Source organism: Sminthopsis crassicaudata, chromosome 3 (assembly GCF_048593235.1).
Source record: "Sminthopsis crassicaudata isolate SCR6 chromosome 3, ASM4859323v1, whole genome shotgun sequence".
NCBI classification, from domain to species: domain Eukaryota; kingdom Metazoa; phylum Chordata; class Mammalia; order Dasyuromorphia; family Dasyuridae; genus Sminthopsis; species Sminthopsis crassicaudata.
In genome coordinates this window covers 58061431-58205609 of record NC_133619.1, presented here as the reverse complement: position 1 = coordinate 58205609, position 144179 = coordinate 58061431, and the positions used below count along the sequence as shown (strand labels likewise).

Genomic DNA, 144179 nt, shown 5'->3' with positions numbered 1-144179 from the left:
GATAGTTCTTTCTAACCCCTCCTTACCTTTGAACTAGGGAGGTAAGGAAGGGAATAAGTATTTCGATATCACTTACAATTTTTCAGGTGCTTTTTTTTACAAAGATCTCATTTCATCTTCACAACAACCCTATGAGATAGGTACAATTAACATTTGTATTTTACAATTGAGGAAACTGGAGCAAAAATAGGTTAAGTGATTTGCCCAAGCCACACAGCAAGTAATTGTATGAGGTTAGATTTGAACTTAACTGTTCCTGAATCTAGACCCAGCATGCTTAGCCTGTACCAACAATTGCCTTTAGAAAAAAATTAAAGATTTCTAACTGACCGAATGATTCTACCATACACTGTAGAAAACACTAAAAATTTGTCAAATCAGAAAAAAAGAGCCTGAAATTGTAGAATGGTAAATGAAGCCAAGTCAGTGCAAACAAATGGGTATTAGTGTGGCTAGATGAAATCATTTTTAGGGATCTGTGAAAGAGTTTTAAAATCTAAACCTGGGTAGAAACATGGGGCACACTCATCTGGAAAACTATAGATGGAGATAGGCAGCATGATAAAGCAATAGCCCAACTAGGACCTCGGTTTGAATCCCATTTCAACCATTTACTCCTTTTGGGGTCTTGTATATTTAACATCCTCTGGTAGTGTCAAATGGTTCAAAATCAGAAACCATTATGTTTTACCTCTCTACTGACTGGCAGTTGAATATTCAACATAATAGAGGTTTATACATAATTGCTTAGAAAATGCTTTAGTCATCCATTCATCCTATATAATAATATATCTAAGTCACACAATAGCCCTGTGAGATAGATGCTATTATTATCTGTTTGTTATGGATGAGGAAAGTGAAGTTAAATGATTCGCCAGGAGTCACAAAACTCTAGTATCATGTCTTTCTAACTACTGTCCAGCTGTCTCCCCCACACCTGGCTATAATGACATTTAGATTCTGAAATGAGATCTTTCAAAGATCCTTAAATTCTGCTTTCATAATTTCACCAAAATTCTTCTCTACCAGCTTGCACACTCTCTTTCACCACTCCCAAAATATTCTCTATCCATTTCATTCAGCCATTAACCAACCCTGAGGCTAACTGCTAGTGCTCTTAATTAACCCTGAAAAATATATGATTGTATTCTGTACATTCCCATCTCAAACACAAACACACAAACACACACACACACACACACACACACGTGACCTGGAGATACAAATGCATCTTGTTTTCTCTTTCTCAGCCCCAAAGCATACCCACCTCTGACTTGTGTCTCACCTAGGGAGATTGAAAAGAAGAGAAAGTTTTGAAAATACTAGAAGGTGGAAACATCAGGACAAAGAATGAACAAATGTATTCTTAGTGTGATTTCTCAAGAGGAACAATTGCCCTGAGATTAAAGGATCTAGAGGGGTTGAGACCCAAGCCTGAATCACAAGGATTCAATTGTTAAGAGAATATCTTCCCCCCCCAAAAAAGAAAAAAGATATCAACATCTTACCCAAATTTTCCATTTTGTTTCCAGCAAAACTTTAGTGATTGGCTGAATCACCACTTATCTCTCTAGCCATAAACATAATTAATAATGCTGCATTATAGAAATATCTGTTTCATCTCATGTTTGTTATTGAATTTAGGGCATATTTCTAGGAGTTAAAATATGAGAGGGAGAGAGTGGATGTGTTTATGAGTAGCATTTAGAAAAGCAAGGCTAATTAAATTTGTCTTGGCTTTGCCAATTTTATTATTAGAAGGGGGAAAAAGGAATTTATTTTTAGGGAAATGCCATCCTTCAAGTCAAAACAGAAAATAAGATTTCTAGGATCCTTTCCACCTCTAGCATTGTTGATGCTAATAACAAGTTTATGAAGGACAGAAGCCAAGGAAGCTGAACCTCTCTGGTTCTAATTCATTCATTCATTCAGGAAATGCCTATTAATCTGAGCTCAATTCTACAAGTATTTATATTTACCACATGCTCCAGGACTGTATAATTGTCAGCTACCAGCCTCCTTCTGCTTCCTCCTTCAGATTCCTATAGAGAACGTTATTTCCCAAATGGACTGTATATTTGTTAGAAAAAAGTTTTTCATCTTGAGACTGAAGTAACTATTGGCCCAATGGGAAAAGTCTTGCTGACGTTGGTCATTCATAAGGCAATCCAGTGTAACTACAATTGGCTCTACCTTGAGAGCTGAATACTGAGGATATTACTTACCAGTCAAATTTTAAAAAGTGTTTATGAAGCACATACTGTATGCCAAGCAATGTGTTAAGTACTGAGAATATAAAGAAAGTTTGAAAAGAAAGGACCTACTCTCAATGAGTTCACAGTCTAATGTGGGAGACAGAATAAAAACAACTATGTACAAAAAAGATATATACAGGATAAATTGGGAATAATCTCAGAGGGAAATTAAGATTAAGGATTGAAAAAAGCTTTTTGCAAAAGATGGGACTTTATCTGAGATTTGAAGGAAACCAGAAAAGTCAGAAAATTAGAAAAAAGTATGGACAAAGTCACAAGATGGAGTATCTTGCAAGGAACAGGAAGGACAATGTCACTGAATAGTAAAGTAAAGGGAGAGAAAAGGAGAAGGTTGAAAAGTGTCAGAAGACTGAAAAAGTAGTAAAGGACTCACTTGTGGAGGGCTCAAACCAAACAGAGAATTTTCTATTTGATCCTAGAAGCAATAGAGAGCCACTAGAGTTGGTTGATGTTTATTTAAGGTCAGCTGCCATGCAGAACTCTACTACTTAGGTGGAGAATGAAGAGGAGATAGAGAGATCTACGCTCCTTACCTTATTAGATGTGTATGAAATCAATTAAAGAAAGTTTATGCAACTATTCTTCCTGTACTCTATTCCTTCTAATGCCTACTTCACTGGGAAAATAGGTCCCCAATGGTTATATATATTTGGTCATCAAAGTGAAGCTTGAATGTAAAATAATGAAGAGGGTTAACTTGCAGCAGCTGTAATTAAATCAGTTCCTTACCTTTCAGCAGAATTACTGCAAGTCTCTCCTGAGCCTGGTGACAAGAAGGCATTTCATTAACTATCTCCTTATTTCAGGGCTTGTTGTGTTGAGACAAAGAGAAGTGGAAATCAGTCCCTCTTTGTTTTATCTTAATTATATTATATCTGAAATATTGAGTTCAATTTTTCACACTAAATTTTAGGAAGGGCACTGATAAACATGCCATATCCAAAAATGAGTGACAGAACAATAAAAAAATTGCAAACTATGTCATGATGATTGGTCAAAGAAACTGGAAAATATAAGATTAAGGATATACATGTAGGCCTACAATAATCTTTATTTCAAAAACTATCATATGAATAATAGATTACTTCTGTTTTGCTTGGATCCAGAAGGCAAAACTGGGATCAGAACATAGAAGTTGCAGAAAAACTTCTTTTGAGTTCAATATATGGGGAAAGTATCTTAATATTTATTACTTTCTAGAATGTCTAGAATAGAGTCCTTTATTAGTGAAGTCCTCAAGCAGAAACTGGATGGCCATTCCTCAAGGATTTTATAGGTGAGATTCCTATTCAAAAAATGATTAAACTAGATGACTTTTGAATTCCCTTTCAATTTTGAATTTTTTAAAATCAACAATATATTTCTATTCAGTTTGGTTTAGTCAACATAGGTATATTAAGTACCTGTATTCAAGTCATTTTACTAGATATTGGGTATCTAAAGAAAATATTTAATAAATGAGACTACACTGATACCCAAGGACAACTTTATACTGACTATTGTACATGCTCAAGACTTTTGGTTCTTACCTGTATAGCCTGGATCTCTCTATCAAAATCCTAAAGGGTGGAAATTTTATTAAGGAAGTTATAGCTTAGCAAGAAATAGTAGAGTGGAATGTTTTGATGGTCATGCCTTTATCATCTCAATATGGAGGCAAAAGAACCAAATAAAGAAAAATGACTATGAGAAAATGAAGATTGGAAAGAAATGAAATATTCATTTAAAAACATAAGGAACACCTAACAATGAACAACAAAATGAATAAATTAAAAGGAAACCCTAATTCAATGAATAAATGATATAGGGTTAAAGAGAGAGAAGAGAAATTACCAAAAGAAAGAAAATTGTATTGCAATAATAGAAATTAGTTGTTTATACATAGGAATTGAACTGTAATTGGAATCTCCAGAGTGGAGATATAACCTAACAGACAAATGAAAAGAAAACATAATGAGGGAAATTAGCACTCAAAAAGGAAAATAATAAAAGGAAATGATGTTTTAGAAAAGACAATGGGAAACCTTAATAAAGCACTAAAAACTTTGAAAAGAGAAATTATAGAGACATAAATCCCAGAAATAAATAGTTGGAAAACAGATATAAGCATAATAAGAAGTCAATAGAATTGCAAAAATATCTGAGTTTTCTACAACTAAAATGTCCTACGGCAGATTTTGGACAAGATGATCTAAGAATCATTGCTCTCCTAGAAAAAGACAAAGAAAAGATGAACTTAAATACATTGTAGGAAATCATCAAGAAAAAAATGCCACTGAATATTGTAAAAAGAGGACAACATTGGTAGAATTCATGGGATGTTAATAGGGAAGAACATTAAATTAAAAATCAGCCAAAATTATAATCACTTGTTCAGAAGTTTGGTGTTAAAGAAAAAATTTTGCACACTGTCTCACATAAACATAGTTTATAATATAGTTTATGAATGAAGGAATATTAAGTGAGACCTCACATTACCATTCGTTACAATAACTTAAAGAGTGGAATATTATATAATTTTTAAAAATGAAAATGACTTGAACCTCAGTATAACACATCCTACAAAGCTGAGTATATTTTTCCAACATGAAAAAAGATAGACTTTCAATGGTGCAATAAATTTTCAAGTATTGATTAATAGAAAACTGAAATTAAGTGATCAAAAATGCAGCTGTAGTAAAAGAAACTAAATGAAGGTAAACAAATCTATGTAAACTAGAAAGACTAAGTGATAACTCAAAATTTACAAGCTTTAAGGAAGAGATGACAATTGTGAGAAATACCACTTTATCTGAGGCTTTTATGATTTACTGTTTACTATTACAAAATATTCTAGATGAAGAGTAGAAAGCAAAGAGATAAAATAGATAGCATTTTTAATAATCTGGTCGTTAAGATCATTCAAATAAAAATATGGGGAGATGAGGAAAAATATTTGTTTCTGAACCATATTTTAACAAGGGCAAAGGAAGCATAAAAATAGATGGCATTAATAAAAGAGAATGAAGAGTTGTGAATCTTGTAAAGGTGGGAAAAGGGAAGAATAGAGTCTGAAATTTTGTGTGTGTGTGTGTGTGTGTGTGTGTGTGTGTGTGTTGTTTTAAGCAAAACAAGCTACAAATACCTTGAACTGATTTCAAAATCTGTAGTAAGGCCAGAAAAGAATGAGTAGGAGGAAAGAGTTTGTGTTTTGTTTCTTAAGGAAATCATTTGAAATAAGATTTTTTTTTCAAGCAAAGCATACTGCTGTTGACTAGTATAACTGTGAAAAGGAGAAGGAAGTCATTAACAGAATTAATGAAGAGAAAAACATTAAAATTATAACATTAAATATTAATGAAATCTGTTTACCCCTAAGTTGGCAAGACTTACAGACCAGATTAGAAACAAGACCTAATAATTTACTACATATATGAAATATAATTAAATCATACAGATACACTTAGAATTAAAATAAGGGACCAGTATAAAATTTATTTTACATTAAGCTGAATCCAAAAAAAAGCAGAACATTTAATTACAATTTCAATGAAGGTATATTTTTTAAAGTCACTATCAAATGGGAAAAAGGCAAAACTCTTAAAGACACCATAGATTACAAAACAATATTAAATAACAATAATAAATAAAAATCTTAAAAATTCTTAAATGTAAAGATACCTAGAAATTGTGGTTAACTATCACTTGGAAAATCTAATGGAAAGAAAACAATAAAGAAATTATGAATCTGAGCAAGTTGATGAAAAATAGATCAAATAGTTCTACAATAATAATTTCAAGAGTATACAATAAATATATTCTTCTCAGTATATTAAGTATAAATTTTGGCATATTGTCTCATTGGTATCATTCTTCTTGGTATACTTATTTATTATTTTTATGACTTGTTTTTGACACACTATTTAGTACAATATTATAATGGCACTTTTACAAAATTTAGTATGTTCTAGAACATTACCTGCTGATGGCTCTAATTGCTAGGGATAAATGGCACAGTAGATAGTGTCAGGCCTGGATTCAAAAAGCTTCATACTATAACTTCTTGGCTTTTTGGTTAAGATCAAGATTCATAATACTGAGTTTAAATCTGGCCTCATACATTAGCAGGATATCCCAGGACAAGTCTCTTAACTTTGTCTGCCTCATTTTCCTTATCTGTAAAATAAATTGAAGAAGGAAGTGTCAAACCATTTTAGATGGGGTCATGAAGAGTCAGACACAACTGAAAATGACTGAATAAAATACTCCTAATTCCAATTAAATAATTTTCAAGGTTAACATTGGCTATATTTGATTTTTAAACTTATACACTGACTTAAGAATCTAAGATTTAAACTACAAATATTTTTAAAACATACGAAAAATAAGAATACAGATTAAACAACTTAAAATTATTCTAATTTATAAATGCTTGCTTCCTTAAGTAAAGTTTCACTTAGGGAGAAAAAGGAGAGAAGAGAAAGATCTCCATATGTCCCAAGTAGAAATGGTCCCCTAAAATGTGAAAAGATTGCCACAGAGGGCATAAATACATTGAAGTATGGAAGTCAAACTTCCTCTGCTCCACAATTTTCTCAGTGATTAACCATAAAATGATGGACATTGATCACTGAATATTTTAGTCTTCTTTCCTGGAAACTTCTTCAAGGTCCCATGGTATTCCATCCAATGAAGTTTTGTTTGTTTTGTTTTGTTTAATCCTTCTTACCACACTTGGTCTCATGACTGGCCCACAGCCCTATTCCTATGCCCAAGGAAAGTAACTCTGTCCTAGTGCCAAAACACATACAGCATTTTTAGCCTTTCTGGATTAAAATCCAAATGAATTGTATCTTTGGAATGTTCAGTCCAAAAGAAAGAAAGAAAGTCTCTATGGATAAGGCTTCTGTAACCTCTCAGTCAAATCCTATTTGTTTTGGTGACTTAGCAAAATGTTATCTTTTCATCTGCTTGTGCCTTAGCTTTGCTGAGCTCCCTGAAAAGCAGGCTTTACTCTAGATTCTGTTGACTGACACTTCCCTACCGCTAAACAAGACAGGCTTAGTGCTCACTTCTCTCTCAATGATTCAGATCTCCTGGGGAAAATGTTAAGAACCACAGAAGGTCTGCCAAGGTAGTCTTGGCTATGTTTGCTTAACTCAGGGGAAAAAAACAAAAAAGATTTGGCTACCTGGAAATTTCAAGGACTATCTAATGAAGTCCCCAAAAGATATAACAATGCCTTTAATTCTCTTTGAGGCTAGTTTCAATGCTGAATTTAGAAAATATTAAGAGGCAATATGGTAAATGTTGATTTGTGTAGTTGTTAGGGAGCTGGATCCAAGAATCTAGAAGACCTGGCTTCAAGGGCAGCCTCTAATAATACAAGTTATAAGATTCTATCTGTCATTTGAATTCTCCCTATATTGAACTCCCTAAAATTCTAGTGCATAGAGCAATAACTGTTCTCTATTAATAGGGGTATAGTTTCCTCACTAGAGTTAGGGGAGAAGGGTTCATATATAGATGAAATTGCAAATTGAGTTTTTAAAAAAATTTGTTTGCTTAATATCCTTGGAAACCAAGACTAGGAAAGACTTGGAAATTCCAAAACAATAGAAAAAAGCTAGAAACATGATAGTATCTCAGGAGTCCAAGACAGCATCTTTATCCCAAATCCTATCCTGTGTCATCTAGGTGGTCACTGCTGCAGAATTTTTTTTATTATTCAAATCATTTCATTTTATTCTGACCCTATTCTGAAGGTTTCAAATTAAAATGTTCCTAGACACAGTAATCATTTCCTTAAGCAAACTTTCTGAACTTGGAAAGATCCCTGATTACATAAATGTGAACATTCTCTCTTTCTAAACCATGTCTGCTCTTATTCATTGCCATCTTTGCCAATGATTTTTCATGAATACTCTTTAGAGAATCCATCCAATATCTCCAAATCACAGAATTTGAAAGTTAGAAAAAATATCACAGGCCATTTGATTCAACCCATAATTTCAAGGAATCCTTACTATAAAATGCAGGTTTTCCTTTTGTTTTCCCAACATTTCAGGGTTATCCATGTATATGATCCTAGAGTTGTACCTGGGCTAGCTTTCATTTCCCAGACATACACATTAAACTCATATCTAGTTGTAAGTGACTGATAGTAGAGTATTTACTTAGAAGGCTTTTCTAGGCAAAGCAAACAGCAAAGAGGGGCTGGGTCCAAGAAAGAAAACTGAAAAGACAGAAAATAGTTTTCCTTCTGCCAGACAGCTCCTCTTGTAAACATTGAATATCACCATTTCTAAACCTCTATTCCCATTTTTTTCTTAATGACAACTGAGAGATTAAATAAAGAAAAGAAGACTTGTCATAAGACTAAAGACCACTGAAAATGAATGAGTTGGCATTTCAGGAGACACATATTAGCTCTGGGTCACACATCTACTATGGGTCAGAATTAAAAAGTGAAATCAGGTTTTCCTGGTCCCAAGACCAGTTCTCAATTCATTATATCACACTGCCTCTTAAAAAACATCCATAGATTGATCATTTGAAATTGTGACCTCCTCAGACCAAAGATTATGTTGTAATTTCATATTTGAATCTTTAGGGCCTGGCATATTAGTAAGAGATTTTTAAAATAGTGCTATAATTAAATACACAATAATAACAACAAATAGCATTTGTGACTTATAGAGTGCATTCTTCTGAATAACCCTGAGATAGGTAACATAAGTATTCTTATCCCAATTTCAAGATGAGGTTCAGAGAATCTGCACAACCTGAGGCTGTACAGGTAATAAATAGTCAAGCCAGGACTCCAACTCAAGCCCAAAGTTTTCCTTATTACATCATGGTATATCTCTCATGAGCAACACTTTAACATGCAATCAATAGATTATATTAAAATCCTCAGGCAAAATTTTGTCATAAAAACATTTCCATTTCACTAAATCTATTTTCATTCTTATATGACAGCTATTGTAATCTCTTTTGGTTCAAAATATAGAGAAAATGCACTCGCTAAAAAGAAACAAATGTTTCTCCATGCTATCCCAACAAATCTTTTTTTTAAGTCCTTTTAAGAAATTTTATTAAATCATAAATACATGATGCCATTTCATGGGTTCATTGAGTTATTCTGTCATTATCTATAACTGGCACTAGAGAAAGAGAAGGAGTTTGATCTAGAATGCAATGAGAGAAAAGAAAAATACCAGTTTGGTTTGTGTTAGGAAAGTGTGGTAGTACTTTCAATGATCTGACCAAGATGACTACCTGAAAGAAAACCTAGAATTCAAGCCATTTTATTGTATGTGTTGTTTTAACCACACTCCAGATCTTCATTCTAATGCTCTCTGCAGAGTCCATTGTATAAGACTGAATTATCAATCAATCTACCAAAAAGTTTTAATTTCCATTGTGTGCAAGGTCCTGTACTTTGTCTACTTAATCAGGAATTCAAAGAAACATAAAGTGCCCATCTCAAGAATCTTGAATTCTAGCTGAGGAGAAAAAAAAACATTTCTATGAAATATGTTGAGTGCCTAGGACAAGAATTTTTTTTTAATTGTATTACAAACCACTTTGGTTGTCTGATAAAGTCTATAGATCCCTTGTCAGGATAATCTTTTTTTCAAATTCATAAAATGAAATACATAGCATTAACGAGGGAATGAATTATGTTAAAATATATTTATCAATTAAAAAAAACAGGTTTATGGATCCTAGGTTAAAAACCCCTGACTTGGAGATTAGTGCAATGAAGAAATATAAGGTTTCAGAGGAAAAAGAGATGCTTCAGGCTGGACAAAATGGAATGGAGGTTCAGGTGAATCTATCTGATTCTTGAAGTATCAATGGTAGGATGTTTGTAGTAGATAAGGAGTTATAAGAATTCCTGATTGGTAAAGTTGTCGCCAGACAATTGCATGATAGGAAGAGAGGATAGTCTGGTCAAGTGTCAAAGGGAAGAAATGACAGACAGTAAAAATTCTTTCTTGGTACCTTCCAGTTGTCATGAGAAAGTGAAAACTATCTCCAGCATATTGGGTGGATTCCCTGAAATGAACTTAAAGGAAGACAGCAGTAAGAATTGTGTAAGAATGGGTAGGGTTGGGATTGTGTCAGCTAAGGGAACTTCCAAATTGATGAGAATATACATCTATTTCAGTTTTTGAGTTTAGAGTTGGGAGGAATAGCATGCATCAAATTTTCTCCAAATGACAGGATATATTATTTCTTGTCTTGAAAAATGGGGGTGTGCTACTTCCTGGATACTTGTTGATGCTGCTGACTCTCTTGGGGTGATTCATCTCTATTCACCTAGAAATAGAAAGAAAATAAAGACATCCTCTTTCTTTGCCTTATTTATTGAGATTTTCAAACTGCCTTTAATCCTCAAAGAACAAGAATATGGTGGGAACAGCTAGTTAACAACAAAACAGGAACTACAACCTCTTCTATACCACTTTAGGGTTTATGAAGTTCTTTTATGTGTATTTTCTAATTTGTTCTCATTTGAGCCTCACCACAGCCCTCCATGAGTTAGCAGTGCTTGCAATAGCTTTATCTTGATACAGTTTTTGGGTGAATGAGTCATCATGTCATTTTATACTCAATAATGTAAAAATACCCTAATAAATAGGATTCTATATCAATTTATTTTGTGTTGAATGAGTTAGAGTAATTATTCTTTATTATTCCTTATTGTCTAAGAAAGTATTGTTTATGGGTGGGTTAATAGGATGGTTGAGTCAGCTAAGTGGCACAATGGTTAGAATTCTAGACCAGAAATCAGAAACACATGAATTCAAATCTAGCATCAGAAACTTATTAGCTGAATGACCTTAAGCAAATCATTTAGCTTTTGTTAGCCTCAGTTTCCTCAAATGTAAAATGGTAATCATTATAGTACCTATTTCTCAGAGTTATTTAGGGATCAAATGATCAGTGTTTGTAAAGATTTTAATGCAATACTTGACATACAGTTATTTGTCCTTCATTTTCATAAAAGACCAATGACAATATGGATGATGTCTTAACTTACTCATGAATTGAATTTGAGTGATTCAGAGTTGCACAGAGTCATTAGCATCAGTATCTCCTCCTAATTCCAGTGACTGGACAAAAGTCAAGACAACTGGGGATGGTCCAGAATGCAGTGGATTATCTTAACATCTTTGATCTCTGACAAGGGCTAAGCAATCCACAGTGCCTGTTCCAGCTGTCAGCAATTGGAACACATTGTTTTTTCAAGCCATTCTGCCAAGGAAAGTGTTCATACACTCCAGGTAGACATTTCCCCTAACTCAACAATCAGTTTAAGGCCTGTCAGTTACCCTGGTTTAGCCAATCTGCTAAGACAATTCACCTGGTGTGGTTACTGTGTATGCTACAATTTCTTGGAACCACAGATGACAATTGAGTAAATCAGGTGGTCACCAAAAATGAATAATAACATATTGTTGTCTTATATTGAATTTTTATTCCAATAAAATAATTTTTAAAATTGCTTAGTAGCCATAATTCCTTTATTTTATACTCATGCAGTTGATATTTTACTCAAATATAAGACTTTACATTTATTCCTATCATATTTATAGGATATCCCAAGTTCCAACTCATCAAGATCTTTTTTTTTTTCAATCTTGACACTGCTTTCCAGTGTGTTAGTTGTCCCTAATACAGAGCATGATTTTGATGGTTGGACAGAATGTAGACTAACAAAGGGGATGGAAAGGGTTACAAGAAGAAAAAGTAGAAAATATGTGAGAAATAGGCTAGAATTGTGTGAGTGGTTTTACAGGCAGTTTTTTTATAATGCAGTTCTTCAAATAATAATAAACCCTCCTGACTAAAGCCTGAAATGGATAAGGTCTGAGATTGGAGCTTACTGCTCTTACAGGTCTTATAACATAAATTATATGTGCCATATAACATGTTTAACATGTATAAATCTTATCACATTTATGCCATATATCATATAGTATAACATTTATGTATGTTTATATCAGTGGTCCTCAAACTTTTTAAATAGGAGGCCAGTTCACTGTCCCTCAGACTGTTGAAGGGCCGGACTATAGTAAAAACAAAAGCTCACACTCTGTCTCCGCCCCTCAGCCCATTTGCCATAACCAGCAGGCCGTATAAACATCCTCAGCGGGCCACATCTGGCCTATGGGCCGTAGTTTGAGAACCCCTGATTTATATTAAACAGTATAACATGCACATGTGTTTTACATCATACACTAATAGCATGCATCATATGATATAGTAATATTGCTAAACCATGTAACATGTGTGTACATATACATATATATATATATATCGTATAGTATAACATGTACCATTTGTGCCAATGATAAACAACATGGTTAGCACATTATACAGAACTCCACAATATAGTATTATAAGGAAGCACTACTGCAACTCTTTTGTACTTTAATTAAAACCATAGATTACCTGTGACTCAATACATAAAATAGGTTCAACAACTTGAGTTTACCTAGTCAATGCTCCTCACCTTTCATATGAGAATACCCAGATAGTAAATAGTAGTATTAACTTGAATACAAGTTCTTGGATTCCAAATACCAAATACAGTTTCCTTTCTCTTCTATCATAACTGTTTATTCCAAAAAGCAAAAACCCTACTTTTCTTTGCCTTTTTTTCCCTTGTCTTATTATTTCTTCTAGTTTTTCTTTTTTACTGTAGGTAAGTTTCCTTTAATAACACAAGTCTTAATTGCAGTAATAATTTTAAGCAATGAAGAAAAAGAACATAAACTATGTCAGTATACCAATACTATAAAAGACTGCTAAACTAATGTTGAAAATACTGAGGTTGGCAGTTTCTTAAACATTTTCACCTTCTTATTATGAATAAAAAAACAGGTTGAAGTACACACACACACACACCACACACACATTCTCCCAATTTCATGTAATACTACATTGCAGAAAGGTTCGCTATCATAACCTTCACTCTGGCTGCCATAGCAACCTGTTGGTGCACAATTGAATTGTGAGATGCTAGCTAAAGAAAAATGCTTTTCTTTCCCGCTAATGTAAATCTATTTTGATACACTATTAGGACAACAAAAGAGTACACTTTTTTTTCATTTTATAGTGGATATCTCTCAATTTCTAGAATTATATATAGTGATTTTTAATAAAAATGCCACAAGAGTTCCCCATTCATTTTAAGGGATCTGATGATTAGTTTGTTGTTGTATAATCCTTAGGGAGGAGGAAGGCAAAGAGTCAAATCAAATGAGAATTGTCATTATCTCATTATGCCTTTTGTGGCAAATATTCAAGCATCTTAGGTTCCCAGGAAAGGCTAGTGTGTTTTGGCTGTGTCTACAAAGGATGAGCAGACTCTGAGCCAACTTCAATTTCATGGCATCAGCTTTTCCTTTCTATGTAGGATGATTCCACATAGTGAGACATTTAGAGTAATATAAGCCTGAGCTATTGGAACATACCACCTATAAAGCTCTGAAATTTCTGATCTTCAGGGAAATGGCCTTGGTCAGGCAGGACAGAACAAATGGCATCACAAACTATTCCCCCAGTACAGAACAGCAATCTCATGTCTCTCCAATGTGAGGCATCCAATTAAATGAACAAAGCCTTTTATCTGGTGCCATGGCAATCTATCCATATGGATGGTAGTTAGTACCAAGAGATTTAATCAAATTAGCTAGTTACTACAGCCCCCCAACTGACCTGCCTGTTTTGTGTTTCCTTTACTTTTCTATATAGTCTTTTATATTGGAAAGCCTTGGACATCTATGAACAACAGTACTATCATATACCAGAGAAGTTACATTAAGAGCATATGGAAGAAAGTGTCTGCATCAAAGAGGGAGGACAATGGGACAAAAGTCAAGATTGGCTGATCAAAAAAAAAAAAAAATCCATGTGCCGAGTGAAATGTGAAATGGCTAACATCGAGAATGAGGACCAAAATGACATCACTGTTAGAATCAAGTATGTTCCACAGTAGTTGATCAGACCGATCAGAATGCTCTGCCACAGGTCAGACACAAATAGTCTCTATGAACATTTGGGGTAGCTTCCCTAACTTTGTGCATCTTGTGTGTGTTCTAGGCTAATTCAGTTCTGCTTTGCTCATAGAGTACAGCACTTTCTCTGATGAGGGCACACCATACTGGATTGTCCTGTGCCAGTACCGTAAGGGTTAAAAAGCCTCTAGAAGCAAGGAATGCAGTTCAAGGCATGTGGGAGGACCTGAGGGATGAGAGGTTCTGAGGCACAGGTGAGTCCTACGTGGAGGCGGGTCATAGCCCCATGAGGAGGTGACTGACTCAAGGTACCACGCCTCCCTCCTTAGTGCTCTCAAAGCCTAGCACACCTCCCTCCTTCTTCTCGGGCCAATCCCATTATGCCAGGTTCCTAGAGGACTTCCCCCTTCCCCCATGTCATCAGTGGGGTATAAATATGTGCTATCTCAGAATAAAGTTCTCTTTCACTTCACCCCTACCTAATGGTGGTCTGTCTCTATGGGATCCAGGTTGGTGCCAGAAGACGGGTAAGTGTGGCCTCTAGGAACCTCCTTTCCCTCATATCATCAGTGGGGTATAAATATGTGCTATTTCAGAATAAAGTTCTCTTTCACTTCACCCCTACCTAATGGTGGTCTGTCTCTATGGGATCCAGGTTGGTGCCAGAAGACGGGTAAGTGTGACCTAGCTGTGCTATCGATGGACGGGCATTAAGAGTAGCTCTAAGGGAAGCTACCAGGTTAGAGTAGTCCATAGGGTGTAACAAGTACAAAGATGAACAGTTCTCTGTTCTTGATGAGCTTGTGGTCCAATAGGAAAAAGACAAGTACTATATAAATACAATCTGAGATACTGTGAGACAGGATGGGGTGACAGTCAAAAAGGGAGAAGTCATTTTATAAGAAACCAGACTATCAACTTGCTTCTACAGGAACAAAGGGTCAATTGTTGACATGAAAGTACATGAAATATGGCTTTGTACATTGAAGACACTAACATTTTAAGAAACTATTTGGGCAGTTCTAAAAGTGTTAGTAGCATATTCCATATACATCCTTAAATCAAAAGTATCTGTTTACATTATTGTAGGTTCATATAGAACCAAAGCATCATAGATTTAGAGTATCTCAGAGGTTATCCCACCTAGCTTCTTGTTTCACATATGAGTTTACAAAATGGGGCCCAGATAGATTAAGTGATTCTTCTGAAGATCACAGAGGTAGGATATAGAAGAACTGGTATTTGAACCTGTTTCTCTTGACTCCAAGTCTAATGTTCTCTCTTCTATACCATGCTGCTTCCCATAAACTTCAATACTTAAAATATTATACATCTAGAATCCATCATGTCTTCATTGTTGTGGAATCACCTTTTGTCAGTGTAAATCATAACCCTTCTAAACCTGAGTTTAAGAGCCCTGTGCTAAGGACCATGCCTAGGTGAAGGGGCAGGTCAATTCTCCAAGAGCCTCCACAGCTGTGAATCATAACACTTGAAGGAGTTCCAAAGCAGCCTTTACTAATGCAGATGTTCCATGCGGATTGGGAATGAAATAAATTGGAGGCAAAAGGGAAGAGAATAGAGGTCAGAGAACGCAACTGCCTCTCAGTCTCCTTGTATCATCATCATCCTCTCGCATGAAGAGAGCCATTCTACAAGTTTGAGTTCGACCTCTAGCAGCCACTGGCAGGTGACTCCCATATCACAACACCCTGAACCAATTTAATGAAGAGAATCTCTGAATTTGTAATTTACATAAATATATATATAAATATAATTTATAATTAGGTCAGTGACTTAGACCATACTTAAAGTCTTTCCAATTTGTTAAACGCTAACTATTTGATTCAAGAACTCAGGGTTGCTTCCACCCCCTGAAAAGGCACCAGAGTTCTAAGACTTCAGTGAAGGAATAATAATAGTAAATTAGATTTATATAACACTCCAAGGCTCACAAAGTGTTTTTAGATCAGCATATTTCCTTAAACTTGATAATGTATGTCAAACTCTTTGCAACCCATAAAGCACTGTATAAATATAACTTATTCCTATTATTATTGTTACTGCTACAGGCATTAGTACAACAACAAAATGCAAAAGACAAAGTAGCTATCAATCCAAACTCATTGGGGAAGTCAGTTCCAAATATGGAACAATTCCAAGAATAAAAAAGACTGAATGTCTCTAAATAATTTTATTTAGCACAGTGCTAATTCCAAAAGAAAGATATGGTGAGGAGTGTAGGATTGCTCTCCCACTCTCAAAATAAGCCATTTCTAACACCAAGCATGGGGTTTGAAGTTTAAAAATGTGGCATTAATTTGAAGCTTCAAGATATCCTTTTGAAAACACATAAATATATGATCTCCTGTTATTAATATATTTGTTGAACTGAATAATTTCAGAGAAATCTGCCACTGATGGGATTATTACAGAACAATAAACAGAAGCAGATTTCAAAACATGAAAAATAAAAGTGACAAGTAAGTGACTGTATCAAGTCAACATGACCTACACTTTATTATGCCCTGATCAAGATCTGATTTCCCTTAGATTTGTTGTGGTTTTGTATTTTTCTTTCACATCTTCATCACAGAATCCTTATATATGTATTAATGTTCCTTCACATACCCTTATGAATACTGCAATGTACTTTTATGACCCAGAGAAACTGAATTAGGAATAAAAAGGAGTGATGAGGCATAAAAGAGAGTACCAAGAAATAGCAACTCCAGGAATAGGAACAATTTATTTTTACTCAGAACATGCCTGAAAATAGAAAGTCTACACAAAGTCAGTATATGCAAATAACACACAAATACATGTGTCTTTAGCCCACCAAAAAAATTCTTGTAGAAATTAGTTATCTGAACTCTCCAGAAGGTAGATCATATCTGAACACTGGCAGACAAATTGTCATCTCTGTTTCCCATCAGAAGGTTGAAAACTTAATAGAAAAACTCCAATGGCTTTTCTGTCCCTAGGTCTTTTCACCATTTAGAATCTCTCTGATCAAAGCCCATAGGACTTGCTGGCCTTCCAACTGTCACAAATAATAGTCCCAGCATAAATAGTGTTACCCATAGTAACTGTATTTCTAGGCGAACACAACTCATGTCAGCATGTGACTAATCTCCATAACATTTATAATAATAGTAATCTTTCCTTGCTATGGGGTAAAATGACTATAATTTTCCCCTATATTGATGAAAATACGAAAATAACTATAATTTTGTAATGCTAAAAAAGTACAGAATCTAAGAGGATTGCTTAATCAAAGAATTGGAACTTCTGACAATTCTTGTACTAAATTTAAAACCTCACTGTGCCCAATCATCTTTGGCTGACAGCTCCACTTTGTCCCTTGTCCCACTGGTGAGGAGAGGGCAATGAAGCTATCTCAGCACCAGGTGCAGCTGTGATGTTTGCCACAGAACATGGGTGACTCTACACCCACATCAAGAACACAATGATGTAAGATTCCTTCTATCTTAAATTTCAGCTTAAAAATGGTAAATAAGACAATTCTGATATTCATTCAAGTAGCTTTATCCATTTCATGAGAATATATTGAGTGTCTGCTGCATACATAAAACTGTGTTAGCGATTGAAAAGCCATTTAGTAGCTTCCTCCCTTCCACAGAAATACTGGGTGCTTTAACATTCTTGGCATCTCTTGCTGATCTTTTAAAGCATTCTTTTAAATTCTTTTTATCGGGGCAGCTAGGTGGCACAGTGGATAGAGCACCAGCCCTGAATTCAGGAGGACCCGAGTTCAAATGTGGTCTCAGACACTTAACACTTCCTAGCTGTGTGACCCTGGGCAAGTCACTTAACCCCAGCCTCAGGGGGGAAAAAAAATTCTTTTTATCCCTTTAAAATAGCACAATCTCTGGCTAAGATGACAGGAAAAAAAATGATGAATGTTGGAGGGGATGCAGGAAAATTGGGATGCTGATGCATTGTTGGTGGAGTTGTGAACAAATCCAACCATTCTAAAGAGCAATCTGGATTTATGCCCAAAAAGTTATCAAACTGTGCATACCCTTTGATTCAGCAGTGCTACTACTGGGCTTATATTCCAAGGAAATACTAAAGAAGGGAAAGGGACCTGTATGTGCCAAAATGTTTGTGGCAGCCCTTTTTGTAGTGGCTAGAAATTGGAAAATGAATGGATGCCTGTTATTTGGAGAATGGTTGGGTAAATTATGGTATATGAATGTTGTGGAATATTATTGTTCTGTAAGAAATGACCAGCAGGATGTATACAGAGAGTCTTGGAGAGACTTACATCAATTGATGCTGAGTGAAACGAGCAGAACTAGGAGATCATTATACACTTCAACAACAATACTGTATGAGGATGTATTCTGATGGAAGTGGAAATCTTCGATAAAGAGAAGATCTAATCCAATTCCAATTGATCAATGATGGACAGAATCAGCTACACCCAGAGAAGGAACGGAGGGAAATGAATGTGGACTGCTTGCATTTTTATTTTTCTTCCCAGGTTATTTTTACCTTCTGAATCCAATTCTTCTTGTACAACAAGAGAAATGTACAGAGTATTGTATCTAGGATATACTATAACATATTTAACATGTATAAGACTGCCCGCCATCTAGGGGAGGGGGTGGAGGGAGGGAAGGAAAAGTCGAAGTGAGTGCAAGGGATAATGCTATAAAAAATTACCCATGCATATGTTTTGTCAATAAAAAGTTATAATAAAAAAAAGAAAAAAAGATTAATTAAAAATTAAAAAACATTTTTTAAAAAGAAAGAAAAATGGAGTCATACAAAAATCTTTAGAAATGTGACAGTCTGATTTGTTGACTATGGTTTAAATCTGTTCTAGTTTGAATGTGGGCAGAAATTAGATTAACTATCAGCTCCAACTACTTTTTCAGGATATTGGCATAATCCAAAATATTTTGATCTGCAGATCCCTTGTTTGTTTGTTTTTTACAACTTAACTGCTCTAGTGACACTTTCATGAGGATTTCTTCACATTGCTAACTTCTAGTTCCCTCCTCCCAAATAAATGTACCTTGCATGTAATTTGTACTGGCTTGTTTTTGTACATGTATCTCTTTTAATAGAATGTAAGCTCTTTGAGGTCAGGGACACTTTTATTTTTGTTTTAATAGTGATTAGCTCAGTACTGACACAAAGTAGATACTTCATAAATGCTTGTCAACTGGTTGATTTTTGCTCTGTTTTCACTTCCCTTTGCCAATTTTTAACCAGGATGGTGGGGGTGTCAGTAGGAATATTGGTTATTGTAAATGTGTCATAGGTATATATGTATGATAAAGTTGGGATTTGGGGCTATTTGGGGATGGCCATATAATATGCCCATGCAGGGAGAGATGGTAGTCTTAATGGATGAATTTCCATTATGAGTATTATTTCAAGTTTACAAATATTCTACAAGCTTAAAGAAAAGGAAATATTGGACTAGCTTATTTTTTTATCTCCTACTAGCAGGGGAGTCCAACTTTAATAAATGTTGAATGAATTAAAGAAAGAAAGCACAATCTCTTACTTTTTAATGGATAGATCATCACTTGTTTTCTAAGGAGAAATAATCTCTAGTTTTCTCAATATTTCTACATTTCTGAATGAATGTCTCCACAGATTTCAATGCAGGGAATCTGGAGTATTATAAGCATAATGTGGACTGTTGCTGAGGTCTTTTACCTCTTTTTGTATCCCCAGTGATTAATACAGTGTCTGAAACATAATAGATGCTTAATAAATGTTTATTGATCGATTGATTGAATCATTCAGATAGCAAATTGGCTAGGAGACATTAGTGTAATAGTTTAGAAAGACCATATGAGGAAAGTTAAAGAATAGTGGTCTGAGAATCAAACTATCTGGGTTCAACCATATTAGAGACTTTGAACTTCTTGGGGGTCCATGCACAAAAAAAGCAGAGATACAAGATCTAGGAGATAGCAGCTGAGAATGGTGCAGCAATATCTCAAAAGGACTTCTGAAGCTCTACAACAGAGGTGTCTAACAAGTCACCTATGGGCCATATCGTCCTGGAAATATTAGCACAGTAACAAAGTAAATATACCCACAATAGAACATAGATAATGTTAATAGGTAGTTTTCTAAGTCAAAATGTCACTCGTAGAGATTTTTATGCAGTTTTCCTTAATAATGTAAATGCAAAAAGTTGAAACTGACAACTGAATTGAAATTTGGCTGAAAAAGAGTTAATATGTACCCAGGCACATGAGTATACCACACAACAGTATAAGAGAGCTGATGTTATATGTAATTTCATAGAAATCCACAAATACTACAAACCAGCACTTGATTTATTTTCTGAATTGGTTGTCTAGACTTAATGAAATGATGGAGAAAATGTCAATAATTAAGACTAAAATTTATTTTTAAACAGTATTTTATTTTCCAAATACATGCAAAGATAGATTTCAACATTCACATTTGCAAAACTTCAAATTTTTCTCCCTCTCTCCCCCCATCTCCTCTAAACACCAAACAATCCAATAGAGGTTAAAATTGTACAATTCTTCTAAATATATGTCAATATTTGTCCTTCTATGCAAAAAAAATCAAATCAAAAGGGGAAAAAACACAAAAACAAAAAACAAGCAAATGACAACAAAGGTGAAAATATCCACATTCAGTTTCCATAGTTCTCTCTCCGAATGCAGATGGCACTTTCCATAATAAGTTTATTAGAATTGCCTTGAATCACCTCATTGTTGAAAGAGTCAAGTCTTTCACAGCTGATAATCACATAATCAGATTAAATTTTAAAATGTACCTCGTGTTCTCAGAAAGTCATATGATTTTCCCATATACTCATATAATATGAATGGGAGGCAATCATGGAAGGAGCCACAAAAAGTTGGGAGGAAGAAACCAGAAAAATTCCTTTATAGAAGGTTGAATTTGAAGAAGGCCAGGAGGTAAAAGTGAAGAGGGGAGCATTCCATGATTGACATATAGCCAGTGAAGGGGCATAGAATTAGGAGACATATGTATATATGGATGTGTTTATACACATATACACACATTTGCCTCAGGAGAGTTGATTGTTAAATATTGCCCTATGGAAATCAAATGTGTGAGTGAATATTATTACTCCCCAAAAAATATGAACTCCTAAAAAGAGGGACAATGGTTTTTTTTACCTTTCATTGGATCTCCAGTTCTTATCATAATGTCTGCTGATGTATTAATGCTTAATAAAAGCACTGATTAGATAAGATAGATTAGTGAGCTAAAATGGAAGATAGTTTTAAGAGATGAAGATGAGGAGAACATAAGGGGCAATCTGTGAAAATGCATTACATAAGTTGACGATAAGAAACAAAGAGTAGACTAGCATGGCTGTAGCAAAAAATATATGAGGTGGAATAAAAAAAAAAACTGTAGTAAATTTGGAATGAGAGTTTGCATAGAAACTTAATTGCAAGTTTGTATTTCATCCTGGAGACAAAGTGGGTATGGCTTGGGGCTAGCGTTTTTTGAAAAGGGAGGTGATATTGTCACATTTACACTATAGGATTATCAAGATGGCAGCTAAATGGATGATGGAATGGAAAGGCAAGAATGTTGAGGCAGGGCTATTATAATATCTAGGCAAGAAATAAGAAAATCTTGGCGGTGAAGAAAGTGAAAATGAAAGAAAGATTGTGGAGATAGTCAAGAAGATATGATTGGATTTGAAGAATGAGAAAAAAAAACCGGGTGAGAATAATTGAGGTTATGAACATGGTTGACTGGAAGATTGAACATCCTTTAATTAGAAATAGAAAAAAATATTGGGGGAGTGTGGAAAAGATAATGATCTCTGTTTTGACTCTGTTTGTTATGAGATCCCTAGGTGGTAACCTAGTAAAAATACCCAATGGGTACTTGCTAATGTGAGAATCATATGCATAAAGATACTAGTTAAACCAAAGAAAATTAAAGAAATCATTGCCAGAAAAGGCATAAAGAAAAGTGAGTCTAGTTCATTACCTTGGGGGCATATCTACATTTAGGGTTTAGTTCATTATAAAGGGCTAGAAGTGAGCAAATGCACTTGGATAATGGAGCATGTGAGACTAATTGCCAATTGGACAATTCTCTAATAGCATGTTTGAAGGATGATCCTCCCCAACTATTCTGTGCTGGCTGGATTGGTGGGACAAAGAAGGGGAAGTGACTTGTGTGGGTGGAGTAGGAGGAAGAGATTGAGGCATTCTCCTGGCAGTGGAGAGAGAGGAAGGTGGTGTGGAGATTGCTAGATCTAATGTCCTGAGGGCAAGCTCAAGAAACCAAGAATAAAGATTTTTGGTGATCCTGACTCCGGCTGATTTCTGGGAAGACAGAGTTCCAGAAGTTCATGGATAGTGATCCTGCAAGAGAGACTCAGAAGAATTGAATCTCTGTTTTTGGAGGATACATTAGAACCATTGTTTCCTTCCTGTAGAACAGATAGGTATCCTCACATTTGAATTTCTCTCCCCTATGAGCTGGAGGGCACCTTAGAAACCATTGGCTAACAGCCTTCCCCCTATTCTATAAATGAGTTTACTAAAACATAAGTGAGTTAAATTAATTGCCCAGGGTCATACATCTAGTAAGCATCGAAGGTGAGATTTGAATCCATGTCTTTTGGATTTCAAACACACACACACACACACACACACACACACACACACAAACACACTCCATACTCATTTGTGTAGACATACATACATATGTATGTGTATATATGAATATATACATATGCATATATATAAATTATTCTATGCATTCTTTTATTTATAAGTTCTTTCTCTGGATCTAGATATATACATATATACATATACATATATATATATATATGTTTATATTCATGTGACAACTCTGGATATCCCCTTCCTTGGATATATAATTTCATAAGATTCACATCAACTTTATCCTGGCAAAGACTATGCCTATGACAGTGACTCACAATCAAAATCCAAAATTTAGAGTCCTAGATCAAATTCAAGCATCTCTTTTCCACTTGCCAAATCTCATCACCTATTTTCTTCTATAAAGGGGGAAAACATCATTTATTTTTCCCACCAAAAATGTTGCATCAATAGGATCCCAGCTGATTTTGAACATCATTGAAGTTGAAGAATTGAAAAAAAAAAAAAAAAAAAAGGTTTCCAAGTCTTGAATGGGCATACCCCTAGCTATCAGTTTGTTGCAAACATGGAAATTATAAGAATACTAGAGTTATACAATTTCATCGAAGTCTAAAACAATAGTAGACTTCAATTAGGTATAATTAACAAAATTTACTAAGGACTAAACACTGTGATAGCAAGAAACAGGGGATAGAAAGACAAAAATGAAGGTATTTGCCTTTGAGGTCTCCTATTCTTTTGGAAAGAAACAGCAAATGCACAGATAAATAAACACAAAATATATGCAAATAAACACAAAGTTATTGGGAGGAGAGAGGAAAATGGAGAAAAGCAAGAAATTCTAATATTGTGTTCTCTGAAGCTCTGATTATATTTTTGAAGAAAAAGAAAATTATTGTGGATGATGAAATTGAAACTATTTCCATTCATATGAAAGAGTGTTCCAAATCACTACTAATCAGAGAAATGCAAATTGAGACAACTCTGAGATGCCACTACACTCCTGTCAGATTGGCTAAGATGACAGGAACAAATAATGATGAATGTTGGAGGGGATGTGGGAAAACTGGGACACTGATACATTGTTGGTGGAGTTGTGAAAGAATTCAGCCATTCTGGAGAGCAAAATGGAACTATGTCCAAAAAGTTATCAAATTGTGCATACCCTTTGACCCAGCAGTGTTACTACTGGGCTTATATCTCAAAGAAATACTAAAGAGGAGAAAGGGACCTGTATGTGCCAAAATGTTTGTGGCAGCTCTTTTTGCAGTGGCTAGAAATTGGAAAATGAATGGATGTCCATCAATTGGAGAATGGTTGGGTAAATTATGGTATATGAATATTATGGAATATTATTGCTCTGTAAGAAATGACCAACAGGATGAATACAGAGAGGCTTGGAGAGACTTACATGAACTGATGGTGAGTGAAATGAGAAGAACCAAGATATCACTATACACTTCAACAACGATACTATATGAAGATGTATTCTGATTGAAGTGGATATCTTCAACATAAAGAAGATCTAATTCACTTCCAGTTGATCAATGATGGACAGAAATAGCTACACCCAGAGAAGGAACACTGGGAAGTGAATGTAAACTGTTAGCACTACTGTCTTTCTACCCAGGTTACTTATACCTTCAGAATCCAATTCTTACCGTGCAACAAGAAATTTGGTTTTACACACATATATTGTATCTAGGTTATATTGTAACACATTTAATATGTATGGGATTGCCTGTCATCTAGGAGAGGGAGTAGAGGGAGGGAAGGGAAAATTTGGAAAAATGAATACAAGGGATAATGTTGTAAAAATACATACTGTCAAAAAAATTATAATTATAAAATTAATTTTCAAAAAGAGAAAAAAAAAAAAAAGAAAATTCTTGTGGTGCTGAATGAATGACGCCTTTGCAAGAGGGACTTTTCCCAGTCACCCAGAATCCTTCATTGACATTCATCAGAGTAAGCACATGTATTCTCTGCTGTTGATTGTCACATAGAAATTTGAAGGTCCTACTTCTATCCATGCCTGATTCAATTGCAGAGATTCCTTTGATTTTCTACTGAGGAAGAAGAGTTGAAGCTATCAGATCTTTTAAAAGGAGAGAAAGTTTCTAGCTGGATTTCTTAGCCGTGGTTCTCCAAGCTACAAGATGTGTTTCTAATATATGTTGGAGAAAAGACAGAATCCTTTTCCCATCCTGATATCATGGCAAATTTTTCCTATGTGAGAGTAAGATCAGAGGCCTTACCTAGACTTGGTTTGCTAAGACCCCTAGATTCCCCACCTCTTTTGTGTTTCCTTTCCTTTAGTGAGATACTTCATGGTAGTGAAAGGCCTAAAGATCTAAGAGTAGTAACAGAATAATCTACTACAGAATTTGTGGTTGTCAGAAATAGATTAGTACTGAATAGATTGGTACTGAAGCAAGTATTTACATCAGACAGAAAGGACATTGGGACAAAGTTGAAGCCTAGCTGTTTTTTTCTTTTTTTCAAACAATGCCTAATGCATGGGGCTACATCTAAAATGTCTAATGCCTAATAAGCAATTTTGCAAAAATTATTTTATGATCTGTTGGACTCGGTCCTTTAGAAAACTGTACTTATAGCTACCAGCTACTAGATCCTGTATATATTATTCTATTAATGGAGGCTTTTATTTTTATAGGTTAGCCTTGTTTTTCTGTATAATAATAAATTACTTATTTCAAGTTTAGTAAAATATATGCTCCTTAAAAGCAGTGACTCTGTGTGTGTGTGTGTGTGTGTGTGTGTGTGTGTGTGTGTGTGTGTGTGTGTGAGAGAGAGAGAGAGAGAGAGAGAGAGAGAGAGAGAGAGAGATCCTCAGAACCTAAGATAGTTTATCAGATATTTTTTGAACATATCTGGTTCATTTATTAATGATGCTAAAAACCCAGTGAAACAAATTGAAAATAAAATATTTTCTTTTACTTTAATTTACAATGGAGACAGTAAACAAATAAATGTCTTTCTGCCTCCAAGAGTATATTAACTATCATGTTTTAAAAGAGTCTAAGGGTTTCTCTTATGTGATTATACAGAAAGGGACTTTAGTGATAGGAGAAGAATAAAGTCTGGTGGGTTTATTTAAATTACCACATCTGTTCTGGTAATCCAGTATAGAGCATCTCATTTGAAATTTGTTATTAACAAAAACAAGGAAATGGAAGTGGTGTGGGGTTGGGGAGAGACATAGTATAGTTTATCTTGTGAAATCACTTTTGTGCTTCACCCCTCAAATTCCAAACATTATTTTCTTAGAGGCATTGAAACAAGGGGGCTACCCCTTTAACTCAGTCCCTCAGGAAAAAGCAGTCTCAATGGAGCTAGACAATGTGCCAAGTTGAAGTGTTATTTGTCACTTTGGTTTATGACCTTTAACTTGAGATAGCTCTAAATTGTGGGTTCATAAGGCTGTCCTTGGGAGCAGATCAGCTCAGTCTTAGGAAAACGTTTCTAAGAAATAAAGTTTCTACTCAATAATAGGGATCTGCTTCATCAGAGAATGAGTTCCCCATCTTTGGAAATGATCAAACAGAAGCCAGATAACCACTGGTAAATCATATTGTGGAAAAAGTTTATGAATGGGATAAGACATTGATTCAAATGAAATCCCTAACTCTAAAATTCTATGGTTCTGGAAAGTTGAATAATAGTTAGATAGTCCTGAACATAGACAAAAATTATTAAAGTTTTTTAAGTCCTTACTTTTTAAAAAAATATTATTACCTTTTGGTACTTGCTGTCCTTGCCCTATCCCCACCAAGACCCATCCTACCCTCCAATTATCCACAAATCATACTCCCAAACCCATGAAGGACTTTCATTGCTAACACCATCTTCCTAGGACCTCCTATTCTACTGACTTCTTTGGATAATACCATTGTCCTCCCTTTTCCCTTTAAAATACTCTCTTCTATGTCATAGGGAGTGACAGAAAATCCATACTATTGTGTACTTGGGTACTTATATTTTAACCTTCATAGATAATTTGCATTTTAACAGGGTCCTTATGGAGGTACTACCTTACTTCAAAGAAATTACTCTGATAATAAGGATTTCTAGCTCTGCGGCAGACCAGCAAAAGAGACTTTTCCAAATAAATAAACAAGGGGGCTTGTTATCCAATAAAAAGTACAATATGCCCCTTAAGCATAGATATAACCTTGAGATTGCCTGTAGTTATTTCTGATTATTGAATAGATAGGAATTAAAGAGCATGAAATCTTGGAATGCTGTCCTAAGACCAGACAGCATACTTAGGGCTGGACAATCTTCCCCAGAGCCATAAGCCTTTAATTAACTATAATGAAGAGAACGACATTGTCCAGAAATAATATTTATTGATCAACAGTAAAACACACAATAGAAAAAGCCTTGTAAATAAAACTATATATATATTCATATATTTATTTAATGCTTTATTTTTTCTTCAGTACTCCACAAAACATTACAGACAATAACAAAATAATTCAACTAATTTTTTTTAATTTTCAAGATATCAGACATCCTTCATCTTCTGTAGCCATCAACAATACCTCAGTTATTGGTTTCTGAGATGTAATATTAACTAATATCATACATTTCTTTCTTAAAACAATTGACATAATTATTTCTATCCAAGAGTCATTACATATACAGAGATCCATAAACAAGAGAACAGCTCAGGATATGTTAGACAAACCCTCCAGTGGTCTGGAGCCATTTGCCAATACATCATTAGAGAAAATACAAATAAACAGGAGAAAAGGGCAACACACAGAAGAGAAATAACCTTGGGACAATTTGGGGGAGGAAGGGCAATTGACAAAAGCAGCCTACATATTTTCCATTGCTCTTTTAGTAATGTGCTCTCTTCCCTTTTCTGCTTTTGCCTGATTGAGGTATTCCAGTACCTTTAGCAACAGATCTTCATCTAGGTACTGTCTGTTTTGGGTTTCATCATTTTCCTGGGTAACCAGAGGAAGCCTTTTAGTGACAGAGCCCAATTTATCAGACTCTTGAGATCCCATCTGATTTAAATGCTCTTTGATGGCCTGTTCGATTTGATCCTCTTCTTGTTGGTCATCTTCTGAGGAGCCTGGGATAGAAACTCGTTTCATCTGGTTTGAATTCATAACCTCAGGGTATTTAGCTAACACTTTTGCTAAATAATCTCCTAATTCTTCATCCTTCTCTTTCAAGGTTTCATATGCCATTTGTCTCCTTTCCAAATCTGGAATCCAAGCTGCTTTAGGAATTTGTTGACCTCTAATTCTTCCAGAATAGGAGAGCCTTGGCAGAATATTCTCTCGATTAAACTGATTGGCAAAATAGGGTGCTTTCTGATTTGCTGCATTCTCAGACCCTAAAAGGCTTAAAATGTCCTCAAAATTGAGACCTTCAGGTAGGGAATCTGTCACAGCATGTCCAGATTGCTTTCCATAGCTACTCTTGGAGACTATCTTATTTTGGAACAAATCAGGATGTTCTCCATCAGTCTCTGCAATTTCCTCCAGGTCATCTGGCAGTTCAGGTTCCTGCTCAGGTTCCACTCTTTCATTTGGCTTATCCCCAGTTTTCAGCATGTCAATTAAATCCTCAGGTGGGATTTGCAAATTCCTTGAGATTTCAATTAGCTGGTAAATTGACTGAGGATCAAATTGTTTCTCCAAAAATTTGGCTGCTCTCTTTTCTTCATTTTTTCCACCCCTGAACTTCCCATTTCCTGCATCATCCACTAACCTTTTCAAATAATAGTTCATTAGCTTAGACACTTCATCTGAGAGTTGATCCTTATTTTCTTTCCTAAGATCTTCATCTGGGATGTCAAGTTGCCCTGAACGCTTCATCTCATCATCAATTTCTTCTTCATTTTTGTCAATTTCCTCTTTGCTGTCTCTTACCTCTTCCTGGGTTTGGCTCTCTATTTTTTCCTCTATCGGGTTCCAATCTTCTCCACCAACAACATCTTCATAGGCAATGTTGTTAACTTTATAGATGTCATCTTCATCATCTGCATAAAGTTTTTGCTCCTCATCCACCCTCTCACGCTTATGATTGTTTGGCCCAGTCAGCTTTCCCAGTTCTTGGAAGACAGACTCCAGAGTGGCAAGGCTTTGGGGAGTGTATTGCTCTTCAACAATCTCATTAGTACGTTTAAAAGGGTTGTCTCGGGAGCTCTCTTCATACATACGTGGCAACTTGGCTTGATTGTGTCTTCTTTCAGGCCACTGTTGAGCCTCATAATCTTCACTCAAATCAATAGGAAAGTTCTTTTCAGAATTTAAGGGATAGGGTTGATTTTCTTTGGGTGCAGACTGAGATTCTTTTTCAGCTTCTCTCAAGGCTTCCAGGATTATTTGCATCAAATGGGATTCATCTTCATTCAATAAATCTCTTAAATTTTCGGGCAAGTGGCTTTGATCAATACTTTCTTTTGGCTGAAGGGAAATTGGAACTCCCTGATAGGAATTATACTCTGCATTGATTTCTCCCTTGTTAGCTTGTTGTCTGAGATTTTCTATGTACTCCAAAGCTTTGATCATATCAGGGCTGGGAAATCTTGGAAAGTTTTTTAATCTGTAGTCTGGGTCTTTCTGAAGTAGTTGGTAATGTTGAAATGAAGCTGCATCAACACAACAGGTTAGGAAAACTAAGGAGGTGAGAGATAAGGCTGCTCCAAGCCAGCAGGTTTTAGGATCTGCCATGTTTGAAAGGTTTCCTTAAAGGAAAGAAAAGAACAGTTAATAAAAATAAATCAAAGTAGGGAAATTCAAGGAGTTCCTTTCTTATTAATAGCTCCTTTTCCATTAGATTTTGACAGCAAAAAAAAATAATAATATTCTAAGTGGGTCCTACAAGTTAATCAATGGGGTCTTAATGAAATTTCAAGATAAATTCATCAAGTTTTAGAGATATTTTACTGGTGACTGTCACTATAAGAAAGACCACTGGAAATCAGCATAGCTTAGTGGATTGAGGACTCTGTCAAGTCCTGTTTCTGACACATCCACTTGACCTGTCCAAGGGCAATTTAATTAAACTTTCAAAATCTCAAATAACTCTCTTAAAAATTTAAGTAATAAATAAATTGATGATCTGCATAGATAGAGGGAATTTTTAATGAGACATTCGCTACAAGAATGAAATCACAGGTGGTTCAGTCCTTGATTACAAACAAGCAAGTAATAAATAAATAAATAAATATACTGTAATAAGCATTTTTAGTGTGGACACAACAGTGTACATTTTACTTTGGAAATGAGCGACCTCAATCTTCATGGGTGTTCTAGTTTAAGGGTCTTTAAAAACAAAAATATAAATATAACATTGTTCCAAAGAAACTGACATTTCCCTTGTACTGAAACAATTATAGAGCTCATTGAGAATGATGATAATAATCATAAAGAAGAATTTATGGATTGTTTCACTATTTTGTGTCCAACCTGTGCAAAACAATCACTCAATTCATTGAAAATGAATTTTAATCAGCTTTTTTATCAGCTATTTTTTAAATATATTTTAATCAATAATTGCAGTTTGTGTTGACCAGATGATTAATTAATTAGATTTTTCATTTTTAAAATCAGTTTTGCTGATATAGTATAAGCAATACCACAGTAATATTCCTGGATATGATAATCCATTATGGAATAGTACCAAAAATTCACACTGAATTCAGTTATATAATAAGACCCTTCTAAAAACAGTTTTCATCCCAACAATAACTTCTTACCCAATATAAAGTCTTATATATGATTTTTGGAAGACTAAACCTTTGTTAGCCTTCAAAATTTGTATTCTTTCATATCACAACTAAACCAGTTTAATTTTTTTATTTTTAGAAGGATAAAAATGTGAAATATATATATATATATATATATATATATATATAATCTCTGTAGTTCACACTGATTCAAATGGGTTACCATTGCTCTTATTATATTATTAATCATAATCATTATTTATTCATTTTATTACATTTATTTCTTCAGTTTTTAATAGAACATAGTAAATAATCACAAGCTGCAGCATGAATTTTCTTAACTATCCTATTTCTGTCCCTATAAGCGTCCAGAACCAACTTGTCCAATGTCTCTATTTTAGTGTGGACCTGTGAAAAACATCCTCTTGAATGACTCATATTGTTAAAAATTCTTAAAATAACCACTACGTCTCTCCTAATTTAGGTAGAATAAAGAGGATATATTGAATTTATCATCTTTGATATTTCCATTCATCTCTAAATTTTTCTTATACATATATGAAAATTAGAAAGTTAGTTTTTATCACTGCCACTACAACAGAACTCTTTCCTTCTTATACTTTGCAATCCTTGGTTTAATTGCATATGAAATAATTATAAAGAAAAACTGCCTTGTTTGTTCCTGGCATCCTATGAAAATGTAACATTCTTCTGATAGGAAATTTTTTTTTGATTTAGCAACAGGTGAACCAATTAAACAATATCCATGTGTATAATTTTATGCTGGCCATGCCTAACACTGTGAAATATAGCATTGTTTCCTGGACAAGTTTCACCCTGACTACCCTATAGTCAATTTTCATCTTGACTAGCCTAGATTGTTCAATTTGTTGTTTGTTAGGCTAAATATATGACCTTCTTTGGTTATAATAGTCTAAACTATATCTTTACAGATTTTTGTTTCATTACAGTAAAAATGATCACTTAACAAAGTGTTTCTAAATAGAAATATTTATTGTCTTTCTTATCTTTGAGTACATTAGCCTACCTAGAAAACTACAGGTTTAAACTAAATTAGATTATAATTTCTTTTTCAGGGTATTCTAAGCTTAATTTCAATCAGGTATCAGTTTCAATTTTTTTCCATTCACAATATTATGGAAACTGATTCAGCTCTATTTCCTTTAAAATTATATGCCTGTAATACACTTAAAATTAAAGCTGAGTGTTTGTGCCTTCAAAATGCTCATTTCAGGGCATTATGTTTCAATTGATTTGGTTTTTATGTTTTTACCCTCAGGTAAGTACTGCAGTATCTTTAACATCATAACTTAACAACTTAGCCATTAGTCATTTTTTGCAGGTTCCATTTGGTCAAATAGTAAGGATAATATTCAAAACACTACTTTCCCTCTCAGTGTCCCTTTTAAATAATGAAAACTGTACCAAGAAGTTCATTGTGGTAGTTTAAAAGAAATATGTCTGCTTTCAAATTGAATCATCTCAAATCCAGCTGATCAAAAGACACTTCTTCCTTTGTTTCTTTACACCACAGAGCATTTGAATTAGAATGTTCTTTCTACGGATATTAGCCTGGTACCTAGATTTCTGCTCCCTGGCATTTCTATTCATCTGAACTGAACAATCTATCAGCTTAAATCTGAGGAAAAGAAACACGGTCTTGGCCAAGACCTTGAGCAACAAATAGAATGATCCTTAAGTCATCCATTAAACCATAACAATAGCCACAACAATTTGATATAGCTTTTTTACCCAGTTTAAGAAATATTTTTCTAGAATTTCTAGTATCATGTAAGTTTCATCTCAAGGAAATAGTACATTAAAAAACTAAATATTACTTAGGCATATATTGTCACTTTTATCTTAGTCTCTATGGATTAAAATCAGAAAAACAATAAGAGAGTTCTTTTCAGGATATATCACCCCCAATGTGGAGACTACATAGTTGTTTTATTATGAGGTCTTGTAAGGTAAATGCAAAAAACCAAACTATTCAGATAATGCTGACAAACTGTATTTGTAACTTAGGAAACCTGCCAACTAACATATTAAATACATAAATAACATTTCTAAGATTTTATCTGATTGTCTAAAAACAAAGATTACAGAATGTTGGGATCTAAAAGCTTAACAGAAATATGAGCGTTAGCATCAAGATCTTTAACTTTTTCACATTCCTTCTTATTCCTTCCCAGTATCCAATTTATTTCGACTCTTGACGACTAAATACCCAAAATCATATACAACACAAATGTCATCAGAATAATAGTATGCTTGCAATGGTCAAATATGCAGCAGGTTGCTATTCAGTTATTGCTTTTCGAAATGCATATGCCAGATCAACATTTTCATATTAACCTAGGAAAACAGAGAACTTTTCATTAAATAAAATAGAAACTCAGTCTTACCTGTTATTTAGATGGCCGAGTGCATCCACACCATGGTCTTCCCGTCCGTCAGCTGGGAGTTTACGGACTGTTTTCAGCACCCGGACAGCTCCCTCTGCTTATACTGAATACCACCTGACTCTGCACTGCCACACTGACGTCACTGTATTCAGTCACACAACCAAAGCACAAGTGAGCTTTTCAAAGAGCACTAGAGAAAATAATCATTTTATGAGGTGTGTGTGTGCGTGTGTGTGTGCGTGTGTGTATGCGTGTGTGTGTGTTTAAACAAATCTAATTCCGTTGCATGCTTACGCCACCTGTCTTTTTGGGGTGAAAATTGCAGTTTTCTCTACAACATGATATAAAGCAGAAAAGGCTCCAGTAACCCTTTAAAGTCAATGTTGTGCGCAGCAGCCTTTGGCAAAAATGAAGAAAGAAATCTATCAGACAGCCACAGTTAATTGCATGACAGTCTTATCACTTCTCAAATAGCTAATTATGGATTAATTTTTGTCAGAATTAGAAAGTTTTAAAAACAAACATTTGTTTGTTGAACACAAAGAAAATGTATTGTCATCCTCATACTATCACTGCAAAATAAAAGCAAAAGGTTTATTCATACACTCCGTCATATCTTGAACTGAACATCCAAGGAAAAAAATCTTTTTTAGTCAAATAAACTTGAAGTTCTTTGTATTTTATGATTTTTAATCTTTCCCTGTTAGTGTTTCTATTTAAATCCTCTACATGCATGTTCACATGATTTATATTAAAAAAAAAAAAAAACATGGATCTGTTTGTATTTTACCTCATCTATTTTTCAGAAAGAAATGTTGTAGTGACTTTGATTTTCCTTAAAAAGATTTTTAAAAATAAAGATAGTCCCTTCAGATCAGGAATAAGTGAACAAGAAAACTGTCTTATGGATTATTCTGATATTGAGAGAAAGAGGGAATAGACAACACTTCTTATTACCCCCATTCGAATCTACTATACACTAATAAGAGTTCAGTAAAGACAAACTTCCAAATGACTCCCTCTACTTCCACATTAATGAATGCAACCAAACAAAAGCATAAGTATTTACTACTTATGATGTTGATTCTCTACTGACACATTAAAAGTGTTATGTACTCTATGTGAATCATGTAAAACTACAGGTTTATCTGATTTTATTCAGTAGATGTAGTACGTAAATGTTTTATGGAAATTGAATGCCATTTTAAATATAAGAGAAAAAAATCACTACATAAATTATCCCTCCAATGAATCTTTTTGTAAAGAATGCAAGGCTAACCAAATCACTCTCCTACAATCTCTATACATATAACTGTCACTTTTCATATTATGGGTCTTTTTAACAAGGACCCTGGGCATATAAATCAATTTTAAAATGAACAGGAGTAATGAGCTATACAGGGGCTACATAATTCCCAGATGTTCTAAGAAAGTACATTCAGGACACATAGGAGAACAGTTTCCTAGAAATTAGTTGACCTACAGTAGGGTCTAGCCCTTTTTCAAGGCATTATGCATAGTCTTTTTTTTAATATAATGATACCCACTTTGTCAATCTCACTATGGTAACCTTGGAAAAATATTCAGCCTCTTCTCAGTATGATTTCTCAGAATAGTGCCCAAAGACAGGTTTGCCACATGAGAAATCATCATCTTCTCATTTCTTTTAGATAGGTCATCATGACTTTCACATATTTTGATCTTTCGTTCATCTCTGGGCAAAACATAAGTGGTCAGATCTTGTTTCTACATGCCTATGTTACAATGCAAAGTGTAACAAAGTGCCTTGTCCATAGTAGACACTTGGATGGTTAAATAACTTGTAATTAAATAACTGACCTGTACTAATAGCTGTTTTTGTTAATAGTAATGTTCCACATTTTCATAATTACTTTTCCTCAATGAAATCTATTTGGAGTAAAAATTCAAATGTAATATACCTGGAAATCATATTTGTTCATCAAAAAATATATTTTGGACAGAGTATCTTAAGCCAAATATAATCATGTTTCATTTCATCAAAGAACTGAGATGAAAAGGATCATTTAAAAACGTTCCTTAACATCTGAGATCCCTATCTAAAATCTTTAAATTACTAGCTATTATAGTCACTCAGAAAGCAAGCTTGTGTCTTCAGCATTTCAAAATAATTATGTTCAATGTCTGAGTAATGATTTTTATTCACATAGTCTGCTCTGACACTGTTAAATTCAAGACAGTTGTTTGCAACTTAAATCCAAATTAATTAAGATAACCTATTTCTATTGTTGCTCCGACCATTTTTCTCTGTATTTTTCCACATCATGTTTCTCTGTTAAATTTTAATTTTGCTGTCATTTGTATAGTCACTTTGACTTTAATCATGTTCTTTCCTCTCGAATCTTCTTTCTTCCACTTCATTACCTTTCTCATCAGAATTTATATTTACATGAAAGCAATCAGGCACTACACAAAACCCAGCAAAATTCAACTCTCTCCTTCTTTCCTGTCCTCCATATTCTCCCCCTTCCCCACCTCCTTTTTCAAATCTTTCTCATAGAAACATAGCTTCTTAGAGTTAAAAAGAGATGTTAGAATTCATTCATTTCCACTTCCCACTATATGCCAGAATCCCTTCTACAACACCACTAACAAATAGGAATCCACTCTTTCCTTGAACATCACCATGGATAAATAGATAGTAGTTCTTTTTCTGCCTTTCTCATCTTTTTCTCTACTTTCACACTCCTTACTGCTTTTCATTCTCCCTTCATCACACACCATTTCCTTCCTCCCTACATTCCTCCTTCCTGAATATTCCTATATTGTTACAGAGAACAGATTTAGGGGGAAAATATTTTTTTACTTTCCAAGTTCTTCTCGTGTGAGCTATCTCCTCTTCCTTTCCTCTCAATGTCACTAAAGCTGTTCTCTTATACCTTTGAAGAGAGAGGAAAGATCTGCATTAAATTACATTGAAAGAATATGAAAATGAGGAGTAGTATGCATACTATATATAGTGAAAGAAACTACTACTGCCAAGTTCTAAATTAAATCTTTTTTCCATTCCAATTTTCACTGATATAAAAAGCTTACAAATTCCATCGTGGATTTTTTTTTCCTTTATCTTCTTATTAATCATTCTGAGCTGTTATTCACAGAAAGTGAAGTAATAGCAAATTGTTTCTGTTTTGAGAATTTTAAGGAGGAAAAACCCTTCTTTCAACACAGAAATAGTAAATGTATGGATAGACAGATAATCCTCCTTTATCTGATCTCTTTTCTCATTCTTCTCTATCTTTTCCACTTTTTCTCCTAGCTCTTCTTCCTTCTGTCCCTTTTTTCCTATTTTCTTCTCCTCCAGCCCAACCACCACTCCCTTACCTCTATAATGGCATAAATAAGGGTATTATTTTTGACAGAGTTATTAAAGGATGGGAAATCTTGTACAAATTCCACTTGTCAGAAAATACAGACCGCTTGCCTTATCTGTTTGCCAGCATCTATAAATCTGATACTGAATAAATGGTGTTCAGTAGATGCACAAATGCTATGCATATCCAAATATAAACTGCACAAGGCATACATAGCTTTCAGAAATTTTCAGATCAAATTACAGATACCCAAACATGTATGTATGCATCTATTTGTGTATAAAATTATTCATACAATATACATATGTCAACATATGTACATATTTTGTGTGTGCTATATATATTATACACATTCTACTTCATCAATATTTATATTTACATGAAATCCAATGATTATATATACATATTAATATTGAAATAGGTAGCTGTATATATGTTAATGTATAAACACACATATATGCATTGTATATATATATATGTGTGTGTGTTCATGTGTATAAATATGGATCTATATTTAATTGAGCCCCATTTTTTATTTTATAAAATTTTTTCTAGAATTTGTGACTTGCCATTCATACTTTTTATAAATTTAAAGAGTACCCTTAATTATTTATACTATGCTTGTTTTCTATTTGCTTTCACTTTTAATTTTAAGTTAGAAACAATATTATCATTACATTTTGGCTTTTGATGTCCACACTATGGGGAGAGAAGGGAAAATGGGACTTGTTATAAATGTTCTAAAATGCAAACCACATTTTTTTTACCATATCTGTGATCTCGCTGGTAGAGAACTGTCAGTGAGGAAACTCCTACCAATGCAAATCAGTATCTGCTCTATAAGTGATAATTACATAAGGTAAGTAAATAGAGGCTTTTTCTTTATTTATCAAAGAAATTCCTTTGGATAGTACCCCATGGGTACTGAGAGAGTCAGAAAAACAGGGTCTCTCTCTCTTACTCTAATGATTCCACAATTGGACATCTTCTCATTACGTATTTTGTGAGAAGAAAGTTTAGCTACTTTCTTCAAATAAATCACTTTGCCTTACCTAACAAACCAAACTATCAATTCATTTTCATACTCTTCCCATCACTCTAGCATGATGTTTCTGTGAATTGAATTATCAGTATAACTAGTGGGGCTTTTTTTCATAGAATGATGGAAATTTTTTTAGCTTGAAAAGGACCATATAAATAGTGAGTTCAATACCTTAACAAAGGAGAAAACTAGAATTCAGAGTAAAGCAGTAATTCAACCAAGGTCACAAAACAAATTAGTTGTAGAGCCTTTAGTCAAACCTAGATCTCTTAATTTCTGGTTCATTAGTTTTGCCACTATATTAAACTGTCCTTCTTTAAATTCAATTTTTTTGAAAAAAATCATTGTTCTCTGACTATAATCAAAGCACTATGTACTTCAGGGTAAATGTGTTTTCCATTCTAGCAACCTCTTCCCCCTATCATTTGATAATGCCAGTCTCCCTTTTAAAATAAAACTTAAAGAAACTAAAACGTATCATTTATCAAAGTGAAAGTTTAACATCAGTCTCTGGGGCTTCCATTGACTCATTATTTGACTCTTCAAAAGAACTCATTCTCCCTCACATTTAATACTCTGGTTAAAATAAATACAATGCTATCTAGAGAGTAGGAGTTGTATAACAGAGTTAACTCCATTCATTTTATCCCAAAACTTAAGTTAAGAGATAATTTTAGGATAGTTGACATTTCCAACATTTTCCTGCAGAGAAAAATTTTATCATCAAAGATCTATATAGACCTGCTAATGAGGAAATACTAGATATATCATAAGTGAACACATAGGATTTTGTATAAAAGTTCTATTCTCTCAGAAACAAAAACAAAACAACTTCATCTTGGGTCACTGTTCTATTACAAAAGCTGATGTAAAGCACCAAGACTAATACACTGGGATAAGATAGGATGGGTAACCAGACAAGTGCAAGAGAGAAAAATAGGTATATAATAAGAATATAGCATGTAATCCTGGTCAACAATAGTCCAAAACTCTATTATTGGGTCTATAACAATCCAGCAAGTGACCAGACATGGGAAGGGGGAGAGAGATATTTTGGATATAATATTGAGGTTATGCCATATGAATGAACATTGGTTGCTATTGATCAGCATTGTTTATCTGAAAATATCAGTATATCAGGTACAATCCCTGCAGCTAAGTTTATATACTATGTGGGAAAAGGAACCAAGGTAGGGTTACCTACAGAAATATGAGCAGGATGCCAGAGGGATAACATGAGAATGAGGTTGGAGTTCTTTGGGCATTTATGGAACAAAATATTGGCACTTAACAAGAGTAAAGAAAGGTATTTTGAAAAATGAGGTGGGAAGATGTCTAAAATAAACTTCATATGATTTTGTCTGGGAAGAGTGAATGATAAGTAGTAACTCTGAAATATTTAGAGATGTTGGATGACTAATTGAACATTAATAGAACTATGACTATCAAATGAGATTATATTTGTCATAAGATAAAATGAAATATTTGTTTTAAAAAACCACCCATCATAGTGCCTAGTGCATCATTGGTACTATATAAATGTTTATTTATTATTTTTACATTATATTTTATTATAATAGGGGTCCCTATCCCCCTATTACCATGGCATCCTTGGCATGTCCAATTGGTCCATAGGATACAAGAACATCTTGAAAAGAGTATTAAACAAGGGATAATGTTGTAAAAAAAAAAATTACCTATGCATATGTACTGTCAAAAAAAGTTATAATTATAAAATTAATAAAAAAAAAAAAAGAAAAGAGTATTGAACAGAGTGTCAAAAGACTTTGATTTGGAAAATCATTTCCTAGGCAAATGATTTTATATATATATATATACATCTCTGAACTTGAATCTCTTAATGTGTAAAGTAAGAATAGTGATACCTAATTGTCTATCCCCATAGGATTTGGGGGAAAGAAGCATTGTGTAAACAGTAAAATGATGAATAAAAGATGAGATGATAGTCAATTCAATAAGTATTTGTTAAGTGCCTATTATGTGCCAGGCACTATGTTAAATGCTATTAGTTCAGTCATTTAAGCTTTCTAATCTTCAATATCCCTATCTATAAAATGGGAATAATACTTATAACTACCTGTTTCACTAAGTCATTGTGATAAATGCTTTTTGTAAATTAGATAATAATTATAGATGTATGTATATATATATGTATGTATGTATGTATGTGTACATATACTTCTAATTACTCTAGCACATGCCATCTCTCCAATTACTTCCTGATGGCATGATCTCCCACCCTCCAGTTATGAACAATCACTCTGTTTTACAACCAGTTTTACAATGGGAGTTGGGAAGGAACTATTCCCATAGAATTGACTATACTTATGGCTCTGTGCAGCATCTTAAGTTGGATCTCAAGATATCAAACCTATGGTGAGGAACCTCTTTTACCTTAGGCTGGACCCTAGAAAGGTTCATGCAGTTTATCCAGTTTATTACTGGCACCCATATGTGTAGCCTTTCTAGATTGGGAGGAACCAAGATAATTAGTTTAAAGTTGAACTTGAAGTTGAAATGAGTAGAAAGTTTGCTACCCATGGAGAGTTTGAATCTGAATAGTCATTTCTTCCTTTTAATCATATAGTCAGTGAAAGGGTAATTCATTCTTTTCCCACCTTGCTTACAAAAAAAACTGGACTTTATTTCACTACTACTTCAGTAAATTGGTTTTTTGCCTCCAAACTTCTAGGAGCAATTACACATAACAAATTATTGCAGGAATTGGCTATTATATATATATATATCTTCTATTGTCTCCCAATGCTTAAAAGTTCATTTTCTAGATGCCATAGTTTGTTGTTGTTCAGTCATTTCAGTCTGTCTAATTTTTCATGAACTTATTTGAGATTTTCTTGGCAAAAATATGGATTGGTTTACCATTTTCTTCTCACTGAATTGAAGCAAATAGAGTTAAATGACTTGCCCAGGATCACACAGCTAGTTAGTGTTTAAGGCAGTATTTGAACACAGGAAGATGAGGATCCAGTATCCAATTACTGTGCCATCTAGCTGCCCATGCCACAGTTATTTAGAAATTATTATGCTTTTCTTTCTTTCCTATGTTCAAAAATTTCTCTATAAGAATTGTCCACTTGGAGCAGCTAGGTAACACAATGGTTAGAGCACCAGCCCTGAAGTCAGAAGGACCTGAGTTCAAATCTGGTTTCAGACACTTAACACTTCCTAGCTGTGTGACCCTAGGCAACTCAACCCCAATTGCCTCAGCAAAAAAAAAAAAAAAAAATTGCCCACTTAATCTCAAAGACTATTGGGTTTATTCCTATGTGTGTGTGTGTTTGTGTGTGTATACACACACAAACACACATAGAGAGAGAAAAAGAGAAAGAGAGAGAAACCAAGAGAGAAAACCAGAAAGAAACACTTTGTTTAATGGGATCTATTGATAAGTCTCTATTTACACAGTATTATAGAAATAATAATTAGAATTGATATTTGTATAATACTTTTTTCCCCAATTAAAGCCCTACTCCAATAGCTTTGTCATAGCATAGAGGTGATCCTAGTTTCTTGAAAGTCATACCAACAGAAACTAAATTATCTTGGGTTCTCCCAGTCTAGAAAGGCTACAAGTATAGGTGCCAGTAATGAACTGCATGAAATTTTCTAGGGTCCAGCCTAAAGTAAAAGAGGTTCCTCATCATAGGTCTTGAGATGCAATTTGAGATGCTGCACAGAGCCATAAGTATAGTCAGTTCTATGGGAATCGTTCTTCCTCAACTCCCATTGTAAAACTGGTTGTAAAACAAAGTAATTGTTCCTAACTGGAGGGTGAGAGATCAGGCCATCAGGAAGTAATTGGAGTAATAGCATGTGTAATACTAGAGTAATTAGAAGTTAGCCTAGCCATTATGAAGATGGCAATATGTCAGAAAAGACAATGGATGTCAGTAGACCTATATCTTGAATTCAGACAAGAATTACATAAAATAAGAGTTATAAATAAAAAGTAATCACAGATCCATTGGAGTATTGATAAATAAGGATTTTGTTAAGTTTTACTGTGGATTTACTGGGCTTAGAAAATATTCATTCTTTCAGGGACTTTATAGATCAGATAGTTAAAACCTATGTGAACAAATTGAAATCTGCAACTCTCATCTTAAATCTTCACTTAGATCATCAAACTCCCATGCTATCTATAGAACATTCCTAAGTGTATCATCTCAAAATTCTAGTATCATAGGATAGACCTTAGAGACCCTCTATTCCACCTCCCTAATTTTTCATAAGTCATCAATGACACCCTATCTGAGGACAATGAGGTTCTTATAGTTAAACAAATTGCTAAGGAAACACAGATTATATGTTTGGAAGGTAGTATTCAAACTTTGATCCCTTGGTTCCAAATTTCCTCAAGATTCTAGAAGACAGGGAACAGCTAGGTGGCACAGTGGATAGAGCACCAGCCTTGAATTCAGGAGGACCTGAGTTCAAATCTGATCTCAAACACTTAATTAACACTTCCTAGCTGTGTGATCCTGGGCAAGTCACTTAACCCCAGCCTCAGGGGGGAAAAAAAAAGATTCTAAAAGGCATTATAATATAAAAACTAAACATAAAATATAAAAATATAAAAATCAAATTCTATGTTGCCTCTTACTAGCCATATGGTTATAGCTTGATTGATTATGTGTAAAATGGGCAACTGTTATTTACCCTCAGAGTTTTAAGTAGAAATGTGTATGCTTGAATATGATCTTAATTGGGGGTAAGCAAAAAAAAGAAGGAGTTTGTCCCATCTAATATCTTATTTGTTCTCTCATCCCTCCACATCTTATCTATTGCCCAGGCTTGAGAATTCTGTAACACCTTGCATATATGTCCCCCAACATTTTCCTTGGATACTGCTACACTACTTGGCAGCATACAGGCCCTCATTATTTCACCTTTAGATATTATAATGGCCTTCTTGTTAGTCTTCCTCCCTCAAGTAGCTTCACTCCAATCTATCTCTCCTCAGATACCAAAACAATCTTCCTGTATTTCAAATCTGACGCTGTCATTCCCATATTAAATTCCTTCAGGATCAAATATATGCTTCTCTATTCAGGTTTTAAAGCCCTTCTTTATCTATCTTCTTAAACTTTCTTACTTTCACATACTCTAGGATTAAATGAAATATTTGTAAAACACTTAGAATATTACCTGGCACATACTAAGGGCTTAATAAATGATTGTTCTTTCCCCTTCTCCCTTCTACAATTCAGGAACAGAGGCCTCCTGGATGCTCCTCACACCACACACTCCATCTCCTGCCTGTCTATTCTCACTGGCTTTCTATATGTTTAGAATGTCCTCTCTCTTCACTTCCATCTCTCCATTTCCTTGACTTCCTTCAGCTCAAAACTCAGTTCCTATAATATGCTTTCTTTGGTGTCCTTTAATGCTACTGAATTCCCTCTGAGATTATCTTTCATTTACCCTGTTGTATACACACACACACACACACACACACACACACACACACACACACACACACACACATATATATATATATATATATATATTTATATACATGTTTCCTCTTTTTTGTGAGTTCCCTGAGGGTAAGAACCTTTTATGTCTCTCCTTGTATCTGCAGAATTTAGCATAGAACCTAGTAGACTTAATAAGTGATAAGTATCTGACTGACTTTCTAAACTTATATATCTTGCTAATTACCTGTTAAATAAAAGCTTCATTATTTTTACACTGCTGAAGTACCACAAGTGCTATCAGCACCTTCTGATTCCAACATCATTTAAATCTGTCACCCCAGGTCAATGATTTGGTGACCCATATCTAGTTACAGTTCTGTTTGCCCAAAACTATCATATATTCTTAGGAGAATTTTATGAGAGAGTAGGTAGTAAAGGCTTTGAAAAGTATAAAGGACTCAAAAGAATGTAGAGCATCTTTATTATCATTATTTAATTCCTTTTCCCTGGACAGTCATTTAAAGAGGGTCTACCATATCTCAGTTTAAAAAATTGTAGCCAACATAAAAAATAATGCCATTTTTGCTGATGTGATAAGAATTGATTTTCTCTGTTCTGGGCTGGATGCTTTCAGGAGCCCTGCTATTACTAACCTACCTTCAATTAGAAAGAAAAAGGCAAATCTATAGCAACTCTGTATAAGTGCTCAGATTCTCCAATCTAGATATGTTCAGGTTTCTTCAGGGAGGCTGCTGGCTCAAACCACCATGACTTAAGCACTGCTTGGCGTCAGACAGCTGAATTTAAAGTCAAAACACACATGGTTAGGGGGAATAAGACAATGAGTCATCCTCTGCCAAGTCTGGAAGGAGCAGATGAATAGACAGACAACATGAATGAAAGTGAGCACTTCATCTCAGTCAGAATGCCTCCTTCCCAAACTCAAAGGCAGATTCATCTTTTAATCATTTGTGTTCCTATACACGTTGGTAAGGGGAAGGTACAGGAGAGGGATAAGAGCAGCAATATGAGATTATTCATTCAAAGAGACATCACCATCAGTTATATCTTTTTCCCAGCAAAGTCCTCAAGGCTTCAATGTTGTAAGGCTCTCTAATATGAGAGTGCAATATATTTACAATGAAGCAGGCAGGTGAGCTCATTGCTGAGGGATCAGGAACCCAACCTCAGAAGCCTGAAAATCTTGACCAATTCCAAAGATTCTGATCCTTTGGGTCCCCAAGCCAATTAAGAGATTTCTTAGGAAAGAAGTGGAATTCATGGATGTTCTCTAAATGCTTTTTTCTCAAACTCTGAAATCATCTAATTGTCAGCTTCTCATTTGGAATCACAATCTATAGCCAACACTTTTCTCAATATAAGAAGTAGGGGACAAAAGCGCTATCAAACTGCCATGACTGGGTCTGGATCCCAAAAAAATCATAAAGGAGGGGAAAGGATTTACATAAGCATGAATGTTTGTAGCTGCTCTTTTTGTGGTAGCAAAGAATTGGAAAAAGAATGGAAGTCATCACTTGGGGAATGGCTGAATAAGCTGTGGTACATGAAGGTAATGAAATATTTTTGTTCTATAAAAAGCAATAAACAAACTGGTTTTAGAAAGACCTGGATGACTCTTCCCATGCAAAGATTACTTGTTGAAGACAATTTCACCACATTCAAATAACAAATAATTGAGAATGGCCATTCTTCAACCATACTAAATAACAGGAATATTCATTTTGAACAATTTACAACGTTACACATGTTAAAATCTCTTGTATTAAGTATTTGTCATGGATTTACCAGTGGTATGAAATAAATATTGTCTCATTTCAACAACAACAACAAAAAAGACCTGGAAAGATTTACAGAAACTGATGTTGAGTGAAATAAGCAGAACCAGGAATACATTGTACACAATAATAGTGAGTTTGTGCAGTGATCAATTATGATAGGCTTGGTTCTTCTCAGCAGTTCAGTGATCTAAGGCAATCTTATATCTGCTCTTCCCCCCTTCCATGTGCACAATATGTGGTATATATGCTTAATAAGTGAGTATTGTATTATAATTTATTGCTTTGTGTGTGTTTATGTGGAGCTTGATATGGGGAGGAGAGAGCAAAAAAATCTTAAGATATAGATTTGGAAATCATCTACTAACTGACAAGATACATTGTCATGTGGCCAGCAGATCATTAGGGAAGATTCAAAATATATAATAGTAAATTTCCATTTCAAGAAAGCATATATAATAATAGAAGGGATTATATATTCATGAATGTCCCTCATTTCTTTGCTTCCTTGTAAATTATTCTTTTTTTCTTTGCTATGTATTTTTTACTTTATTTTATCCCTTTTGTTCCCACTACATTCCCCAAACAGGCAGTTAAGCACAGACGACATAGTTATATGTTGAAGGGGGGCATGTGTGTACATTGTGTGTGTGTGCATGTGTATTCACATCCATCTGGATTAGGTGACCTCTGAGGTCCTTTCCAGCTCAAAAATTACATAATCACAAAAGCAACCATTCTATAATAATGCTATTTCCTACAATATTTGGTTCTTTTCTGATATTTTCTTTTCTTTCTTAGTGTCTTTGGATAGTTATTCTATCATAATTAAAAATGTATTTCTGAGCATTAAATTTGGAGAGATGTTAGCTGACAATCATGGGGATAGATTTTTATCTTTGTACAGGTGGTAATAAGTGCTAAATAGGCAAAGAATTTGTAATCATTGAATAAGAGTAGCCTTTTATTCTCCACAACATATGTTTCATCCTTGACTCCTCATTATATCCATATCCAACCTACTGCCAAGTCCTGTCCATTTTACCTTGGTAACATCTCTAGAATGTTTTCTTTTCTGATCCTGCTACCATATTGGCGCATGCCCTCATCAAGCTATTCCTAAACTATTACAATAGCCTGCTGGTTGGTCTGCTGACCCAAGTCTCTCCTCAACCCAGTTCATTCTTCATTCAACTGTTAAAAGTGATTTTTCTAAAGCCCAGATTTAACCATGTCACCTCCTACTCAAAAACTCCTTCTCACCTCTGGTTAGCTTTGAAAGCCCTTCATAACCTGCCCCACCACTACCACTTTTCTTGTCTTCTCATACCACATATTCTACATTCTCATGACACAAATTTCTTGCTTTTCCTCACAAAAGACACCCCTCCTGACTATAGACATTTCACTATCATCCCCTGTGCCTGAAATACTCTCCCTTCTCAACTCTCCCCCCAATTTCCTTCAAGTTTCAGCTACAAAAAGCCTTTCCTGATCTCCCTTAATGCTAATGATGTCTCTATGTTGATTATTTCCAATTTATCCTGTATACAGCTTATTTGTAAATATTTGTTTGCATGTTTTTCCCCCATTAGAGTGACTGTAAGCCCCTTGATTGTCAATTGCTTTTCTTTGCATCTCCAATGCTTAGCACAGAGCTTGATACACAATTCGTGCTTCATAAATGTTTACTGGATGATTAAATGTGAATTAGTGGAAGGAAACCTGAAACAAGCATAACTACATGTAACTGACCAAAATAAAGAAAAGGAAATAAGAAATTACTATGGATCATGGTTTACAAATGAAGTAAATGGAGAAGAAAAGAGACAAACGCTCTTGCCTATTGTTCTGTACATCATTTAATATTTTCCAATAAGATTTTACAGCTTACATAACATTTTTGCTTACATTCTCTCCTAATCTTGAAGGAAGAAGGGCAGGTGTTATTACCCCATTTTACAGATGAGGTTTTACTAATTTATCCAAAGTTTCACTAAGCAGTAGTGGGGCCAGGAGCCTAAGCCAATTCTGATTCCCCATCCAGTGTTCTTTCCCTGTACCATACTGCTTAGGAGATGAGACAGTTCATTTCAACAAATATTTATTAAGGACCTGCCATGTCCAAGGCACTGGACTATGCTCTGATGAAATAAACAAACAAACATAAAGGTCATGAAGGAGAATACTGCAAAATATGACCAGAAAGTCATAGGTGGGAGATCAAATATAGATAGTTTTATTATGTGTTATACTTTCAGGGAGCTACTATTTTCCCCTTTACCTTATTGGAACTATTGGAAAGACAGAATACCATGAATTCTATTGTTCAATTTATAACAATAATTTCCAATAATGTGTAAACTGAAGTCCTCTATTCTGTCCCAATTTGGTATGATACATGCCTTTTCTGAGTCCTCTGCTTCTCCTCTCCCCCCAGTGCTGTATGCCATGTTTTAATTTTCAAATTATTTGAAATTAATTTTGTCTTGCACATTTGTCAACATCTCTTGCAATAAATGGAGACAATGTGGGGTGTGACAAAGTCAGGTTATGTGATGGAAAGTATCATATGGTGAATCCCTTTTCTTACATGCAAGGGCATGCTTACAGCCAGGGTTTTTAGCCATGGGCAAAATGAAAAAAAAAAACGGTAGAATGAATACAGGGATTTGAATGCTCAGATTCACAGCCATTTTCTGCTCCCAAGCTTAGGTCATTGCTCCTGTGATTAATGGTAACTTCAGGCTGCAAACCAAGACTAGTGGAAGGCACAGGTTCCCAGGAAGATACAGAATGTAATTTTTTAAATTCCTATTTGTAGGGCATTTGCTTTCTTCCATGTGTCAGAATCTATGATCTGTATTTCTCCAATAGAATATAAAGCCAGCTACCACTATTCCCATTCAAAGGCTGGTGCAGCAAGAGGATTTAACATGATTTTTTAATGGACTATTGGATTCAATTCTCTTTCTGGCTTCAGCTCCTGATTTGCCCTTTGCTTAATCCCTGGAAGAAAATTCTCCAATTCACTAAGCAAAATTGTGAAATTGGAAAATATTTTTTCACACACCTCCCACCCTCTTTCCGGCACTCTACCACACAAACCTCTTTTCATGCTCCAGAGACTTCTCTCTTACTTCACCAACTCATTAGAACCTGTTAGTCCTATTTCCCCACCTCTCTAGTATCCTGTTCTCTGCTAGAGCTAAACATCTGATCTGTGTTAAGATATTAATATCTGATAATCCATCTTCCAAATAAGGCATTACTATCATAACTATGGCCTTCTCAACTTTAGCTGGCTAATGCTGAGAATTTACAGCGAAAACAGCAGGTTGGTAGAAATGTTTAGATTAAGAAGGAGATAGTCTTGAAAGGTTTGCAAATCCCTCAATTATTTCATGCAAATAGTTTCCCATGCTGCCTTTCCTAAAGGAAGCATTATCTACATATTAGGGAAACCATTGCAGTGCTAAGAAGAGCAAAAAAAAAAAAAAAAAAAAAACTTTCCCACTGAGAGGCAGATAATGCCCCCATTTTACAGATGAGGAAATTAGAATTTAGAGATGTTGATTGAATTGCCCAGAGTCACACAGATAATGAGTGGACTTGGGACTTCCAACTCATAGAAAATTCTTCACCTCACACTTTCACTTAGGTTCCTTGCCCTCTCCCCTTTTTAATTTATTTTTTTCCAATTTTCAATTTACCAAACATCTATTTTTTTCTCCCTCCAACCCCTATTTTAAAAAAGAAAGAGAGAAACAAAAGCCCTGTGACAAATCCACATAGTTTAAGCAAAAGAAATTCCCTGTTGGCTATAACCAAAAATAAATGTGTCATTCTACCTCTTACCTTCTTCACCTCTTAACACGCTTCCTTTCTAGTCCTCTATAATCAGACTTTTTAAATTCCATTAATCAGAATTCTTAAGTTTTTCAAAGTAGTCTTTACAATGTTGTTATTGTATAAATTGCTCTCCTGGTTCCATTCACTCTACTCTGCTCCAGTTAATACAAGTGTTTCTGGGTTTCTCTGAAATCAACATTTCTTAAGGTGCAATAATTTGTTTAACCATTCTACACCTCCAGGGACTATTCTGTAGACACAAAGGGTTCAATATACTTGACTCTGTTCATGCACCAGAAGAAAAAGTGTTTGCTCCTTCCATCTTTTCTCTTCACTTCATTTCTCCACAAAGTGGTCATAGGACCCAATAGTCCCCTTCTATAACTGCACCACCGTGCCCCCATCCACCCATGACAATGTAGGCTGAAGAGCTGACTGCAGTTTAGCAATGACTTTTCTCCTCTACCACCACTTTGGAAATCTGTTGTTACTTAAGCTTAAAACAGAATAAATGGCCATTACTAGAGGTCTAGAAGTGCATGGGAAAAGATGGACTAAAACCAGTCCAGGACAGTTATTGTAGTCAGCTTTATCACTTTTGCCTCCCATTATGCTCTTGCTGCATTTTAAACAAAGGAGTGGGAAAATGTATAATGCTACACAATACAGATCAGGGATCTGTCCTGCAGAAATTTCAGAATTGGACATACTGAGCAACTCCAGCTGCTCTGATTGCATTAAGATTTTGCTAATTGGTTGTTTGTGCCTTTTTTTCTTAAATAAAAAAACCAGCACCAGTCTTTGCTCTGCCTGCCTCTGGCAGACTCAGCTCCCTCCATTCATTAACTCCTCAGTCTCCAGAGATGTGATCTCTTCCTTCTGGCAGAAGTTGCTTTCCATGGGGTCATTCAACTTTCTACAAATGTGAATGGAAGAGGGGGGATTCATTAGCACATTCTGTAATAGCTGCAGTTCTTCTCAGCCTGGCAGCTGAAAACTAGCTAATGATGAGAGGAAATGAATTGGAAACGAGCAGGTTTAGTTTCCCCTTCAGGCTCTGCTCAGGCTTCTACCTTGGGAGGGGGTGCAGCCCATGGACCTTTTCAGGAGGAGGAAACTTCTGGGTAAACAGCATCCATAGTTCATGAATCACTGTAATAAGCCTGACTTCAATTCTACTCAACAAATCCTTATTAAGCACCTACTATTTACAGGGAAACTCTCTAAAACTGTAAGTTGTGAAGCAATTATTGGGAAACATGTCGGGAACAGTTCCTATGCCAATGAATTCACAGGTAAAATCAAGAGGACAGGAGGGAAGTAGAAAGCCATGTGGTGAAATGAAGTACAGTGGATTGAGTGTTGAACTTGGAATTTAGAAGACCTACATTTGAATCCTCCCTCTGATAGATTGCATCTATTGCTGCAATTCAAGTCACCTGACTTTAATTCTCTAAGATTAAGGTTAATGAGTTATTGAATGGTTGCTAAGGAGTTTCTTAAATAAATGAAATCAATGTGTACAGTGAAAATTGCACTAAGTTTGGGGGCAGAAGACCTGTAGTCAAATATTTTCTCTATCATTTTTTCCCTTGGTAGTCTTAGGTAGGTCTTAAACTCTCTGGGTCTCAGTTTCCTCATCTATAAAGTGATTTGATCTTTAAGGTCTCCTCCAGTTCTAAATTTTTGATCTCAAATCATAGGTCTATTCCTTGTCTTTCCTTTCCCTTTTAAAAATGTACAAGATATGGTTCTAGTCATATATATAGGCTATAAGGCTATAGGCAGAAACTAAGCAATTCCTTCCCTAAGGGTAACATCTTCTTCTGAAGGGATGTCAAATTCACCCTGAGAGGGAGGGGTAGGGACAGGACAAAGTACCAAGATCTGGAGGAATTGCCTTCACAGAGGAGGTGGCACTTAAGCTACAACCAAAAGGAAAGTCAGGATTCTAATGGGAGAAGGGATATTACAGAATGTAAATTCTGGATGTGGGAGGTTCAATGCTAAGTTCAGGGCCTGGCATCTGTAGGTAAGGGGCATCACCTCCTTGATTTCATGGTCCTCTTTCAGAACTAAGGTCAAACAATACCAGAAAGAAAGGACAAACAATCTCTGTGAGTAAAGCTGGCCCACAAACTGGAATTGATCAATTGGAAAACTCCTTCCTTCCTTCCTTCCTTCCTTCCTTCCTTCCTTCCTTCCTTCCTTCCTTCCTTCCTTCCTTCCTTCCTTCCTTCCTTCCTTCCTTCCTTCCTTCCTTCCTTCCTTCCTTCCTTCCTTCCTTCCTTCTGAATGGGATAAACTGAGTGAAAACACTCTCAAGGGGATATAATTGTGACTTGAGACTTTATAATAACAAGTAGAGTTATAACTTAAAAAAAAAAAGCTGCAGATGTTAGTCTCCTCCTATTTCCTTTTACCTCTTAATTAGCATTTAAGTACTTCTTTTAAAGGCAGTTTATTATTTTATTTCTGGGATTGATACAATTAGAATGTAAACCCAGACTTCCCCAAACAATGAAAGAAAGGTGAGGGGGGAGAGAATCTGTGTTCAGGTTATTTAATCTTGTATTTTGCAGTTTTTACTTCTCCTTTTACTGAAAAACATCTTGTCAGATGGGAGATGCCCTTTCTGCCCAATGTAATAATCCCTTTTTTGTTTTTATTACTCCAAGAATCTCTGATTGTTTTTGTGGTCAAAAATGCCCTAGATATTACCTTCCTTCCTTCCTTCCTTCCTTCCTTCCTTCCTTCCTTCCTTCCTTCCTTCCTTCCTTCCTTCCTTCCTTCCTTCCTTCCTTCCCTTCTTTCCTCCCTCTATCCACATAGGGTATCATACCCTACCATTACCTACAGGTCTTTTAAAAGTATTTTCCCCTCTTTTGCATATCTAAATTCTCCCAAGATATCTTGGAATATACTGCCTAGATTTCTTTCTTAAGGACCATAACTTAAACCAAAACCAATCTGATTCTCATTGGCCACCAAAAGGTCCTAGGCCAAGCCCCATTTGATTATTGTTTGGGTCTTGATTGGCTCAGATTGAATATAAATAGCAATTATTTCTGCTTTGGCCAAAAGCCATGAGGGTTTTCCCTCCTGGGATTCATTCATTCATTTGTTTATTTATTTTATTTTATTTTATTTTGGACTAAGTGAAAGAAAATTCTTTGCCTCAGTTGCTACCCAGCCTTAATCACTGAATGAGTGCAGCCCTAACCAAACTAAGATCTATTGAAGACTCCAGTTTTTAAAAAAGCCAAGATCTCCCACTGCATCCAGGGCCATCTCCAGTCATCCTGATCTATCTCTGGCCACTGGACCCAGATGGATCTGAAGGGGAAAGTGAGGCAAGTGACCTTTCACAGCCCTCCCTCACTTAAATCCAATCCACTTACAGGTCATGGTGTCTCTTTTCTGAAGTCACGGTTCTCTTCCAGAAGGAATGACAAACAACAACAACAATCTCAGGGGCTGGCTAACAATCTGGTACTCTGATATATACAAAGAGGGAGTCAGACCTTTCCTGATACACAGATGACAATATGAGTGCTTAAGAATTTATTTTTGGAATTCATCTGAAAGAAGATATTTCATACTATAGTTAGCCAAGAAAGCCAAAGGACTCCATTTTGTCTGTAGTTCCTTAATCTTGCCCTAATCCTGTTTGTATTTGCAACCTCCATCTGTCTTTGACTTTGTGTAGAAAAGATTTCATCCAATATCCCTCTTCCTTTAGCTGATCAGGCCACAGGAAAAGGGCAGTTTACTAAGAAAAAAAAAAAAAAAACAAACATAGATTATGCCACAAGATAATAGAAGTACTTGCTGGTGATGTCTTTCCAATTAATTGAGAGAAACTAAATTAAACTAGACCAGACCAGATCACCTAATTGAGCAAATGGAGAGTGGGGTGGCAATAATTTGCCATTTATGGATCAGGCATGGTCAATTCTTAGGCCACTTTCAGTATCAATACTTACCTGGTTCTCAAAACCAACCATAAAAGCTATCCCAAGTGGTGGAGACCCCAGCATTCCCAGGTCATGACACCTGAAATTCCATAGGTCCTTCAATCTGGGAATCCCACCATTGCTACATTTTACTTTGGGTAAAATTGCCAGTGCCAGAAGAAACTAGAACCAGAATCCAAAAATTTGCCAACAAGGGAGTCCCACCCACATAAGCAGAGCCCCCCTGAAGGAATAAAATACCAAAGCTTATATAGATTTCAATTTAGCCAAGAGATAAATTGGATATGGGATACCTCAATATTGGGCAAGGCTTATTGCTGGAAGTTTATGGGATAAGAATAAAGAATATTGTATCCCTTGATTGGACAGACTTTGCTGGGGTTAGTAACAGAAAAGGTCCTTCTTTGATTAGTTCTCATAAATACCTCCCACCCCCCTGGATTTTTCTTACCTAACCTTAATCACTTAATGGATATTGCCTCAGACTATCTGAAATCTGGGGAAAACCTTAGTTTTAAAAAATCAAGGGCTCAAAAAAAATTAAAATTAAAAATTAAGTTAAAAATTTAAAAAAAAAGATCAAGGATCAAGGGCTCCCACTGAATCTCCAGTGAACCTGATTTATATCTTGCTACTAGATCTCTCTGGAGAAGAGAGTAAAGGACTTTGTTAAGTCCTGCCTCACTTATATACAACTCAGTTTCTAGTTATCATATCACCTTTCTGATGTCATGGACCTCTTAGAGAGCTGAAGACCAACAATTTATCACTCCATCCTAATGAATAGGCCTGTCCTTGCTCCTTCAGCAATCAGGAAAGTTGTAGACAGATTAGGGGTTGCAATACAAAAAAGGTCAAGGACAAGACAGAGGAACTATAGACAAGAGTTGTTTTAACTTTTTCAGCTACCCACATTACTTTCTTAGTTTGGGTCCAACTCAGCCAGGAAACTTTCCCTGATTTTATGACCATTGTCATTTATGACTAGTGGAATTTTAGAAACTAAAGTTCAGTAATTATCATTTTAGCTGTAAGCAAGACCATCAACACCCCAAACATTATGTCTTAATCACAGGATGTTTGAGCATCACTGTTTCTAGCATATTTCTCCTTGAAATGCGTCATGAAGGCTAAATATACCTCTTTTTGCATTGTGTTAAAGGCTCCTTCACTGGCCTCTGACACAATGAAGCCCAATTAGGAGCACAGCATCAGACACCTCTGACCTCTGTTAGTGGGATGCTGGGCTACTGACACTCTTGATTCTATTTCCAGACTCAAAGATGAGCACAGGGGTGATACATCCAAACGAGTCACCTGGTGTTTTCTAATTGGCAGCCGGGAAGCTTTACCTAGAATGCTGGCCCCATCAGCCATCTCCAAATCCAATTAAGGAGCTTTCATATCCCAGAAGACCACTCTGCACTTGCCTTCCCCCACTCCCAGATAGATGGCCAAAAGCCCAAAGCCTGGAAAGAACAATTCTCTCCTATCATCCAGCAAGTATTTATTGAATTCCTACTGTGTGTTCCCTACTGTAATAGGAACAAGTATATACCACTATTCCTACATACAAGTTGTTAGTCCCAAAACTGAGAATCAGTTTAACACAGTGGATTGGGCTCTGGGCCTAGAATCTGGAAAAATTCAAATTCTGTGTCTGATAGTTGTGTGATCTTGGGCAAGCTGACTTCTCTGAGGTTCTAATTCTTCATCTGCAAAACAAGGGAGGAGGGATGTAATCAGGATTTGGAGTCTTTGAACTCTAAGCTTCCTTTTACATTTAAATCCATAATCCTATGATAATACAGGATAAAATAGCAACAAATACAAGACTGACGGGCTGAACTATGTGTATGTCTGAGTACTAGAGGTTGAAGTTTGGGAGCCAAGATGCTAGAGAAAGTGAAGAAATTATAGAGAAAAGAAAGGAATAAAGGTAATTGCAAAGTTAAGGAAATAATTTCCTAAGATAGGTCAGAAAAGAAAAAAAGTATTTCTACATTCTCTTTGGCCTAAAGGTGACGTAAAAATTTTGGTGGTGATGCTCAGAAATGCTACAGACTCTTCCTCCTTGGAAATCTTTCAGAATCATTAGAAACATCCATCTGTTCAGTGAAGAAAGAAGCACGATGAGATGGAGCAAATATTGATCACATGATTCAGGTGATCTGAGTTCAAGTTCCAGTTGTTATCCTTCCTGGTTGTGTCACCTCAAACAAGTCACTTCCTCTCCTTTAATATCAGTGTCTTTATATGTGAAATGAGGGGTGTGGGTTCTTTATGATCACTAAAGTTCCTGTGATCCTTTGACTATTGGTTGTTCAGAGAATGAACTGGAAGAATCAGGGAGAGGACAGTATGGAAAGTAAAATAGGATTTGGGGAGGAAAAAAAGAAGACTATAAACATTTGTCTTGAGGGTTTTGTTTTTCTTTTGAGACAGGTAGAAAAAGAGAAATTAGCAGTAAAGATGTTGAAATAAATAAAAAAGCAAAATAAAAGAAAAGAGGGTCATTAAAATATTTTTTATAGACTAGGACTCCCTCTCTCACCCAAGCTGAAAATATAAGGACAACTCCCATTGTAAGATGGCCTGATCACATTACTGATTAACTGAGGAACTCTGACTTGTTCTGGTTACCCTCCTTAGAAACAGGATGGCACAGTGGATAGAATACCAACCCTGAAGTCAGAAGGACCTGAGTTCAAATTTTACCTCAGACACTTAACACTTCCTGGCTGTGTGACCCTGGGCAAGTCACTTAACACCAATTGCCTCAGCCAAAAAAAAAAAAAAAAAAAAAAAAAAGAGGTTTCCAATATTAATGTCTAAACTTAATTCACTCATCGTCTTCATCATCCCCTTTTAAACCTAATTATAACAGCAAAGTGACCTTTTAATGGAAATTCCCAACATACTCAAAGGCTATCCTATATCTGGTTTGGGTCAACAGCCTCCATTTCTTAAGGCTTCCAGCTCCAAAATGAAGACTTAGTTTATTAAGCTTTGATTGAATGGCCATTTGCTATTATCCAAATTCACAGTTCCACTGCCATTCTGCATATAATGAAAAAAAGTGACTAGATCACATTCTTATAAATTTTGTTAATTAGCCTAATTACGCAAAGGCCAATGGTGGTACCCAGGCAAGACTCCTAGTCCTCTGCTTAATACAAGTTTCAGTATTCTGAAGCACTACCTTCAAATGACTTGCTCTTTTTTGTCCAATTTCTGCCTTTTTCCAATCAGTCCTTAACCAACCAAAGCTACCCCACCACCACCTTCAACAATCAGGCAATATTACTTAATTAAGGATATTTGTCTACAAGCTTTAAGTAAGCTTTTCTAATTGCAGCCATTTCACATCACTGTTGTTACTGTTGATAAGTTATTTAAACACCATGAATAATGCAAAATCAGATTTTGAATTGTTAATTGGAAGGATGCTAACAGCAGTTCACAACTCTTTGACAATTAGATTGCAATGGGTACTTCCAAAAGACACTGAAACTCTCTCCATTCCCACTCTCAAAACAAAATTGGGATTTCCAATCTGTTATGAGAGATGGAAATCCCTGTTGCTGAATGTATTTTTTCAGGCCTGATCTGTTTCTTCCAGCTGAGGATGAAACAGACTGAATCTATCACTCTTCAAGTCAGTCTTAGAAAGTGAAATTATTTAACATTATCCTGAACCTTGATTTGCAATCACTCTCCTCATGATACAGCATAGTGGCCTTCTCTTTCAGGATTTATAAAACCAAAAGATTAATGCCACCTTGCTATTTTGTAGGGAAGCTGGGAATGAGGGGGAATTTAGAAAATATACCATACATATATATATATGTGTGTGTGTGTGTGTGTGTGTGTGTGTGTATATGTATATATACATACATATATATACAATATGGCAAAATGGAAAGAGTAAAAAAAAATTGGATTTAGAAGAACAGAGGAATAATCTCAGCTCTGCCATTTGCTATGTGACTTTGATCAAGTTAGTTGGCCCTCACTAGAACTCAGTTTCATTTTCTATAAAATTAAATAGTTGAACTATACTAAGTAATTTAAAAGTCTAAGAACTGACTTCCTTCTCTTAAGATGTTGTGTATTCTATAGCAATGTTCTAAACCTCATCTTCTTACTTGGAGGACTCCTAAATCTTCATCATTTATCTCAAATATCTCACCAGAGTCCAGTTTAATATCTTTAACTTGCTATAAGACATTACCACCAGAATGTTCCATGAGCACATCAAATTTAAATTATCTAAAATTAAACTAAACACCTTCCTCTTGAGACAAATTTTCCTTTCCAACTTTTCTGTCCCAATTATTGAAATAGTTCCCAAGATCATTCTCCTAGTGTTAAAATCTTTAAGGTATCTTTGATTCCTCATTTTCTTTCCCCATCCCTCCTTCCAATTCAATTAATCACCAAGTACAATTCATTATTATTTAGAAATATCTCATGGATTCATCCTCTCCTTTCCATTCATATTCCACACCATTATCATAGAATAGACTAGGCTTTCATCATCTCAAGTCTAAAATATTTTAATTATATTATTTTCTTCATTAATCTTCTTAAAACATCATTTAACCATTCCTTCTTGAGTATTTATTCACTGATATTTATCACTTTTAATTGATAATAATAGCACTGGTTCTGGTCTCAGAGCTTTGAATTCAAACTCCATTTCTGAAGGTTATATGACTTTGGGCAAATTACTTACATTTCCTAGAATTTAGTTTTTTCATCTGTAAAATGAGAAGATTGTGCTAGATGACCTCCAAAGTCTCTTCCTTCTCTAAGTCTATAGTACTTTAAGTTTTACAGATTGCTTTTCTTCTATGACCACTTAAGGTAGAGTAATATAATTATCATTCTCATTGTACAGATGAGGAAACTGTACTCCAGAGACTTAAGTGTTTCACCGTGAGTCAGAATTATTTGTATTTATCCAGATTTCAGAGCTGATGATCATAATACTGATATCATCTTTTAACTGATGATTATGAAGTTCATAAACTGGTTATGGCTCTTTGCAGGAACAAAGGATTATAGGTCAGTAGTGATAAAAGATACTTTAGAGATCATTTATTTTGTCCAAGTGCTTCATTTTATAATTCCAGAACTAAGCTACCTCCTCCCACTCCCCAAAGGGAAGTGATTTTACTAGTTATACAGGTGATAAATATTAAAACTATGGAAAATGGAACCCTGACAAATTCAGTACTCTTCCTTTTTATTTTTTTCACTAATGAACTATTGCAATAACATTCAAAGAAAACACAAGATAAATAAATTATCCTTTGTATTAGTCAGCTCTTAAAACTTTCAATGAAAAAGTCTTCATCATGTGTATCAGAAAACAGACTGTTCCTCATTAATTCAGACCATAGTGGATTTGTTTCATTCCTCTCACAGACCTCTTTAAAATCAATCCAGTACTAAGTCAAAAATAAAAAGACCATCATCATTACCATTCATCAAAGAAAACTTGTCTCTACTATTGGTACTGATAGGCACTCTTTGGTTGAATTGGAGCTGAATTAATATTCCTACAGATGCTAAGTATGCTAGCATTCAGTGATGATAGATTTATTTCTGTTCATTTTGCAACTGGAGAAATAAAAAATTAAGAGCCACAAATTACCCATGTAGAATTTTGTTAATTCTAAAAATTCTAGCAGGTTAACAGTGTCTATATCATCCCATTTTGGATGATCAATTGAAAACAGTTCTTTTGCCCATGAAGAAATAATACTCTGAAAGAGATTATTTTTCAGAAGTCAAAATGCACCTAATCTATATCATTGCATAGTAGAAAATGCTCCTTAATTGGCTAGATTTCCACTCTATGTAACTCAAAAGAGGATTTTTAGAAGACCCATAGAGGTGCATGAAAAGCACTAGATATAGTGGAAAAGAGAATGTTTATAATGGGCTTTTGAATATTCCAAGTACTATTCATCATAATGCTTAGCAGTGACGCACTACACTGCATTCAAAGCTTTTAAGTGTTCTCCAAACATTATTTCATTAATGCACCAAACATCCCAGGCTGTTGAGTAGCAGATATTATTGTCAACTCCACTTCACAGATGAGACAACTATAGCACTAAGGAATATTCTGAGTGATGCACGGGGGACAGATGCTTTGGACCCAGGACTGGCATGGGAGGAAAAGGCTGATGGCAAATAAGGTTCAGAGTCAGATATAAACAATGCCCTAATTTAAGTGGAATAGAAATGCAAAACATTCCATATCTATCAATTCTATAGGTTTCTAAATTATTAAAATGGTTTGGGAAGTAACAAAGAATTGTTCAGGGGTAAAGCCAAGAATAGAATCCAATCCCTCAACTCAAATTTTCCTGTTGCTGTTTTAACTTTTAGGTACCAGCTAGAAAATATGTGAAATATCATAGGAAGTTAAATAAAGGTTAATACAAAATGGTGACTAACAAATCTGCCCAATAAAGTAGGAATTTCTAAGCAATATGCTCATAAAACTTATTACATTGGATCTTTTAACCAAAATTCAGAGAGCCTGAATGAGTCATCCCTGTGTACAAGTACCATAAGTGGAGAAGATAAAATGGAAATGTTGAAGAAATGGCTAATAAGTTGCCCTGACACATTGAAATGTGTTTTTTAATGTAGATTTACATGGGAGGTTGTGTTTGTTGTATTGAAATTTAATATGATGTTTGCATTTTTTAAAAAAGATGACTAAATCCCTCATAAAATTCAGAAGTTACAGTACAAGGCTAAGATATGTACCCAAACAACTAGAATATATTGCAGACTGGGCTGAGATCTTTAAGAGATGTGTAGGGGAGAAAAGTATTTAAGTTCAGAAGATGGAGATTCCATCTCTAGCTGATGGATAAAGAAGGAATTTAAAAAGGTTCTTGAAGAAAGTGTAATGAGATGTAAAGGGTGGGATTGAGGGATATTTTGAGAGAAAATAACTTGGACAATCAAGTATGTAGAGGAGAATAGTGAAAGATGAGTCTGGAAAGGTAAATTTGATCCAAAGCACTATAGACTTCGAATGTCAGGTAAAGAGCCTGGATTCAATTTGGCAGCCAATAGAAACCATTGAATGTGAGTCTAGATATTCAAGATGAGAGAGAAGGAAAAGGCAAAATGATATTCTAAGAATGATGATACAAAAGTAGGGTAGGAACAGGGCAGCTAGGTGGTGCAGTGGATAGAGCACCAGCCCTGAAGTCAGGAGAATCTGAATCAAATCTGGTCTCAGACAGTTAACACTTTCTAGCTGTGGGACCCTGGGCAAGTCACTTAACTTCAATTGCCTCAGCAAAAAAAATAAATAAATAAAATAGGGTGGGAAAGGGATGGGTGACAGTGAGACAGGAAAATGCATAGAATGGCCACTAGGGAAAATTGAACAGGGAGTTAAAGATAAAAAAATAACATTATTAGCCATCTCTCAAGTTATCCTTTTATCCCCCCCATCATTTTCTTCTTAAATTTCCTATTTTTGTCCTCTCCCCTTTCTGCTTCTTTCTATATCTTAAGCTTACAATTGGCACCCCTGAAAAGAACCAGGCAAGACAAGTTTACATTGAATCATACCCCTTATAGTCTGCAGAAGGCTTTGTTGCAAAAGGCTTATTGCTAAACATGTGGTCTGACAGATCACAAAATGAATATCATTAAAGAGAAATTATCAAGCATGGAAAATGGGCACATCTGTCATAATTTTAAAATGATCTTCCCAAACCCCAGGCAGTTTTCTGCCTGCTCCTAGCCCTAGGCCAAAGCTTTCATAGAGAGGTGCTAATATTGAGAGACCAGGCATCCCATTTATCCCATGATTTGGGATACATTTCTCCTCTTTATAGAGGTTTTACAGAGATGGGCTCAGAAGCACTCAGCTGGGATAAATTACTACTGTGACCCAGGGCAGATTAAATGCTGTCATCCCAAGGCTCTCAGTTCCTTTCCTGCCAGGACACTGTGTGCAGCTGGTCCTTTATAATTGTGACTGTTGTCAGAACTTGGAGCTATCCTTTGTTTTCATTGTCCAGTGGTCATTGCTCCTCTCAGATTCCTCTTTTTATTTTTTTTCAGATGTGGTAAGAATGGCTGACATTTATATGATGTTTTGAAGTTCAGCAAGAACTTTCCATATATTATCTCATTTGAGCCTTGCAATACTCCCGTGAAGTAGACATTACAAGTATTATCATCCCTCGCCTTCACTTTACAAATGAGGAAACTAAGTTATAGAGAAATGAAGAGACAAGCCCCTGGTCACATTGCTGGTAATATCAGGAGCAAAATGGCAAGCCAGGTCTTCCTGGTTCTAAAGATAGCTTTCTAGTCATTTATACTACAAAGTCACCCACAAAATTATTGTATGAAATTTTCCAATCGTCGAGAATTTCATTAAGTAGATATTATATGCCAGGTACTTTGCTACATACTAGGGAATTCAAAAACCAAAATTAAAATGACCCCTGCTCTCAAAGAGCTAGTAAATACTATATAGATAGAGAGAAAGATAAATGGATAAATAGTAGATAGATAGATAGATAGATAGATAGATAGATAGATAGATAGATAGAAAGTGCTCACAGTTGGATCACAATACTTATTCCCATTTCCAGATATAAAAGGAAAAAAAAAGAGCCTATTGCTATAACTGTACAGAGAGTGGGAAAGACTTTATGTTCCTCACATCCAAAGTTGAAATTCAGAATAAATTTTCTTATAGAAATATTTCTCATACAGATCATAGATTACAGATTTAGAGCTGGAAAAGCCATTAGAGGACTTCTGGCCAAGATGGCGGCGAGGAGGCAGACAGCTGCTTGAGCTTCGCGTTTTCTCTCAGGACTTACTTCATGACAAGCCTTGGAGTTAATGCTTGACCGGAAAAGAAACCCACAAATAATCACCAAGAGAAGACATCCTTGAAAGTCGCCAGAAAAGGTCTGTGTTTGCTCGGGGGAGGGTCAATCAGACTGGGCGCAGACTGAGGGCAGACAGCCAGAGCAAGACAGGCAGCTCACACAGCTCAGACCAGAGGGGGAGGGGTACGATCTTTTCTGTTTCTGCGAAAACACTTTTACCCCAGTGTGGATACTCTGTCTTGGCAGCAACCAGGAGCAGCGGAGAAGGTGTAATTACTGGAGGTGAAGAATAAAACCCCAGAAAGCCAGCATCTCTCAGAACCCAGCCACCCCCACCCCCACCCAGAGTGACTCAGCGGGTTCTCAGAGCCTCAGAGCGCAGAGCATCATAGGCATCGCTGTTCTGTTAGTGCCTCGCTGCTGTCTCCCTCAGTCTATAGAGGAAGCTGCTTAACACCATCCAGCCCCCTCCCCCCCAGAAACAGACCAATTGTTTCTCTTGTCAATTTGTTTTCTTTGATTCTGCTCTGACAAAATGAACAAAAAATTCAAAAGGGCTCTAACCATTGACAGCTTCTATATGGAGAGAGAGCAGATTTAAAATACTGAGGAGACTAAAAACAGACTGTCCCCAGAGGAATCCCCTAAGGGGGATATGAGCTGCTCCTCAATACAAAAGAATCTCATAGAGGAAATCAAAAAGGCTCTCACAAGAGAGCTGGAAGAGAAATGGGAAAAGGAAAGGGAAGCCTGTCAAGAGAGTCTGGAGAAGTTAAGAGATCAAATCATTGAGAAATAAAATTAGTGAATTAGAAAAGGTAAGCAACTCTAAGGAAAACAGGATTAGTGAGCTGGAAAAAGAAAGCAGCTCTCTAAAAAATAAAATGGATGAAATGGAAAAAAATTCCATAGAAGAAAAAAAATCACTTAAAAACTCATTTGGACAGTTAAAAAAACATATAAAAAAAAGTGAGTGAAGAAAATACATTATTGAAAATTAGACTGGAACAAGTAGAAATGAATGACTCAAGGAGAAACCAAGAAGTAGTCAAGCAAAACCAGAGAAATGAAACAATTGAAAAGAATGTCAAGTATCTTGGAAAGACAACAGATCTGGAAAACAGATCCAGGAGAGACAATATGAGAATAATTGAACTCCCTGAAAAATGTGAGGAAAAAAAGAGCCTGGACACTATTTTCCAGGAAATTATCAAAGATAACTGCCCAGACGTTTTGGAAACAGAAAAAATTCATCGATCACCTACTGAAAGGGACCCTAAAATCAAAACACCAAGAAATATAGTGGCCAAGTTCAAGAACCATAAGATGAAGGAAAAAATATTGGAAGCTGCTAGAAAAAAAGCAATTCAGATATGGAGGAGCCACAATAAGGATAACCCAGGATCTATCAGCGTCCACATTAAAAGAACAAAGGACCTGGAACATGATATTCCGAAAGGCTAAGGAACTTGGTATGCAGCCAAGAATAACTTACCCAGCAAAAATGATCATCATTTTCCAGGGAAGAAGATGGACATTTAACGAAATAAGTGAATTCCATCTATTCTTGATGAAAAAACCAGACCTACACAAAATGTTTGATCTTCAAATACAGAATTCAAGAGATTTCTAAAAAGGTAAAAAGAAATCTTGAGAACTATATTTCTGCCATAAAGATATGTAAAGAACACATGTATAATGTGTCCTAGAAACTAGAGGTGGAAAGGAAATTATATCATAAAAAGGGGTAAAGTGGTGGTACTACATCTCATGAAGAGGCAAAGGAACCTATTATATCTGAGAGAAAGAAAGGAGGGAGATGAACATAGTGTGTATCAATAGACATATTCAATTTATGGTGAAACATCTTCCACTTCATTGAACAGTGAGAGGGAAGGAGTAAGCTAAGGGGAAGGGAATACAGAAATTGTGAGAAAAAGGAGTAAAATAAGAAGAGGAACTTTAAAGTGGGGGAGGGATACTAAAAAGGGAGGGCTGTGAAAAGCAAGTGGTGTTCACAAGTTTAATACTGGGTAGGGGGGTAAGAGGGAAGGAAAGGAGAAAAGCATAAGCAGGGGTTAACAGGATGGCAATTAGTCATTCTAACCATAAATGTGAATGGGGTAAATTCCCTCATAAAGAGGAAGCAGTTAGCAGACTGAATTAAAAGTCAGAATCCTACTATATGTTGTTTACAGGAAACACACCTGAAACAGGGTGATACATTCAAACTAAAAGTAAAAGGGTGGAGCAGAATCTACTATGCTTCAGGTGAAGCCAAAAAAGCAGGGGTAGCCATCCTCATCTCAGATCAAGCAAAACAAAAATTGATCTAATTAAAAAAGATAAGGAAGGGCATTATATCCTGGTAAAGGGTAGCATAGATAATGAAGCACTATCAATATTAAACATATACGCACCAAGTGGTACAGCATCAAAATTTTTAAAAGATAAATTAAGAGAGCTGCAAAAAGAAATAGATAGCAAAACTATAATAGTGGGAAATCTCAACCTTGCATTCTCAGAATTAGATAAATCAAACCACTAAATAAATAAGAAAGAAGTCAAAGAGGTAAATAGAATACTAGAAAAGTTTGATATGATAGATCTTTGGCAAAAGCTAAATGGAGACAGAAAGAAATATACTTTCTTCTCAGCACTTCATGGAACCTATACAAAAATTGATCATATACTAGGACATAAAAACTCAAAATCAAATGCAGTAAGGCAGAAATAGTAAATGCATCCTTTTCAGACCACAATGCAAAAAACAACTTCACCCCAGAAAATGACAATAATGAGACATCATACCAAAATGTGTGGGATACAGCCAAAGCAGTAATAAGGGGAAGTTTTATATCTCTAGAGGCCTACTTGCATAAAATAGAGAAAGAGAAGGTCAATGAAGTGGGTTTACAACTAAAAATGCAGAAAAGGAACAAATTTAAAACCTCCAGACAAACACAAAACTTGAAATTCTAAAAATAAAAGGTGAGATTGATAAAATTGAAAGTAAAAAAACTATTGAATTAATTAATAAAACTAAGAGTTGGTTCTATGAAAAAAAAAAAAACAACAACAAAATAGACAAACCCTTAGTAAATCTGATTAAAAAAAGGAAAGAGAAAAAGCAAATTGTTAGTCTTGAAAATGAAAAGGGAGAACTCACCACTAATGAAGAGGAAATCAGAACAATAGTTAAGAGCTACTTTGCTCAACTTTATGCCAATAAATTCGATAACTTATGAAATGGAAGAATACCTTCAAAAATATAGCTTGCCCAGATTAACAGAGGAAGAAGTAAGTAGTCTAAATAGTCCCATTTCAGAAAAAGAAATAGAAAAAGCTATTAGCCAACTCCCTAAGAAAAAGTCCCCAGGACCAGATGGATTTACATGTGAATTCTACCAAACATTTAAAGAACAACTAACTCCAATGCTATATAAACTATTTGAAAAAATAGGGATTGAAGGAGTCCTACCAAATTCCTTTTATGACACAGACATGGTACTAATACTTAAACCAGGTAGATTGAAAACTGAGAAAGAAAACTATAGACCAATTTCCTTATTGAATATTGATGCTAAAATCTTAAATAAGATATTAGCAAAAAGACTTCAAAAAATTATCCCTAGGATAATACACTATGATCAAGTAGGATTTATATCAGGAATGCAGGGCTGGTTTAATATTAGGAAAACTATTAGTATAATTGACCATATTAATAATAAAAATTAATAATGTAATGCTGGAGAAACTGAGGCAAGATAGAGATTAGAGAGTTTTTAAATATTTTATTAATTGGAGAGTTTAATTGACTGGACAGGACTCTCGTCTCAAAGTATCCAGTAATGAATGGGGTCATGATAAACACTTTTATAGCTTTTCAGACAAAGGAAAGAAGAAGAGCAGGAAAAGTTATAACCCATTTGGTTTTTTGTCAGGATGGGGAAAGTAAAAAATTCTTACTAAAAGCTAGAGTCAGGAAGTTCTAATAAATAGAAGTAAAGATGTCAGTGAAGTATCTGAGATAGTCTTATCTTTTGGAATATTTTAGAGGGGCAGTGTCATAAATTTTTGAGAGCAGAAGGAGCTAGGAGCCAAAAAGTCTGAAATGCTCCTCATCTCCCATTGGCAATTTATAACCTTAGAGCAAATGGTCCTCAGTCTTAATGAACCAGGGAGGTTTTACGACTTAAGGGACTGAGCAGAACAGTTAAGGAAACTTGAGACAGAACAATTCAGGGAAACTCTGTCAGGACAATAAGGGAAACTAGTACAGGGAAACTGAGGTAGAACAGCTCAAGGAGACTGTGGCATAACAATAAAAACCATATGATCATCTCAATAGATGCAGAAAAAACATTTGATAAAATCCGACATCCATTCCTACTAAAAACACCTCTGAGAGTATAGGAATAAATGGACTATTCCTTAAAATAATAAGGAGCATATATTTAAAATCATCAATAAACATCATATGTAATGGCGATAAACTGGAACCTTTCCCTGTAAGATTAAGAGTGAAACAAGGTTGCCCACTATCACCATTACTGTTCAATATAGTACTAGAAATGCTAGCCTCGGCAATAAGAGCTGAGAAAGAGATTCAAGGAATTAGAGTAGGAAATGAGGAAATCAAACTATCACTCTTTGCAGACGGCATGATGGTATACTTAAAGAACCTCAAAGACTCTGCTAAAAAGCTATTAGAAATAATTCAGAACTTTAGCAAAGTTGCAGGATAAAAAATAAATCCACATAAATCCTCAGCATTTTTATACATTACCAACAAAATCCAAGAGCAAGAGATACAAAGAGAAATTCCATTCAAAATAACTGTCTATAGTATAAAATATTTGGGAATATATCTACCAAAGGAAAGTTAGGAATTATATGAGCAAAATTACAAAACACTTGCCACAAAAATAAAGTCAGATTTAAATAATTGGAAAGACATTGAGTGCTCTTGGATAGGCTGAGTGAATATAATTAAGATGACAGTACTCCCTAAACTAATCTATTTATTTAGTGCTATACCAATCAGACTCCCAAGAAACTATTTTAATGACCTAGAAAAAATAACAACAGAATTCATATGGAATAACAAAAGGTCGAGAATTTCAAGGGAAGTAATGAAAAAAAAAAATTTTAATGAAGATGGTCTAGCTGTACCTGATCTAGAACTATATTATAAAGCAACAGTTACCAAAACCATTTGGTATTGGCTAAGAAATAGACTAGTTGATCAGTAGAATAGGTTAGGTTCACAGGGCAAGATAGTGAATAAAAATAGCAATCTAGTGTTTGACAAACCCAAAGATCCCAACTTTTGGGATAAGAATTCATTATTTGACAAAAACTGCCGGGAAAACTGAAAATTAGTATGGCAGAAACTAGGCATGGACCCACATTTAACACCACATACTAAGATAAGATCAAAATGGGTCCAAGATTTAAGCATAAAGAACGAGATCATAAATAAATTAGAGGAACAGAGGATAGTTTACCTCTCAGACTTGTGGAGAAGGAAGGAATTTGTGTCCAAAGGAGAACTAGAGATCATTATTGATCACAAAATAGAAAATTTTGATTCCATCAAATTAAAAAGTTTTTGCACAAACAAAACTAATGCAAACAAGATTAGAAGGGAAGTAACAAATTGGGAAAACATTTTTACAGTTAAAGGTTCTGATAAAGGCCTCATCTCCAAAATATACAGAGAATTGACTTTAATTTATAAGAAATCAAGCCATTCTCCAATTGATAAATGGTCAAAGGATATGAACAGACAATTTTCAGATGATGAAATTAAAACTATTTCCACTCATATGAAAGAGTGTTCCAAATCACTATTGATCAGAGAAATGCAAATTAAGACAACTCTGAGATACCACTACACACCTGTCAGATTGGCTAAGATGACAGGAACAAATAACGATGAATGTTGGAGGGGCTGTGGGAAAACTGGGACACTGATGCATTGTTGATGGAGTTGTGGAAGAATCCAACCATTCTGGAGAGCAATCTGGAATTATGCCCAAAGAGTTATCAAAATGTGCATACCCTTTGACCCAGCCATACTACTACTGGGCTTATATCCCAAGGAAATACTAAAGAAGGGAAAGGGACCTATATATGCCAAAATGTTTGTGGCAGCCCTTTTTGTAGTTGCTAGAAACTGGAAAATGAATGGATGTCCATCAATTGGAGAATGGTTGGATAAATCATGATATATGAATATTATGGAATATTATTGTTCTGTAAGAAATGACCAACAAGAGGAATACAGAGAGACTTACATCAACTGATGCTGAGTGAAACAAGCAGAACTAGGAGATCATTATACACTTCAACAATGATACTATATGAGGATGTATTCTGATGGAAGTGGATATCTTCAACATAGAGAAGAGCTAATCCAATTCCAATTGATCAATGATGGACAGAAATAACTACACCCAGAGAAGGAACACTGGGAAATGAGTGTAAACTGTGAGCATTTTTTTTTGTTTTTCTTCCCAGATTATTTTTACCTTCTGAATACAATTCTTCCTTTACAACAACAACAACAACAAAATTCGGTTCTGCACATATATATTGTACCTAGGATATACTATAAGATATTTAATATATATGGGAATGCCTGCCATCTAGGGGAGGGGGTGGAGGGAAGGAGGGGGGAAACTCGGAACAGAAGGGAGTACAAGGGATAATGTTGTAAAAAAAAAAAAATTACCTATGCATATGTACTGTCAAAAAAATGTTATAATTATAAAATTAATTTAAAAAAAGAAAAGAAGACCCCAGTTCCTTATTTTTGTAAATGAAGGAAAATTTGTTGCCCAGTGAGATTAAGGGACTTGTCCAAGTCACAAATCTACTAAGCAGCAGAATGTGAATTTGCTACAATATTCCTTGGAGTTATCATTTTGGGTGGTCTCTTTCAGGAGGTGATTGGTGAATTCTTTCAATTACTACTTTTACCTTCTGGTTCTAGGACATCAGGACAGTTTTCCTTGATGATTTCCTAAAAGATGATGTCTAGGATCTTTTTTTCATCATAGTTTTCAGAAAGTCTAATAATCTTTACATTGTCTTTCCTACATCTATTTTTCCAGGTCAACTGTTTTTCCAAAGATGTATTTCACATTTTCTTCTATTTTTAAAAAAAAATTTTTTGGTTTTGTTTGATTCTTGAAGTCTCATTGAGTCATTCACTTCCATTTGTTCAATTCTAATTTTTAGTGTATTATTTTCTTCAGTTACCTTTTTTTTAGCTCCTTGTGTATTTGGCCAATTGAATTTTTTAAATGAGTAGTTTTCTTTATTGCATTTTGCTCCATTTCACAAATTCTGTTTTTCAATGAATAGGTTTCTTTTTCATATCTATTTTGTAAGGAATTATATGCTTTTGCCATTTCATCAAATATATTTTGTAGGGAGTTATATGCTTTTTTCTATTTCACTAAGTCTATTTTGTAAGATTTTCTTCAGATAATTTCTATTTTAGGGGGCAGCTAGGTGGCGTAGTGGATAGAGCACCAGCCTTGAATTCAGGAGGACCTGAGTTCAAATCTGATCTCAGACACTTAACACTTCCTAGCTGTGTGACCCTGGGCAAGTCACTTAACCCCAACCTCAGGAGAAAAAAAAAAAAAAAAAAGAAAGAAAGAGATAATTTCTATTTTTCCTTTTCCATACCCTTTGCAAAGATCTCATTTCCGTTCTCCATTTTTCTTCTTTCTTTTAAGATCCTTTTTCAATTCTTCCAAGAAAGCTAGTGAGATAGGGGCCTGCTTGTATCTTCATCTGTATCTGATTTACCTATAGGAACCTCAGGGTTTGAGGTCTGTCCTTCGCTCTCTCCATAAAAGCTGTCTAAGGTCATAGTTCTTTTTGCTTTTTTGTTCATTTTTTTAAGTGTAAGGTCTACTCTTAAGGCAAATGGGCAACAGCCCTTTAGTTTGCCCTATGGCAGTTCTGCTGACTGGCTTCTGGTACTGGGTAATCACAGGTCCCAGGTTCTTCCAGGGCTCAGTGGTTTAAAACATTCCTCTTATATCTGCATTTGGGTATCACACAGCAAATCTGCTAAACCACCAGCTTGCAATCAGGACAGAGTAACCTAAGATCCTTGCAGTAGATTTCCTACTGGCTCCCCATCCCAGCTTCCTACTCTGGGTAACCTGTGCTGTGGTCAGCAGCCTCTCCCCCTGCCTGATTGAAACTGACCTATTTTGAAATTCTTCCAAAGTATCTTCTTCTGGAAACTTGTTGTACTCCAAATATTTGTGGGTTCTGTCACTCCAAAGCTAGTTCAGAGGCTTAATCTCCTGTTGATCTGAGAGGAAGTTCAGAGATAGTCAGATACAATTGTATCTACTCTCCACCATCTTGGCTCCACCCAACCACCCCCAGAATGTAAATTTGAACCCAGATCCTTTAACTCCAAATATAAAACTATTCCCAATGTACCATGGTGACTCCTAGTTTAGATGTGTTACATGTCATCCCTATTCAAAAATCTTTGCTGGGTTTCATAGTGCCTCTAGAATAAAATACAAAATTCTCATTCTAATATTTAAAGCTCTCCATGAGGATTTTGTTGTAATTGTTATAATTGCTTCAGTCATGTCTAAGTCTTTTTGACACCATTTGGGATTTTCTTTACAAGAGCACTACAGTGATCTGCTGTTTTCTTCTCCAGCCCATTTTATGGATAAATAACTAGGATAAATAGGGTTAAATTATTTGCCCAGGATCATACAACTAATAAATGTCTGAGGCCAGATTTGAACTCATGAAGTTGAGTCTTCCTGATTTCAAACTTATTGTCTATCCACTGCTCCATTACCTAATTTTCCAATCATTCCAAATATGGAATTTTCCTTTTCATTTCCAAATACTCTTCATGCTAGCCCACTTGGCCTGCTACCATTTCCCTATCCACACTATTCCTTCTCTTACCTCTACCTTTACACATATATCTGAAATGTGCTATCTTGATTTCTACCTTATAGTGTTCCGAGAATACATTAAAAGTCAATTGAGAGATCATCTCCTGCAGGAGACCTTTTCTAATGCCTTTATCTTGATATTGCTTTGCATTATTTTTTCTATGTTTTAAATACTTACATATCATATCATATACTTTCAGTAAAAATGCAAGCTTCTTGCCAGAAAGAACTGTTTTATTTTTGTCTTTATATTTTTTAACACAGAATGGTGCCTGACATATAGTGTTTCAAATGTTTGTTGAATTAGGATTGAATTGGAATGGAATGGCATTGGTGATTAGGCTCTATGATTAGTAAAATCTGCCATTAGTTATGGATTAAATTATGGATTAAATAGACTTCTGCTGGCAGTCCTGGGAACCCAAGGAACATATGTAACATTGTTTCCATGGGAAAATGCATTCCCAGTTTTTACAAGTGACTTTAAAAAAATGAACTCTTGGAATTCAACCAGATTGTAACTTGGGAACTATCTGCATTGTTAGCTGTGCATAATGACTAATTACTCCATGCTCTGAGATTAGAATGTATAGAATAATTTTATTCCATTCTATCCTCTAAACATAGATCTTTTTAATTAGAAAATTATGCCTTGTGTTTTCTTCATAATTTGATTTATTCATCATTTGTTGATTAGGAGAAAAAAATAATAATTCCATGGTTTGTTTCCTAAGTCAATGACCATTATGCACCCATAGCTTTTAAAAGATCAGTTCTGGATGTGTCTAGTGGAAGAAATTAGATGAAATGGTATGCTCTGTGCATTTCAATTGCAATGTTCTCTTCAGAGGTAGAAATTCTGAGCATGTCTGCTATTAAATACTGCTGTCACAAACCAAGCTGTGTCTATGTGCTGGTAATAGATAAAATAGACTTTGGGGGACTAGCTTGGGAACTTAACCACCATGTATGACATTCCCAAGTACTTCCTGGATTCCAGCTGCTGTATTTGACTTGGCTCTTTGTCCTCATATTGATGATGTTTCCATGACAAGACATGAATTCTTTGGTCTATCCTAGGTACTTATTGCTTCATTGATCCCACATTCATAAGATCAATAATTGGTTCACATCCAGCTCATACACTGGAGCTATACTCTTGGACTTACCTTGGTCCTTGGAGAGAGTCAAGGATGGAGAAAAGAGCTTTCACAAAGACTGTTACCTAGACTCAGTCTTGGTATTAACATGCTTCCTATAACTGTGTCATAAACAACTAACAGAGGTGTTAGTGGAGCAGGGAAGATTTCTCTTTCTCCTGGTTCAAGAAGGAAGCTATAGGAATTCAAGGCAGCTGTGGCAGGCCGTGATGGGGATATTGCTAAAATAGCCAAGGATCAACTAGAATAAGCAATTTCTAAAACAAGCAGAAACCAGAAATGAGATCAGCAAGGGACAGAAAAAGTAACATAAATACCAAGCCTTTTACTATGACTTGTCCAGAGGAAGAAAGACCACTAGCCCAAAATATTCTCCCCTTAGGTGAGTCCCACTAGGATAAAAAAAATCTGGTGGATTTCAAAGGGCTCTGGGAAATGGGATTCTGGGCTTGTATCATGCAGATAGAGCCTGCCTCAAAGGGAAAGCATATGGGACCAACACTCAACCTATCTTTCCAAATATCTCTCAGTACTTTTTAAACTTAAGATCCAGGGTTATATTAAAAGTAAGATGAAGGACTAGACATTTTCTATGATCTAGTTAAATTCTCAAACCTCTCTAAAATAGAAATCATGTACCTAAGATAAAGAAACTTCATTTATCTCCATGATAGATGAAGAAATGTGGAAATCCCAGCTCCAGGCTACAGAAGTCTGCTACTCAGAACAGATAGCCAGTTAGTCTTTACAGCACTCCAGACTAGCTTACTGGGCCACATAGCCATTCACAATGGGCAGTTTCCGAAAAAAAAATATCTGTGGGAAATCCAGGAACAGAGAAAAAGAAACAAGAAACAGGTCTGAGTTTCAAATAAAGCTGCATCCCATCCCTACTGTCTCAGAGATCCAAATAAAAATCAACCCTATAATACCAGTGAGACAGCTCTCTGAATCAAGAAGCACAAGCAGTAGAACCAAGAGAACAATGTATACAGTAATAGCAATATTGTCTTTAGAATAACTTTTAGCAACTAAGTCATTTTGACTATTGTAAATATACAAATTAAAAATAAAGAACATATAGACAAAATTGCTATCTAAATCCAGAGAAAGAACTGATAAATGAAGTATGTATACAGTAATTTTACGTATATATACTTATTTGTGTCTGATGGCAGCCAAGAAGGAGAAAAAAAGAAATTTATATAACTTCATCATATATATGTACATGATAGATTTGCAATTTCATGTGCAATCATCTTTTTCATTGTACTATTATGGAAATTCTCTGAATTGAAAATAAAATAAAATTTTTAAAAGAAAGAAATACTTGAAAATAGCTAGCATGCCACATCCCTTAAGTCTGTTTTCATCTATTATCTGAGAATCAGTCTACCAAAATTCAGAGAATATTACCACCAAGTTGACCACAGTGTGACAGGTTCAGGCATAGCAAAAATGGTCCACTAAATTGCAAAAAGATGGCAGTCACTGGAAAACCACCCACATAAAATCACATATACTTGAAATATCGAAGTTAGTTACATACAAATTTGGGGTTTGTATCAAAAAATACATATATGTTTGTGTTACTGTGTAAATACGTATGTGTGTATGTACACATGGATGTTTAAGAAAAATACTAGTCATTTGTTATTTTTTATTACAGAATGTGAACTCTGTATGTCAAGGACTCCCCACCAGACACATAACAATGATAGTTTCAGACAATTAAGTAGCTAACTACAAATTAAGCAACTTTCTCCAAAGACCTGAGTTTAGACTCATCAGACAGATAAAAGAACCTACATCATTCTCAAGGACCACAATGTTACCAATTCTGTTATTTTTGTTATGATCTGTATTTAAAAAGATAACACCCACTGTATGAATAGGTAGCATCATTCTTAAATAGACACTGAAGGTCAACTTTTACATTCAGCTTTACATAGCAACGATATATTCTATTTATGGATATTTCATATTTTAAAGGTCTAGTATCAAGAGAATATTGCCTCAGTTCTGACGTAAATGAAAAGATAGAAATAACCAGCAAGATCATTAGTGATCTAACTCCTACCAACATCCTTCCTCAGCAAAATACTTTCTTTTCACAGAGTCCCAAATAGGAGCTGATTCGAAATTTGCATTGATAAGAAGGCAACTGGATCAAAAATTCATAAGACAAAGTTTGTTCATTGATCAATGAGTTTATCATTCATGGAATCATAAAATTTTAGACTTAGAAAAGTCCTCAAAGATTATCTAGCCACTAGCTCCACTCCCTTATTTTTGTAGATGTTTAAATGAAGCTTAGAGAAATTGGATAACTTGCTATAACTTAGAGGCAGTTTAGACTCTTCTCACTATATCAATGTTTCTCAGCTTATGATAAAAAGAATAGTACTCTATAGAGTAGTCCAAAGATTTTGTGAAGGAAAATTTGGAGCAATTAGGCAAATTATATAAGACATTTGAAAATTGTTTCATCTTTCTACTTCAGTCAGTTGGGCTGAATAGAGAACTATCAGAGGTTGACTTAAGTTATATTATTGGAAATTAGGGTTTTTATTGGTCCATAGAAGAAATTATTAATTTTTTGTGTGGTAGAAACATTGAGGCAACAAAAAGGCAACTGAATGGTACAGTGGATAGACTTCTAGACCTGGAGTCAAGAAGATCTGAAATTCAAATTCCACTTTAGACACTTAGAAGCTATGTGACTGTGGGCACTTAACTACTTTTTATCCCAGTTTCCTCATCCACCGATGAAAATAATAAATGCATCTACTTCCCAGAGTTGTTGTAAGGCTCAAAAAATATAATATTTATAAGGTGCTCTACAGACATTAAAATACCATATAAATTCTATTTATTATTATTATTATAGATGAATTATTATTTATGGACCCCTTTGGGTAAGTCTAGTTGAATCTATGAATATCTTCTAAGAAAAACATCTTAAATGGATAAAATTAAATACACAGAATTACAAAGGAAACCAATAATGTTCATAACCAACAGTTATGAAAAAAAAATTTTTTTTTAAAGATTCACAAACTCCAGGTCAAGAAATCTTGAACAAGACTCAACAAACGAATTCATACCCTTCACATATTTATGCAAAATGCCAGCCTGTCTTGGAAATGTAGATGTGTGTCTGTGTGTGTGTGTGTGTGTGTGTGTGTGTGTGTGTGTGTAAGTATCATCATAAGTAGGTTTTTTGTACAATTACTTCCAGATACTTTGATGTTTCCAAATACCTACAATTTCATTAAGGCAATTAATTTACTCCCTCCATTCATGCAGATGAGATATTTTCTTCTTTGGTTGATAGTCTCCTGAATTGATATGGCTAAAAAAAAAAATTCTTCCCCCGATATCCCTGCTCCTTTTGGTAATGAACTTGTCAGACCTTAGATAACAGTCCATGATTGGTCTCAAGATCAAAGCTTTTCCAATTTGGTTGAACCTGCTAGGGTTTAAATAACATCAACAGAATTTTGGATATACTCTGGAATCACTTCTAGAACTCAGAAAACAACAGAACAGGATAATTGGGTAAAGTCAGGCAATTCAAAGACAAGAAAGTAAAAGTGTTATTGCAAGATCCAAGCTCAGATGAGGGAGAAAAATTCTTATATTTTATTCAAGATCCAAATCCCAAATACAGAAGAAATACAATTAGTTAAATTTTTATCTTTGATTAACTTCTAGTACCCAAGATGCATAATGTATATGGTTTCATTTTTTTAAATAGTTCTATGATCCCAGAAAAGTGGGAGAGATACAAAATTGATTTTAAATACAACAGAATGAATTGAACAATAAGCTTGCATTGTTTTTATAAAAAATAATGAACTAAAAAATTCCTTCCCAAATACTGGCACACATAAGTAAAAGACAGAGTGAAAACTGTCCTGTCCCATCTTAGTTATTTAAGTCATTGCTTAAACTTGAGATTAAAAACTGAAGTCCATCTCAGTTCAGCTTCTTCCATATACAGATGAGGAAGCCATATACAGTTAAGTCACTTCCCCAAAGTCACAGAGATGATAAATAGAAAAATAGGGATTCAAACTTAAATTCTCTAACTTTATAAGCAGTTTTCTATCATCTCACAGAGTCCTTTAGACTTAAGAAAAGTTTCTTCAAAGTAAACATGAAAGCTAAAAATGTGTTGAAAAACATAGTGTCTATCCATTGCTATTTGCTAATGAATATGTATGTGTGTGTGCATGTATACACCCATACACACACACACACACACACACACACACACACACACACACACACATATATATGTTTGTACACATGTAACCCACATGGGACCTTGCACACAATAGTTAATTAATAAATTTTAAAATACAAATTTGATTATAAGAATGCCATTGCACTTGCAATCTCTTCTTTAATATATTCACAGAGCATATCCTCTTTCTGGGTAGAATTTTGTTGGGTTAAACATAGAAAATTCTGCACTCTGAAACAAAATGATCCTCAGGCCCATCTGCTTCACCCTGACCTTTTGTTTAACAGGATATCAGAACAAGAAATTAAAAGACTAAAAAGGGAAATGTTTACTTTTTTTTCCCTTAAAGACTTGGGTACTATAACAAAACAGAACCAGTGAAAGAAAATCACTATGCTATATAATGTAGGAGCAGATTGTCCAACATCAAGGCTTTTAAATGATACCAAAACCTTCTTCTGGACAAGATGCTGTGCATATATAAAGATACAGATATAGGTTTAGATTTAGACATATACATAAAGATATAGACAAGTAGATGTAGATATATATATATACACATATATATATACATAGAAATAGAGAGATTGAATAGCTATAGATATAGATAGCTAAGGAGGCATCATTGTAGACATTTACAAAATAAGAATCATTTGCCAAAAAAAAGTGAGCAAACATATGCAAATATTATAAAAAGAATGCCATAATGGATAGAGGATTGCCCTTAGAATAAGGACCTGTATTCAAGTCCTTCTGATTGTGTGACCTCACAAATCACTTAAATTCTCAGTACCCTAGGCAACTCTCTAAGTCCTTTAGGTACATCCCAATAGTCACTTTATATTGGAAAAGGAAAATTCTTTATTTGAAGTACCCTGCTGCAATAAAATCTTAGCTTTGGTCAAAAATCATCGTCATTTGTCATCATCATCATCAATCATCATATCCAACAGTTGCTCCAAATTATAAACCAGTTATTGATAGCAAATAGGTGCATCCTTCTTACAAAGTAATTTTATTTAATTGATAAAATTGGCTTTGGAGTCAAGTACCAAATCTTGCCAATTCTGTCATAACATCTCTCAACTCCAGATCATTTTTTCATCATGTGACCACTATTTTAGTTCAAGTCCTTATTATATCTTCTTTGTACTATTATAACAAGTTTTTGGTCTTCCTTTTCCCCAGTCTATTGTCTTTTCAAACCATCTTTCACACAGCTGCCAGAAAACTTCCCAATGGACAGCTTTTGTCATTTTCCTCTTCCCTAGCATCCCTCCAAAAACCCTTTGGTGACTCCTATTTGCCTCTAAGGAAAAATGTTTTTCTTATCCCAATACTGAAAACTTTCCATAATCTGGATCAATTTACATTTTTAGACTTATTCAATATTTTTATAATAGCTTTTTTTATTTTTCAAAATACATGCAAAGATAGTTTTCAACATTCACCTTTGCCAAGCCTTGTGTTCCAAAATTTTCTCCTTCCCTCTCTCCCCTCCTCCCTCTTCTAGACAGCAAACAATCCAAAATATAGGTTAAACATCTGAAATTCTTCTAAGCTTAATTTCACATTCCTCATGCTGCACAGTAAAAATCAAATCAAAAGGGGAGAAAAGCACAAGAAAGAAAAAAAGAAAGAAGCCAACAAACAACAACAAAAGATGAAAACATTGTGCTTGGATCCACAATTTTCATAGTTTTCTCTCTCAATATGGATGGCTTTTTCTATCACAAGTCTATTGGAATTATCTTGAATCACTTCATCATTGAAAAGAATCATAAAATTATTCCACATTAATCCACTTTATGCCCTTTATGATCCAATCAAATTGGAGCAACTGTGCTCCTAGCTGGCCTTATCATCTCCTCCTGTACATTCATGGAGGATATCCTCCATGCTTACAACATCCTCCTTTCTCATCTCTTCCTATACATTTTTTTTTCTTTCTTCAAAGCTGACCTCAAGGGTACCATTTCATCCAAAAGCCCTCTGTGTCTCCCACTCCCACCTCTTCCCAGAAACACTCTTCTCTCCTGGAGCACTTTCATCTAGACTTCCTTTGTCTCCCCTTGATGTTTTGAATTATAATTTTCCATATACACATCTTTTTTAGCTTCCCTTTAATAGATTGCATGTTCCTTGGAGGTAAAGATTGTCATTTTTCATATTTGTAATTATAAGTGCCTGATACAATGTCTTGCCTGTACTAGTTAGTAAATGTTTGTTTCACTGAATTGAAAACTGTTTTTTCATTAGCAAACTTTTAGTAAACATCTACTATTGCTGTGTACCAGGAATACGAATGCAAAAACCTGAACTAAGGAGCTTCTATTCGAACAGAGGAGACAATTATGCAGGAAACATTATTTTAAATAATTTAACAATGAGAAGCTGCATGATGTACTGAATAGAGAGCTGGCTTTGGAGCCAAGAATAACTGGATTCTAATCCTTTGGAATTAGATGTGTAATGATAGGCAAGCCATGTAATTTCTCAGTGTTCTATCATACTCTTCAAGATTAGCAAAGGATTCATGAAAGAAGGTATTTTCACTCAGCAGTTCCCTAATTCTATGAAATCACAGGTTCAGTCCCAGTGCCCAGTTGACAACATTGGACTAAAACAGTTCTACCAACTTTTTGTTAGAATGAATAATTTCACAATTGTTTAGATTTTATCCTATGAATTGTAATATGATGATGATTGATAGGAGTTGTGGTATAAGTAGTTAGAGAGTGACAAAATGAATTGATAATCAGATGTCTGAAATGTCTGTACCAATCCACTTTGCTCCCTCTTTGATGATCCAAAATAGACATGGCTAAAGAGAAAGTGTACTACTTGGAAATCTATTATTGTATAATAATACAGGATCTTAGATCTCATTTTCCCTTTTTCTAATATTGAAATTCTTCAAGAAGAAGATATTATTAATTTAAAAATGGCATTAAGCCCTTAGTTAAAAAGAAGATTCAATTTTTGCTAAATTTTGTGTAAATTTATAGCATCTCAGAATTACAGGGGACTTCAAAAGTCATATACTCAAAGCTATACCTAAAACTTTCTGTAACATCCTTGAGAAGTGATCATCTACTAGAAATATTTACAGCAAAAGGAAAATTCATTACTTTTTGAAGCATCCCATATAAATCCAGTTATTTGGAAGTTATTCCTTTTTAATCCCAAATTTGCTTTTTGTAATGACCAACCTATTATTCTTGGTTCTAGGATGAAGTTGAACAAGTCTCATCTTCAAATATGGCCCTTCAAATATTTGAAGACAGTGATTCCTGAGATGTGACACAGCCTTGTAAATAGAAAATTGGCCTCAAAGTCAGGATTACCTGAGGTCAAGCCAGGCCTCTGATGCATACTAGTTATATAAGCCTGGATAAGTCACTTACTCGCTCAGGGGTTATAGGTCATTTTCTAAGGCTGTCAAATACCCATTTATAAAAATGGAGACAGCTTCCTCACCAGGAATTTCCTACAATGATGAAATCAGAGGTATGAGTAAAAAAAAAAAAAAAAAATCTATCCTCCCTTCAGTCTTCTCCATTCCAAAACATCCTAAATTTCTCTGATTAGCTGTCATTTGTTCTCCTTTCCCAAGTGGTATCAATGCTTCCTGGGTCCAGCTATTTACAGAATAGTGTAGACAGGTTTCAATGAATCCAAATAACTGATTTTGACATTTAAATCATCTCAACTACATAAAATAAAACCTTCCTTAACTGGATGATCCAAAAAATGAAGTATTCTAATTAATTGTATTTCTGGTTGTCTTTTTTTAAATAGTATTTTTCCCCAGTTACATGTCAAGACAATTTTCAGTGCTCATTTTTACAACATTTTGAGTTCCAAATTTTTTTCCTTTCCATCTTTCCTCCCCTCTTCCAAAAATAGTATTTAATTTGATATAGGTTATATTTCATGTTGTTCACAGTTGTGAAAGAAGGAGCAGATCAAACAGAAAAAACAAAAAACAAAAAAAGACTAAGGTCTTCATGCTGAACCTCTATTTCTCTTTTATTTAATTTTATTTGTAGTAAATTCAGGGGTAAGAGATTCAACTGAATCTGTACAGAGCCTAGGACAAGTCCCACAAGTGTTGAAGAATGGAATTGAGGAGGAAAATCAATTAAAGGTTTTGGTTCATTTTGTTCCACCTGAATGGGGCTTTACTATACATATATTAAAAAAGAAGACTGGGATGGAACTCGGGTGACCTGGGACCTAGCTACACTTTGACTTATCTCGAGACTTCAGGTAAGTCACTTGACATCACGGTCTCAGTTTTCTAATCTGCAAAATGAAAGAGTTGGACTAGGACTTAGGTCTCTGAAGTCCCTTATAACTCTAACAAATCATGTAGAACCATGCTAAATAGTGTTTTTTCACCCAGTGGTATTTGGAAACAGGTGAGGAACAAAACTAAGGTCATAACAAAGAATTGAGAAGAATCCCAAGAAATTAGATATTTTTCTCTGCATCTATAATAGCTTATCTCCCTAATTGCAGCTTCTGTGATAAACTGGTTTTGGCTTTAGAGTCCAGTATCTGTCTTGCTAATAAATGTCCCTGATGTACTTCTCTTATCAGTGGTCATTGATTTCCTTTGGTCTTTTACAGCAACTGACCAATTGGGCTGCTGAAACCAAGAATTAAAGGTTTTACTTCTGCCATTTTTTGGACTCCATCCAATTTTTCAAAGTATAAGCTAAATCTTCCAGCTTCCTAATTTAAGGATATTTCTACCAAGCAAGGATGAGGCTTAAGGAAAGAACAAACCTATCAATTGATTTTTTTCTTAAAAGGGAGCTTTATCTTCCTAACCATTTAGCAGACTATGAAATCATTGAAGCTTTACAACATCCTCAACCTCAAATGCTTAACATTTCTTAATAACAATGAGGGAGAAATAATTCTAGTCAGAGAAATGCCTTCTGTTAAAAGAATGAGATGTTTTCTTACATTTTGTTTGTTTTCTTAAAGGAAAAAGTTGAAAGCATGAGAAGGTGAGGTTTAGTATCAAATGATCCAACTTCATTCAATAAGACTAGAATTCCACAGCCTATCTATCCAATGAGTATGAACATTCTCTTCAGACTCCTTTCTTAATAGATTTTCCCAGTCTTTCTCTTTTCTTTTTTAAAAATTTTTTAAAATTAATTTTATAATTATAACATTTTTTGACAGCACATATGCATAGGTAATTTTTTTACAACATTATTCCTTGTACTCCTTTCTGTTCTGAATTTTCCCCTCCTTCCCTCTACCCCCACCCCTAGATGGCAGGCATTCCCATACATATTAAATATGTTATAATATATCCTAGGTACAATATATATATGCAGAACCGAATTTTGTTATTGTTGTTGTTGTTGCAAAGGAGGAATTGGATTTGGAAGGTAAAAATAACCTGAGGAGAAAAACAAAAAATGGTAACAATTTACACTTATTTCCCAGTGCTTCTTCTCTGGGTATAGCTGATTCTGTCCATCATTGATCAATTGGAATTGGATTAGCTTTATTCTATGTAGAAGATAATTTGATGTAAGTCTTTCTCTTTTCTATAAACCTGGAAGTTCTAAGGGAAAAGATTCTACTCACCCCTACTCCAGGTCTGAATATCCAACCCCTAGTTATATATCCCCACTGGGTTTAGTCAACAGCATAGTTCTTCCCAACAGCATAGTTCTTCCCCCAGATCTCCATAGCTTCTAAAGGAAGAAGTTGATATGCTGGTAGCAATATATCCCAAGTAGGCTAGGTTAGTTCTTTCTGTAAAAGGTACATTGTTCTGGAGACTTGATTGGCTCAGGTGACTAAGGTTTGGATCATAATTATAGCTTCCTAATGTTCTAAATACAAAATCCAGCCCATAAAGAAACAGGAGCTAAGCTCAGAACTCAGGCTTCACTATCCCATTGGTATTGCCAACACTCAGACTGGAAATCTTTCCTTTCCATGCTATGGCTTCTTTTATTACTAAAAACCTTCTTTTATTAATTTTTAGTGTCTCATTCCATTCCAATTCCAAATATGAAATGCCAGACACTCCTGAATCAAGATCTTTAAAGTCTTTAAAGCAAGTCTTTAAAAGTTACGACAATCCAAAACAATCCCAATAAACTTTGGACAGAAAATGCCATGTGCATCCAGAAAAAGAATTATGGAGATTGAATGTAAATCAACATATGCTTTGTTCACTTCTTTTTTTCTGTTTTTCCCCCATGGTTTTTCACTTTTAATCTGATTTTTATCACTCAATATAATTCAAAAAGCAATATGTATTAAAAATGAATAAATTTTTTAAAAATTAAAAAAACTTTTAAAATAATATATTGTAAATAAATAAATAAAGGTTAAGACAAACTGAATTCCTCTTTGAACCCTGATAAAGTAGTAGCAAATTGCCACTGAAGGCTAATCTTAGATTATGTCATAAAATAGTTCCTGTGATCCCTCTCTCCTTACCACTCCATTTTTCTTTCCCTCCTCAGGGATCCTGCTCAGTAATTTTCCCCCTCTTTGTCATCAATATTTAATTCTTCTTTGAATTCACTAATTTAGTGGACTAATTCAAGCTAAAAAAATTAATGTCTAATATCACAGTTTAATCTATTGACCTTCTCAGGCAAAACATTTATTCAAAGAAGGAATATTGAAAGTTCTAGATTCTTGGATAGTTTAGTGGAAGAGATACTTGGGAAACATATAAGAGTAGGTGTACTTAGTATATTCAATATGCCTCAAATTATATTATACTATAGTGAACTTTTTTCTTTTTAATTGATTTAATAGATGTATTTTATTTTTACATTGCCCAGATTTTCACCTGTATCTCTACCAGGGAACCTATCACATATTTAAAAAAAAAAAAAAAAAAAAGAGAGAGAGAGAGAGACAGAGACAGAGATAGAAGAGGAAGAAGGAAAGGAAACAAATTGAGCAATATTGAAAAAAAATCTGGCTTTATGTAATGTTCTACACATGGTTCTCCCTCCCCTTCCCCATAATGTGTTTATATCTTCTCTAGGATTGTTCTTTGTAATTTTTCAGCATTCATTTTGGATTGTTTGGGGTTCATTGTTCTTTCCATTTACATTATTTTAATCATTATAGTTGCAGTTTTCCTGGTTCTGTTTACTTCACTTTGCATCATTCATTTAATCTTTCCAGACTTCTCTTATTCATCATACTTGTTGCACAATAAATAATGCATTACACACAGATGTTGTGCTGCCAAATATTTAACTGGCATATATTCCTGGCACATTTTTAAGTTTAATCTTCATTATTATAATTTTTATCATGTTTTTAAGTCTAGACAATCAACAAAACAATATATCAAGCTCTGATTTATAGTGTTTGCTGATTTCCAAGGTGTAAATGCTCATGCTGAAAATTTAATAACCCATTCTCAGTATGAGCTGGTTCCAGCACACCTATAACTTACATAGTTTGTTCAATCATTATGCAATTGATAATTCTTTTGCTACCACCAAAAAAAAAGTTCTTAATATTTTGGTACATTTTTGCAATATTTTATCTTTACATTTTTTATTACGAGCATTTTATTAAATGCCTACTATATGCAGAGCATTTTTCTTAAAACTGGGGAAAATTAGGATTTAGCTAAGACACAGTTTTAAATCTTTTGGCACTATTCAGGAAACAATCTGCTCAATCTACCTGAAGACAGATCCTGGAGATGGCCCTTGAATTCCAAAAATGTTTCCTTCCCTGAGACCTGTGCTTCTAGATTTTCTTTCTAGTTATTGGTTTGAATATGGAATGATAAATGCTACCTCTTCTGGGAATTAATATATTTTTGTTCTCTTGGTATTTGCATCTCTAAATAGTCATGGTCAATCTGGAAGAAGCCAAAAGCTGGAAAAAATATTTTAAAATAATTTCAAGCCTTAAATCCAGATGTTATTGTATGTAAACCCTGGTTGTAAAATGTAACTACTGAGTTCCTACTTTCTTAAATCTTCTCTCACACTTTTTAAAAGATCTTTATTATTCCTCTCTCTCTTCCTGATAATCTTGACAAAATTTTTGTTTTGTGATACCTGAAGAAGTCTACTCCCTTAAAAGAAATATAGTATTTCACTTCTTTATTGTTAATTAACTTAACTCACTATTCATTGACACTCTACTGTATCTAGCCCTGAGATTCAAAGAAACATTTTAAGTAACATTCTGTTTCTATGCTATTATCTCTGCTTCTATGAAATATTATTCTTGCCTTCAAGGAGTTTATATTCTCTAAAGAGAGAAATTATTTTGAAGGGATGGGGCAGGTATGGCCTTATCATTTCATTGATATAGGAGCTCATGTTAGGAAAACCCCCTCCAGATATAAGAAAACTGGGACACTAATGCATTTTTGGTGGAATTGTGAACTGATCCAGCCATTCTGGAGAGTGATTGAAACTGTACCCAAAGAGCAATAAAATTGTGTATGCCCTTTTATTCAGCAATATCACTAGTGGGCCTGTATCCCAAAGAGAACATAAAAGAGGGAGAATTACCCACATGTACAAAAGTGTTTGCAGCAGCTCTTTTTTGTGGTGTCAAGGAGTTGGAAATTGAGGGGATGCCCATCAATTAGGGAATGGCTGAATAAAATAGGTATGAATGGACAAGGATACATTCCAGATATAGAAACTATTTTATTTAGGTCAAAATTTTTCAATTCTTAAAAACTTCTATTTATATTTTGGTTTCTCCCCCTTTTCCCTCCCCACTTATATTGTCTTTACATTCTAAATTCTAATCCCTTTTCAAACATGTCACAAGATGATTTCTGAGAAGATTCCTCAATATAAAAAATGTCAGATAATCCATGAATAAGGACTTTACAGATGGCAAAACCTGCTTAAGTCACCATCTGTATTTGAAGATCCCAAATGTTTTCCTAAGACATGGCAATCAATATATATTATGCCCTTAGTTAGAAACTATTTTCCCCAATGTAACTGGAGGCAGTGTTTTAGGTATACTGAGACAGTTTGCTTTAGGGGAGCATAATATGTTATTTTCCCTCCATTTCCAGTCTCTCCAGCTTTTCAGATGTGATTTTTTTTCCATTACTCCTCTCCCTTTTTCGTGGACCTTATCTTCAGTACTTATCTATTCTGTGTCTTTCAGATGGAAAAAGACTTTAACAGGTTCTGCTTGGGACTAGGAACAATGTGTGGAATCTTCAAAAAGGTAAATTTAGGTTTAATAACAGGAAAAAAATGACTAAGGTCATCCAAAAGTTGAATGGAGGATGAGGAGAAGGGACCCTCAATGGGTAAAGGTTTTTCTTTTATTGTAGGATTTGGAACAAATAAGAGGTAGTTTTTTGGGTATTTGAGGGAGTGGATTCTTTTTTCTATTTCAATTAGGCCAGATGGTCATTGGAGCTTCTAAGAATAGAACATTCCTCTGCATATTAGGAAGATTTAAAAAAGGATGGGAGGAAAGGGGAAACCTCTTGATAAAATTTCTATGTGCCTCGTGAATTTGGGGTATGTAGTTTATATAAAATGGATATCCTAAGGGAGCATGTCTTTAAAGAGAAGGAATTCAAATCTTAGACATCTAGTCACCCAGAGGAGGGGAATTGAACAAAGCTGATAAGCCTGAGGGGAGGTCAGTTTGATACCCCAGTCAATGAACTAAAGGGAAACAGATAAGAAACAGTAATGTGCTCAGAGAAATCCCCAAAGAAATAATAGTTTTAAGAAAGGAATAAAAAAGAAGTCAGGGTTTGAAATAACCAGTGAGACCTTGTGGTTCTCAGCCCCAAATGAGGAACCCATATGATTCAACCCCAGCAAAAGGAAACCAAATCCTTGTTATCATTTGATAATATTAGATGAAAATAAAACTAGTATCATACTGATATGTTTTTCTGGTTAACTACCTTGAAGATAGACCAAGTACTGTGTTTTGTAATCATTGAAACAATGAATTGAACAATGGGCTTGAAGTCAGAAATATAGGATTTTAGACACTTGCAAACTATACCACTCCAGGTATAGTCACTAAACTATAGTAACTCCAGGCTAGTCACTAAACCACTATCAGTTCCTCTGTCTACTTAGGGATAATCATAGCACCTACCTCAAATCAAATAAATTAAGATTTGTAAAGCATATTGTAAAACTAAAGCACTATACAAATGCTAGTCATCATTATTATCATAATTGTCATCATTATCCCCATTTTATCATTATAAAAACTGAGGTTCTAGAAATTGTAACTTAACCCAAGATCATATGAGCAAATAAGAGGCAGAACTGCCTATATTTGAGGAAGATAATATCAGTCATAGAACCAACATAATATAGTGGTTCAAGTACTGATGGTATGAAGAGTTAGAAGAGTCAGAAAGGTCAAAGTTCCAGGAAATTTTTTTTTAACCAAAAATTGCAGATTACTTTTTGATATGTATCAAGAATTGTTTCAATTCACAGGCACTTAGATGGTGAAGTGGAAAGATCATTGGTCCTGGAATCTTGAGGATCTGAATTCAAAGCCAGCCTCAGACACCCAACACTTACTAGCTGTGGAGTTATTTACCCCCAATTATCTTAGAAGGGGAAAAAAGAAACTGTTTCAATAAAAATAAGACCACAAATACTTTCAGGGAAGATTGTGCCTGAAAGTTAAAAGAGAGAATTAGGGGAGAAGGACATGGAGAGAGAAAGAAAAAGATTACTCTTCAATTTTCAGGAATAAGGGAACCAAAAAACATAGTCACATTATGCAGGATGGGGTGGACTTCCCCAGAGTAACAGTCTACATGTCGGATAGTCTATTCCAAAATCTAAAAGGAAAACAGATTCATAGGAAGAGGAAAAGGAAGCTACAAAGATATATGCATTCTCTAAAGTCTGTTCCTGGCACACAAAAAAAGGTACTTAATAAAGTTTGTGCTAATTTCCTGATTGATGTTCCTATACTTAAGGTTAGGGAAATAGATTCTGTGAAGACTTCAACACCTAGAGCTTGCCAAAAGGAATCTATGTGCTTTGAGACTAAGAGCAAAATATGCTTACTGGATGCTAAAATTTAGAATCAGAAAGACTTACCTTTATGAGTTCAAATCTAGCCTCTGATATTACTGACTGTGTGATCTTTGGCACTGTGAGACCTTTCAGCCTCAATTTTACACCTGTAAAATAATGAGAAATATGGCTAGTATGCTTTAGAAGAGCAATGGTATCAGGTAGTAAGAGAGAGACAGAGATAGAGAGACAGAGACAAAGACAGAAAGAGACAGAAACAGATAGACAGACACAGAGAGAGCAAAGAGAGAGAGACAGTTATGGTATAAATAGGAATTCTTGACCTGGGACTTTGATCTTGGAAGTTTTTTAAAAAATATTTTGATAACTTTATTTCAATATAATTGGTTTCCTTTTTGTTCCTATTCTAAGAAATGATCCATAAGATTTACCAGATTACTAAAAAAAAAAAAAAAAAAAGTTAAGTACCTGTTAATAGCAACATTAATATCATCATTTTTAATTTATATTTAATGTTGGAATGAAATGAGACACAAGTCATTGAACAGTTAAGAAAAGGAGTTTTAATTTGCACCAACACAGCAAAGATATGTTACATGAGACATAGTGTCTTGTCTGGACATGGCTCTGCTCATGTTTGGTCATGCATTCTTTTGGTCAGCAGGACTAGGGAGAGATTCAGAAATCAGTTAAGTAAGAGAGGCCCCAATTGCATATGGGAGAAACTTGTTATGCTCAGATAACCACCATGAAGCTGTCAAGGAAACAGGAGCCAATCAATTTCTGAGATTGTTTTTTCTCTATTTAGGGAAAAATAATCCCTTTAGTAGGAGGAAAGAAAGAAAAGTTAGTTAAACCCATCTTATGGAGGAAAAAAATTGACAAATAGTATTCCTATCAATAAATATTATTATAATACCATTAGTTTTGGCCCCCATTGAGACTCTGCTCCAATCACTTTAATGGTTTAAATATCTTTTTGAAAAAGAGTATTTGCTAAGGTATCATAATAATAGTTGGTACAAAAAAAGTCTATGATACACACTCTTCTACAAGTACACACAGAATTCATGAGAAAGTCAACTCAACTTTGGAGAATACTTGTGGCAAAGGGGTAACTCATAGCTCCAATTTATGGAACGTTCAAGAAGATCCCCTTAAGTACAATAAACCTGTATCTACCTAACCTTAGCTCCCAATTCAGACACTATCTTCAGACCTAGGGATGTAGTTAGGACACTAATGAGAAAATGGGAGATCTAAACTTCTGACATTTGGAAGATTACAAGATCATCCTCCCATCAAAAGGTGGGAATAAGACCCAGACAAAGATAAAGGTGTAACTTCTCTTTACCCAGTCCCTCAGAGTCAAACATAGTCCAACTTCTCAAATGACTATGCTTGATATCTCTAGCTTGATAAATTATAGAAGACCCCCTCCCCAGAGCATGTCCAAATTTCTTTTATTTACCCATGATTCTTGTAGTTTGAAGGACTTTTCTCATAATTAATCTAAAACCTATAAGTGAGAATGGTTGATTAGGCAACTTGTGATTTAATGTAAGTGGTATGGAATTGAGAATATCAATTACCTTTTCCTTATACAATCAAAGGCTTGACCTTTTTTTTTTTCATATTCCTTAGGGACCTGTATGATCAGTGTTGATCACTGATATATGAGATGGTCATGTTTTCTACCTTAGGTGAGCAGGTGTCTCATTCAGTACTTCCTTTACCTTTCACGAACTCATATTTCATTTTTAATTTCATTCATTTTGTTGTGTTCATTCAAAAAATGACATAATTATTACCAAAGAAAGATAAAGAAAATAGGGGCAGCTAAGTGGTACAGTGAATAGAGCACCGTCCTTAAGTCAGGAAGACTTGAATTCAAATCTGGTCTCAGATACTTAACACTTCCTAACTATCTGACTCTGAAGAAGTCACTTAATCCCAATTGCCTCAGCAAAATAAATAAATAAATAAATAAATAAGAAAGAAATATAAAGAAAATAACAAAAATAATTAACAATAATTAACACAAAGAATGCATAACTTGTATTGGTAAAAAAAAAAAATTCTATGAACACTTTATAAGAAAACAATATAATGACTAAGGAACAAAGATATACCCATGGACAAAAAGTTCCAGTGGCTGTAAAGAATAACTTAGCTATCTGGTAATTATTGAACAAGTCACCCAAGAGCATCATAGTATTTATACTGATTTTACTGATTTTTCAAAAGCCTTTGACTCAGTTCTATACTCATGGCTTATTCAAATAATACAAACATAAAAAATAGATTCAGAACTTAGTGAAGACTATGGTGAACATGCTGAATTGCTTGATGTCCACATGAAAAACTGATTTCTATTGACAATGTCATCACTATAATAACATCAAGTACAAGTTATATAAAACATTGCATCTTTCAGGAAGACAGTTATGTATCCATGAAGGCAATATAGCCTTCAATCCACTAATATTTTATTATAAAAATCTAGGTATGGCTTCCAAATTAAAGAGGTTGTCAAACTAAAACATACTGCTAATGAGTATGGATGACCTAAAGTCATATGGCTGAAAAATATACTATATAGATCCCTGATCTTGTAGAACCTTTTTCCATTTCATAGAAATGTTGAATCAGTAAGAACATTCTTAATGACAGCAAGGAATAATAGAAATTAAATAAAAGTAAAATTGAATCAACAATAAAGATTGTACTTAGTTTTCCTTCAGGCAAGTCACATAAGCACAAAGCTATTAAGGAGAAAATTGTGATGGAATGTTAAAAAAAAAATTACCAGTAGAAATCAAAACCCAATAAGAACATGTATAAGCAATTATTACCTATGCAATACCAGTTTAAAGTAAACTCTCAGAGCTATAAAATGACCATAATAGATTTAGAAAGTATTTTAACAAAAACCCACAATGTCAATGAAATACAGGACCCATCATCCTAAGCTAGCTACAAAAAGAATAATATTTTCTTATCAAAAAGGAAGGAATGGCAGATGTTATTATAATACATGATAAACATTTCAAAGGCCTATAAAAATAATTTTGGAGTAAGTATAAATTACTTTACTGAAAATAGTAAAGAATGATAAAAAGGTACATATCCTTTCATCTGTTCCCTATAACCTGAAGTGGTTTATTTTCAAAACTTGCCTTTAAAAAAGTAAAATCCAAGAATTGAGATCAAAAGTATCTCCATGGATAACATTCAGCTAATCAAGTGTTGAAAAGAAAGCATCAAAAACTGCTGGTTATGCAGATTTGTTTGTAAAAATAAAGGTGATTCCATTTTTGCACCAAGTCATTATGTGTCTCTAATTTAGTGATCAATATAGACCCTCTGAGAAAATGGGAAAAGCCATAAAAAACTTCATTGCAGACTATGAAAATTGACATCTTCCCAATACCTAGCAAGACATGATATAATGATTAAAATTATGAAACAGAAGCTTATCTTTCATGCATTGACAGATTTGTCATCCCACACTACAAAGCATAGATGCCAAAAAATCCTGGAGAATTCAACCAATAAACTGTAGCAGAGAGAGACAAGCCATTATCACAGATTGGACTATTGCCTAGGACCATCAGGACATGACATCTATTCATTCAAAACTTTAACACTATGTTTTTCATAGATGTTGTCATACTCTATATTCTTTCTCTAAGCCAGGACTTTTTAAACTTTTCCCATTTGTTATTCATTTCACCCAAGAAATTTTTATACAACTCCAGGTATATAAGTATATAAAATAAGTATACAAATCAAACATTTACTGATAATAAATCATAATTTTGCAAAAAACAAACATTCAGTTACATGACACCACATAGAGTTGTGATCCACAGCTTTGCTCTAAGCTACATGTAATGAAAACCTTTTAAAATACAGAGATCTTAGGAAAAGTTCGAAGTCACACAGAAATAGGTTAATGTACATAACATTCCTGTGGCCTATTACTAGGATGTTTGTTGTGAGCTGACTGAGCATGAGCTTACATTCAAATATTTTTATTCAACTAAGAAAAGCAGTTATTTTATCAACCTGCGCAACAGTCCATAGGACATTGAATATAAAAGAATGAATGGAGAATAGCAAATAGTTCCAGTACTAACTGAACCCCTCTGAAAAAGATAAGAACTAGATAATAACAGTAGTTTTATTTACATAGAGATTTAAGGTTTTCAAAGCACTTTGCCTACATTATCTCATTTGATAGAGCAAGAACCAAAGTATTAACACTAAACTCATTGCTAACAACTTTCAGACATGTAGAACTTCCAATATATTTCCCCATAGTGTTCCAAGAAAACAGTTTTTTCGCCCTCTTAATTAAATGTAATTTCACCAGCTGGAAAACTGTTCAGGAAGCCTTTTCAGTTCACCTAGCTCAACTTCTCCTTTGTTCCATTTTTACATATAAACAACTAAGGTACAGAAAGTTTAAAAAGCATTCCAAAGGTCACACTAGTCATAAGAAGCAGGACCTAGTTTCAAACCCTTATCCAAACCTAATATTCTTTCCACTGAATTCAGAGGAGGTTAAGATTAAGAAAGACCTTTTTTTTTTTCTTACTGAAATTCAGGCATAAACAAATATTACAGAAAATCTTTTATTCCACACTGATGCCATCAACATCCTTTATGATATTTGAAGAAACTTATTTCTTCTGTTGTTCCTTCCCCACCTTCTCTTCTGTACTTTATGATAACAGAAAGATAGCCTCATTACCATGAATTCTGTATGGCAGGAAGAGAAAACAAAGCATTTGTTCTCTCTGAAGGAAAGGCTGATTTCGCAGAGAGCTATTTATGATCCTAGTTACATTGCTGTTCTTTTTTCTGATGCATTATGATTTTTCTTTAAGCATATTAATCACAAATCTGGATTTGATCCAAATACTGGCAAAGATTGTAGGTTTTAGAATCCATATTTCACCTCTAATAATATAATAACAATAGCTAATATTTAGTGCCAACTACACATTTTATGTGCTTAACAAATATCTCATGACAACCCTGAGAGGAAGGTGTTATTATTATTCTCATTTTATGGAGGGGGAAACAGAGGCAAACATCAATTAGGTCACTTAGCCAGTCACTCAACTAGTATATGTCTGAGGTGGGATTTGGATTTAGATCTTCCTGACTCCAATCTCTGCCCTCTCTCTACTACAAAGTCCAGTTGCCCCCAATTTCTAAATATGAGTAAATGAAGCAGTCAGTTACATGTGATTACTTGAAGAACAATAGGAATCTTAAATAATAAAGAGACATTGATATAGTAGTTCAGGTTTACAAAGAGATAGATGAATAGATAGATAGATAGATAGATAGATAGATAGATAGATAGATAGATAGATAGATAGATAGATGGATGAAATCTCATTTGGGTTTCTTAATGCAGTAAAATGCAGATATTAATGTTGCCACTTTACAGAAGAGGAAACAAAAGCTCAAACAACTTATTTCCAATGGTCACAAAGCTAGGAAGGATCAGAGGTGGAGTAAGAATCTCTTCTGACTCAAATTTGGTCCAGATCCATTTCCTCCTAGGATATTTTATTTCTCCTAGCTCAAAATAACTTACCCATTGACTTGTCAAAGTCCTGGAAATGTTATTGTCAGAGATTCATATACTCCTCTGGATTCAAGCATTCTCATTTTGAATGTTTGAAATAGATGAAAGAAAAATCCAAATATACAAACATATCTTTTAACAATTCTTTTTGTTTAGCAAAGAACTAGAAGATAAGCAGGTGCCCATCAAAATATATTGACTGAACAAATTATAGTATATGAATGTAATAGAATATTGTGCTAAAATAAATGGCAAGAGGCATGATTTCAGAGAAACCTGGGAAGATATATGGATTGATGCAGAGTGAACAGAACTAGGAGAAAAATGTATAGAATGGTAGTCACACTGCAATGAAAAATAACTTTGAAAAACTTTAAAATTCTGATGAATGCAATATCCAACCATTACCCTGTTGAAGAGTGCTATTCTCCACCTAACAGAGGGATGTAGAAAATGAAATGTAAATTTTTGGATATGACAGATGCATGCATCTATTTTGCTTGACTATGATTTGTTACAAGGATTGTGTTTTTCTTTTATTTTTAATTGGAAAGAGGCTTTGGGAAGGAGAAGGTACTAGTGATAGAGATGCAAAAAAAAAAGAGTAAAGGAATAAAAGTCATTGAAGCATTTTTAATTGCATAGAAGAAATAGAAATTAAAAGATGAAAAACAAGCATGAAAGCTTCAAAAGAAACATGCTAAATTTATTATACACTTTTTTTAAAAAAATAAGCTCTACGGTAAAAGAGATTTTTCAGTTTCATATGTAATTTCTTCTCTCTCTCTCTCTCTCTCTCTCTCTCTCTCTCTCTCTCTCTCTCTCTCTCTCTCTCTCTCTCTCTCTCTCTCTCTCTCTCTGTGTGTGTGTATGTCTCCTCTACTCTCCTCTCTTGCCCGCTCAACTCCTCTTCTCCCTCTCTGTCTGTCTCTCTACCCATCCTTCCCTCCTCTTTTCTATCTCCTCTGTCTTCCTCCTTCCTTCATTCCATCATTCTCTTTTTTTTCTCTCCTCTCTCTTTCTCTCTTCTTTTCTCTCTCTTTCTCTCCCTTTCCTTTCTTTTCCTATTCTTTCCTGCTCATCTCTCTGTGTCTCTCCCTTTCTCTCCCTGTCTCTCTGTCTTTCTCCCCAAATTCAAAATAAAAAAATAAATAAATAAATGTACATACCCCTGAGTACAGTTCCAAGACTGATGAACAGATTAAGGTTTTTGTCCTAGTTCAACGAGTACCACCTTCATGTTACTTTGGGCAAAATTATTTCATATCTGTGAATGTCTCCTTATTTTTTCAAATACAAAATAAGAAGGCTTCAACAAATTATCTCTAAGCTCCCTTCCACCTTGAACAATCTGTAAAAAAAAAAAAAAAAAAGTCACTAAGTGCTATTAACACTATAGAGTGAATTAGTTTTATTGGAAAGAACTGAAAAATGAAAGAGAAATAGGTTTTATGAATGAAGCAAAACATCTGGGGCTAGAGGCATCAAAAAACAAACAAACAAACAAACAGAGAATACGAGTTAAAGATCTAGTCATTCACATCTTGCCTAGTATGAGCCAATAGCTTTTCCCCTGGGTTTAGAACATTAATTATAGCAAGTTTGTCTTTATCTTATTCACTCTTAAATCAAAAGACCCTGAAAAAGATTCATGAAAACATGAATGAAATATGCCAATTAATGAGAAAGCTGCAAAGATCCTTAGTAAGTCATAAGGAGTGGTTTCCAAGCCCACACCAGAAAAGCACAAGCACATCGCCCTTCTTAATGTAGAATTCCTTTTTAAAAGTAAAAACCATGAATAAAATATAAGAAACTGTTTCCAAAGGAATAACCCATTATGAAAATTGCATCAATGGAAAAATGGAGGAGGCCAGAACACTAAAGGCAGTTCTATCACACAAACCACTTGTAGAAACAAATTTTCCCATTAAGAGGAAGTGCCTTAGATACAAATGATCTGTAACTACTCTGCTCTCATAAACACTACTTAAAGAATATCTATACCACACATGGGCTATTACATGCATCCTAATGGCCATCTTTTACAATCAACATAAATTCTGGCTAGCAAATCCATTTTGTAATGATGTGTAGGTTTCCATGAAGAAAACAAAACTTTTTTGTATGTTCTTCAAACTATGCCATTTGTCTTCTTTTCTTTTTAAAGAGTCACACATGGGACAAGAGGCATCATATACATTGTCACCAACCTACTACAGCTCCTTATTATACCTACCTGAACAATTGCAATAGCCTCCTAAAATCCACTCTCTTCTCCTTCCCACCAATCTACCACTTTGCTATCATAACAATCTTGCTCATACATAAATCTGGCCAAACTCATACTTCTCATCAAAATTCTTCCTAGTGCCTTACATTAAGGTCAGTTTGCCTCTTTTCAGCTTCTATCCATCACTTTTATATCTGCCTTGGTGCTAGAATAGAATTTTAGTGTCGCTACTACATTTCAACAGTGCCTGGATGTTAGAAAGTATCTAATAAATTATAGTTAAATGACTGAATCACTTAAGTCCAGAATGAGAACCTTGTCTACAAGTAGCAAAGAGACAAGTTTTGGATTATTATAAGCAGACAATTAGAATGATCCAAAAATGGAAGAGGAAGCTTTGAGAGATGGTGGGTTCCTCCTCACTAAAGAATAAAATCCAGATAGTGACTCTCCTTGAAAAGGAATTTTATTCAGGTAGGAGTTGGACTAGATGGTGTATAAAATCTTTTCCAGTCCTGAGATTCTGTGACTGGGTAACCTTTCAAACTCACATCAAGCTCACATTCATTAAAATTCCATGGACATGGTACAATGCTATAGTTGTGACCTTGGGAAGTGAAGAGCAGAGCTCTGAGGAATTGGGATATTAGATAATATAAACTGAATTTAAAGTCAGATGAGGGATCATGTTTTATCACTTATTATTTCTGTGACTTCATTCCTTTGGGCTTCAGTTTCTCACCTGTAAAATGAAGGTGCAGGATGATTTCTGAAATCTCTTTCCTCTCTATAGCTAAGAATTTATAATTCAGGGTGGAGTCAAATAGGGAAAGGCAAAAAAGTATAGGCTGATACTTCAGGTAGGGAGAGTTTTGGATGGGGCACCACACTGGGGGATTTGAACTTCAAAAGAAGTCATATGAGAGCAGTGGACACAGGACAGAGGCACCAGAACAGAACATGAACAGAGAACCAACTTCATAATTTTGCCTTGGGCTATTCACACTGCCAGGACCCACAAGGATACAGAAAGAATGGAAACTTTCATCCAAGGTTAAACTGTTCAGTTGTCCTTTTTCAAAAGGAGATCTGCTAACCTATCCTTATCTAACCCAGCATACATAAATACAGATGGCAGTGACGCAGGCAGGAGCTGATGGGATGAGCAAATTTTCTGAACAATTCTTTAAACATTGGTAATACCTTAGCTCTCGCTTTAGTGTTCATAGAATTTTTGCCTCTAATAGTCAAGTTCAAGGCTTCTCTAATATTTGTCTAGTATTGTGAAGGGAACGAAAAGGGATCAGCACAGTCTGGCTTTTTATTCTAGGCAGATTGCTTTTATAAGAGGATAAAAAAATGTTTCTCTACAGCAGCAAATGTCAAAGGCTGATCATGGTTATATCCTCCAAAGCATCATCTCACACACAAAAAAAGTAATCATGCAATATCAATCACATTAATATGAGTTCCTAGAGATTTGAGGGGAACAATATTGATGACTTTCATGGTATCACTTGCCCTGATTGGGCTATATAAAGCTGTAACAGCAGAAAATGCCAACCTGAATAATACAAGTCATTGGAATAATGGCCCTGCTGTTAATTGACATCTTAAATAGGGTAAGTTCCTCCAAAATGAAAACTTTTTTTTTTAATTGAGGCATTCTGTGTCTCAAATAACCTTAGAATATTCATTGCTAACATTTCTTTTAAATTCTTTGAACCAAATTAACAATATAATAATTTTTTTTTTAAATCCAATGTATGAAAAAAAAAAAAAAAAACCCTGAACAAAGTGGGAAGGAATAAGGCTAGATTCTAAATCTCTTAGTATGGAAGATTCTAGCCCAGGACACAATCCAATTATCAATCAACAAGTACTCGTGATACTGCCATTTATCCATTTTCTAAGAAATGTTCTATGAAGCTCTTAGTGGTTACCACATGCATGGATCTCACCACCTCACTTCTAAATAATAATCTTACAATAATCTCCTGGTAGGTCTCCCTGATTCAAGACTCTCACTATTCTACTACACTTGACTGCCAAGGTAATTTTTCTACAGCACAATTATGACTGTCATCGCTACTCAATAAACTTCCCTAGATTCCTGTTATCTTCTTGATCAAATCTAAACTGTTCTTTTTGACATTAAAGTCTTTCACATGTCCCCTTCCTGGTCTTTCCAGTCTTCTTCCTCTATATCTGTCCATCAAGAGCTCTGACCTAGAGATACATGTTTCTTTGCTGTCTCTGACCACAAAGTCTAACACAGAGTCTATCCTGCTTCTGTGACTTTTCAGTATCTGCTTTCCATGTCTGTTGTGTTCACTCTTCTCACCTCTAATTACTGGATTCATTTCAACTTAAACCTCCACTTCTGTAGGAAGCCATTCTCCCATTTCCATCCCATTAACATAAACTTTCATTAATTCCGATATGTTTTGTACATATATAGTGGTTTATCTGTTGTCTCCACTATTAGAATGTGAGCTCCTTGAGGTTAGGAACCATGATTATGATTTTTTTTTAACTTTCTTTGTATCTTCATTGCTTAACACAGTACCTATAGTAACTGCTTAAATGTTTGTTAACAGACTCAGTGACTTTCAGTTCCTCCTCATTTGTAAAATGAGGCGGTCAGATAGGATAATTTGTAATGTTCTTTCTGATCCTGAATTTCTATAGTCATTCCCCAAGAATTGTGTTGATGCCATGTTATAGCAAGACAGGTGATTTCAAATCCCCACCACCCCATTCCTTTAAAAGATTAAGTTTTTGCAAATCAGATCATTTGGATTTTTCAATCTGGTTCCCATTATCTACAGCATAGTGTCCTTTCCTAGACAGTGTTTCCTAAGCATGATGAGGTGAAGGGAGAAGATCTCTTACCTGTCTGTGTTTCATCAATAGTATTCTGAATATTTTAGAGAGGAAAAAAAAGGAATGATTTTTGGGAACTCTCTCCATCAAAATAGTCCATCATCAGAGCTCAAAGTCAGTGAATGAAAACTGGATTTTCACTTAATCCTATATTTACAAATCAGATTTTAGTATCATATTGAATGAGATGAGGTGAGATCTTTCAAGACAGTCATGAAAATGGAGTAAGGCTTCATCTACTTCAGAGTTTGAGCAGGTCTGAAGGACTTTGAAGATTGAGTCAAGGGCATACCTACATCATTTTCTCCCTATTTCAGTCAAATATGAGCAACTATGTACTTATTGGTCAAGTTCAATTTCTTGGGTAGTTCTCACATTTAGAATGTGAGACCCTCAGCCAATGAGGATGAGGGTCAATGGTGGGAGGGGGTATTAGCGTTAGGGATTAAAAGTGTTAACCCTACCCCAGAAGGGGCTTCCTCCTTTCAATTGTCTGCTCTACAGGTGGGATGCCCTTCTCTGGAGAATATATAATAAACTTTGCTTCTAGAGATATCTCCAGTTTTTTATTAAATGGTGACCCCTCACCATTTCTGAACCACACAATATGGTAGCTGAAAATACAATTCATAGTTCTGTTTGGAAAGATGTTAAAGTAAAGCAATAAGCCTTTAGAAACAAATAATCCCACATATCAAAGCCTGTATGTTCTCTAATGGAAGACCTCTAGAAATTGAAAGTTAGAAGGAATATTTTGTTTTTGTAATGCCAAAGAAACTGAGGCAGGATAGAGAATAGAGAGTTATAATATTAATTTTTTGGAGAGTTTGATTAATTGACTGGATCAGACTCTCATCTCCAAGTATCCAATCCCGAATGTGGGGTCCCAGGGATTCTTTATATAATCCTTTAGTGATTAGGAAGAACAATGGGGGAGGCAGAGTGAGCATGGAACATCCTGATAAATTGGGAAGGTCTGGAGTCAAGATGTCTAAGATAGACGGTCTTTCTCCTTATCTAGATTAAACATTCACAGTTTATAACCTTAGAGTAGCTAGCCCTGAATTATATCAGTATTAATGGTTAGGGGGAAGGGAATGTTGCAACCAGGCAGAACAATTCAGGGAAATTGAGGTAGAACAATTAGGGAAACTGATCTAGAATAATCAAAGGAAGTTGTAGCATAACATTTTGTTTTTTGGTGAGGCAATTGGGGTTAAGTGACTTGCCCAGATCACAAAGCTAGGAACATGTCTGAAGCCAGACTTGAACTCAGCTCCTCCTGATTTCAGGGCCAGTGTTCTAGCCATTGTGCCATCTAGCCCCCCCTGATTTAAAAGGAATCTTACAGATCATCTGGTTTGATCCTGCAAATGAGGAAGAATTAACTTGTCCCAAATCAAGAAATTAATCAAGACTAATGTGTCACATAAGTTTACTGATGGATTGGAAGCATTTATGATTTAGTGTTCTTATAAAAGGAAAGGATTAATTTTTCAGAGATATATATATCCAGTTTGTGACAATACAGAGACCAAACAGAGACACAAACAGAGACAAAGAAAAACAAACAGACACAGGAATAGAGAGACAAGACACAGAGAGAATATGATATACACACACACACACACACACACACACACACACACACACAAGGGACAAGAATTTTTATTAAAGTGAAGGGGCAACCTCTTCAAGGAACTTATTAAAGAAGGAGGAACAAATGTTCCTTTTATATGTTTGATTTATAACATACTTTTAAAAAATAAACTTTATATAATACATTTTCAATTATATATGCAATTTTCTTTTTGTACATGGATATGTTTATGCTTGTGGATGTTTGTCAAGTTCAGATTAACAAGGAAAAGAAAAAGAAAAAGGACAGAAAAAAGAACCACTATTAAAACATATTTTGTAGGTAAGCATCAAGCCTTTAATGGAAGACCTTCAAAGTCCTCAGACTTCAGTTTCTGCGCATTTCTTAACACATTATACCACACTGTTTCCTTGACTTTTGGTTATCCACCTTCTATATAAACACTTCATAGATTCAAGAATTTATTGATAGCAGACTGGGAATGGGGATAGCAGGAGAAAACACTATAATTTTATGATTCAAGTTTTGTACTACAGTTTCTCTTAACTGGGATCTTAAATTAGAACTGCATCCCAAGGATAGCTGATCTTTCAACATTGAGATATTTCAAATTCTCCCTTCTGATCTGTGATAGAACTATTGACAGTCCATTTAAAAAGACCAGAATAAGCAAAGTACCTACTGGATATGTACATGTTCTGAGAAGTATACATAGAAGAATGTTTAGTCAGCCAACAGTAAACTTTAATAATTTAAGTGTAAACTTTCTAGGACCAGGGAGCAAAAGAGCAAAATATGTTACCATATTTTAATCCCCAGAACTTGAAATACATTCCAGGGGATCCTTTATCTTTGAAAGATGAAGCAATTGCTAATGTTAAATCAAATTGGTACTTCCACTACTCAGAAAATTCCCATGCCCTTGAAACCCAATTTATCATCAGAAGAAAAATGAATATTTTTCTCTTGTATTGTATTTTAATATTTAACATTTTATATATTTAATATTTAATAAATAATAAGTAATCTTTATTAAAATAACAATAACTAATTATAGTATTAGGACCAAGGTTTTCCCCCTTTTCTATTTCCCCATCCAGAAACTGACCAGTGTGGGAAATCTTTCTTAAAGATTTAGCCAAACCAAAATCTAATCAGACAGTAAAAGAAACTCTAAGTTTAGACTAATAGATTTATTCCTGCTCATTTTGTTTGCTCAGAAAAATCCTGGGAAAATGTTACTTCTCCCTATTATCAAGACAGATGATATTAAAATTGATGTTTCTTTGACCAAAATTTGAATGATCTAAGTCATGTACTCCAAGGTAGTTTACCTCCCATTCGATTAATCAATCAGAGAAGATTAGGCATCCCTCAGGAAAGCTCCCTCAAATATAAACTGTGACATCCCTCCCCCACCACTGATCTAAAAGAGATGGTCAAATGACAATACTTTTATTAATAATCTGTTGGTCTTTTTAATAAAATGATAACATTATTCAGAAACTATTTCTCAAACTTTTTAAACATCACACCAGAAGGTACTTGACCTAAGAAAAACATATATATGTATGTGTATGTATGTGTTTATATACACGCATATGTGTATATGTCTATGTGTGTGTGTGTGTGTGTGTGTGTGTGTGTGTGTGTGTGTGTGTGTACAGGGGAAAAGCTCCTTTCCAAAATTATAAGAAAGGAGGTACAGAGAAAGAATAATAACTAGAGACTATATAGCAGTAATAACTGTAAGGATAGCTAAATCCTCTCCATCTACAACTTCTTACTAAGAAAAAAAGAGAGTTATGAGGTCCAGTTTACAGATTTGTGTGTGCTTGATAATCTCACAGGCAGCTAGAAAGTACAAAACCATCTACAGAGGATTATATTATTTTTCTTACAAATATATGATTTACTCAAAAACAGATTATATTTTAATTTAACAGTTTAGAGGCAAGGTTGATTGTTTGCCAAAATTGGAAAAAATGGCTCACACAAAGCAGGCTTGGCTTTACTGCTGGATTCTTCAAAATGCAAAGGATAGAAAAGGAGACATGCTTTGTTGGATAAAATATTAACAGCAAAGCTTTCATCAACAATTCCATTTCACCCACAAATCCAGGATACTGAAAGACACAAGGATGTGTTCCAGACAATAGCCAGAGGGAAGAGCATTAATGCTGCCTCCTATCTTAAAAAGCAAAAAAGAAAAAGAAAAGCAAAAAGTAGCTCTGACAAAGGCATGACATTTGAATTCCAATATGAAGCAACTAGAAGGTCTATGGGCATCCTTGGAAAGAATAAAGCTAGACTTTTAGAAACCAGGAAGGCAGAAGTCCATTCCCAAGTGTTTTCATGAAAGAAATCAATAAAGGGGGGAAATGAAATGTTTTGTGATCTGGTTGCCTATCTATATGCCCTAACTGCAACAGAGTGAGTTCACGTTAACCAAATCCAATAAATGTCTTATAAAACTTTAAAGATAAACATATTTAAAGGCTTAGCGCAATTCTACTTACTTCTACTACCACCCAGGACATTAGAAGTACTCTCAGCCTCTTGAGGTCTCTTCTTAGTGTTGTCTAGTTCCTCTTGGTGATGAGGTTCTGGATAAGTAAATGGACTTTGGCAGAGACTGCATTACTGTATACAATCTTGAAGCTTAGCTACTCCCTGAGATAAGCAGGGAGAGCACTGATAGGATTATAAATAGATTTTTTTTTTAAAAAATAGGCCTTTAGTTCCTGTGGACCTTTAATACAGCCCCACCCCAGCTGGAGACCTCTGGTAGAATTCTTAGCTGAATTCCTTGAATAAACAAAATAATCATAACCCCAGCTTTATTGTATCTGATCAAAAAATCAGTTTATGTTAACCCCTAAAGTGATATTTCCCCTATAAAAGATCTTCTAATACTGTAGACCCCTACTAACTCTTTTTAGGGTGCTAAAAACCTTTTAGGATAAGCTCACTAGTCAATGGCATAATCCCTCTCCCCCAATTCCTTTTTGGGGTTAGTCTACTTTCTAAGCATTACAATAACTAATACCAATTATGACCCTAAATCTCTTTTAAGGTTAGCCCCCTAATCCTGTAATCCTCCACTTGCCAGTACTTTAAAGGTGTCTCTGATAGGGAACTTGTGTTCCTCCTTGTTAATTACTAAAACTTTTCCTTGCTAAAAACACTAATGGATTCAGGATGGATCTTCATCTCTTGATTTGGAGAAGGTCTAAACCTACAAATTCTTTTGAGATAACCTTCAATACTAGCCCATAACCCCAATATATTTTGGGGGTAACACCCCATACTCCATCATTTGGGTGGGCAACCCTATCATTTTTGTGGCTGAAAATTGGGAGAGTCTGACTGTACCCAATAACCCCAATACTGAGGACCTCCCATTTAAGGAGACCCTCCCAAAGACACCTTTATCCCTTTCCAGATTAAGAGGACTTGGTCTTGTCCTTCAGATACCTTTTTTATATTCTTGCACATGTAGTCTTTCTCTACTTCTTCCTCCCTCACTCCTTTTCAATTTCCTTTTATACATTGCCTTTCCTGACTAGAATGTAAGTTCCTTGATGGCAGAAATTGTCTTCTTACTGCTATTTGTATTCCCAGAATTTAGCATAATATCTGGCATAAAGCAAGTGTTCAGTAAATGCTTGTTGACCACTTTATGGTCTTCTAGGCTACCACAATCCCCTAAAAATGTTTAAGTCCAAAACTCTTCTTTGAAAAGTCCCAGAATCCTAGACTTAAAAAGGATTTTAAGGTCATCTAGCCCAGTAGTATCAAACTCATATTTTAATAAGGACCACTAAATTATACTTAAGCATCCTTGCTGCCTCAGGCCACATATTGATTTTTAAAAATCACAAGTTAATATGAATGTATTTTTCTTTTTTCATTAAATATTTTCCAATTAGAGTTTAATCTGCTTCAGGCTCCACTGAGGAATGTTACAGTCCATATTTTCTAACCCCTCTAATCTAATCCAAACCATGTTAGGACAGATATCCCCTTTACAGCATACTGACTATGATTTTCCAGATGCTGCTCCAGTCAAAAAGAATCTAAAAGATTTCCCCCACTAGTTGATTTCTGGATGAGAAAATAGAAAAGAGAAAAAACCTTGGTCCTAGTACAATAATTGATTATTAAATACAAATGAGAAATAATCATTTCTCACACACAGGCAAAAGAATGTGGCTCTCTCCCAAACATGCTTCTCTAGAGCATAAGTTTCTTGAGAGCAAGGATTGTATCTTATTCATCTTTAAATCTCCCTTCGGATTCAACACAATGCTCCACATAAATACATAATATTAAATGATGACTGTTGGATGAATAATCCAACATAGATCAGAAATGTAACAATTCTTTACTGTAGAGGACAGCACATAATTTTTAAGGGCCTGAAAACCTAAAAACCAATTTTTGCCGGATACTTTCCATAATTTGAATGTTATTAATAAAATGAGAATCCAGACACATGTATTTATGGTCCTATGTATTCTGAAGCACAAACCATCCAAAATATTCAGATTATAAGTGACTAGAATTTCTTATAATTTGTTGTATCATGTATATGAATATTTGTTATATTCACCAACGGTTCTGAAAACAGCCTGACCTCTGTTTGGCAAATTGCATTCACTCCTACATTTATTTCTCTCAGGCCCTGCTTCTAACTCTTTGTATTATATCCCATTGGTAAAGCTTCAATACTATGTTCCACTATGTTCCCACTAAATGGTTAATTGGTTAAAATGACCGAAAGGAAAAGCAACAAATATTAGAGGAGATATTTGGAGACCAATCTGGAGTTATTAAACTGTCTATATACCCTTTGACCCAGCAATACCACTACTAGGTCTAATTCCAAAGATGATTGGGGGGGAAAAAAAAAGATCTTATATGTTCTAGTATATTTATAGCAGCTCTCTTTGTGGTGACAGACAACTGGAAATTTTGGAGATGCCCCCAAATTGAGAAATAGTTAAACAAGTTGTTGTACATATTTTTATAAAGCTTTTTATTTTCAAAACATATGCATAGTTTTTAACATTCATCCTTGCAAAACCTTGTGTTCCACTTTTTTTTCTCCCTCCTTTCCTCCTATCCTGTTCCCTAGACAATAAGTAATCATTGGATATGTTAAACATGTGTAATTCTTCTATATATATTTCCATGATTATCATGCTGCACAGGAAAAATCATATCAAAAAAGGGGGGAAGAAAATATAATGCAAGCAAATAGCAAAAAAAAGAAAAGTGAAAATATTATGTTGTGATCCTTACTTAGTCCCCATGGTCCTCTCTCTGGGTGTAGATGACTCTCTCTATTACAAGACCATTGGATAATACTCTATTAGCATATCCTTGGAGGATGACCCTGCTCAATTATTCTATCTGGCTAGATCTGTGGGTGTGGACGAAGAAGGGTGAGAGAGATCAGAGGGTGGAGTAGGACAAGCCAGATCATTCTTTGGCAGTGGAGAGAGAGAGAAAGGAGGTGTGGAGATTTCTATATCTAATCTCCTGAAGGTGACCCCAGAAGACCAAGAATAAAGACTTTTGCTTATCCTGACTCTGGCTGATTCTAAGAGGAACTGGTTTGAATCACCTCATTGTTGAAAAGAACCACATCCATCGGAATTGATCATTGTATAATCCTGTGGTTGCTGTGTACAATGTTCTCTTGGGTCTACTCATTTCACTTAGCATCAGTTCATGTAAGTTTCTCCAGGCCTCTCTGAAATCATTGTGAATAATTGTGATGGAATACTACTGTCCTATAAGAAATGATGAGCTTAATAAACTTTAAAAAAACACATATATATAATGAATATGAAAAGCAGAACCAAGAATATGTTGTATACAGTAATGGCCACATTGTTTTAAGAACAACTTTGAGAAAATAAGTCTATTTGACTATTATAAATGCAAAAATTAATTACAAAAGGACATATTAAGGAAGATACTGCATGCAGCGAAAGAACTAATCAGTAGAAATATGTATAAAATGATTTTACATATACATACATATATATATGTATATATATATATATATATATAAAATATATGTTTGCATATCCATACATAACTCTAATAGTAGCCCTCTATAGGGTTGAAGAACAGGGAAGATAAAAAAGAAATTTACGTGATAATTTTACTATATTTAAAAGGAATAACAAATTGTATGTAATAGATTTGCAGTTCCATATGGATTATACCAGGTTATAGAAATGTTTGTTTTATTTCATAAATTAAAAATAAAATAAAATTTTAAATGTAAAAAAAAAAAAATTTCCTCCATCCCTTGCACTCTTTTCACACTGGAATATACTTTCATGCCTGCAAACCCTTTCGCCTGATTGATAGTTTCTTCCTTGAATTTCCAGTTTGAGGAAGGATACCTAAGTTAGCTATGCCCTTCCATTAATTTTTCTACAGGCTCCAGCTCCAGAACTTCTAGTTTTTTCCACCATCTCCTACTCCCTTTTAGCTCCCTTTGTTGTCTTTTCTCATTAAAATATAAGCTCCTGAGATCAATGACAATTTTTTTTATCTATCTACACCCCTATCACTTAGCATAGTGCCTGGGAGACAAAAAACACATAATAAATGCTTGTTGACTTACCTTATTATGTGATTTTCTTATCTGTAAAAGTCACTCTTCTGGTGTTGCTATGCCTAACTTAAATTAAATAAGTAAGATGTCAAAATTACAATTCTTATATCAGCTGCTAGGTTATGGGGAGTTTTTGCTTGTGGTTCAACTTGGGTTCAAGAACCCAAGTTCTTTCCATCTTCCAGTAAATCCAGCTAATTAGAATGCCAAATGTGTTTTTCTTTATCTATGACAATCATGCTACTAAGTCATCATTAATAGGATACACACTTAGACCTCTCCCTCTAGGAACAGTGATATAATTGAACTGATGTTTCCACATGTACCCAACACAGCTGGCAAGGGTTGGGACCATTGTCCCAGAGGTCAAAAATTGGCCTTGTCAGCATTTCTACACTAACCAACTGAATTAATCTGCCAGACCTTTATGGACTGATGTGTATGCATGAGATTTGTTTATATGACTATTTTCTTTTAATGAACATTGCACACATATATTTGAACTATTGACCAAACTATTGGTCATGTGGATACTTTCTCAATAATTCATTCAGCATTTGGTAAATAGTTGAATACTAACTATATGCAAAATGCCATGCTAAGTCTCGTGAAAGATACAGAATAAAAAGGCACAGTTCTTGCCATCACAGAGCTTATGATGAAAGAGGAACTAGGGGAAGCTATTAAAAATTGTCAAAATCAGAAGATAATGGAAGATGAGTTTCCTTGACAATTTTTCAAAAGAAAGAAGGAAATTCAAAGATGATTTAACAATTACTTATTGAAAATGTTAGTATTAGGAGACATAAAAATTCTTAAGTTGTAGATGAATGCAAATATAATATCATTGATCAAACCTGAGAGAAATCCAATATAAATCTATTGGACTCATACCACTCCATAATAAAGGAAGAAATATCTTTCCTTACTCATCCCTTTATATAAATAGAAAATATAATGTATCACAAAAGGCACTGGATTGTAATCCAGGAAATCTGAGCTCTAATTCTTCCTGGTTATACCATTAATAAGCTGTGTGAATGTATAAGAAGTCATAACTTGGTTTATGATCTATTAAACATGGTTGTCATCTTATATGATCCCCCAGATTCTATGATCCTCAAAACATAACCCCAACCAAATATCAGAACACATTCACATTTAAATCTCTCATCATTCATTAGAATGGCAGCATACATGGGACCCACAGTTTTACCAGCATGTCAGGAGAGGACTCTGGATATATGTATATATACCACATTCTTAATGTTTCATTGATATCTTTTTTTTTTTTTGCAACATAATTTTTGTAGATATCTCTCATAGAATAATCTCTTGTAACAGATTAAAGAAACCAATTAGTTAACTAAATCTGAAGGTGCATACAACATTTCATCCCCACTGTCTTTCCTACTTTATTCAGGAATATGAGTTTCATCATCATTCATATTCAATCAAGATTGACCACTGCAATTGAATTCAATTGCCATCTAGCCCTATTTTTATTTATATTATCATAGACATTGTGTATATTATTTTTCCAGTTCTATTCTCTCCACTCTGCATCAATTCATGTAAGCCTTTCTATGTTTCTCTAATTCCTCATATTCATCAACTCTGAGGGCATTAATAATATTCTACTACATCTCTTCAGCACAGTTTCTTCAGCCATTCCCCAATCTATAGTCATCCACTGTGTTTTCATTATTTTGCTACCACTAAAACAAAATGCTATATCTATTCTGCTACAGATGACACCTTTATTTGAAATACCTCAAGACAGAAGTCTAGTGATGTTGTGAACATGTCAAGGAATATAAAGTTAGTGACTTTCTCAAATGATTTCAATTAATTGTTCCAATTAATAGCTTTGCTAATAGTATATTAGTGTGTTTTCCTTTACCCAGTTCTCCAACAATGACTATTTCTGTCTTTTGTTATCTTTGCCAATATGATTAATGTGACGTGAAACCTCAGTGATTAAACAATTATTTCCTGAGATTCCTTCTACCATTCCTCATGATGTCCATACAGACCTCCCTGATTTGAAATTCTCACTCTGGGTCTTAAGTTCCCAATCTTCCTCAAACACATAGAACTGGGATTCCTTGAAAACTATTTTATTACTTTGCCAGGCCTCTGATTTAAACTCTTGTTCTGGATATCACTTCTCTTTACCTAGGAGACATTTTTTTTCCCCTCATGTCAACTAATTTCCTTACACCCATTGGTTATCTGCACAGAATCCAACATATAATAATCCAACTGTAATTGAAGGCTGGAATCAGTGGGTCCATGTTCACCACTTCCCTCTTAGTCCAAATATCAAGCCCATTGCCTCATCTCATTGTTTTCAGATTCCCAGCCAGTCATTTGGAAGAATTTTATGCTTAATTCACCAGTTTAAAAGGCACAAAATGTCAGTGTCATTATTATAATGAGCATTCTTTTGGAAACTCTTAGAAAATAAATGCAATCTAAGGACAAATTCTTCTAGTTAATTAATGGTGTGTATAATGAGACAAAATCAAATTAAAATAATCATGTGTGATATGGGTGTGGATATGTGTGGGCATGAGTGTGAAACAGACTGCAAATTCTTTGTAGTCCAATATTCTTTTGTTTTTGTCTTTGTATCTCCATCACCTAACACAGTACTTGGAACTTAAGAAATGCTTTTTAAAAGTTAAATGGATCCTCAGACTTTGTAATAAAGAAAAGAATGAGACAAGTTTTCTTCCTTTTCTATTTTTTTGTTGGGGGGAGGGTCTTATCAGAATTACTATAAGAAATCATACCAAGTTACCTGGCATAAAAAGTACTGTTTCTCACATTTTAGCCTATTTGCAGATGATATTGCATTTGCTTATCAGCAAACAGACTCATATATATATTCTATTTACTTACCAGCAAATAGCAAACTTTAGAATTACTTAAGAAATCTGAATTTGTAGCATTGTATCTATATTCACACTATTCAATAGCTATTGAATTTAAATGAAAGCAGATGACATCTTGAAACCTATTCAGAATAAATATGTCCTCTATGATATATCAATTTGATCATGGACAATTAAACAAAATTATTTTATAGAATTTTAAAAGCCTCATTACATTCAGATAATTAAGATGTTTACATTGTTCCAATTTTTATTTCTCTCAGAGCATAACATTAGAATTACCTAATCCACATTAACTATGTACCCCCCCCAAAAAAAAAATGGTTTTGTTTCCCTTACAAAACAAATGTGAGAACAGCAGATACTGTGAAACTCAAATAAAATAAGGCTAGAAACTGCAAGACCTTAGATTGTAACATCCTACAAGCAACTAGCTTTCTTAAGGCTAAAGGAGACTGTGCATCCTTCTGAACAGGCATATGAAAACAGACCTTCTGTGAATTCTCCTTAAAGGAACAAGCACAGGAAAAATAAATGAGGAAAATAAATTTTGGGTGGGCCATATCTATCAAAGCTTCACATTTTCAAGGGGACAAATAGAGAAATAAGTTCATAATTGCCACTTCTGTATCCCTATATTATTGATCTTTCCATTATACCACACTGCCTGCACAAAAAGGCAAAGTGTTTTTTAGTTATATTTTATGTAGTGATTTGATTTGCCACACACATTATACGCATCTTTCATTTTAGTTTCATTAATTATTACATTTTACAGATGAGGAAAATAAGGGATAGAGAAGTGAATTCATTTGTCCATGAACACACAGCTACCCAGGGTCAGAAATGAGATCTGAACCTTATTCTTCCTGACTGGACTTGAGTTTTACACTTCAGGCATGGCATCATGCAGCCTAGAAGAGAAATCAGTCATAAAATGGAAGAAAACAGAACCATCATTTTGAGATTTGGAAGGGACTTAAGTAGCCATCTACTCCTAGAAACACATAAAAAAAAAAAAAAAAAACCTCATTATAACTTATGTTAAAACCTCTATTTGATCTTCAAAGATACACCCCTCACTTCTGTAGGGAGCCCATGCTACTTCTAAACAGTTCTGATTATTGGGAAATTTTGTTTGGGTTTTTTCTCACATCAAGCCTAAAGTCACTTCTTAATAAATTCCACCCATTATTTTTAATTCTGCCCTCTGAAAGTCAAAAATATAGCTTAATTAAGCTATGAAATCAGAAAAGAGAGAAGAGAGTCTGAAAAAAAAATTAAAAGGAAAAACGCTAGAAGAAAGAAGGAAAGAGAAGAAAAGAGAAGGAAAAGATTAAACTAAATTTTAGCTTTAAACTGAACTGTTTTGGGGGCCATCTTGGAGAGAGAGAGATGTGTGAGAGAGAGAGAGAGAGAGAGAGAGAGAGAGAGAGAGAGAGAGAGAGAGAGAGAGAGAGAGAAGATTATCCCCATTTTACAAAGGAGGAAACTGAGGTTTAAGAAATTAAGTGACTAGGCTAGAGTCACACAGCTAGGAGGTAACTGAGTCTCCCTGACTCTTGAATCCAGCCCATTCTCCACTATGCCATGCAAACTTTCCATCAACCTTGATAATTCTAGGCATGTGATAAGTGTAAAATAGATATCCAAGCAATCTAAAATGTTCATTTGAGGGGAAATTGGGTTTAGGGAAGGGTGATCAGGGAAATTTCCATGGAAAAGGTAACACCTAAACTCAGCCTTGAAGAAAGGGATTGACCTCAATAGTGATGATGAAAGGCTGAGTTCATTCTAAGCACATGCTTGACACACAGTGAACATTTAACAAGTCTTGGGGCAGCTAGGTGGCGCAGTAGAAAGAGCACCAGCCCTGAATTCAGGAGGACTGGAGTTCAAATCTGGTCTCAGACACTTAACACTTCCTAGCTGTGTGACCCTGGGCAAGTCACTTAACCCCAGCCTCAGGAAAACAAAAAACAAACAAACAAAAAAAAACATTTAACAAATCTTGTTCACTAACCTAGCATGTAGGTCAATACGAGCACATATATGGAGCTGGAGGCAAAGGAGGAGGAAGAGAAGGAAAAAAAAAAAAAAAAAGAACTACACCAAAGTAATCTCTACCTTTTCTACTCCAAGTGGCAGAGTGAAAAGATCCTCAACTCTCTTTTGGTAGTTTACCAAGTAGGACAATATTGACAGACTGATGAGGCTTCTCCCCAGCTTCCCCATTGCTACAAAAGGCTGCTACATTTGCTCAACCTTTGTCTTTGGAAAGAAAACTTCCCTGACTGGATTTTCCATCAAGCCTATCAAAGAATGAAAATGTAATAAAATGGAAGCTAACAATCTCTTCCTGGATCAAAAACATGGCAGGAAGAAGGGAAAGTTTACTGGACACTACTAACATAATAACCCATAAAGCAAAATGTACAAGGAAAAAGCTTTGATGGGATCCTATCTCTAGCTATGGCTCCTACCATAGGACATTGGCTATCTGACATGCAAGGTTCAAAGAAAGTTAATTCAGTAGTGGCTATAGCTTTTAGGCATGAAATGGACAAAATTTATCTAAATATTTTATAACATACACATTTAAAATGCCATCTAAATTACTATAATTGCTAATGTCTAGTAGCAGTTGAAATCCTGAAAAGTACTGTACATCTATCTCTCTATAACCTGGTGAAAATGCCTTTCCTACTTAAGAAAGAACAGTTCAGATCAAGAACCCTAACATTTTTAACTGGACTTTTTAGAGTCAGGTAGATGACTAGATGGAGTCAGGAAGGGCTGAATCCAAATTTTCCCTCAGATATTTACTAATTGTGTGACCCTGAGCATATGATCTCTCAGCCTCAGTTTCCTCCTCTGTAAAATGAAAATAATCATAGCCACTTACCTCACAGGATTTTGGAGAAATAAAATTAGATTATATTTGTGAAGTAGTTTTTAAAGTATTATATAAATGCAATCTATTGTTGTTATCTATTACTTGTCCAGTGATACCACATAAGAGTTCTTTTTGGGGTGGTTGGGGGGTAGAATTTATTTTAAACCCAGAGCGGATGGGGTTTAATTTCTCCTACTCAAATTCTGTCTTGAAAGTGACTGTTCCTGAAACCAGACACACACACACACACACACACACACACACACACACACACACATACACACACACACACACATACATCTCCTCCCACTGTATTCTAAACTGGCAAAAAAAACTTCCTGGTAGGTACTCTGAGGGAAGTTAAAGAAAGGATCACCTGGAGGCATATTTGAATCCATCAGAATAAACATTTCAGATAGAAAATTGCTAACTACAGATCTGGAGTGTCATGTGACTTTTCTACCTAATTATAACAAAAATTATATATACAGCAGTCTCTGCAGGCCAGTCAAGTCCTTAGCCACACCAGAATTTTCCACTTCCAGTATATTACTGTCACCAAGTTTTTGTCCTGGGATCACCAGTAAATTAGCTTGGAGAAAAGAGTTTCTCCATTGAAGACAAGAAGTATTTTAATTTTAATTTTTTTTTCAAGAAGTTTTTTAATCAGTGAGTGGCCGGTTGATGTAGTGGATAGTCAGCAACCTCTCAAAGCTAAGGTTCAAATCCTCTGACATATACAAGGGACTCTGGACAAGTTACTAAAAATATCTGGATCCAGACAACTCTGTGGGACTATAAATCATAGTGTTGTTCACCTACATTGATACACAGGGAGTTTCTTCATCTGAAGGTTCTCTATACTAAAGAAATGACAGGTTTTGTCTCCATTTCTATAGAGATACACAATCACAGCAAGCCGTGTTCAGTTGTCAACAGAAATAAAAAGGAAGTAAGATGAATAGATTAATGCACAGGTTACAGAAAATTTCCTAGAACTAGAATTATGAAATATTTAGATCTGTATAAATAATGTGACCAAAATGACCATATCTTTTGACCTAGAGATTTCATGCTAGTCATATAAAACAAATAGATCACTGACAATAAAAAGTGTCCTTATGCAATAAAATATTTATGGCAGCACTTTTTGTGATACCAAAGATCTGGAAACAATGCAAATGTCTATCTATTGACAATAACTAAACAACTTATAGTACATGAATATTATGAAGAAATACTGTGTTGTAAGAGATGTGGATCATGATGAATAACCAAAAAATAGAAAGTCTATATGAACTGATAAAAAGAAAGGTAAGCAAATGACCACAGGTCATTACCAAAGGTAAACACAAAGAGCATAACAATGTAAATGGAAAGAACAGTAACCAGAAAACAATGAAAATTGAATGTTACAAAATCATAAATTACAAACTTTACCCCAAAGAAGAGATATCAGAAGAAATCTCCCATGCTCCTTTACAGAGGCTGTGATCCTCAAGTGTGGAGTGTTGAATAAAATACCAGCTATTTTATGTATTGATCAGTTTTCCTAGTTTTTTTGTTTGTTTGTTTGTTTGTTTTTTGTCTTCTTTCTCTTTTTCTTTCCTTGAAAAAAAAAAAAAACTTTGTTGTATGATTCTTTGGGAGAAGGAAAGGAACATAAAAATCTGGGCAATATAAAAACAAAAGATATCAATAAAATCTAAGTTTTAAAATACAGTGATTTCTATTTTTGAAGGTGTTTTTCATCCCATTTTAGATAACACTGTCATATCTACAAATCATCTTCCCTTCAATTCTTTTTTGTTGTTGTTTGTTTGAAAAGGTCCTGATAGAGTAATCAATTGACTGCTAATGACCCACTCTAATTCAGATGCCTTAATGATCAAAATAATGAGTCCAATCAAGTCCAATTAATCATGGACTAGTGGCTATCAATCATCCTGAAAACAGTCAATCCAGATAATTCCATAGATCTAACCACAGAGAAGTCAAATGATGTGAAATGATTATCAGTGAACAAGTATTTGAACCTTTAAAAGCTGGAGCTGTTAGGACAGGTAATGAGACTGGCAAACAGGAAGTATGAGCTGGTTGCCTAGTATAAATCAATCACTTGATTATCCTTGTTTCTCAGTATATCCATCTAGAAAGGAGACTACTTACCAGAAAATTGTCTAAAAAAGCTTTGGTTAAAAGAAACCCAAACACAGATACAGTAGAGCTTTAATCATTTGCTAACCACTAACATAGCAAGAAGACTATCAGTTGTTCAGACAGGTATGTGATAAGCAGTTCAAAGAACAAAGTACAGAAATGACACACCAGTACCCATATTTGGAGTAAATTGTACAAATGGACACTATCTATCTCAGAGCTGAGTAGCAGATAAATCTAGATTAGGAAATGGAAGAGATCTTTTTTTATGATACCAAGCTTTTCCATCAAAGATCTGTCTTTTTTAAATGTCCATCATTAAGCTTTATTTCAATTTCAAAGATAAAGACAAGAAGTACAGTTGCTGGGTTGCATGACCGTAGTTAGGTTGTGGACATGTTCCAGAGTGCCAAGAGCTAGGTAGTTTGCCAGTCTTCTCCACTCCCCATTCAATGTTCCTCCTACTTGGAACATTACTGCTGTGTTCATGTTTACAAGATATTTAAACTTGAAGTGCTAGAGAAATCGAGTAGAACACCACAAATTTTTCTGACATATTTAAAGACTATTAAATGAGGGCAAATCAAAAAATGGCTGCTTTGGTGTTTCCTGCCAAAGTTTATTTACCTATAGGTAAATATAACTTTTAAAGGAGCTATAGGGACTGGCCACATAAAAATAAAAATGAACTAGTACAAGCTACTTTTGAAAGATCTGTCTTTGAAAATTAAAAATAAAAACAAAAACCTAGCATCCCTCCAATGATAGTTTTATGACCAGGAGACTTAGAATATCACAATTTTCAAAGAATTGAAGCTAAGCCTCACCCAAGATCAAAGGAGAAGTATCTTGGCATGAGCAATAAGCTAATCAAGATCAATCAATTATCAAGCCTTTATTAAGCACTTACTATGTGCCAGAATAAAACACATTATAAAGGTAAAATTATTCAGGACAAGAAGTATTAAGGATGGCCAGAAAAGAAGAAATAAAGGGTATTCCAAATGTCTTAGTGGAGTTTTTAGTTATTATGGTATTTAATAGTATTGAAAGCTTTATTGAGACATTTAGGATACCCTGTGTATGGATTGTTCATGTAACTCCAAGAATGGTGAAGAATCCCAAATCCATGTCATATAAGAATCAGTTGAAGAAACAGGAGATGGTTAGTCTGGAGAAGTAAAAATTCAAGGGACATAATAACTGTCTTTTACTATTAGAAGGGATATCATATGGAAGCAGGATTAGACTGTTCTGTTTGGCCCAAAATGGCAATGCCAGGGGCAATAAATAGAGATTTCTAGAAGTCAAGTTTAAGCTACATACCAAGTAAAACTTCCTAGCAATCAAAACTGTCCAAAAATAAAGTAGGTTTTCTCAAGAAGTAGTGACTTTTCCATGTTTGGACTTCAAGCACAGACTGAATGACCATTTGTTGACTATATCATCATGGAGTATCCTTGGGCCAAATCTGACTCAGGATAGGATTATGGTTCACCCAGGTCTTACTTAAAACAGGATTATGGTTCCTGCTCAGGGATGGGGGGAAAAAATGAGATATTCATGGTCCATCTAACATTTAACAAAAAGAAGCTTACCTAATAAGACTATAGAAAAGATAAATAACAAAGATACAGTATCATGTTTGTTACACTCAGATCCCTCAGGGGGTGATTAAGTCTGAAGAGCTCTCATCTTCTTATATGTGGGGATTGTATACTTTTGTGACCAAAAATTTATATCAGGGGTTTGATGCTGAGTCCCCTAAACCAATTGAGCTTCAAAAAAATTTTCACTGCCTTTCACAGAAAAAACTTGGCTACCCCATATGAGATATATATTACTTCTATCATATGGGGATTCCTTTGTGCATCTGGAGGATATTAAATGGCTGTAGAGATATCTCAACTCTAACAGTCTAAGATTCTGATGATATATTTTTTGGATTCAAATGTTATAAATTTGTGATACATTGTGTGTAAGAAGAAGATATGATGCCCTCATCCCCCATATGAATCTCAGGCACACTGTCTTCAACTATCTTGTTGTAAATAAACTGAAGGACAAAGCTGGTGCAGCTGTGTCCTTCAATGTCCCATTCTTCACTTCTTAGTGGAAGCAAAAAGATAATGATTGAAGGTGGAAGATTCTAGAGACCTGGGAAAGTTCCCCTCCCTGCCTGGTCTAGTGGAAAATCTCTGATTTTAATAAAAATAGCTATATTCAGATTTTAAACTCCTTATCTACATCCTAAGAATATACATTTTTCTTTAACTAATATATTTTTCTTTTTTTCTACCACCTGTGTTTTATGAATATCCATTTTTCTTTTCTTCATTTCCCACAATGTTACTTTGAATAATGTTTGACTGATGAATGCTACCCTACAAACCTATATCTAAGGAGATTCTCATGTCATGCACTGGGTAGATTGCCAAACATCTTGCAATTGGTCCCCCTTAGTCAGAATAAACAACTACTTGCTTCATTCTTAATCAACTCCTTATTGGAATTACACAGCCCCAACACAAGAACCCAGATGAATGAGTAAAGATCCTCTTAGGTCTCTAAACTACTCTCCTACAATTGGAAAGAACTTAGTTATAGTTCTAAGTATAGAAATCTAAGTGACTAATATAAGGATACAAATAAAGGACAGGCAGAATCATATAGAAATCTGGAGTATTATAGTCCATTCTCACTAACCCTGAAGTGGCTGCCACATCAGCCAAGCCAGCCAGGACATTCATCTTCCTGCACTCTGGGGTATTCTATGTACTGGAGTAGTCCAAGATAGTTTTTTTGTTTTGCTTTGTTTTTTTTTACTAAACTTACCTCTGTAGCAACCTTACACTTTAGAAGAGGCGTTTATGCCCCCAAAGAAGAATTGGATGGAGAAATACTCGCTATGTCTTTGTGATTTTTCTCTTGAGACAACCTTATACAAATTCCTCAGCATGAAACAAAAAGAAATCTATAATAGGAGAAAAGATAGATCTTAGTCTTCACTGAAAATCCAACTCAAACTTGTTTGTATAGCTGCTTACATTGTCTCCTCCAACAAAAGGTAAACTCCTAAATAAAGAGCTATTTTTGACTATTTTTGCATCCCTATTACTTGGCACAGTGCCTAAAATATAGTAAGGATGTAATAAATGTTTCTTAATTGATTGATCCAGGGAAAGCATCTTTAGGAACTAGACCAAATGATATAAGCCTGTCTTACTAAGAATTATGGCTTAGGACTTTGGGAATAAATTCACAGACTTCGGTCACTCTTTACAATGAGTGGAAAAGATGAGCCAACCAAATTAATAAGCATATGACATGACTATGTTGTACCACACACTACACTAGATGTTGGGAATACCAAGGAAAAAAAAAAACAAGTCATCACATTCAAGAAACTCATAACCTAATGGGGGAGAAATGTAAGAAAAGAAGATAACACATGAATAGATTTGAGTGTTTCACTGGGCTTCCTATGAAATATTAAATGAACTAGAATTTTCCAGCAGTGAATGGATCTTCTATGGAATATTTATATAGAGACAGGACCATGAATTTCAGGGGATGAGATGGTGTAGAAGAGTTACAAAATGAGCCAAGGAAAGATGCTCATCTCACAGATACATTGAAGCATCTAATTATAAATCAAACTACATTCTATAAAATTACTTACTGTGCTGCTGAAATATTAAATCACTGATGTAAAGACACAGTAGCCTTCTCCAAAGGATGTAAGAGGAGTTGTGGGTGTGAGCCAGAGCTGATTTCCATTTGAAAGATTACCCACTCCTTACTGCAGGGAAAGTATCAAAAGAGGCAGTATTCAGTGATTCCCTTAATAATTCTTGGAGAAAAATGGCCAACTAAATAATTAGATAGGTTATTTCTACTTGTCTGAAATCTCCAAGTTTTGATTTAGGCTGCTGTGAACTGAATTATGTTAGGTCTCCACTTATTTTCCAGACAATCTAATTGCATGTTAAATTATGTTAATTCATAAATAAAGGGGAAAAAATATTAGTTTGGGGTTTTTTTTTCCCTTTGGGAACAAAAGACAAGCAAAGCTCTGACATTTAGATGGTAGTTTGGCTTTATAGGAAACAACCAGCATGGTGTTAAAACACAGTCCTTCTCTATGTAATAATACATTCTAAGATTTTACTTAAGTAATGGTATCAACTGATTGAGAACTGGTAGCTGTGAAAATAGAGCAATTGAATCAACTCACACTAATCTAATCTATTAAGCAGTAAATCTCCAACAAAAGAAAAAAAAATCCTTGAAATCTTGGCTCTATGCTAATTTTTTTTACTCTGCCAAAGCAACCATTTAAAAAGTGAAAACTTCACTAAAACCCTTTAGGTTACTTGTTGTTTATAAAAACTACTCAAATGGTTTTTCTTACCATTACTTTCGTGACCAACTAGTCATTTTGATGTCATGGAAAAATTCTCAAACTCAATTTTAACTACTTTTTAAAACTAGGCAAAAAAATAAAACAGCATTGTGGGTTCTACTTAGTGTTAATGATCTTATAAAAGTAGCCATTATTCAGAATGGAGCTAATTATGCTAATTGCCTTCCCAGTCACCAGAGCTGCTTCTATTAGGGAATGCATCTCTAGTATCTTACAGCTAATGCTGGAGTTGGAGTTTGATCAGGAATTCCATTATGCTCTCACATTCAGCCTTTGTCCAGCTCAAGCATTAATTAGTGTGAAGCTGACAGTAAGAGTTTACTAATTCTCTACCTAGCAAAGGTTACACTGATTTTCTCTTCCAACCCTCAGGCAAATATGGTCCTGGGGAAAGAACTCTAGTCTGGGAATCAAGAGACTTGGATTCTAGTTCCAGCACGACCTTTAATTGAGCCATTGAACATTTATTAAGTATTCAGTAAACACCCTGCTATACACTAGAAAGACAAAGGAAAGGATGGGGGGAAGTTAGTGCCTGATCTCAAGGAATATACATTCTAATGCAAGAAACAACATATACCTCTCAAGAGGAAAACATGGTAATGAGAATAGGAAAAAATAGCCTAAAAGCAGAGCCTTGCAAGAAACCAAAGAATCTATTTAGTAGAGGTGAGGGGCAGGCACTGCAGACATGGATAATGGAAGGCACAGAGATGGAATATGAAGTGTCATTTTCAAGGAAATGCAAATCAGTGTAGCTGGATTGTAGATCACACAGAGAACAATAAAGGATCAGAAGGCTAAAAAAGTTAAAAGGAAGCAATTTATGAAGTTTTATATGCCAACAGAGGACTTTATATTTGATCCTGGAGAAAATAGGGAGCTACTAGATCTCACTTCCAGGGTGGGAGGGAGGCATTCATGACATGAACTTAGAATTGCTTCAGAAAAAATCCTCTTGGCAATTGAGAGGGAAATAATTTGAATGCAGAGGCTTGGGACAAGAAACCCAGAAAACTTCTATCCTAATCTATGTGACAAGTGATGACTATCTAAACTAGAATTGTGACCCTATAAATGGAGAGATGTTTAGAGAAGATATTGTGAATTAGCACTGACAAGGCAAACTGGCCAATGAGCCCAATCCTTCAGAGTTTGTGAAGAAAACTCTGCTGATATAATCCCCACTAGAACTTGGGTAAGTACAGGTATTGTTTCCAGTCCAGATAATGAAAAAAGCCTTTAAAAAAAAAGTTATTTATTTTATTTTAAACATTCTTTTTTTAAAAATTTTTTGAATTTTAAATTCTCTCCTTCCCTGTCATCTCTCCCTTCACCAATTGAGAAGGGAAGTCATATAATACTAATTACTTATGTGAAAACATACAAAATCTATTTCATATCAGCAATGTTACAAAAAAAATTAAAAAGCAAAAGAAATAAAGAATTTGGAAAATTTATACTTCAGCTTGTATTCAGAATTCATCAGTTCTCTTTCTGGAAGTGGATAGCATTTTTTTTTTTTAATCATTAATCCTTCAGAATTGTCTTGGATCACTGTATTGTTCAGAGTAGCTAAGTCTTTCACAATCCATCATCATTACAATATTGCTACTACTGCGTACAGTGATTTCCTTGTTGGGCTCACTTCATTGTTGTTCCGTCATTTTCTGTCATATTTGACTCTTTGTGACCCCATTTGAGGTTTTCTTGGCAAAGATATTGGAATGGTTTGCCATTTCCTTCTTCAACTCTGCTCACTTCACTCTGCATTAATTTATATCAGTCTTCCCAGCTTTTTCTGAAATTATCCTGCTCATCTTTTTTTTTTCATCATTTTTTATAGTACAATAGTATTCCATCACAATCATATACTACAAATTTTCCAGCTATTTCACAATTAATGGACATCCCCTCAATTTCCATTTCTTTGTTGCTATAAATATTTTTACATTTATAGAACTTTTGCCTTTTTTATTTCTTTGGAATACAGATCTGGTAATGATATTGCTAGATCAAAGAGTATGCAAAAAAGGAGCCTTTTTGTATGATGAGAAGTGTCACAAAAATTTAGGAAAAAATCCTGAAGGAAATAGTGATCAATAATGTCCAGTGCTACAGAGAGATCAGGGAGTAGCAGAATTAAGAAAAGGCCATTAAATTTAGCAATTAAGGGATCATTGATAATATTGTAGAAGGTTTTTATTGTTACTAAATAATTTTCTTTTCCAATCCTGTTCTATACTTCTTGACCTCATTTGGGATTTTCTTGACAAAGATACCAGAGTGGTTTGCCATCTTATTCTCCAGCTCATTTTACAAATGAGGAAATTGAGACAAACAGAGTTTAGGTGACTTGTTCAGGGTCACAAAGTATCTGAAGCCAGATTTGAATTCAGGAAGATGAGTTTTCTTGACTCTAGTCAGTCATTCAAAATAAGAGGCTAAAGGCCAGATTTCAAAGGGTTAGAAGGAAAAAAGAGAGGAAGTAGAGATTATAAAAGGCTTTCCCAAGGTATTTGGACATAAAGGGAAAGAGTGATAGAGGACAATAACTAATGTGAATTGAAAGATCAAGTGAGAGTTCTTTAAGGATATAAGAGACATGCATGTGTTTTTAGACAGGATGGAACATCCTAGTAGATAGAATAGAATTAAGAGAGAACAAGTATAATAGTGGTGGCAAGTTCAAGGATATGCCTTAGCAAAAAGGATTTCTTTTTTCATCTTGAAAATGGAATAAAAGAGAAGATGGCAAAGAGGGAAAAATCTGCATGATTTGAGATGAGGAAAAAGGAAAAGCTCTTATGGAATGATTTTAAATTGGGGAGTAAATATAAGTCAAGAAGTGCTCTTTATCCTATATAACAGTGCCTTTCATGTTATACAGAAAAAATGAGAAAATATTTATGAAGATGTCAAATTCCTGACATACTATATTAGGCCAAGTTGTTATTATGTCTTCCCCTTAAACCAGAGAAAAAACAAAATGTCATGAACTCTCAAAGACACATCCGAGAGGTGTTTGTGAAATATAGTAGATGCCTAATAAATTCTTGTTGATGTAATAGGGGAAGAGTTGACCAGAAGGCCCTTGATCAAATGATTTCCCCTCAGCCAAATTAATAAAATCATAGAAGTTAAAATGCAGGTAACAAAGACAGTATAGTGTTAACATACTAAATGACCTATAATAACAATAGCTAACATCCCCCCCCCCCCAGGCTGGGGTTAAGTGACTTGCCCACGGTCACACAGCTAGGAAGTGTTAAGTGTCTGAGACCACATTTGAACTCTGGTCCTCCTGAATTCAGGGCTGGTGCTCTATCCACTGCACCACCTAGCTGCCCCCTATCATTTTTATAGAGCTTTCTATGTGTTAGGTCCTTTGCAATTGTTATCTCATTTGATCCTCACAATTTTAGAAGGTAAATGTTATTATTATCCCCATTTTACAGCTGAGGAAACAGAGGTTAAATGACATGCCCAGGGTCACATAGCCAATAAGTATATGAAGCCATATTTGGATTTAGGTCATCCTGACTCTAAGTCTAGGGCCAGACAGAAAGAAATTTTACTCCAAGAAATTAGAGAGTAGCTGTTTATTGAGTGGTTGAAAGTCTAGCCAAGTCTTCAATACCTAAATACAAGGCATGCTCTCTAGGGGTTGAAGCTAGAAACATACTGAGGTATATGTGCCCTGACAATATTGAAGAGAGACAACTCTCTTCTAGGGAAGAAGAATCCAGCCATTGAGAGGGAGTAGTTCCTTCTCTTTAGGGGCAGGAGGTGTAGGGGCTATGGAAATGGACAGTGTCTTATTTACAGAAAATAATAGCCACAACTTCAAAAATCCACATATCTGATCCACATTCCCCATGAAGGGGGGAAACTAGGGAAATAACCAGAGGAAGAAGGGAAAGGACTTTATCATGAAGAGTTCAATTGGTCCTCTCCTATCAAATATTCCAACTGAGATGTTGACCAATAGTAAATCAGTTTAATACACCAATGCCAACATGATTACAATGCTTAATTATTTTTCTAACTGTAATCCAAATTCTCCATATAGTCTATGAGAAATTCCTTTGCCAAAAATATTTTCTTCTCTGACTTACTTGGTGATGAGTTTATCTAAATTTAGCTAAACTAATCCTCAAAAAAACATTCAATCCAATACTGGGTCAGGACTTAAAGCCTTTACATCTTGGCAGAAGATACCAGGACTTACACAAACCAATGTTAAAACCCAAAAAATTCTCAGCATTTTTTCTGATTTTACAGAAAGTAAACTTGTAAGTACCATCCATTAGGTTTCTCTTTTTCCATCCCTTCCATTCCCCACCAATCACCCAAGCAAAAAATGATGAGTTCTCTCAGTTTCCTATAGAAGAGACTAGCAATTATTCTATCAATATATGTTGTAACTCTGAGCTCATTGTTCAAGTAACAAGGACAATTGGCATTCTTTTTGAACCCACAGGAAAAATAAACAATTTAGCCTGGTTGGCCTCCAATGTCCTTGCTGGCTCTAGATCAAAGCTCTCTTGAGTTCCCCAAGATCACACAGTAGCAGAGTCATCATTGAAACTCAGGATCTTTTTCTCTAAATCTAGAATACTTCCATTTTAATGTATAATCAGCTAAATAACTAAGAAATCACAAAGTACTTTCTTACACCTCTCAAAATTTAAGTGTCTGTAAAAGCTTGAGTGTACATCACTCATAACAATTAGAGAGAATATATCTGATTACTTTTTCTAGTAGAATTGGAGTACACCAAGTAGGGCAATGTGGTGATCAGGTCAGGCCAAATCTCAAGTCTCAGACTGATACCATAGTTCCCAAACCTCTGCAAAAGGTATAGAGCCCAGGCTCCAAGTTGTTGATTTCTATTACTGATAAAAATGCAAATAAATATTCAGGTATCTTCATCCAAAAACCCTTCCAACAAATTCAAAGTTGGAAAGGTTTGACATCCATCTTTGTGTCTGTTTCCAATACTCTGATTTTTTTTCGCTCAGTGCCATTTTTTTTCTGTTTGAAAGCCAGCTATTTAGGAAATTATCCTAATGGTCATTTTTGATGACTTTCTTTTTTTAAATGGGACAGAAAGCAGCATGGAGCAAGGAAAGAATACTGGCTCAGTAGCTAGAGGACCTGAGTATCTCTGTCACTCATATAACCTCAGATGAGTCATTCCAACTTTCTGGATCAGAATTACCTTATCTGAAAAATAAAAGGTTGGACTAAATAATCTCTGTATTTCCTTTTAATTCTGTCTATGATCCTATGAAAAATTCTTACTTTCCCCATGCAATCTAGTCACCTGCATCTAATTTATGAGTTTTGAACAATCCAAACCAATGATTATTGCTGCCACAATTCACCATCTGCAGCTGCATCTGCAAGGGTCTAAGGGAGGAGCCATTCATTTGTAGATGTTGTTTGCAGGGACAAACATGATACACAAGCTGTTAAGAGCCAGCTCTACATAAATACTCCTTTCACTTTTAGACAAATTGTCATCATTTTGATTTTCTAACCTCATTGTTTCCTTCACATTTGTCAGAATAAAATCTAAGTGATAAAACATTAGAGATAGAAGACCTCTCTCCCAGGCCTTCCAGAAAACACCTTCCAGACAGCATTCCCCTTTTCTTCCCCACACATATGGCACAGAATGGTTTCTCAGAACTACCATTGCTTCCTCTCTTGGGGCCTGTCAGTTTCCCAGCGATTCATCTACTGAGCAATCATGCAGAACACAGCAGCTAGCCATGGTCTTGTTTACAGCATCAGCAGCTCTCTCTCTCCCACACTTCACCTCGATTTCAGGAACTGGAATCCTGCCAATGCATGTCACGGAGGAAGAAATTACCTGGAGTAAGGAAGGCACTGTGGTTTAACATGTGTTGAGAGTGATAATGTGATTGCAACATAAAACAAGGAATATGGCATAAAGCCTGTAGTTTGCTTGTGTATTTTAAGGATGATTGTATATTCATCAAAGAATTCTGTCCCTTCCCTCTTGAAAACAGCCACTGAAGCTGTGTAATTATAATGATCAAACTAAGTCAGTTGTGTTTGCTGAATTCCCTCTTCCTCAGTTACCTGCACTATTGACTCCCTTCCTTTTCCAAGCTCAGGCTGACTTTCTCTTGTATACCTCTCATTTCTTTTCTCATTTTTCTTCTCCCTCTCTTATTTGCCTTTTAAAGTCTTTTATGAGCACTTCCAAGAAGCCTCTTTGGGCTTGAAACCAATTCATATCACTCTTTAAGATTTCCTCTGTGGACATTTTGTCCTTGTCGGAGTTGATGTTTTGGTCTTTCCTGTCACCAAAGTAGCTTTCATAGTAGGTTCTCTTCTATTTCTTACTGTTTTCTTTTTGTATTTCCTCTTATTTTACTTTTATCGTCAAGCTCTGCTCCTGGGGTAAAGGTGACTCTGTCCCAAGATTCCTGTGTGTCTCTAGGAGCCTTGGCTTTGAGTACAAGGGCCCCAAGTGTTTGCCGAGGAGTAGCTTTGCCTGTTCTTTCCAGGAAAAAAAACCTGGTTTCCCAGATTTTGCCTTCTGAGCTGGTCTGCTCCTCTACTGAGCCAGGTCCAAGGGTCTTAATTGCTGATTTGCTGTAATTAAGACCCTCTCAATGACTTTCCCAGAGCTAGGCTAAACCCCCTTTTCGCCCCGTGAGACTGATCTTTCTTGAAGTTTTTCCAGTCTATCTTGAACTGGAAAGTGGTTTCATTCTATCACACTCTGTTCAGAAGCTTGATTTCATGTGGTTTTAGGGGGAAACTGGGAGGGCTCAAGAAGCTTCCTGGCTTTATTCTGCCATTTTGGCTCCACCTTTGGAAGCAAATGTATTGCAACCTGATTCAATTATCATCTCTCCTCTGATGATTTTCAGATCTACTTATTCAGCCCTAAACCTTCTGCTGACCTACAATCTTTCATCTCCAACTATCTATTGGACATTTCAAACTGGATACCTCAACATGTTAAAAACTGAATTCATTATTTTCCCTTAAAAGCCTTCCCTTCTGAAAACATTTTTACATTCAAGGGTTCTGATAAAGACCTCATTTCAAAAATATATAGAGAATTGACTCAAATTTATAAAAATTTAAGCCATTCTCCAACTGATAATTGGTCAAAGAATATGAACAATTTTCAGATGAAGAAATTGAAACCATTTTTAGTCATATGAAAAAAATGCTTTAAATGACTATTGATAAGATAAATGCAAATTAAAATAACTCTGAGATACCACTACACAGCTCTCAGACTGGCTAAGATGACAGGAAAGATAATGACAAATGTTGGAGGGCATGTGGGAAAAGTGGGATACTGATACATTGTGTTAGAAATCCCCTATGTCTCCACTCCTCATCCTTGAAACTTTTCAGACTAAAGTTGGCCACTATTCTCTTATTTGAATTGTTTCCATCATCAGAATGTAAGTTCTTTGATTTTGTACATTTTGTAGCACTGTAGCATTGCTTGACACATAATAAGCACTAAATTTTTTTTTCATTCATTCCTTTATCCAAATGCCATTCTCCCTTCTTTGCAGAGTTGGGGGACTGTGGATATGAAATAGCTACAATTTAGAAGCTACTATTAGAAGTAATTGGTATGTCAGTTTTTTTAACTGAAATGCTTGCTTTCCCCTATCTTTTTTTTCTTTCTTAAAAGGGAAAATGAAAAAGAATGAAGGGAGAAATAGATTAGAAAATAAAAGTGATGTAAAAAACAAATTATATCAATTTTAAATGTATTTTTAAATATTTTAAGGGAAAGAATAAAACATCGACTAGGGTTTGTCTTGACATAGGATAGCAAGGGCTTCAAAGAAAAGTATTCTATAATTAATGCCATAAGCATGCTGTTGAGTCACACTGAGGGGCACTGTTTGCTTTCAATCACCACCCCCAAGAAACATTAATTCGACTTAATTAAGGCCTATGATATGACTTTCTCGAGTTACAAAGGTTTCCACAGACCAGAGAAAAAGTTTTTCCCATTTTGGTCCATGGTAAAACATCCCTTAAGCCCTCTCTGATGTCAAATTCTCAGTACAAGTGCCAACCATAACTGGGAAGTAATGAGCCTGAAGTGCTTGTATATTTCCTTTTTAATCAAAAGAGGGTTTTGGAGCCACTAGAGAAATCACTGCCAGGAAAGACAAAGGAGATAAAGAGAAGAATTCTGGGCATCTGAAGTTCATAAATGCAAACTATTTCCTGTTTTAAGGTATTCTTGTTCTGAGTACATGCAAAGTAATGTCAGCATCTCCTTGAGCAGAGGTCTCCAAAGTTGGAGGTGATGCTTTATCCCAAGATGTGAGTCATCAGTTAATCAGAAAATGAGATGATTAGTCATATCCCATTCCTCCTTCCCTTCCTCCCCCATAACCATCATCATCTTGTCTCCAATAAAATAACAACACCATCTTTCAACTCTTTCCCCACTCTAACTCCTTTCATAGCTAGCCTTCCGAGGCTATTACAGGAAAGAATCCCTCAGATTAGGAAGGGTATAACCAAACCTAACACAAGACTAAACTAGAATTAGCTACCTTAAAGGCTTCCTCACAGTTGAGTGTTTAATTGGCTTCATAATTCCTTTTGAGACTACCAGAGGAGATATTTCTAGAAGGTACATCTTTTTTCCATTAAAAAAAAAAAAATGAACTCCTGAGAGAAAAGATTGTTTTATTTTTGTCTTTGTGTTTCCAGAGTCTAACACAGTGACTGACAAACAGTAGGTGCCTAATAAATAATTGATTACTGTCTTTAGTAGCATATTGGGTGCATCCATCACACACATGACATAGATGTCATATTTCACAAATGAAACTACATTTATTGAAGGTAAAGCTGGTGTTTTCCTTGATTGAGGCAGGGAAGAAAGGAAGAAGGGATAGCAGAGTTCCACTAGATTGACTTTCTCAAGACATTTGTGACATTTGTTTTACTGTATAATGTTTCATCTGCAAGACCTGTTCTTCACAGCCCTTTTCAAACTCTAAGAGGCCTTTTATCTGCAGTTTAGATAGTGCCAAGTGGCCACTACCTGGCATTGTTAATAGTTAAATAGAATAAACTTCAAAAATAAAGATTTCATTACAATAAGCCCTGAACTAGATGCTGAACATACAAAGACAAAAATGTAACAGTCCCTATCTTCAAAAACACCAAACATTCTATTTAAGTTGGGGGAGATGGGAGAAAAGGAATTTAAAAAAAAAAAAAAAACTAAAAAAACATGTACTTACTAGAGACTTCCTATGCCTGCCTGAGGGAACTCTGAATCTTAGATGTTCCGTTCTCAGGAAACCATTAAAATAACTAATTCTAGCACTGAAATTTCCCTCTTTAAATTTAAATGATATTTGCCAAAGTCATGATCAAAAAGTGTAGATTTGACCATGTCACCCCCTCTCCTTACTCAATAAATTCCAGTGGCTTGATATTATCTCTAGGATCAAATATTCCACTTAGGATTTAAGTCCTCACTGGCTGACTCCAAGCTATCTTTCTAATCTTCATTCTATACTATCCACTTTCCCACATTGTTTGGTCAGTCAAACTGTCCTTGCTCTCCCCCCCACACACAATAGTTTATCTGTGCACCTTTAAATAAATTGTACCTTGTACCTAGTATTCACTTCCTTGTCACCTCCACCTCTTACAAATCCCTAGTATCCATCATAACTCAACTCAAGCTCAATTCCTTCAAAGACTTTTCCTAATTTCCCCTGGTTGCTAATACCACCCCTGTCAAAAAATTCCTACTAAATATTTTATATACATTTTATCTATTTGATATGCATATGCTTATGTGAATAAATGAAACAAAATTCATCATTTAGATATATTGCATACATGTGCCTATGTCTCCCTAAATTGGATGTAAGTTTCTCTGGGGCAAGAATTGTTTTAATGCTTTTATATCTTCAACATTCAGTCACTCATAGCTATTTTAGCATATAATAAGTGCTTAGTAAATGTTTGGAGATGATCTATCAGGCAAGAGCAAGATATCAGTCTCAACCACAAGTTTATATGAGGCTGCTAAGTAACAACATGGAGAGAGAAATGGACATACTTACCTAGCTATGTGACCCTGAGCAAATCACTTCTTCATAAAACTCTGGCTTCTGTCTGTAAATTTAAGTAATATTTGCAACATAATTCCTAAAGTACAAGTTTTTCCATAGCACCTCTTCTGCTAAATAAACTCCAATAACTCCATATTATTTCTAGACTAAATTATCAAAACCTTTATTATTTGACTGGCTTCCTGGAAATTGAAAATCTGATTTGCTTTAAAGTTCTCTCAGAGTAGTTCCCCACTCCTTCAGAGTGACAAGCTTTTTGAAGGCAGGACTATTCCATCTTTGATTTTATATTTTTAGAGCCTACTGAAGTACCTGACATATAATAGAGGTTTAACAAATGCTTGTTGATTTGTAGTGGAATCTTCAACAATCAGTGTCTCTATTTCTTTAACTGCAAAATGAAGATAAGTTAATAGCCTCTATCTCATAGAGGACAAAAGAAGATGGCATATATATAGCTTTTTACTTTAAAGTGCTATGTAAATAATAGCTATTATTGTTTATTAGTTATTACTAAATTTTTCCCAGTTGGGAAGAATATGGCCCATGACAGAAATATAAATCTGCATTATTTCTATTGATGTACCAAATCTGACCCCTACCACCATCCCTGAGCTCTTTTTTTGGCTTTAGCAAGAAACAGTAGACAAGGGTGTTTGGACTAAATGATGTATAAGGTATCTTCCAGTTCTAGCATTCTCTAGTTCAAATACATGATATTTGATTGGAGTTACCTGTCAAATACATAACATGAATTACTCTACCTTTTTCTCTATAGCAAGCCATTTTATCACCCCAAGGAAACTTAGAAGCTACAGAGCATGAACAGTTATTCAAACTGGCTGTTTCTAGCCGCAGAGACTTTTTAAAGACATGCCTTAGGACAATTTGGAACACTTTAGACATGTCATTTTGAGATAATTATACAAATGTTATACAAATTTTATTATGCAAATTTTAAATACTTCTATAAAACAAGATCATGTTATTTCACTATTATACCTAGCTTCCTAAACTATTCTAGTCCAAAGAGGCGATAAAGTAAGCCTATTTTTCTCCTGATGCCCTATCAATAAAACAAGCCTATTCTGCCTTTCAGGGATTGGTGTTTAGGATCCTAAAGGACAAGAGCAATAGGAGTCTGAATGATCCACTAAAAGCAATACCAGTAAAATGAAAAGGTCAACATTTAGAATGACCTCAGTGAAATTCATTGAATTTTAATTTTAGCTTAAAATCAAGATATAATTGGACTTTAACTTATCATAGTTTTGCCATTTTCTGACTCTGGTTTTTTGAGCAAGATACCTCAGCATAATCTTTCACCAATACCTGGTCTTTATTATGTGTATGATCACCCACAATGACTTCTTATCTCATAGGGCTTTGAAACATTGATTGCTTTGGCAGATAAAAGCCAGCTTTGAAATCATATGAAGAGTATTATCTTGTCATCACGAATGGCTATTAGCTGATCTGTTTAAGTGAAACGATTCTCTATAGGGAAAAATTTTGCTTCATTTAACATGTTTTAACCAAATGAGGCTCTGTAATTACTAAGAGAATGAAAGACTAATTGAAGGTTACAGGAGACATCCTTTTCATTTATTTCTTATGCATCATTTGAACTTCTGGGAGTCCTCACACCTCTGCTGTTCATTAAAGAGCAGGTAACACATCTGATTCCCATTCAATAACCCTTTCCAGAGTATATGATCTTTTGATCTCTGACTTGAGATTTAGGCTGAAAAGAACAAAACCCTTTTATATCAGCTCTGAGATTGCTTTTTGGATGGTACAAGGACACTTGCTCTACAGAAAGGAAAAACAAATTCATTTTAGAAAGACCAAAAGAACGAAGCAATGTAAAAAAAGAATAGAACAATAACTTCAATTCCATTTTATTCAACTCATGTTAGTTAAACTCCTACAGAGTATAAGTACTAATAAGGCTTGGTACCAAGTATGTAAAGAATAAATTAGACAACATGGCCCCTTTCCTCAAGAAGCTTATACTCTAACAGAGTAAGTAAGGAAGATTTGACAATTGCAAATAAAAGTAGAAAGGGTTTCTAGAAATTAAAGTTAGCATGAATTAAAGATGGTGAATTATCCAGTTTGGTTGAAAAATTGAGTAAGTCAGTCATTCCAAAAGTATTCATTAACCATGAGCCAGACATTGTGCTAAGTGCTGGTTATAGAGAGAACAACTGTTCAATCCATTCCACCCCCATGAACTCCTATTTCAAATAGGGAAAGCAAGATGTTTTTAGTGCAACTGGAAAGAAATCTCAGAGGGGAAGATGCTAAGAAGTATGAGAATTGGGAAAGGCCTCCTACAGAAGGTGGGATTTGAGATGTCTTGAAGGATGCCAGGGAAGCTGGAAAACTGAACATTAAAGAAAATAGTGTAAAATAAGCTTGGAAAAAATAGATTCAAACCAAATGATGGAGTATTTTTATGCCAGACTGCAGAGATACTTTTTCCATTGCTTTTCTGTTCTCCAATCTCACCTATTCAAATATTTACTTGATATCTCTACCCTGATATATGCCATAGGCACTTCAAATTCAACATACCCAGAATAGAACCCATGATCTTTCCTTTATATCCAACTTTCTTTCTAACTTCCCTGTTTCAGTACTATTTTTCTAGTCATCCAGATTCAGTCCAGCAGTCATCCATTACTTTTCACTCTCCCTCCCCCTACATATCTAATTAGTCACCAAGTCTTAGGAGTTCTATCTAGTCAACATATTGCAGATATCCCTATCTGACTATTCACTGAAAGGCCACCCTAGTCTAAGCCTTTATCCTCTCTTAGCTGGAATGATGCAATAAGTTCCTAATTGGCTTCCCTACATCCAGTTTCTCTCCCCTCCAAAGCATTTTGAATTTAATTGGCATTGTGGAATACCATCCATCAAAATTGATATTTCTAAAGTGCCATTTGAATCATCCCATTCCTCTGCTCAAAAAGATTCAAAGCTCCCCTTTGCCATTAGGAATGTCTCATTTTGGTCAGAGACCAACCACATTCAAATAGAAATGGGGTTCATTAGAGAATACATGTGCCCTACAGGCACATAATGACTATAAAAACCATATACTCCCATTATCTATGTTTTATTATATTTTTATTTGTTAGATATTTCCCAATACAATATAGTTAATTATTTTCCCAATGCAATACAATTTTAATCTTCTTCAGCTCCTTTTGAAAGTGTTGTAGACTACATGACATCTCTAGTCCAGGCACGAGGTAATGATGGCCTACACCTAGATTGTAGCAACCTCAAATAAAAAAGAAGGGCATATATAGTACACACACACACACACACACACACACACACACACATATATATATATATATATATATATATCTTTAAGAAACATTATGAAGGTAGATGTGGTAGTTAATTGGATAGGGAGGCTGAGGAATTGAAAATATCTAGGTTGTGAGTCTGAATGACTGGAGGATAATATTATTCTCAACAGTAATAAGGAAGTTAGAAAGAGGAGAGAATTTGGGGAAAAGATGATTTTAGTTTTTGACCTGTTAAATTTAAAATATCTGTGAGACATTTAGTGGGAGATTTCCACTAGACAATTGGACACATGAGACTGGAGATTAAGAGAAAGATTGGGCTGGACAAATATAGCTGAGTATGCAATGATAGTTGAATCCATGGGGATCTAATGAGATCTCCAAGTGAAGCAAATAGACTCAATCTTGGATTCTAGGTATTGATTAAAAGAAGGAGGGGAGGTTTACCCATTCTGAACTTCCAAAGTTGCAATTTATATATTTTTTTAAAGACATTACACTCTTATGAACCATCTATTCAATAGTTCATGATACCTCAGTCTGTTGGGTATAAAAATAATAGCATACATTTCTGAAAGCAAGCAAGAATGTCTTTAAATACTTCCCTAACCTAAATAAAAAAGAACATGAGGTACTTCAGAGTTCATCTTGAGACCTTGTGTGCGGATTTGAGAATACAAAGATGAGCTGTGACTCAGTGACTAACTAAAGGAAATGAGTCATGGGCTGGTGTATTTAGCTATTTGAGTTTCAGCATCACATCCTGGTAGCCAATCTGACACAATTTGTTTAAAGAAAAGAAGTAAAGTTCCTAAGCACTATTTTTATTGTTAAAATCCTCATTGTTTTTCCAAGTGAAAATATAATTCTGGGTTGTGATTATTTTGGATCCTATCTGAAACATCAGTCCACTCTCAAGTGGCAAGAGACTTGTCACTTCTTCTGCCTTTTCTAAATAATTATATTGGGACATCTGGACTGATTGTGGAACTCATCATATTTCTTTATTGTATTTATGAGTTTCCAGTAATTCTATGCATCTTCCCAGTGGAAGCAAATAATCCATATGTATTAAACTGGGGTCAAATGGAAATTCCTAAGAAATTGAAGTCACAATTATAGAGTCAGACTAAAGCATTGTCAGCATATGCAATTTAAGCCTCATTTGAGCACTTAGTGATTTTCCTAAAGAACAATATAAAATTGTTCTTGTGGGAGAAAAATTGATCTTATGTTATATTCTGTTCTCTTAAGCCCACCTCAAATCTTTGGATGTGTTTTCATGATGAATAATCAATTATTTCAATGTTACAAACAACTCATGTAATGTAAAATGAGACATCTCTAACCCGTTAGTATTTTCTCTGAATGTGTTTTCAAGCCCCTTTTCACTCATCTACATGGAAAGTAAAGGAGAAGATCAATGGGGTCTTTTAGAAGGGTCCCTTAGGGACTTGCTTGAGAATTAGTCTTAGGCGATATAGCAAACTCTTTTGACAGGCTATGCACATTTATTTCTTGTAAATATCTGAACTTCTCTAGGGGCTTATCACAAATGCTTTGACTAGTACCACTGATTTTTGTATTCTTTTTTTTTCCTCAATAAACTGGTCAAACTAGCCTAAGCAAATAGAGCTAATCTTGGACTCCAGAGACTAGACATTAGACCCCTGAAAACTGCCAAATCTAAGTGCTAGTATCTTCAGTCTGACTGGAATGGTCCTTTGTTTCTTTGGTTTCAACCCAGTCAGCAAATGTAACTGGAGTTCCAAAGTGGAATTGGAGGGGAAAGGGAGTCAATAGAGTAGGTGAAAGATGAGAAATTCTGGTCAAATAATTGACATAATCAAGCAACAGCCAAATATTAGTACTTCACTGAATAAGAATGAGGACAAAGAGAAGGAGGAAATGAAACAGGAAGAAGAGTAGGAAAAGGAAAAAGCAGAAAAGGAGAAAGAGGAGAAGGAAGAAGAAGAGAAAGAAGTTAAGGAAAAGGAAACCATTGTGAATTACATAAAATCCATTCATTACACTTGCAACAATTAATAATTCAAAAAAAGTCTTGGAAATCATTTTGAAAAGCAAAAGAGAAAGTCATGGAAAACATTTTTCTATACTTGTGCATACTGTATCTGCTCTCTTTGGATATGTATCACAAATAAAATCTTAATTTTTTTGAGAGCAAGGACTATATCTTATATTTTTATCCAATGGGATCAAACACAGTACTAGGCACTTAGCCATAGCTTATTAAATATTGTTTGACTCTGCAAATTCATAAATTCAAAGAATTTAGAGCTTTAAATTATCTTAGAAATCATTTCATCCAATTACTATAACTTTAAGAAACTCAGTGTTAAAATCAAAATAAAATAAAATTGTAGCACCCTTGTTGCTTTCAACTCAGCAACCATGATGAAAAATCAAATCCTGAAATATGATCTGAAAATGTGAAAAACAGTTTTAAGGAATAAGATATGGTTCTACAAAACTCAAGTTGGGCAAAAATCTCAAAGAATCTAGTTTAGACTTTTCTTTCATAAGATTATATATCTTTTTGTAGTAATATTTGTGTTGTACTTTAAGATTTAGAAAGCATTTTACATACCTAGTTTCATTTGATCCTCACAACATCTATGTAAAACAAGTACTACAATGTTCATTTTATAAATGAGGAAATTGGGGTTCACCAAAGTTAATGACTTGTTCATGCACAAAATCAGATCTTCCAACTCCAGATACACCATTCTTTCCAGTATATCACATAATTCTCCTAATTTTCTAGACATACCAATCAGTGAAGGTACTGCCTTCCCCCACTCTTTCCCTATTCAAATGCTCCTGATCTTTTAAGGCACCATCTACCTGCAAAACAAGTAGATGATTGATTTTTCACTTTTAATACAAATGCTTATAGAGACAATATCTGTACAAAAGGATCAAAATCAAGCAGAAAAGAAAAAATTTGGCTTCTTTTCCCACATGCCTTGTTGCTTGTTACTACCAGAGAAATATACTTTCAGCTATTGTGGGAAATGAAAAGAACCTAAAAATCTTCCTAGGGAAGTTCTGTGGTCTCACAAATGTTGATTACCCTTTATTATAGTTAGTGCTGGAGAGCTGTATTTCTCATTCTTCACCAGTACAGTGTTAAAATCTGATTCTTCCTTTATGTCCTAAATATCTCCTGAAATAACCAAGAACTGGAATTCCATCCAACTTTCCAAAGGAACTTTTAATTGACTGAAAAATAGTAAGGAAAGAGGCTCTGACATGGGTAAAAAGCACATAAACTGGAGAATGGCTGAAAAGTCACCTAAAATCAATGAAGAAATGGGAATAGAGACCTATTTATGAGGTACAAAGAGAGAGACTTTTTTCTTAATTCTTGAGATACATCTAACACAGATGCCTGGGACTGTGTGAATCATAACACCAGAGAAGTTTTCAGAAATAGAAATACCTGGAGCTGTGTTTTTGAACCAGGATGCAAATGGCCAGGGATCTGGAGATAGAAAATTGGCCCCCTGGGAATGGTAACAATGGTGACATCTGCTGGAAGCTGAGAAGAACTATAGAAGGCACAAATTGGAGGCTTAGCAAAGAATTTCTTAAAGAGGTGGCAACAGGGAAGTGACCAGAAACATCTGGTGATAACTACAGGAGGCTTTTAGAGAAAAAAAAAAGAATAAAAACAGTGCTTCTTAGACAACCAATGGAACTGTGAAGGTGAGCACCACTAGGAGGAGAAACACTCAGATGCATGAGTTGGAGTCAACTGGAGTCCTATCAAAGGCAGCGTTCTAGGTGGATGAGATGTATACAGTTTTTTATGGGTTCTAATGCCAGTTCTATTTGTTTCATTTATCTTTTTAACAAACCTGCTCATGATATTAGCCTCATGAACCTGAGTACTTGCAAGGGAAGTTGATGACCCAATAATAATAGCTAACACTTGTATAACATTTTAAGGTTTGCAAAGTGCTTTCCAAATATTATCTCATTTTATCCCCACCAAAAAAAAAAAAAAAAAAAACTCTGTAAAGGTAAGCAATACTATATATTCATTCTATAGATGAGAAAATTGAGGTGGACAAAAATTAAGTGACTTGTCCAATGTCACCCAATTTGATAGAGACAAGCAAAAAGAGAAAGAGACAGAGAGAGATAGAAACTGTATTTCAATAAAATTGTTTTCCTTTCTAATCTTATATACATTATTTTATGAATTTAAAGTAATTATGTGAAGGAGTCCATAGTTTTCATCAAAATGTCAAAGGGATCTATGGCAAAAAGAAAAAATATTAAGAAAATTTAATCTAAAACTAGAGATGACTTCAGAGGCCATATAGTCCAAGCTTCTCATTTTACAGAGAAGGAAACTGAGACTCAGAGAGGCTAAGTGACTTAAGGTGGGATTTGAATTCAAGTGCTCTAAGATCAGAATCAGTGCTCTTTCCAAGGAGCCTTCTTGCATTTAGATGAGATGGAACTCGGACAACAAAGCTTCATTCCATCACTTAGCTACACTCAAAGCCTTTCCAGTTTGATGGTTCCTGCCTAATTTTGCATTTTGCTGATATAGTCTTTGAAAACCCAGGATCACCACTACACATTATGAGGCACAAATGGAGACATTTGGTATCCTTTTAACAAAGGAAAATGTGAGCTTTTTCCTGAAGGTGAATGCATATTTTTAAAAGAAGCTTTTATTTCTGACTACATTCTTTTTATTATTCTCATTTTCTCTAGAGCTTTGGTTCTTTTTATTCTCAAAAACTCTTTATGATCTAAAGTATTATTGAGAATCCTCAAAAAAGTGTTTTTGCTCATATGAATTATACATATAATATTATATATATAATATATGCTTCATTCAAAATTAAAATACCTTATGATTATTAGGAAGATAGAGTTAAAACTCTCTTAAAACTATATTATACTATATTAAAACATGAATACATCAAAAAGGCTTTGAGAATATCTAGGATTTTCTGTATGTCACTTTAAGAACTATTGCTCTTTAAAAAATGAACATAAGGTTGGTATGATTTGCAGTTTTATTTCCTTCTACAATTGTATCTTTGGGCACTGGGGAATGTTAGCCTAATACATTGATTTTTTATATCCTCTCAAGTTATTATAAATGAATTTGACAAGCAAAGGAATGAGGATGGTGTTGATGGTGGTCATAGTAACAATGACAATGACAACAATAGTAACATTGAACAATCGTATTTATATATCATTACTTTAAAATTCACAAAGTGCTCTTCTAATAACTCCATGAGCTAGGTAAATATGTCTCAATTTTATTTCTGTTTTACAAATGAGAAAAGTGAAGCTCGGAGAATAAGTGAAATATTTATGAATCACATAGCAAATATGTGTCTAAGATGGAATTCCCATACTTTTCCCACTACATTATGCAACTTTCTTCTTCTCCTTCTCTTTCTCCTTCTTCTCCTTCTATTTCTCTTTTTTCTCTTCCTCCTTCTCCTAACCTTTCCCTTTCCACTCCCCACCCCTTCCTCCTTCACTTCCTCCTTGTTTTTCTCCTCCTCCTCTTTTCTTTTCCTCTTCTTCTTCCTCATTTTCCTCCTCCTCCTCCTTCTTGTATTTCTTCTCTTTCTCCTCTCCCTCATCTTCTTCTCCTGTACCTCCTCCTCTTTATTTTGAAAAACTATAGCTCATATAGATTATGACTTACCAAAGCAAAATGACATCCGGGACTCAAACCTAATTTTTTTTTAATTTTAAAGTCTTTTATATACCAAGGTGTCTCTGTACACTTGTATGCTCAACTTCCAGATGCCAGAAGGAATGTTCACTTATTGGTGCTTAGAAGCATGATTAAAAATATTTTTCAAGAGCCTTTTAGGTAAAAGTTAATTTCCTACAAGGAAAAAAAGCCAGAAAATTGATGTGATAAATTTAGAGAATTCTAATGAAACAAAACTACATTAAGTGTTAGTTGAAGAGATAATCATAGAATTGGGTTTGAACTTCAGTCCAGAATAGAATATAAAAATTGGAACATGTAGAACATGCATCAAGACAAATGATGTTCCATTTTAAAATAATTTTGAAAAATGAAGAATGAAATCATCTGTTTACTTCTTGCATTATCCATTTCCTGTTTGACATTTCCACTTAAATCCCACTCTTACCTCAAACTCAATATAGCTTTCCTCCAACTCCAATATCTTGTTGACTTCCGTATTTCTGTTAAGGACACTATCATTCTCTGAATCATTCTGTTTCTAAAGCTTGGAGTCATTTTTGTCTTTTTACTGTACTCTTTCTCCCCCTCATATGAAATTAGTCATTGATTCTGCAGAGTTTTCCTTTGTAATATCTTTCATACATTCTCATTCATGCTGCCACAACTTTGGTTCAAGCCCTTATCACCTTAAGCTTAGATTGTTGGAATACCATTTGATTGTTTTCTCTAATTCTGGTCTCTTCCCATCCTAACCCAGCCTTGATGTGGTATGAGGCATTTGTTGAATGTGACAACAGCACCAGATTTGGATCTCAAATTATATAGCAGGGGAAATTGCATGGCACAGTAGATAAGATGGATAGAGTATCTGATGTTTGAAAGTCCTAACTCAAATCTGGGCTAAGATACTAGCTGCATATCTTTGGGCAAATTACTTGATCTCTGTGTTCCTGATTTCTTTATCTACAAAACAAAGATAATAATTGTTGTTGTGAAGATTAAATGAGATAATATTTATAAAGTGCTTTATAGACCTTAACATGATATTATGTGTGTGATATAAAATATTACTTTTAAGCTCCACTTTTAGGATAGTTTTCCATAGAGTTTTGCCAACAAGCTGCCTTTCTGAATCTTCAAATCATTGCTCTCTAAGGCAATTTCTGGTCTCTAGATCCAAACAAAATAAATCTTTTCTCTCTTCCACAAGACAATCTTTTGAATTCTGGAAGATAATTATCAAACTCCATCCTCTTTGTCTTTGCTTTTTCAGTATAACAACCCCACCTCCTTCAATGGATCCTCATGAAATGTTCTTCAGGTCCTTCACTACCTTGATCACCACTAATGAAGCCCATTGGCTTATAAATGTCACTTAAACTTCAACAGTGTTCTATATATGGTCAGATCTGCCCTCCAAATGAGGTCAAAGGACACTGGAACCATCACCTTCATAACTGTGAAGATGATGCTGTTCTTAGTGCAAACTAACATTGTTGATTCATTTTGAGTTTGCAGTCCATTAAAATTCTCAAATGTATAAATATATGTACATATACACATATGTATGTATATATATACATATATATTAAAAACCTGTATATATATATATATATATATATATACATATATGTATGTATATATATATATATATATGCACATACAAATACTTTTTTCAGATAAGATGCTATCTACCCATGGTTTCCATATCTTGAACTTGTGAACTTGATTCACGTATAATAAAACCTATTATTACTTCATGTTTATCTGTATTAAATTTCTTTTTTATTAGACTCAGCTTAGAGTACCAGGGTTTGAATCCCAACTCTGCTACTTACTGCCTTATTCTCTATAGGATCTCTTTCACCTATGAAACATTGGATTTGGACTAGATCATAGCCTGGGTTCCTTCCAGCTACAAAATTTGTGATTCCTTCCTTCAACGTGCTACTGATATAATCTTCCTAAAACAGCTCTTGGATCATGGTATTCATCTTTCTTGAAAATCTTCAATGGCCCATAATTATATTTTTAAAAATAAATTTAAAAAAAGATGGCAGAATGATGGGAACCATTGAGGTCAAGCTCAACTCCACAAATCTTTTTAAAACAGATCTAGAAAATACAACAGACCAAATCCTGATTTCCTGATTAGTAAATTCAGAAAAAAAATTAAAATATATCATTTGTTCAACCCAACGTGGCATAGAAGTCTGCTGATAGTGGGTTTAAGGTCAGGAGCACATTATTCTTAGGGAGAGGTTGTGCATCAGGGCCAGAGCAGGTTTCATATCCATACCACCCATAGTAGGACTCTTACAGATCCATCCTGGATCATTGGGATGGAGACAGGTGTGAACTTTCAACTTTGTTGTCCATTCTCAGTTCTGAGTCACAAATCCAACAAGGACACTGGGGTAGAAAATCCAGATAAGGAGACCCAACATGAGAAAGAGAGTTTAGCTAATGAAAATAAAGAAAATATTTTTATGTGAAAGAATAAAAATTTTAAATTTGAGATTTTGCTTTTAAAAAGAAAAAAAAAAAAAAAAAAGGAGGGACAACTAGGTGGCACAGTGGATAGAGCACCAGTCCTGAAGTCAGGAGGACTTGAGTTCAAATCTAGTCTCAGACACTTAATAGTTCCTAACTATATGACCCTGGGCAAGTCATCAATTGCCCCTGGGGGAAAAAAAAAAGTAAAGAAAAAGGTCCAAATCCTTATTCTGGCATTCAAGGCTATCCACAGTCCTGTCCTTCCCTATCTTTCCAGTCTACTTTCATACAGACAAAGTTTATGCCAGACATATTGATCTACTTACTAACTCAAGAATGTACTCTGGGCTTTTTAGTATCCTCACTTTCACTCCCCCTTTTCTATTAAGCTGATATATACCCTCTATTACATCTCCATTTACTCAAATCCTATCTCCATTTCAAACCTGTATTTTGAAGATATTATTTTGATTATTGTATAGAAAATAGATTACAGAAAAAAAGGAAGTGGAGCTGAGGGACCACTTAGGAAGCTATAACAACTTATATATAGTAACAACCATACAAAAAAGAGGTCATGAGAATTTGAACCAGGGTGATGACTGAGTAAAGACAGAAATGAGAGATGTTATAGAGTTAAGACATGGCAACTGAGTGGGTACAGGGTAAAAGAGTATGAAGACTTGAGGATGACTACAAGATTAATTACCCAGGTGACTAGCAAAATGATGGTGACTGACAGAAAAATAAAAATTAGAAAAGGAGGAACTTGGGGAAGAGATGTTTGCTAGGAAAAGAGTATTATGAGTTGTGTTTTGGACATCTTAAATGTGAAATGTTGATGGGATATCTAGTGGGAAATATCAAATAGCTGATGATTGGAGACTGGAACTAGAGTCCAAGGCAGGGTACATAAATTTGAGTTATCTAGAGATGATATATTAATGCTTGGGAACTGATCACATCACAGAGAAAGAGCATAGAGAGAAAGAAGAGGTTTCAGAACAGAGCCTTGGAGCATACCTACAGTTGGGGAATGGGACAATAATTATGGAGCCACTAAAAAATAACAAGAAGGCCAGAACTAATTAGGTAGCAGGAGAATCTAACAAGAAAAATATCCTGAAATCTCCATAATATTCATTTAATATCCATGCACTGGGCTGATTTCTGCCTTGCAGAGCAGAACAGAAAATATATACTCTGTCTCAGGAGATCTTTTCAAATACTTGAATAAAGTATTAATGCCTTACCTAAATCTTCTATATATTAAACATTCTAAATTCCTTCAACTGTTAATTTCATTACATGGCATCAAGATCTATGCCATTCAGTCTTCCTTTATTTGGAGTTTTTTAACATTTTTCAAATGTGATGCACATATGAGCTACCAAAAATCAGTGAGATTGCTATTTCCTGTGATCTGAATTACTAATGAAACCAAAGACTACATGTTTGGGGTATTTTTTTAAAAGCAGGAATATTACAATTTGATTTATACTGGGATTGTCATTAACTCCGGGACGAGATACTGTAGACATGACTTGGTGGAGGCAGTAGTCTGGACCTGCAAGTTCAGCTGGATGGAGTACACCTTTTGTAGAAACATTCCACCAACACAAGTGGACAATCATCCTATATATTATGTTTTAAGAGGCAAAGATGTCAAATACTACCTACTGCCACTATCACCCCAAGTATAATAGAACCCAATTCTATTTGAGTTTGAAACCATAGGGTTGGGGCACTGGAAGAGTAAGGAGGAGATTTGCCTGGTATTCCACGAGTAAAGGCAAAAATTGAATCTGGGCCATCCTGACTCTGAGGCTGCTTTCTCTCTATTATTCCAGCCTGTTCCTTTGTAGTGAACAAAAACCTGCAAATCTTATTGCAAACATACTACAAGTCATTTCCTGTACTTATGCAACTGACATTCGAAATTACAGATGTCCCTGTAAAATTCCATCAGGACAATTTTTAAGTCCAGTTTTCCAGCTTGTTGAGAAAATTTTTGAATTCCAATTCTGTCCATCATGTTAGTTGTTCCTCACAACATTGTGTCATAACCATGTCTCCTGTGCCTACATCTAAGATATTGATTTAAAAAAACTTGTCTCATGCTAAGACCAAAAATGTCAAAATCATCACCAGAGAAGAATGAGCCTAAGAAGAGATGATCTGGACTTGAAGTCTAGGCAGATCTGCCAAGGTTAGGCAGATGATCAAAGAAAGGTTTCTGAAGCAGAAAATAGGAGGAAGTCTCAAGATGAAAGTAGTTGGCATCTCAAAGGCGATGAGAAATAAGTAGGCATTCTAGCAAATGAGTGCAACAGGGCTCTAGCAGTCTGCAATAGGCAGAGGTCCAGGCAAGCAGGTGGTTGGCATCTGGGAATTCTGGCAGCAAGTGATGGGGATCCAGCTCTTAGGAGTGTAGTTCAGGACTCTAGTCTTTGGATGGACTGGGAATAGCAGGACTGAAAGAACCATATTGTGATGGGCAGGGATCTGAGGCAAGGACATGGTAGAACAAAATATTTATTAACTCTTTATTGAAAACTTGCTGAAAGTGGAAAGTTCACATCTCCTAAGGGATTTTTAAAGCTCAAGAATGGGATAAAGAACATCCCACCTAAGAAACTTCTACTAAAGTGGATTGCATGTACTTCTCTGCCTACCAGATAAACATTCTTAGAGCCAGCTGAGATGTCATTGATGATGGACAGCTCCCACCTACAAAGGAGAGATAAGAATGTATACTATAGGTTATCAAGGGCTGCCTAAGAAGGAGGCTATGTTTATTACTATTTCCCCTTAATAAAAGGCTGTCTTGGGCAGAGGGTTAGAGGCTGAGGATCTAGAGAAACCCTAACAAACTAAACAGTCCAATCCCTCTGTTTATAAATTAGAAAATGTGTCAAACACAGATTGAAATTGTTAAACTTGATTTTGAACTGATTCTCTGACTTCCAAATCAAGTGGTCATAGACTGGCAAAGTGCCTCATTCCAGTAGGATCTTTAATTCTCCCAATATCCAGTTAGCTTTTACTAACATTCTCAGCCTGATTCTACATAGTACATCTGCCTTCTGTAATCAGCTCTAACATGAATGGGCTAGAGAGGAATCAAAGGGGAATCTAGCAAATGAACGAAAGCAAATCTGTAGATTAAGGAAGCCAGATAATTTTTATTCTATAATCTGGACTATAAGAGTCATTGTGGCATATTGGATAAAAAATTGACTGCCAAAATCTGGGTTCAATTCTCCCTTCTGATACATACTGGTTATATGAGCCCTGGGTAACTTCTTCATATTCTATTCTTAAGGTTGAAAATTGCAGGAAAAAGTAAGAATTTGTATTGGTAGAAGAACTTTCCAAACTCAAGAGGGTTACCTTTAGTGAAATAATAGATTCAGTTCCCATCTATATCTATACTCTGCTATTAATACAGCATAAGACTGCAAGTCATCTTTTGATGAGTTTTTTTTCCAGAACTGTTTTAAGAAAGACTAGTCATGTTTAATTTTCCAAATTGTACATCAGCTACCTCCTTATTCTGTCATTATATGCCCCTAATAAGCCTTTCTGGGACTCAGATTCCCGATGTCTAAAATAAGGGAGTTTTACTAGCTATCCAAGGTCCATTACAGTGCTAAATCTTTAATTCTATGATGCTATCCCTTATTCTAATGACAGGATCAGGCTACTTCCTTATCTGGTTGTCCATGCCTGAATGCTATCTTTTAAACATTATACATCAATCATCATTAGTAATGCTTTGCAGACTATTTTCCGCCAAAGCATTTCTCACTATAGTCTTTTGAGTCATCCACTACTTTGGTTCATCAGAGAGATCATAGTTTTCCATGATTCATTGAAATATTTCATCACCAGAAAAATATTAATGTAGAACATAGAGGTCTTTTTTTGTCTGAAAGCCACTTGGTGTCATTGAAAGCATTGTGCCATTTCTATAGCCAATCCAATCTACTCCTTTTCTCCCATTCAACTGTGGACTCAGCTCACTTTTCATCAGCAGTGCTGTCCTACATATGTATGGGGAGGGACTAACTTGATGAATTGCCCATCCAATTTCTTGTCATAATTTGTTCCATACAAACTATTTGTTCCCTTTTTGTCTTGTGTGAAGTGTCAGACTAATCTCTTTCAAAGGTCCATGGACCTCATCAAGGAGAACTTGTAGCATATTTAATGAAATCATCATAGTTGTATCAGCAAACAAAAGCGTCTAGAAAAGCTTACCAACTATAAGGAC

The 144179-nt window shown here is 34.9% G+C and overlaps 1 protein-coding gene across 3 annotated transcripts; it reads right to left on the bottom strand.

The window, feature by feature from the left end:
* Positions 1–27294: 27294 nt before the first annotated feature.
* On the bottom strand, positions 27295–101881 carry SCG2 (secretogranin II). 3 transcript variants are annotated; one of them, XM_074298602.1, is made up of 6 exons: positions 101721–101818; positions 93652–93833; positions 86938–87020; positions 69702–69810; positions 33088–33229; positions 27295–29674 (listed from the first exon to the last, which is right to left on the bottom strand). In XM_074298602.1, the coding sequence occupies exon 6, from the start codon at positions 29658–29660 to the stop codon at positions 27789–27791; it is 1872 nt and encodes a 623-aa protein (XP_074154703.1). In that variant the 5' UTR covers positions 29661–29674; positions 33088–33229; positions 69702–69810; positions 86938–87020; positions 93652–93833; positions 101721–101818; the 3' UTR covers positions 27295–27788. The 3 variants fall into 3 exon arrangements, with proteins under 3 accessions (XP_074154703.1, XP_074154704.1, XP_074154705.1); XM_074298603.1 differs by lacking the exons at positions 69702–69810; positions 93652–93833 and having other exon boundaries at positions 101721–101881; XM_074298604.1 differs by lacking the exons at positions 69702–69810; positions 101721–101818 and having other exon boundaries at positions 93652–93767.
* Between the last annotated feature and the right edge of the window lie 42298 nt (positions 101882–144179).

Coding starts and splice junctions, on each gene's coding strand:
- SCG2 (XM_074298603.1), bottom strand. CDS start 29,660: ATGGCAGATCCTAAAACCTGCTGGCTTGGAGCAGCCTTATCTCTCACC.